Source organism: Macaca fascicularis, chromosome 19 (genome assembly GCF_037993035.2).
Source record: "Macaca fascicularis isolate 582-1 chromosome 19, T2T-MFA8v1.1".
In the NCBI taxonomy this organism is placed as follows: domain Eukaryota; kingdom Metazoa; phylum Chordata; class Mammalia; order Primates; family Cercopithecidae; genus Macaca; species Macaca fascicularis.
This window is the reverse complement of record NC_088393.1, coordinates 9,981,769-10,114,504: the sequence shown is the minus strand read 5'-3', so window position 1 is coordinate 10,114,504 and position 132,736 is coordinate 9,981,769. Positions and strand designations below refer to the sequence as shown.

General features: G+C 43.2%; 2 protein-coding genes, 2 long non-coding RNA genes and 2 pseudogenes across 9 annotated transcripts; 4 read left to right on the top strand and 2 right to left on the bottom strand.

The window, feature by feature from the left end:
- The first annotated feature begins 27,411 nt into the window (after window positions 1-27,411).
- On the top strand, window positions 27,412-62,619 carry ZNF560 (zinc finger protein 560). 2 transcript variants are annotated; one of them, XM_005587893.5, is made up of 10 exons: window positions 27,412-27,477; window positions 27,799-27,887; window positions 53,964-54,055; window positions 55,010-55,136; window positions 56,070-56,150; window positions 57,596-57,678; window positions 58,458-58,584; window positions 59,266-59,346; window positions 59,975-60,057; window positions 60,831-62,619. In XM_005587893.5, exons 3-10 carry the CDS (start codon window positions 54,026-54,028, stop codon window positions 62,592-62,594), a joined length of 2,376 nt encoding a protein of 791 aa, XP_005587950.3. In that variant the 5' UTR covers window positions 27,412-27,477; window positions 27,799-27,887; window positions 53,964-54,025; the 3' UTR covers window positions 62,595-62,619. The 2 variants fall into 2 exon arrangements, with proteins under 2 accessions (XP_005587950.3, XP_015296376.3); XM_015440890.4 differs by lacking the exons at window positions 27,412-27,477; window positions 27,799-27,887; window positions 53,964-54,055 and having other exon boundaries at window positions 55,008-55,132.
- LOC141409201 (NADH dehydrogenase [ubiquinone] 1 beta subcomplex subunit 4 pseudogene) lies at window positions 31,178-31,801 on the bottom strand (annotated as a pseudogene).
- On the top strand, window positions 32,319-32,407 carry LOC123570441 (small nucleolar RNA U13; annotated as a pseudogene).
- Window positions 62,620-66,975: 4,356 nt separating the features above from the next.
- On the bottom strand, window positions 66,976-85,746 carry LOC135968455 (uncharacterized). 2 transcript variants are annotated; one of them, XR_012428344.1, is made up of 3 exons: window positions 85,585-85,746; window positions 75,337-75,481; window positions 66,976-69,391 (listed from the first exon to the last, which is right to left on the bottom strand). It is a non-coding gene; the product is annotated as an uncharacterized lncRNA (long non-coding RNA). The 2 variants fall into 2 exon arrangements; XR_010583281.2 differs by lacking the exon at window positions 66,976-69,391 and adding an exon at window positions 73,245-74,481.
- A 71-nt stretch (window positions 85,747-85,817) lies between these two features.
- LOC101866448 (uncharacterized) lies at window positions 85,818-109,406 on the top strand. Of its 4 annotated transcripts, XM_015440781.4 has the most exons (9): window positions 85,818-86,042; window positions 86,150-86,234; window positions 86,487-86,550; window positions 101,846-101,999; window positions 102,752-102,834; window positions 103,439-103,565; window positions 104,142-104,222; window positions 106,268-106,356; window positions 107,287-109,406. In XM_015440781.4, exons 4-9 carry the CDS (start codon window positions 101,975-101,977, stop codon window positions 108,730-108,732), a joined length of 1,851 nt encoding a protein of 616 aa, XP_015296267.3. In that variant the 5' UTR covers window positions 85,818-86,042; window positions 86,150-86,234; window positions 86,487-86,550; window positions 101,846-101,974; the 3' UTR covers window positions 108,733-109,406. The 4 variants fall into 4 exon arrangements, with proteins under 4 accessions (XP_015296267.3, XP_073881853.1, XP_065391371.1 ...); XM_074025752.1 differs by lacking the exon at window positions 86,487-86,550; XM_065535299.2 differs by lacking the exons at window positions 85,818-86,042; window positions 86,150-86,234; window positions 86,487-86,550 and having other exon boundaries at window positions 102,762-102,834.
- A 5,282-nt stretch (window positions 109,407-114,688) lies between these two features.
- LOC135968456 (uncharacterized) lies at window positions 114,689-131,135 on the top strand. Its single transcript, XR_010583282.2, has 2 exons — window positions 114,689-114,908; window positions 130,908-131,135. It is a non-coding gene; the product is annotated as an uncharacterized lncRNA (long non-coding RNA).
- The last annotated feature ends 1,601 nt before the right edge of the window (window positions 131,136-132,736 follow it).

Here is a 132,736-nt window from a genome sequence, read left to right as displayed (position 1 = left end):
CTGTTGCTGTCTTCAATCTCTTGCAATTCTTTGTGGTTCTTAGAATTTCCGTTCTTTGTATTTACACTGTCTGTCTGTTCTTGGATGCTGTCTGCTTTATCCAGTAGAACCCAGGGCATATCAATCATAATTGTTTTAAATTCCCAGTCTGATAATTTCAGCAATCCTGCTCTGTCTGGTTCTGGTTCTTACTCTTTCTCTTTAAACTAACTTTTGCCTTTTAGTATGCTTGTAATTTTTCCTTAGCTGGACATGGCATACTGGATAAGAGGAACTGCTGTAAGCAGGCCTCTAGTAATGGTGGTAAGCTGTGGGGAGAGGGGCAGTGTTCTATTGTCCAGGGATTAGATGTCACTCTTTTAGTGAGTCTGTGCCTCTGCACTGTGAACTTCATAATTTTTCCCACCCTTTAGTTGGGTCAGGATGTATAGAGTTGGCTGGAGTTGGATATTTCCCTTCCTGTAGGTCACTGAAGCTCTGACTAAAATTCTGGGTGCGGTGGCTTATGCATTTTGGGAGGCCAAGGCAGGTGAATCACCTGAGGTTGGGAGTTCGTGACCAGACTGAATCGCCGGAATCCAGGAGGTAGAGGTTGCAGTGAGCCGAGATTGTGACACTGCACTCCAGCCTGGGCAACAGTGAGATACTCTCAAAAAAAAAAGAAAAAAGAAAAAAAAGGCCAGGCATGGTGGCTCATACCTGTAATCCCAGCACTTTGGGAGGCTGAGGCAGGTGGATCATGAGGTCAGGAGATCGAGACCATCCTGGCCAACACGGTGAAACACTGTCTCTACTAAAAATACAAAAAAAATTAGCTGGGCATGGTGGTGGGCACCTGTAGTCCCAGCTACTCAGGAGGCTGAGGCAGGAGAATGGCGTGAATCCGGGAGGTGGAGCTTGCAGTGAGCCGAGACCTTGTTATTGTACTCCAGCCTGGCCGACAGTGCAAGACTCTGTCTCAAAAAAAAAAATATATATATATATATATATAAAATTGATGCTCAGCCCTTCTTGAACATGAACTCATAGTGAACAGAGCCCCATGAAAGTGAGGAATATTGAGAAGCCATCACTAGTTAGTTACTCAAACCTTATTGAATGTGTGAGAATTTACTCTGGAAAGATGCCCTTTCAGCATAAGAAATGTTGGAAAAGATTTATATAATCTTTCCTTTTTAATATCCTTTTTAATATCAAGAAGTGTGGCAAAACCTTTTTATGTTCCACAAGCTTTAATCATACACCAATGTATGCTGGAGAAGAACAAACTCACTGGAGAAAAACCCTAAAAATGTAAAGCAATGTTGAAAAACCTACAGTTATTTAAATTCATTTCAAGTATGTGAACTCACTGTAAAGAAATCCTGTGAATGTAAGTAGTATGATAAATTCTTGAATTTTTTTTTTTTTTGAGATGGAGATTGGCTCTTGTTGCCCAGGCTGGAGTGCAATGGCTCAATCTCAACTCACCACAACCTCCGCCCCCCCCCACCAGATTCAAGTGATTCTTCTGCCTCAGCCTTCCAAGTAGCTGGGATTGCAGTCATGCACCACCACGCCTGGCTAATTTTGTATTTTTAGAGGAGGCAGGGATTCTCCATGTTAGTCAGGCTCGTCTCGAACCCCTGACCTCCAGTGATCCACCCGGTTTGACCTCCCAAAGTGCTGAGATTACAGGCATGAGTCACCACACCCAGCCAATTCTTCAATTCTTAAAATTCCCTTTCCATATCATTAAAGAACTCACACTGGAGAGAAACCTTATCAATGTTAGAATTGTGGGAAAGCCCTCTGTTGTTCCCATTTACCTGAAAGATGTGAACAAAGTCACATTGTAGAAAAATGCTATGAGAGTTGGGAATCTGGAACCACTTCTTTATTATCTCAGGTCACAATGAACTTGTAAGAATTCACAGTGGCAGGAAACCCTACGTATATGGAAAATATGGGAAAGGCTTCATTGACTCCTTAGGACAGATACCACAAAACTCCCACTAGGAGAAAACCTGTGTTTATAAGGAATGTGGAAAATTCTCACTTATTCCTCAAGCTTTAAGGTATATGTCAGGATTCTCAGTGGAGAGAAGCCGTATTGATGTAAGGAATGTGGGAAAGCCTTTGCCTGCTACTCAGTCCTTGATAAACATTTTAGAACACAAACTGGAGAGAAACTATGAATTCAAGAAGTGTGGCAAAACCTTTTTATGTTCCACAAGCTTTAATCATACACCAATGTATGCTGGAGAAGAACTTGATGAATATAATAAGTGGAATGGCCTAGATCAGGGGTCCCCAAACCCCTGGGCCATGGATTGGTACTGGTCTGTGGCCTATTAGGATCCAGGCCGCACAGCAGGAGGTGAATGTAGGATGAGCAAATATTACTGCCTGAGCTCCACTTTCTGTCAGATCAGCAGCGACGTTAGATTCTCATAGGAGCATGAACTCTATTGTGAACTGCACATGCAGGGGATCTAGGTTGCACACTCCTTATGAGAATCTAATGCCTGATGATCTGAACTGGAACAGGTTAATCCCCATCTCTAGTCCGTGGGAAAAATGTCTTCCGCGAAACTGGTCCCTGGTGCCAAAAAGTTAGGTTACCACTGTTGTAGATTATGTCCCATGTCCCATCCACCCATTAACATATTAAGGCTTTCATCCCTAGGACCTCAAGGGATGGTATTTGGAGATGTGGTGGTATTTGGAGATGGGGTTTTTTAAAGAGGTGATTTTAAAATGAGGCAGTTAGAATGGGGCCCTCATTCAATATGACTGGTTTCCTTACAAGAAGTGAAAGAGATACCAGGGTAGCAGGAACAGATGTTTATGTGAAGTGACCAGAAATGGTTACCTGCAAGGCAAGGAGAGATTCCTGGAGGAAATGCTTCTTTTAAGGCTCATTATAGAGGAAATCATCCTTATCTACACTTCGATCCTGGACTTCCAGCCTCCAAAATTATAAGCAAATAAATTTCTGTTGTTTAAGCCATCCAATGTGTGGGGTTCATTTTTTTTTGTCAACTCTAGCAAAATAATGCAGCAAAGAATGTGAGAAAACCTTGAGGTATTCCATAGTCTTTAATATTCATGTTCAGAGTTACAATGGAGAGAAACCTTATGAATGTAAGGAATGAAGTGTTTTCTGTCTGTGTAGTGTGTGTGTGTGTGTTTGAGTTTGAGAGACAGTCTGTCTCTGTTGCCCAGGCTTGAGTGCAATGGCATGATCTTGGCTCACTGCAACCTCTGCCTCCTGGGTTCAAGCGATTCTCCTGTCTCAGCCTCTGGAGTAGCTAGGATCACAGGCACGTACCACCATGCTCGGCTAATTTTTGTATTTTTAGTAGACCTGGGGTTTCATCATGTTGGTCAGTGTGGTCTCGAACTCCTGGTCTGAAGTGATCCGCCCACCTCGGCTTTGCGAAGTGCTGGGATTACAGGCGTGAACCACCACACCTGGCCTCCTTTTAGTCTTTGGTCTGCTAAACGTGAGAAATCACGCAGCAGACCATTTCAGTGAATCTAAGGCACGTGAAAAACCATTTTATTATGCCTTAAAGCACCCGAACTCATCTGGTGAAAGAACTTACATCAAGTGAGAAAAAATAATATAAAGAAGAGGTTTCTTGTAGTATGAAATCAAAGAAGGTGATCTTGCACAACATGGAAGAGCTTAGAGTGGATTGGAACCCCATCGTAAGGAAATGTGGGCCTTTATACATCTTTTGCTCTGGGCCTGTTCACCCACGTAGAAGTCCTTCTGACCTATGTCCACCATAATGCCCTGGTGTGCGGATGCTCCACGATGGAGAGGAAGACAGCCCAGGGGACATTGTCACTTGCAAAGTTGGCCTTGCACATGCTGGAGCCATTGTCAACTACAAGCACCTCAATATCATCATCCATGGTGAGCTGCCAGCGAGTGTGTATAGGTGGCGCAGTGGGCGGGACAAGGCTTTGTGTTCATGGGATAGATGCAGTCTTAACGGTTGCATTTCTTCTTTAAAAAAAAAATTTTTTTAAATAGAGATGGGGGGCCAGGCACGGTGGCTCACACCTGTAATCCCAGCACTTTGGGAAGCTGAGGCGGGCGGATCACAAGATCAGGAGATCGAGACCATCTGGCTAACAGTGAAACCCTGTCTGTACTAAAAAAAATACAAAAAAATTAGCCAGGTGTAGTGGCGGGCACCTGTAGTCCCAGCTACTCAGGAGGCTGAGGCAGGAGAATAGTGTGAACCCATGAGGTGGAGCTAGCAGTGAGCCAAGATCGCACCACTGCACTCCAGCCTGGGCCACAGAGCGAGACTCCGTCTCAAAAAAAAAAAAAAAAAAAAGATATGGGGGTCTCACTATGTTGCCCAGGCTGGTCTAGAACCACTGGCCTCAGAGCCTCCTGCTTTGGCCTCCTAAAGTGCTGGGATTACCGGCATGAGCAACTGCACCTGGCCTTTTTTATTTTATTTTATTTTATTTTATTTTATTTTATTTTATGTTATTTTATTTTATTTTATGACAGAGGCTCACTCTGTTGTCCAGGCTGGAGTGCAGTGGTGGGATCTCGGCTCACTGCAGCCTCTGCCTCCCGGGTTCAAGCGATTCTCCTGCCTCAGCCTCCCGAGTAGCTGGGACTACAGGTGCCCCCCACCATGCCTGGCTAATTTTTGTACTTTTAGTAGAGATGGCGTTTCACCATGTTGGTCAGGATGGTCTTGATCTTCTGATCTCGTGATCCGCCCGCCCAGGCCTCCCAAAGTTCTGGAATTACAGGCGTGAGCCACTGCGCCTGGCCCTTTATTTTTTTATTTTATTATTATTATTATTATTTTGAGACGGAGTTTCACTCTTGTTGCCCAGGCTGGAGTGCAATGGCACGATCTCGGCTCACCGCAACCTCTGCCTTGCAGGTTCAAGCAATTCTCCTGCCTCAGCCTCCGTAGTAGCTGGGATTATAGGCATGTGCCACCACGCCTGGCTAATTTTGTATTTTTAGTAGAGACGGGGTTTCTCCATGTTGGTCAGGCTGGTCTCGAACTCCCGACCTCAGGTCATCCACCCACCTCGGCCTCCCAAAGTGCTGGGATTACAGGCGTGAGCCACCGTGCCCGGCCCTTTATTTTTATTTATATATTTTTTGAGACAGAATTTTACTCTTGTTGTCGAGGCTGGAGTGTAATGGCACGATCTCAGCTCACTGCAACCTCTGCCTCCCGGGTTCAAGTGATTCTCCTGCCTCAGCTTCCTGAGTAGCTGGGATTACGGGGGCGTGCCACCATGCCTGTCTAATTTCTTGTATTTTTAGTAGAGATGGGGTTTCACCATATTGGACAGGCAGGTCTGGAACTCCTGAACTCAGGTGATCCACCCACCTCGGCCTCCCAAAGTGCTGGGATTATAGGCATGAACCATCGCGCTCAGCTTCCTTATTTTTTTATTTATTTATTTTTGAGGTGGAGTCTTGCTCTGTCACCAGGCTGGAGTGCAGTGGCACAATCTCTGCTCACTGCAACCTCCACCTCCTGGGTTCAAGCGATTCTCCTGACTCAGCCTCCCGAATAGCTGGGACTGCAGCTACTACTACAGGCATGCACCATCACACTCAGCTAATTTTTGTATTTTTAGTAGAGACGGGGTTTCACCATGTTGACCAGGATGGTCTTGATCTCTTGACCTTGTGATCCACCTGCCTTGTCCTCCCAAAGTGCTGGGATTATAGGCGTGAGCTGCCACTCCTGGCTTCTTTATTCTTATTTATAAGAAAATTCTCTCTGACCTCACAGGTCAAATAATAGCTAGTTGTCTTCTCAATATTCATTCTCCCCTACTCCTTTTTTTTTTGGAATGGAGTCTCGCTCTTGTTGCCTAGGCTGGAGTGCAATGGCACAATCTTGGCTCACCACAACCTCCACCTCCCATGTTTGAGTGATTCTACTGCCTCAGCCTCCCAAGTAGCTGGAATTACAGGCATGTGCCACCATGCCTGGCTAATTTTTTATTTTTAGGAGAGAAGGGGTTTCTCCATGTTGGTCAGGCTGGTCTCAAACTCCCAACCTCAGTGATCCACCCACCTTGGCCTCCCGAAGTGCTGGGATTACAGGCATGAGCCACCAGGTTTTTACAACATAGTGGAAAAACAACTATATGTGGAAAACCAACTATATGCTAGTGAAGCCATTAAAGCCATAAGCCTAGAAGATGGTTCAGTGTCTGAGGAGAGAAGTGAGTCATGGGGCAGATAATAAGAGGCCTCAAGAACATGTCTGAATTCCTGTTTTGAGTCTCCTTCCCTAATGCTACCAGCCCATCCATCATCCTCCTGCGACATCCATCCTGGTACATTCTTGAAGATGTTCATTGCCTGAGCCAGAATATATGTGTGATGCTTTAGAACTCCTCAACCTTCAAGTAAATGGCAGTGACTTATCATTGGAGGAGTGGGCATTACTGGACTTTGTTTGGGAAAACCTGTACAGAGACATGTTGCTGGAGAACTTTAGAAACTTAACCTTGATGGAGCAGGCTGGCCTCATTACTTCTTCATTTGTAATGCAGCAAATAGTTGCTCTTAAGCATGTCTTGTGTTCCAAGATTTGCCATAATAATGGCAAGTTAGTGGTGAACACAAAATGGATGGTCCCTGTCCTTGTGAGGCAGTCTAGTGACTTCCCAAGAAAATAAAAATCTGTTCATTGCATGGATTTCATTTTCTCTGTCATGGTTTTCAAGGATTAGTTCTATATGGGGTAGTGAGTGAGGGTGTTTGCTTTTGAGTCCTTGTGAAAAATTTCTGTTCTTATTATTTTGCTGTTTCTAAAATTGGACTTGTCTATATTCAGAATGCTTTAAATCCAAAGTGTTAGAATTCTTTTTGTGCAAACTTCTTGTCTTCTACTCATCACTCCCACATCCTGTGTCTTGTTCCATGAGCAGGGTATCAGCTCTGCAAATGTACTATGATTAACAAGGTGTAGCACAAAAAGTTGAGGTCAGCGAAGAGAGGAATCCTTCAAGTCACCTGCACAGGTGAGCCCCAGGCAGAAAAGTGTCATTGTGTGGGACAGCCCTGTCTTGTGAGAAGCCAGTGGAGAAAGATAAGAGAGAAATAAAGGGGAAGAATTAAAATGTGAAGAAATAATAGGTAAAACTTTCCAAATTTGATGAAAGGCATGAATCTTTAAATCCAAGAAGCTCAGCAAACTCCAAGTAAGAGAAACTCAAGAGACGCCCACAGTGAGTCACATTATCATCAAAATGTCAAATGGCAAAGACAAAGAGTGCTGAAAGAAGTAATTCCTTACATGAAAGAATTCTCAATAGTGAAGATTTTTGGAAGCTGAAAGCCTGAGGGTCATGACTAACTCAGCATTCCACTGGAGGCTATATGATCAAACAGCAAACTGTTTATCATAAATGCAGCATGTGGGCAAACTGACATCTGTGCCTGCCAGCCGAAGTTATGCCTAGGGCAATCACTCCCTGGTGCTGTGCTCCTTGAGGTTATCTACTGGAACATCTGGAGCCTCCTGTTCAAAGAAAGCAGTCATGTAGGCCTGCACTAAATCAAACAGCTGACCGACAATCACCCCCTCCTCCCTATTTCCTTTACTCAATAAATACAAAGGGCTCTAGAAGCTCAGGGCCCTTGTTCACTAGAAGCAAGCAGCCCCCTGACCCCTTCTTTTAAAACGAATATGTTCAGTCCACCAGGGTCTGTGGCAAAGTGGTGTCACGAACAGGGACTTCAAAGACATGAATGAAGAAGGTCTGCTGGAGCAGAGGAAGTGAAACTAACAAGATGAATGAGGACCCTGGAAAAAATCTGCCAGCAGGGAGTATAAGGTCAGTGCTCTAAAGAAGTACTGGGAATGGGAAGTTTCTGAATCAGGGTAACATGGGGCAGAATTTGTCTGTTGAAGAAAAACATTATGTGCAATTGCTTAAAGTTCTGTTGAAACAGTCTGGAGCTCAAGTTAATTCAGACATTAACTAGGCTTCTGCAGGAGGTTATTACACATAACCCATGGTTTCTGCAGGCAGGCACTCTCAATGTGGAAAATTGGGACAAAGCAGAAGAGGGTTTGAAATGGGCTCATCAAAAAGGTCTCAAAGTAGACCCTTCTGTTTTTTCTGCTTGGGGTTTGGTTTACACAGTCCTACTGCCATTGTCGTCTTCTTATTCTGTCAGACAACAGGAGTCAGGTTCTGAGTCTCAAGAATTAAAAACATCATTTGTTCCTCTGACAGCGCCTATTGAAAATAATGCGCAGGAGAAAGGGGAGGAGAATTGGCTGCTTGCTAAGCAGGAAATAGGAGAGGAGAATTGGCCTCTGCCACCCCATCCAGTAGCAGAAGTAGAAACCCACGTATAAAAAATTTTGCATGCTGCTGCTATGGCTGGGGAACTTTTAGGACCTTGCACTTTTCTTATTACTGTAAGGCCTGATCTGAATGATCCACAACATCTTTTACATGAGTGCACTCCTATAGAGTTTAAATTAGTAAAAGAATTGGCCAGGCGCGGTGGCTCACGCCTGTAATCCCAGCACTTTGGGAGGCCGAGGCGTCCTCCCAAGGTCAGGAGATCGAGACCACGGTGAAACCCCGTCTCTACTAAAAATACAAAAAATTAGCCAGGCGCGGTTGTGGGCGCCTGTAGTCCCAGCTACTCGGGAGGCTGAGGCAGGAGAATGGCGTGAACCTGGGAGGCGGAGCTTGCAGTGAGCCGAGATCGCGCCACTGCACTCCAGCCTGGGCGACAGAGCGAGACTCCGTCTCAAAAAAAAAAAAAAAGAATTAAAAGCTAGTGTGCTTAATAATGGAGTGCAAAGCCTGTTTACTGCAAGGCTGTTAGAATCAATGTTCGGAGCCATGTGCCTCCCACCCTTTGATATAAAACATTTGGCTCGCACTTGCTTATCCACCAGTGCATATCTCACATGGAGTTTAAATTGACAAGAAATGTGCACAGACCAGGCTAGGCAGAATCATGCCTCTGGTCAAGGAAACACTACAGAGAAAATGCTGACAGGCAGTGACCCCTTTTCAGATCTGGTACAACAATTAACACTCCCAGAGTCTGCTTACCACCAGTCCGCCTTAGCTGCCAAGCATGCTTGGAGCACAATTCCTGAAGAGGGAGTTCCAGTGCAGTCTTTTCTACTTGTCACGCAGGGATCATGGGAACCTTATGCACAATTTATCACGTGCCTGCAAGAGGCAGTGAGGCATCAGGTTCCTCAATGCCTCTGCTACAGAAATGCTTGCCATAACTCTAGCCCATGAAAACAAAAATGCAGATTGCAAATGTGCAATGGCTCTTGTGAGATCCACAAAGAGCTTGGGGGATTACCTTAAAGCTTGTCAGGATGTAGGGACTGAATTTCAACATCCTACAATGTTAGTGCAAGCAATGGCTAGTTTAGTAGTTGACAAATCTAAAAGGAGTCAAGGCTCAAACCCCAAAGTGGGAAAATGTTATAATTGTGGAAAAACAGGACGTTTTAAAAAGGAATGCTACCAGATCTCAGAACAGAAAGGATTTTACAATGTGGTGCCCCTGCCAGTGGAAAAAACGCCAGGACTCTGTCCTCGCTGTAACAAAGGAAATAATTGGGCTAATCAATGCCGCTCAGAATTTCATCAGAATGGCACCCCACCTGTCGGGAAATGAGAAGGGGGACTGGACCTGAGCCCCTCAAACAATGAGGGCATTCCCAGTTCAGACCACAACCCCACTTCGGGAGTGGGTCCCAGGACGAATATTGATTCCCTCTCCCCAAGAACACCAGGTAGCACAGGATTAGATCTCCCCACCAGAGAAAGAATTATACTAGTTGGAGGAGACAAACCTACCAAAGTTCCCACTGGCATTTGGGGACCTTTACCAGCAGGACACATGGGACTAATTTTAGGCACTGCCTTAACTTGCAAGACATCAAAGTAATCCCCAGAGTAGTTGACTCCAATTATGAAGGAGAAATTCAAGTAGTTTTAATGTCACAAGATCTTTGGATTTTTGACCCAGGGGGATATATTATTGCTTATCCCCTGCAAATTACACCCTTCTCCACAAAAGGAGAAATGAGTAAATAAGGGGTTTGAGAGCACAACTACACGAGAAATCTATTTATCACAACCCATAGCCTCTAATAGACCCACTGTGTAGTGCAAATTAAAGGAAAAAAAATTTATGAGCTTGTAGACACAGGAGCTGATGTGTCAGTAATATCCAGTAAAGCTTGGCCTCCATCTTGGCCCCTCAGATGAACCTCCACATCCCTAGTGGGGGTAGGAGCTGCTCAAAGCATTCAACAGAGTGCTGAGATTTTACCTTGTCTTGGTCCGGATGGACAATCATGTGCTTTCCAGCCTTATGTTGCAAATATAGCTATGAATTTATGGGGTCGAGACTTACTTACAGCTTGGGATATGAGACTTGCAAATGAAAACTTTGATAACCCAGGATTTAAAATGTTGAAAGACAGCTGGGCATGGTGGCTCACGCCTGTAATCCCAGCACTTTGGGAGACCGAGGCGGGTGGATCACAAGGTCAGGAGATCGAGATCATCCTGGCTGACACGGTGAAACCCTGTCTCCACTAAAAAATTCAAAAAGTTAGCTGGGAGTGGTGGTGGGTCCCTGTAGTCCCAGCTACTTGGGAGGCTGAGGCAGGAGAATGGCATGAACCCGGGAAGTGGAGCTTGCAGTGAGCCGAGATGGCGCCACTGCACTCCAACTGTGAGACTTCGTCTCAAAATAAGCAAACAAACAAACAAATAAATAAATAATAAATAAAATAAAATTTGAAAGACATGGGATATCAGAGTGGAAAAGGTTTAGAAAAATTCCTACAAGGAAACCCTAACCCAATATCAATAACTAGAAGACAGGAAAAGATTGGGACATCAGGGTTTATGATTGGGGTCATTGATATTTCTCCTCTACCCACTGCTTTGCCGCTGGAGTGGCTGACTGGCAAACCTGTGTGAGTGGATCAATGGCCCCTATCGCAGGAGAAGCTAGCTCAACTCTATCAGCTAGTAAAAGAGCAATTGAATGCATGACATATTGAAGAGTCAGTTAGCTTCTGGAATTCACCAGTATTTGTAATTCCAAAGAAGTCAGGAAAATGACGATTCCTACATGATTTGAGAGCTATTAATGCACAGATTAAACCAATGGGTGCATTACAGCAAGGTCTGCCATCTCTCGCAGCCATTGCAAGGGACTGGCCTCTTGTAGTAATAGATCTTTTTTTTTTTTTTTTTTTTTTTTTTTTGAGACGGAGTCTCGCTCTGTCGCCCAGGCTGGAGTGCAGTGGAACAATCTTGGCTCACTGCAAGCTCCGCTTCCCGGGTTCACGCCATTCTCCTGCCTCAGCCTCCCAAGTAGCTGGGACTACAGGCGCCCGCCACCTCACCCGGCTAGTTTTTTTGTATTTTTTAGTAGAGACAGGGTTTCACCATGTTAGCCAGGATGGTCGCGATCTCCTGACCTCGTGATCCGCCCGTCTCGGCCTCCCAAAGTGCTGGGATTACAGGCTTGAGCCACCGCGCCCGGCCATAGTAATAGATCTTAAAGATTTTTTCTTTACTATACCATTACATGAGAAAGATAAGCCTTGATTCACCTTCTCTGTATCTTCTATTAATAAAAAAGAACCTGTTTCTCATTATCAATGGAAAGTTTTACCCCAAGACATGCTTAACAGTCCCACATTATGTCAGCATTTTGTGCGAAGAGCATTAAAAGAGCCTCGAAATACGTTTCCCACTGCATATATCATTCATTACATGGATGATATTCTTTTGGCTGCTTCTACAGATCAAATATTGCATCAATTATTCAGAGAAGTAAAGCGAGCTCTTGTTAAATGGAAGCTCAAAATTGCTCCAGAGAAAGTGCAAACAACTTCCCCATACCATTACTTAGGAACTATTGTTACAGAGAGCAGTGTACGACCTCAGAAAGTCATTCTCCATAAAGACAGGTTACAGACTTTAAATGATTTTCGACAATTGTTATGGGACATTAATTGGTTGTGACCAATGCTAGGTATTGCTACTTATCAACTTACACATCTTTATCAAACCCCACAAGGAGATTCTTCTTTAAATTCCCTGCAGCAGCTTACAAAAAAGGTAGAAGTTGAGTTACAACTGAGCAAATGCTTCAACAATGACATGCCTCACAGCTGCAGCTGCAAAAACCTTTGCTTTTGTTTATTTTTCATACCCCCCATTCTCCAACAGGACTCCTGGGCCAATGATTAGAGAAATCTGTAACAGTGATAGAATGGCTATTTTTATCTAATCAAACAGTGAAAACTTTGCAAGTCTATCTTTCCTTAATTATGCAAATTGTGACAATGGGCAGGCATAGGTCAAAAATGCTGACAGGATGTGACCTTGGTAAGATTATTGTTCCTTTAGACTCCCAGCAACAGGCCTCATCATGGGCAATGTCGACCGTATGGCAAACTGCTCTCGCAGATTTTGTAGGTGCAATAGATAATCATTACCCCTCAGACAAAATTTTGCAATTTTATAAAGTCCATTCTTTCATTCTTCCTGTGATCACTCTTCACAAACCTATTCCAGATGGACAAACTTATTTTACTGATGGCTCTTCCAAAGGCTGCACAGCTATTTGTGGACCTAAACATACTCCAACAATAAGGACCTCTGGGGTTTCAGCTTATTGCTCAAAACTAATTGAGTCATTCTAGTTTTAGAGATTACAGCTTCAACTCCTATTAATATTGTCTGTGATTCAGCTTATGTTGTTAATGTAGCCAGTCACATAGAAACTGCTACCATTAAAAATACACTAGAGCCAGAACTGCTTAACTTGTTTCTAAGACTTCAACAAGCTGTTAACTCTCATGCTGCTCCTTTTCATATTTCTCATATCTGTTCTCACACACAACTCCCTGGACCATTATCTTTAGGCAGTGACAAAGCAGATAAACTGATTGGTTCTGTATTTGAACAAGCTCAAGCTTCTCATGCATTACTGCATCAAAACACCTCTGCCCTTACCCGTATGTTTCATCTGCCTCACAGCCAGTCTCGAGCTATTGTGCAAGCCTGTCCCACTTATCAGCATGTCACAGGTGTTATACCCATAGAAGGATGCAATCCACGAGGCTTGGCTCCAAATCAAATCTGGCAAATGGATGTTACACATATAGCAGCCTTTGGCAAGCTTAGCTATGTTCATGTGACTATAGACACTTATTCTCATATGTTGCATGCTACATGCCAAACAGGTGAGACAGCTGGTCAGGTACAATGACATTGTCTGTCATTTGCTCATATGGGGGCCCATAAACAATTAAAAACTGACAATGGATGTTGGGAATAGGCCCCCCAAAATCTGTCCATAAACTGGCCCCAAAACTGGCCATAAACAAAATCTCTGCATCACTGTGACATGTTTGTGATGGCCAAGACACCCACGCTGGAAGGTTGTGCGTTTACTGGAATGAGGGCAAAGAACACCTGGCCCACTCAGGGCAGAAAACCGCTTAAAGGCATTCTTAAACCACAAACAATAGCATGAGCGATCTGTGCCTTAAGGACATGCTCCTGCTGCAGATAACTAGCCAGACCCATCCCTTTATTTCGGCCCATCCCTTTGTTTCCCATAAGGAATACTTTTAGTTAATCTATAATCTATAGAAACAATGCCTATCACTGGCTTGCTGTTAATAAATACGTGGGTAAATCTCTGTTCGAGGCTCTCAGCTCTGAAGGCTTTGAGACCCCTGATTTCCCATTCCACACCTCTATATTTCTGTGTGTGTGCCTTTAGTTCCTCTGGCACCACTGGGTTAGGGTCTCGCTGACCGAACTGGTCTCAGCCAATCAACCTGCTTATGCTAGTCATGCTTTTCAAAATTTCCTACAGCTTTGGGCTATAATGCACAAAACAGGAATTTCTTACAACCCTTGAGGACAAGGAATTATAGAGTGGGCACATCAAACATTGCAACACATGTTGAAAAAACAGAAAGGGGAAATAGGAGACCAGCTACTACCTCAAACAAAACTACGTTTAGCCCTATTTACTTTAAATTTTTTGACTCCTTGTATGGGTGGTAAGACTTCAGCAGAAAGACATTGGCAAGTGTTAGAGGAAAAGAGGAAAGTTCTTCTGAAAGTGTTATGGAAATCCCCAGAAGGACAATGGAAAGGTCTGGTGGATTTACTGATGTGAGGATGAGGGTATGCTTGTGTTTTTCCAGAAGGTGGACAAAACCGTTTGGGTGCCCTCAAGGTACGTTGTGACCATGGAATGGGAAACTGGAGGGATCCATGGTGGCCAACCGTGGGCCTGGTCCTTCCAGTGTGGGCCATGAGCCAGCTGAGCCTGAGTGCAAAGACAGAGAGAAGGCTAACTGGAGTCACGATGACATCAACCCCCATAACCTGAGGGCAACTCAAGAAAACCAGGAAGCTGAGAAACTACTGGAGCATCAGAGCCAGGCAAAAACCCTTGATTCCATGTTCTTGGCCATGTTAGCCATAATGTCCTGTGTGGTATGTTTTCCCTGTGCAGAGTCAAAAACATATTGGGAATATGTTCCTAATCCCCCAGTAGTACGGCCTGTACTTTGGAGTGACACTCCTCCTGAAATCTATCATGATCAGGGAGTGTGGGCTCCAGTACCCCTAACTCCCCCTGACATAGACTCTCAGACCAATGTCATCAATTATACGGTCCCACTGGAAGGACTCCCCTGGTGTAGCACTACAAAGATGTTGTTCAACCATAGTAGCTGTCTTACAAGTCAAGCTCAAGCACGGTTGAGTTACCATGGAAAAGTCATGTGCTTTTTAGGTCTTAGTTCTATTAATGTAACTGGTGTGCTAACCAACCATTCCTGGCCCAATCACCCCAATTGTGTTGACTATATGGAATGGATTCCCTTCAATAGTTCCTACCCCCCCTCCATGGACCCAGTGTCTTGGCCTACTGGTTAGAAAACAAACTATGTTAACTGGAGACATTGTGGATTGGGGACCTAAAGGTCAACTAGATAGTAAAGATGAAAATCAGACATCATGGCACAGACTTCATTGACATTGGTAGAAGGCTTTCAATGCTGCTTCTTTTGTTTTGTTTTGTTTTGTTTTTTGAGATGGAGTCTCGCTCTGATGCCCAGGCTGGAGTGCAGTGACACTATCTCGGCTCACTGCAAGCTCCGCCTCCCAGGTTCACACCATTCTCCTGCCTCAGCCTCCCGAGAAGCTGGGACTACAGGCGCCTGCCACCACACCTGGCTAATTTTTTTGTATTTTTAGTAGAGACGGGGTTTCACCGTGTTAGCTAGGATGGTCTCGATCTCCTGACCTTTTGATCCACCTGCCTCGGCCTCCCAAAGTGCTGGGTTTACAGGCGTGAGCCACCGTGCCCGGCCAATGCTTCTTTATAACACACTGGGATCCAATCCCATTCTGCTGCCCGGGTTGCTTGGCATGGAACAGGCTTTATCCCGCCTCTTCTTCAGTGGCAACATCTAGGTAGGAAAGGTCCAATTCAAGAAACCATATGGAAAGCAGCAGTCCTATTTACAAATGGTAGTATCTGTGTAGGGGTACTCTCTGATACTAGTACTGCTACTTGACGCAGTTTTGATGTTACATTTGTAAAGAATATCACCACTAAATTTATGGTTTGTGTTTTTAATCCTTATGTCTTTATGGCAGCTAAGAAGGACCAGCTCCAGGTAAACAATACCCAGTTGACATGTAAATCTTGTCAGTTCTATCACTGTATTAATCATAGCACAGTGCTAACACATCTCTACTTTGATAATTCTGGGTCACATCCCTGGGGTATGGATTCCTGTTAATCCATCTGAGCCTTGGGCTGCCACCCCTGCTTTGCACTTCATGAAACGTCTTTTTTTTTTTTTTTTTTTGAGACGGAGTCTCGCTCTGTTGCCCAGGCTGGAGTGCAGTGGCCGGATCTCAGCTCACTGCAAGCTCCGCCTCCCCAGGTTCACGCCATTCTCCTGCCTCAGCCTCCCGAGTAGCTGGGACTACAGGCGCCTGCCACCTCACCCAGCTAGTTTTTTGTATTTTTTAGTAGAGACAGGGTTTCACCGGGTTAGCCAGGATGGTCTCGATCTCCTGACCTCGTGATCTGCCCGTCATGAAACTTCTTCTAACTCAGCTTACTCATTGTATCCGTAAAGCCTTAGGCATGATAATTTTTGCTATTATTTCCTCGGTCACACTAATAACTTCTGTAGTAATGTTCTCTGTAGCTTTGCATAGTTCTGTTCAAACAGTTCAGTACGTAGAGAACTAGACACGTACCACCAACAAAACATGGCAATTTCAGAGTAAAATTAACACTGAGTTACAAACCGAAGTGGCAATGTTGAAATCCATGGTTCTATGGTTAGGTGAACAAGTACGAAGCTTACAATTGCAACAGCAATTGTGCTGTCATTTTAATCACACTCATATTTATGTAACCAACTTAGAATATAACCAAAGTGACTATCTGTGGGACCTTGTGACAGCCCATTTGCAGGGAGCTTTCACATCCAATATCACCTTTGATATTGGTGAATTACAAAGCAAAATTCTTTTTTTTTTTTTTTTTTGAGACGGAGTCTCGCGCTGTCGCCCAGGCTGGAGTGCCGTGGCCGGATCTCAGCTCACTGCAAGCTCCGCCTCCCGGGTTTACGCCATTCTGCTGCCTCAGCCTCCCACAAAGCAAAATTCTTGATCTAAATAAGCAAACTCAAGAATTTCAGCCTTCTTTAGAAGCATGGACCGAATTCCAGTGAGGTCTGGAGAGCCTCAACCCTTGGACTTATCTAAAGTTCCACATTAACATCTTATATATTGTTCTGGGAATAATGCTGTTCTGTCCTTGTTTGCTTTTCATACTCTGTAAAATTGGATGGACTGCCAATCAGAAAATGAGAGCTGCCCAACCTGGCCTTACATTCATTCAATTAATGCAAAAATAGAAAAGGGGAGATGTTGGGAGCTGAAAGCCTGAGGGTTGTGACCAACTCAGCATTCCACCGGAGGCTATATGATCAAGCAGCAAACTGTTTATCATGAATGCAGGATGTGGGCAAACACATCTGCGCCTGCCACCAGAAGGCATGCTGAGGGCAATTACTCCATGGCACCATGCTCCTTGAGGTTATCTACTGGAACATCTGGAGCCTACTGTCCAAAGAAATCAGACATGTGGCCGGGCACGGTGGCTCACGCCTGTAATCCCAGCACTTTGGGAGGCCGAAGTGGGTGGATCACGAGGTCAGGAGATCAAGACCATCCTGGCTAACACAGTGAAACCCCGTCTCTACTAAAAAAGACAAAAAAATTAGCCGGGCGTGGTGGTGGGCACCTGTAGTCCCAGCTACTCGGGAGGCTGAGGCGGGAGAATGGTGTGAACCCCGGTAGCAGAGCTTGCAGTGAGCCGAGATGGCGCCCCTGAACTCCAACCTGGGAGACAGAGCAAGACTCTGTCTCAAAAAAAAAAAGAAAGCAGACATGCAGGCCTGCACTAAATCATGCAGCTGGCTGACAATCACCCCCTACTCTCTATTTCCTTTACTCAATAGATACAAAGGGCTCTAGAAGCTCAGGGCCCTTGTTCACTGGAAGCAAGGAGCCCCCTGACCCCTTCTTTTTTTTTTTTTTTTTTGAGACGGAGTCTCGCTCTGTCATCCAGGCTGGAGTGCAGTGGCCGGATCTCAGCTCACTGCAAGCTCTGCCTCCCGGGTTTATGCCATTCTGCTGCCTCAGCCTCCCGAGTAGCTGGGACTGCAGGCGCCCGCCACCTCGCCCGGCTAGTTTTTTGTATTTTTTAGTAGAGACGGGGTTTCACCATGTTAGCCAGGATGGTATTGATCTCCTGACCTCGTGATCCGCCCGTCTCGGCCTCCCAAAGTGCTGGGATTACAGGCTTGAGCCACCGTGCCCAGCCTGACCCCTTCTTTTAAAACAGATCTTTTAATCTTTGTCTTTATTCCTGTGTTCATCCTCCTTTGTTCAGTCCACCAGGGTCCATGGCAGAAGATAAAAAGCACTATTACATGAGCTTTTCCACATTTTCATTGTCTATCCATTTATTCACATTTTCATTTATTCTCAGAGAAGGAACTGTTTTAATTCCTTTTAAATGTTTTTATGTAAGTGTTCTTTGTAAAGTTTTCTGCACTTTGCTTTCTAGATTATATCCTTTTTTATTTTCTTTTCAAAATACTTTCTAAATAAAATACCTACCAATTCTAAATAGGATAACATGGAGCTATTTTCTTTGTAAAGCCAAACTCCTAACATTAGTTCTTTGGTCACTGGTTACATCTTCTCTTTCACAGAAGATGTGAGCATGCAGAAGAAAGAATCCACAAATTTGAAGACAGAACTTTTGAAAAATATCAACTCTGAGGGGACTAAAGGAAAAAGAATGAAGACCAAACAGAACTTAAAGGACCTGTAGTACACCATGCATCAGATCAACTACACATTATGGAAGGTGGAGAAAGATAAGAGAGAAATAAAGGGGAAGAAGTAAAATGTGAAGAAATATTAAGCAAAACTTTCCAAATTTGATGAAAGACATGAATCTTTAAATCCAAGAAGCTCAACAAACTCCAAGTAAGAGAAACTCAATCAGGCATGGTGGCAGGTGCCTGTAATCCCAGCTACTCAGGAGGCCGAGGCAGGAGAATCACTTGAACCTGGGAAGCGGAGGTTGCAGTAAACCAAGATTGCACCTTTGCACTCAAGCCTAGGCAACAAGAGCAAAACTTCATCTCAAAAAAAAAAATTTTTTTTTTAAAAAGAGAGAAACTCAGGCCCACAGTGAATCACATTATCATCAAAATGTCAAATGGCAAAGACAAAGAGTGCTGAAAGAAGTGATTCCTTACATAAAGGGATTCTCAGTACTATTAATAACAAATATATCATCAGAAATCATGAGGGACATAGTTGGTGAGATGACATATTGAAGAACTGAAAAAGAGGGCCGGGCGCGGTGGCTCAAGTCTGTAATCCCAGCACTTTGGGAGGCCGAGACGGGCGGATCACAAGGTCAGGAGATCGAGACCATCCTGGCAAACACGGTGAAACCCCGTCTCTATTAAATACAAAAAAACTAGCCGGGCGAGGTGGCGGGCGCCTGTAGTCCCAGCTACTTGGGAGGCTGAGGCCGGAGAATGGCGTGAACCTGGGAGGCGGAGCTTGCAGTGAGCTGAGATCTGGCCACTGCACTCCAGCCTGGGTGACAGAGCGAGACTCCGTCTCAAAAAAAAAAAAAAAAAAAAAAAAGAACTGAAAAAGAAACACTATCAATCAAGAATTCTGTGCTCACCAGAAACGTTCAGAAATGAGGGAGAATTTAAGACATTCCTAGAAAAACTAATGCCAAGAAAGGTTACCACTACACTTGCCATACAAGAAATGCTGCTGGGTGCGGTAGCTCATGCCTTTAACTCCAGCACTTTGGGAAGTCGAGGCGGGTGGATCACAAGGTCAGGAGTTTGAGACCAGCCTGGCCAACATAGTGAAACCCCGTCTCTACTAAAAATACAAAAATTAGCCAGGTACAGTGGTGCATGCCTGTAGTGTCAGCTACTTGGGAGGCTGAGGCAGGAAAATCGCTTGAACCTAGGAGCCAGAGGTTGTGGTGAGCTGAGATCACACCACTGCACTTCAGCCTAGGCAACAGAGCAAGAAGACTCCATCTCAAAAAAAAAAAAAAAAAAAAAAAAAAAAAAAAAAAAAAAAGAAAGTAAATATGAATGTGGTAGCTCACACCTGTAATCTTAACACTTTGGGAGGGTGAGATGAGTGGATCACATGAGGTCAGGAGTTAAAGACCAGCCTGGCCAACATGGTGAAACCCTGTCTCTACTAAAAATACAAAAATTAGCTAGGTATAGTGGCACAAGCCTGTAGTCCCAGCTACACAGGAAGCTGAGGCACAAGAATCACTTGAACCTGGGAGGTGAGATTGTGCTACTGCAGTCCAGCCTGGACGGCACAGCAAGACTCTGTCTCAAAAACAAAACAAAACAAAGCAAAAAAAGAAAAAGAAAATATAAGTGCAACGTACATAAATGAAAATTAGAAGAGAGTTAAAGGATTCACTCTAAAAATCAAGTAAACACACACAAAAACATCAGCAGTGGAGGAAATAAGGAGCTAAAAGTATAAGACATTCAGAACACATATAGCAAAATGGCAGGAAGAAAATCCTTCATTTTTACTTTAAATGTAAATGAATCAAACACTCCAAGAAAAAGTCATGCCGTTGAAGAATGGATGAAATTATAAAGACCATGATCAAATCGTATTGTCTACAAGAAATTCACTTTATATAAAAAGCAACAGATAGGTTGTTAGTGAAAGGATGGGAAGAAGATATTCCATGCAAATAGCAACAAAAAGACAATTGGATTGACTATAATAATATCAGACAAATAAAGTAAAAGACTTTATAATATACAAGGGATGGCAATATATTGATATAAGCTTCAATTCATCAAGAAGATGTAACAAGCCATGCATGATGGTACATGCCTTTAGTTCTAGTGACTTGGGATGCTGAGGCAGGAGGATTGCTTGAGCCTAGGAGTTTAAGTTCAGCGTAAACAACATAATGAGACTCTGTCTTTTTTTTTTTTGAGACAGAGGCTCATTATGTCGCCTGGCTGGAGTGCAGTGATGCAATCTTGGCTCACAGAAACCTCCACCTCCCAGGTTCAAGCAATTCTCCTGCTTCAGCCTCTTGAGTAGCTGGGACTACAGGTGCATGCCCAGCTAATTTTTGTACTTTTAGTAGAGATGAGGTTTCACCGTGTTAGCCAGGATGGTCTCAATCTCTTGATCTTGTGATCCGCCCACCTTGGCCTCCCAAAGTGCTGGAATTACAGGTGTGAGCCACCGTGCCTGGCTGAGATTCTGTCTTTTAAAAAAATTAAAAATGAGAAAAAAGATACAGCAATCATAAACACGTATGCATGAAAAACAGACCCCAAAGTTATATGACAAAAGTTAAGGGAGAAATAGATTGTTCCATAGCAATAATTGGAGAGTTATGTATGACACTTTTAATAAAAGGACATCTACATAGAAGATCAGAAAGGACATAGAGAGCTTGAAAGATACTATAAGCCAACTAACCCTCAGAGACACGTAGAACAGTCCATCCGATATCATGAGAACACACATTCTTAAGTTCATGTGGAACATCTTCAGGATATGTCAAATATATATGCCACAGAATGAGTCTCAGTAAATTTTTTTTTTTAAATTTTTACTTTTTTTTTTTTTTTTTTTTTTTTTTTTTGAGACGGAGTCTCGCTCTGTAGCCCAGGCTGGAGTGCAGTGGCCGGATCTCAGCTCACTGCAAGCTCCGCCTCCCGGGTTCACGCCATTCTCCGGCCTCAGCCTCCAGAGTAGCTGGGACTACAGGCGCCCGCCACCTCGCCCGGCTAGTTTTTTGTATTTCTTTAGTAGAGACGGGGTTTCACTGTGTTCACCAGGATGGTCTCGATCTCCTGACCTCGTGATCCGCCCATCTCGGCCTCCCAAAGTGCTGGGATTACAGGCTTGAGCCACCGCGCCCGGCTAAATTTTTACTTTTTTTGAGACAGAGTCTTGTTATGTTGCCCAGGCTGGAGTGCAGGGGTGCAATTTTGGCTCACTGCAACCTCTACCTCCCAGGTTCAAGTTATTCTCCTGCCTCAGCCTCCTGAGTAGCTGAGATTACAGGTGTGCACCACCACACCTGGCTAATTTTTGTATTTTTAGCAGAAGCAGGGTTTCACCATGTTGACCTGGCTGGTCTCCAACTCCTGACCTCAAATGATCCATCCACTCTTGGCATCCCAAAGTGCTGGGATTACAGGTGTGAGCCACCACACCCAACTGAGTCTCAGTAAATTTAAAAGCACTGAATATATATAAAGTACCTTGTCAGAACACAACAGAATAAAGTTAGAATCTATAATGGCAGAAAAACATTAAAATACATAAATATGTGTGAATTAACACACACTTAAAAAACAGAGGATCAAGAATAAATTTCAAGGCATCTGTTTTCACCACAAAATATGGTAAGTACTTTAGATGGTAGATATGTTAATTAGCTTCATTTAATTATTCTGTATTGCATTCATAAATTATAATATCATTTCATACTCCATTAATATGTACAATGAAAATTTGTCAATTAAAAAAAGCAATTAGGTTGGGCACGATGACTCATGCCCGTAATTCAAGCACGTTGGGAGGCTGATGCAGGAGGATCACTTGAGGCTGTGAGTTCATGACCAGTCAGGTAACATAGTGAATTCCTATCACTACGAAAAGTTTTCTAAAAAATTAACTGGGTATGGTGGCATGTGCCTGTAGTCCCAGCTACTCTGTGGACTGAGGTGAGAGGATTGCTCCAGTCTGGCCAAGACAGCAAGATCCTTTCTCAGAACATATCAAAAAACAAAGTAATTTTAAAATGAGAGGCCCAGACAGCTGCCTTTCCCTTTGCACTATGTAAAGACACAGTGAGAAGACAGTCATGTGTAAACCAGGAAGCAGGCCCCCATGAGACATTGAATCTACTTGTGCCTTGTTCTTGGACTTTCTAGCCTCTAGAGCTATAAGAAATAAATTTCTGCTAGTCACAAACAACAACAACAAAAACAAATTACAAAAGAAAATATGTGGAGAGAAACAAAAATGAACAGGACAGACCTAAACTTATAGGATGCAATGACAGTGCTCAGTGGAAAGTTATTATTATTATTTGAGACAAGGTCTGGCTCTGTCCCCTAAGCTGCAGTGCAGTGGCACGATCACAGCTCACTGCAGCTTTGAATTCCTGGGCTCAAGCAATCTTCTTGCCTTGGCCTCCCAAAGTGCTGGGAGTACAGGTGTGAGCCACATTACCTGGCCTCAGTAGGAAATTTATAGCTGTAAATACCTATACATAATTTTACATCTTGTGGAACTACCAAAACGAGGAAAGTAAACTAATCCAACAGAAGAAAGGAAATAATAAAGAGGAGAAATATGTGAAATGGAGAATAGATAAGAATCTATTCAATGAGAATCAATGAAACTAAAAGTTGCTCTTTGCAAAGATCGATAACATCGAAAAACTTCACCTGGATTGACAAAAAAGACAGAAGATGCAAATAATTAGAAATGAAACTGGGGCACACTAACAACATCCTATTCAGAAATAAAGATTATAAGAGGATTCTATGAACAAATAATTGTACAACTAGTTAGATAACCTAAATAAAATGGACACATTTCTAGAAACACAGAAATTAATTGGATTAAAAAGTAAGGAAAAATCTCAACAGACCTGTAACAAGAAGAGAGATTAAATCAGTATTTCAAAACTTCCCAACAGTGAATTGTCAAGGACCAAAGAAGTGTCAATTCACAAACGAATTGTACCAAACATTTAAAGAATAATCAACACCAGTATTTCTCAATATCCTCCAAAAAAGTAGAACAGGAGGCTGGGTGTGGTGGCTCACGTCTGTAATCCCAGCACTTCGGGAGGCCGAGGCAGGTGGATCGTGAGGTAAAGAGATCAAGACCATCCTGACCAACATGGTGGAAACCCCATCTCTACTAAAAATACAAAAATTAGCTGGGCATGGTGGTATGCACCTGTAGTCCCAGCTACTTGGGAGGCTGAGGCAGAATTGCTTGAATCCGGGAGGTGGAAGTTGCAGTGAGCCGAGATTGTGCCACTGCACTCCAGCCTGGCGACAGAGGGAGACTCTGTCTCAAACCAAACCAAACCAAAACAGGAGAAAACACGTTCTTTTTTTTTCCTTTCTTTTTTTTTTTTTTTTTTTGCTGGGAGTGGTGGCTCATCCTATAATCCTAGCACTTTGGGAGGCCCAGGGTGGGCAGATTGCTTGAGCTTAGGGGTTGGAGGCCAGCCTGGGTAACATGGTGAAACCCCATCTCTACAAAAAAAATACAAAAATTAGCCAGGTGTGGTGGCTCACGCCTGTAATCCCAGCACTTTGGGAGACTGAGATGGGCAGATCACCTGAAGTCAGGAGTTTGAGACCAGCCTGGCCAACATGGTGAAACCCTGTCTCTACTAAAAACACAAAAATTAGCCAGGTGTGGTGATGCACACCTGTAGTCCCAGCTACTCGAGAGGCTGAGGCAGGAGAATCGCTTGAACCTGGGAGGCGGAGGTTGCGGTGGGCCAAGATCACACCACTGCAATCCAGCCTGGGCAACAAGAGCAAAACTAAACACACACACACACACACACACACACACACACACACACACACAGTAGCCAGGCACAGTGGTGCATCTGTGCTCACAGCTTCTTGAGAGGCTGAGGTGGGAGGATGGCTTGAGCCTGGGGTGGTTGAGGCTGCATTGAGCCAAGATTGCAGCAATGCGCTCCAGCCTGGGCAACAGAGTGAAACTCCATCTCAAAAAAAAAAAAAAAAAAAGAAATTAGAGACTATCTTTCATGAATATAGATGCAAAAATCCTTAAAAAATATTAGTAAATCATATCCAACAGCACATTAAAAGCACTATACACCATGACTAGTGAGATTTATCTCAGGAACGCAAGGTTGCTTCAACAAAAGGAAATTTAAAAATGTAATTCTTCACATTAGTACAAAAGACAAAAAATCCCACAGAATCACCTCAACTAATGCAGGAAAGGCATTTGATGAAACTCAACACTTTTCCTTGATAAAAATTAAGAAAACTGGCCAGGCGTGGTGGCTCATGCCTGTAATCCCAGCACTTTGGGAGGCCGAGGCAGGTGGATCATGAGGTCAGGAGTTGGAGAACAGCCTGACCAAGCTGGTGAAACCCCGTCTCTACTAAAAATACAAAAAAATTAGCCAGGTGTGGTGGGCACTTATAATCCCAGCTACTTGGGAGGCTGAGGCAGAAAATTGCTTGAACCCTGGAGGTGGAGGTTGCAGTGAGCCAAGATCGTGCCACTGCACTCCAGCCTGGGTGACAGAGCGAGACTCTGTCTCAAAAAAATAAAAAAATAAAAAATTAAGAGAACTAGAAATAGAAGGGAGTTTATTCAACAAGACAAAATGCACGTACAAAAACACAGCTAACATCATGTTCAATAGTGAATGCCTAAAAATTATCCCTAAGATCAGGAAGAAGAGAGGTCTGATTTCTCTTTTGTTATTCAACATTATACAGGAAATTCTTTTCTTTTCTTTTTTTTTTTTGAAATGAAGTTTTGCTCTTGTCACCCAGGCTGGCATGCAATGGCACCATCTCCACTCACTGCAACCTCCACCTCCCAGGTTCAAGTGATTCTCCTGCCCCAGCCTCCTGAGTAGCTGGGATTACAGGTGCCCACCACCACGCCTGGCTAATTTTTTTGTATTTTTAGTAGAGACGGGGTTTCACCAGGTTGGTCAGGCTGGTCTGGAACTCCTGACCTCAGGTGATCCACCCACCTCGGCCTCCCAAAATGATGGGATTACAGGCATGAGCCACCGCACCCAGCCTCTACAGGAAATTCTAGCCAGAGCAATCACACAAGAAAGTAAAATAAAAGGTTTCCCAATTAGAATAGAACAAATAAAAGTATATTTATAGGTGATATTTGATATATAGAAAATTTTGAAGAATCTACAAGAAAACTAGTAGAGCTTGTAATAAATTCTGTAAAGTTGCACAGTACAACATCAAGAGATGACAATTAGTTTTGTATCTATACACCAGCAATGAACAATCAGAAAAGGAAACTGAGAATGTGATCCCTTTTACAAAAGCATCCAAATAAGTTACATGGGAATAACTTTACTCCAAGAGGTAAAATATTTGTAAACTGAAAATTTCAAAACATTACTGAAAGAATTTAAAGAAGACCTAAATAGAGAGATATTGTATATTCACACATAGGAAGACTCAGTATTATTATTATTATTATTATTATTATTTTTTTTTTTTTTTTTGAGACGGAGTCTCGCTCTGTTGCCTGGGCTGCAGTGCAGTGGCCGGATCTCAGCTCACTGCAAGCTCCGCCTCCCGGGTTCACGCCATTCTCCTGCCTCAGCCTCCCGAGTAGCTGGGACTACAGGCGCCTGCCACCTCGCCCGGCTAGTTTTTTGTATTTTTTAGTAGAGACGGGGTTTCACCATGTTAGCCAGGATGGTCTCGATCTCCTGACCTCGTGATCCACCCGTCTCAGCCTCCCAAAGTGCTGGGATTGCAGGCTTGAGCCACCGCGCCCGGCTGGAAGACTCAGTATTATAAAGATACCAATATAACCCAAAGATTCAACTAAATCTCTACCACAAGTCCAACAGTCGTCTTCTTCTTTTTTTTTTTTGCACAGAATAAGTGAAGAATGCCTGGTATCAGTAGTATTTCACAATGTAGTATGGGAGGCTTTGAATAATTTGATAAGATATGAGAAATAGTAACAAATACATAGTTGAAGAAGAAAAAAATATACAATAAGGCCAGGCATGGTGCGTGGTGGCTCACGCCTGTAATCCCACTTCAGGAGTGCAAGGCGGGCAGATCACTTGAGCCCAGGGGTTCCAGACCAGCCTGGGCAACATGGTTAGACCCTGTCTCTACAAAATAATAAGAATAATGATAATAATAATAATAATACAAAAATTAGCCGGGCGTGGTGGTGTGCCCGTGTCCCAGCTACTCGGGAGGCTGAGATGGGAGGATGGCTTGAGCCTGGAGAGGTCGAGACTGCAGTGAGCCATGCTCCCACCACTGCATTCCAGCCTGGGCAACAGAGCCAGACCCTGCCTCAAAGGAAAAAAAAAAGAAAAGAAAAAAGAAAGAAAGAAAAGAAAAAAAAAAATGGCAATATTTACAGAAAGTATCGATACATTGAAAACGCAGAGGAATCAACGATTAGAATTTAGCAAGGTCAGATAAATAAAAAGGAATAACAGAAAATAAAGTTCTAAAGACGTGATCGAATGGAGGAAGCAGGCCATTTTGTGGATTGGCAGGTTATCAACTGGAGAGAATCCTGAAAGGGGTCCAGGAACGTGGGGAAAGTTTTTAATGAGCATCCTGAGGGGCGAGTCCATCCCCCGACGTTTCGCCCTCCCGGTCCATTCTGTCACGGAAGCCAACCGGTGGGTCTGGTCCCACATCCAGCCCCGCCCCCGGACATGGGCCCCGCCCACAGCCCCGCCCACAGCCCGGATTTAACCCCCACCTTGTCCCGTGGGCCCATTTCTCTCTGCCGACCCACGCACTGAGCCGACCCCTTGATACCTCCGCACCCACGCGGAGGGAAACTAGAATCCTAAAGAGTTCCATCCTGTCCAACTGCCCACGCAACGAGGCACGCCCCTCCCAATGCTCCGGCGGAAGTGACGTTAGCGGCGCGCCAGTTGTCTCTTTTAGTCGCTGGCGCCTATTGCCTCAGAGCCACCTTTTTCTTTGTGTCGTCTGGTCGTTCACTACTTTGGTGAGGGTTGTGTAGACTAGTGGGTTGGGCGTTGTTTCGCGGGGTGGCAGAGGTCACAATCGACCCAGGGTAATCGAGGATCCTCCTTCGAGAGGCCCGGACCACTCCACTCGCGTCCGCGGGAGCCGCGGAGCCATCGGGCGAGGCCACGTCGGAGAGGCCATTCGGACTTTGGGTCCCCTAGAGGAGCTGGGTGGGAAGTGCAGTATGGGCGCGTCCGAGGGATGTTTTCCGCCATGCGTTCCCGTCTTCAAAAGTGTCCAAGGACTCTGAGGCCTAAAACATAAGTCTCCAAGGCAACCTTTGTGAATTGTTTTTCAGAGGGGAAAGAATTTTGCTGTTCGCGTTTGATTGACTCCGTCCCCAAGATCCCTGCAGCCTCACGGACCTGGCAACTCCACCGTGTTCGGGTGAGCACTGGGAGAAAGTTGGTTCAAGCGGGCAGGTGCTTCCTTTTTTATGCAAACGAGTGTTTCCTGTGAGATTTTGGCATTTTGCCTTTGCGAAACCTGTATATTTTTTATGGACACTTTACGTTCAGGTAGAAAGGTGCTTTCTTAGCTTAGGGTGTGCGTATTTCTGCATGTGCATATAAACGTTTGTAGACCGCGAGTCTTTCTACTAAAGAAAGCTAAGAATACTCAGCTATTCTTTTCATTTGAAGTTCCTAGCTCTGTACGTCTCCAAAGAGCTTCATAACCAGGCTTCCTGGAAGAAAGGGTGGAGGGTTTACACACAAATACTACAATAATCGAATTTACCGTTAACAGGATGAATGTACTAAGTGTATTTTTTCTGCATTTTTCTTTCGAAAAAACTTAAACCTATGGGTATGTTGACCATCCAGTACGACGAATAAGTATCCATTGTAGCTGCACCTGTATTTAGCGTTTTGTGTAGTTGCTGTCTCGTAAATACATTTTATGGTGAACTGTTTGAGAGTAAATGGGAAATTCATTGCAGAGATGAAGCTCGACATTTCTTTTTTTTTTTTTTTTTTCCCGAGAGGGAGTCTCGCTCTGTTGCCCAGGCTGGAGTGCAGTGGCGCGATCTCACCCCACTGCAACTGCCTCCCGGGTTCAAGCGATTCTCCTGCCTCAGCCTCCCGAGTAGCTGGGATTACAGGTGCGTGCCACAATGCCCGGCTAATTTTTTGTATTTTAGTAGGGATGGAGTTTTACCGTGTTAGCCAGGATGGTAAAAGCTCGACATTTAAGTAGTGGGTAATACCTGACTCAATGATAAGAGTGTTGTCTTACTAAAACCGTAATTCTATTTGCATCAAGAAAATTACAAATAATATTATCTAATATTTGCTCTGTATAATAAATGAAAATTCTCCAAATTGCTCTAAAATATAACGGAGTGTTTTTGGATCTGAGCTCTATTCAAGCTTTTTTTTTTTTTTGAGGCAGGATGTTGCCCTGATGCCCAGGCTGGAGTGCAGTGGCATGATACTGGCTCACGGCAACCACCACCTACCACGCCCAAGTTGTCTTTCTGTGCCTGGTTTATTTCATTTAATGTACTGCCCTCTAGTTCTATCTGTGTTGTTGAAAATGACAGAATCTCATTCTATTTTTTTTTTTTTTTTTTTGAGACACAGTCTCGCTCTGTCTCCAGGCTGGTGTGCAGTGGCGCGATCTCGACTCACTGCAACCTCTGCCTCCCAGGTTCAAGCAATTCTCCTGCCTCAGCCGTTTGAGTAGCTGGGTTCTCAGGTACACGCTACCACGCCCAGCTAATTTTTGTATTTTTAGTAGAGATGGGGTTTCACCATATTGGCCAGGATGGTCTTGATCTCCTGACCTCGTGATCTACCTGCCTCGGCCTCCCAAAATGCTGGGATTACATGCGTGAGCCACTGCACCTGGCCAGGATCTCCTTTTTTGTCTTTTTTCTTGCCTTCCTCCCTGCTCCCCCCCTCCTTTTTTTCCTTCAAGTTCAGCTTTTTATTGAACACATTTCAAAAGAGGTTTGGTCAAAAAGACCGAAGCCAGGCCAGGCATGGTGTTTCACACCTATAATCCCAGCACTTTGGGAGGCCGAGGTGGGTGGATCACAAGGTCAGGAGTTCCGTACCAAGTTGGCCAAGATGGTGAATCCCTGTCTTTACTAAAAATACAAAAAAAGTAGCCTAGCATGGTGGCAGGCACCTGTAATCCCAGCTACTCAGGAGGCCGAGGCAGAGAATTGCTTGAACCCAAGAGGCGGAGGTTGCAGTGAGCTGAGATCACGCCAGTACACTCCAGCCTGGGCGACAGAGTGAGACTACGTCTCAAAAAAAAAGAAAAAAGACCAAAGGCCATGTCATCATCAGACTCCTCAGATTCTTCTTTCTTTGCTTCCGCTTTCTTCTCCTCATCTGGAGCAGCAGCTGTGGAGGGGGTAGGAGCTCCTGCTGGTGCAGCACCTGCTGCTGGGGGAGCAGGTCCACCAGCTCTTACATTGCAAATGAGACTCCCATGTTGACGTTGGCCAGGGCCTTTGCAAACAAGCCAGACCAAAAAGGTTCAACATTTACACCGGCTGCTTTAATGAGGCCATTGATCTTATCCTCCATGGTGGTCACCTCGTCCTCGTGCAGAATGTGGGCTGAGTAGATGCAGGCGAGCTTGGAGATGGAGGCCATGTCGTGGGCCAGTATGGGGCTGGTGCTGCCGGATGCAGTGCTAGTTGCCACATGAAGTGAGGGCCTCACTGCAACGTGGTCCTCGGGAGGACGGAGCACCTTGGCAGCAGCTGAGGAAAGTTTGAGCTCTTGTCACTGAGGCTGGAGTGCAGTGATGCGATCTCAGCTCACTGCAACCTCCACCTCCTGGGCTCAAGTGATCCTCCCACCTTAGCCTCCTGAGTAGCTGGGACTACAGCTGCTCACCACCACACCTGGCTAATTTTTGTATTTTTTGTAGAGATGGGGTTTCACAGTTGCCCAGGCTGGCCTCAAACTCCTGGGCTCAAGTAATCCACCTACCTCAGCCTCCCAAAGTGCTGGGATTACAGGTGTGAGTCACCGCACCTGGCCTGGATCTCATTGTTTTTTATGGATGAACAGTATTCCATTGTATATGTGTACCACACACATTTTCTTTATCCATTCATCTCATCTGTTGAGCTACACTTAGGCTGCTTCCAAATCCTGGCTACTGTGAATACTGCTGTAGCAAACGAGAGTGCAGATATCTCTTCAATATACTGATTTCCTTTGTTTTTTCTTTTTCTTTTTTTTTGTTGAGACGGAGTCTTGCTCTGTCACCCAGGCTGGAGTGCGGTGGCCACATCTCGGCTCACTGCAGGCTCCTCCTCCTCGGGTTCATGCCATTCTCCTGCCTCAGCCTCCCGAGTAGCTGGGACTACAGGCGCCCGCCACCTCGCCCGGCTAGTTTTTTGTATTTTTTAGTAGAGACGGGGTTTCACCATGTTAGCCAGGATGGTCTCGATCTCCTGACCTCGTGATCCGCCCGTCTCGGCCTCCCAAAGTGCTGGGATTACAGGCTTGAGCCACCGCGCCCGGCCTCTTTTTTTTTTCTTAACGTTTATTTTAGGTTTGGGAGTCCATGTGAAGGTTTGTTACATAGGTAAAGAAATCCAGGTATTAAGCCCAGTACCCAGTGGTTATCTTTTCTGCTCCTTTCCCTCCTCCTGCCCTCCACCCTCAAGTAGACTCCAGTGTCTATCGTTTCCTTCTTTGTATTCATAAGTTCTTATCATTTAGTTCCCACTTGTAAGTGAGAGCCTGTGGTATTTGGTTTTCTTTTCTTTTTAATGATTAATAGATGATTTATTTAAGCAAGAATATATATAGTCATCATTGCCAGACTTAATATGAGATGTTAAATGTTCTATCCAATTTTCCTTCCTGGATAAGTTTTTCTTTCCTATCCATGTCAGTTTTGGAAACATAATACCAGAAGAAGAGGGGCCCAATTCTACATAGAGCTTCCAGGAGTGAGTTTTTAGGTGTGGGTCTGAAATTAGGATAGACATTTGCTGATCTTGCATAGGTCCAACTAATCAAGGCAGGATCTTCGACAAGCGGTGGTTAGGGTCATTGTACTGGAGCAGCTACTCCTGCTGAAACTGGGCTCTTATGGCCAACTGCTTAGCTTGTGCCCTCCCGGTTTCCAGGGACATGTCATATAGTTGGCCAGGTCAAGCATCGAGGGCAGAGTGGCCAGGCGTGACGGAGTATACTTTGGGAACGACATCTTGGTGACCTAGCACACAACTGCCAGTATTTGGTTTTCTGTACCTGCCTTAGTTTGTTAAGTATAATAGCCTCCAGCTCTCTATGTTTTCACCAAAGATGTGATCTTGTTGTTCTTTTTCATGGCTGCATGGTATTCGATGGTGTATGTGTACCACATTTTCTTTATCTGGTCTGTCATTGAGGGGCATTTATGTTGATCCCATGTCTTTGCTCTTGTGAATAGCACTGCATTGAACGTTTGTGTGTCTGTGTCTTTATGGTAGAATGATCTATTTATTTATTCATTTTTTGAGACAGAGTCTCACTCCGTCTCCCAGGCTGGAGTGCAGTGGCGAAATCTCAGCTCACTGCAACCTCCGCCTCCCGGGTTGAAGTGATTCTCCTGCCTCAGCCTCCCAAGTAGCTGGGATTACGGGCGTTTGCCACCGGGCCCAGTTAATTTTTGTATTTTTAGTGGAGACGAGGGTTTCACCATGCTGGCCAGGCTGGCTGGTCTTGAACTCCTGACCCGTGGTCTGCCCACCTTGGCCTCCCAAAGTGCTGGGATTACAGGCATGAGCCACCTCGCCTGGCCAGAGCACTTTATTTTAAAGATAGCCTTTTCCTTTTGGATAAGAAAGTAATATGCGAGATCCTTTCGTGGGCTGATTGAGTTTTCACACTCTTGTGTGAGATGTGCCTCCCTCATACCTTTTTACCATGTCATCAGCACAAAAGAGAGTAATATGTGGGTTGGTATTTTGACACCCGGAATATATATATCACATATATATTATATATTTATATGAGAATGTATCTGTCACATAGATATGTAGAGAGAAAGAGAGAGATCTCTATAACTCTATATTTGCATATATATATTTGTGGGGTTTTTTTTGGGTTTTTTTTTGAGACTCATTCTGTCGCCCAGGGTGGAGTGCAGTGTCACGATCCTAGCTCACTGCAGCTTTGAACTACTGGGCTCAAGTGATCCTCCCACCTCGACCTCAGAAAATGTTGGGATTACAGGCATGAGCCACCATCCCTTGCAGGATACCTGGAATATCTTGTTCCCCAGCAACCTTTCTACTAATTATTTTAGCATCCATGAGTAACCTGCAGTAAATGAACTTCTTTATATGTAGTTAACATTTGTATAAGTGTATTATCAGGTTAAACCTTTAATACTGGATTTTAGGTTAGAGGACAAATGTACGTTTAATTTTGCTGGATATTATAAATTCCCATCCATAGGTGTTGTACCATTTGGCAGTTTCTGAATCGATGTAAAGTTGTCTAAAAATTATTCTGGAAAGAAATAAGGAACAGACTTTAACTTGTTTTTTGTTTCTTTTTTGTTTGTTTGTTTTACTGCTGCTACATCTGAAGATAGATTTTAGTTTTAACCGCAAGCCACTTGTTTTCAAAAAGACAGTCAGTGTCTTGTTCAGTTTCATCCTGAATAAGAATACTCAAATATATTTTCGGAAGTATAGTGTTCTTACTTTCTTTCTTTTCTTTCTCCCCGTGCCCCCCCACCCTGTTTTTGAGACAGATTCTTCCTCTCTTGCCCAGGCTGGAGTGCAGTGATGCCATTTCAGTTCACTGCACCCTCCGCCTCCTGGGTTCAAGTGATTCTTATGCCTCAGCCTCTGAAGTAGCTGGGATTACAGGCATGCACCACCACGCCTGGCTAATTTTTGTATTTTTTTGTAGAGATGGGGTTTCGTCATGTTGGCCAGGCTAGTCTTGAACTCCTGGCCTCAAGTGATCTGCCCACCTTGGCCTCCCAAAGTGCTGGGATTGCAAGCTTGAACTACTACTGCGGCTGGCCAGTAGTGTAGCGTTTTGGTTTATGTTTTACGTGTGAGACATTTTATATGAGTGTTGTTTAATTCTTGTGTTGTATATTCTATTTCCTTTTTAAAAATAAAAATCCTGTTTATTCGGTGAATCACTTCAGCCTGTGACAGTAATTTTGAATCCAGTTCTATCAGTCATCAAATTGTATAGTCCATCTACGAATTTGATAAGCATGCTGTGTCTTATCTAATTGCCTTAGCTGAAACCTACAGTACAATTTTTTTTTTTTTTTTTTTTGGCTATAGAGTCTTGCTCTGTTGCCCTGGCTAGAGTGCAATGGCTCACTGCAACCTCTGCCTAGGGAAGAGTATATTTCCACATTCAGTCAAAAGGCAAAATTCATTTCCTTGCAGCTATAGGACTTGTTGCTGGCTGTTGCTGGAGGCTGTGCTCAGCTCCTCGAAACTACCTGCAGGTTTTGTGTGTTGTTGTTTTTTTTTTTTGAGACAGAGTTTCACTCTTGTTGCTCAGTCTGGAGTGCAATGGCATGACCTTTGCTCATTGCAACCTCCGCCTCCCGGGTTCAAGTAATTCTTTTGCCTCAGCCTCCCGAGTAGCTGGGATTACAGGCATTCGCCACCATGCCCAGCTAATTTTTTATTTTGTTTTGTTTTGAGACGGAGTTTTGCTCTTGTCACTCAGGCTGAAGTGCAGGGGTGTGATCTTGGCTCACTGCAATCTCTGCCTCCTGGGTTCAAGCAATTCTCCTGCCTTAGCTTCCCAAGTAGCTGGGATTACAGGCACCTGCCACCATGCCTGGTTAATTTTTTGTGTTTTTAGTAGAGACGGTTTCGCCTTGTTGGGCAGGCTGGTCTCGAACTCCTCACCTCAGGTGATCTGCCCACGTTAGCCTCCCAAAGTGCTGGGATTACAGGCGAGAGCCACCGCACCTGGCCTCCCTTCCATCTTATAATGCAACATGATAAAGCTTAACATGTTCCATTAAAAGATAAATGCTTAAAGAATACAGCCCTTTGTTCCACAGCAGATAGTGATGGTGAATTTGGAGCTGAGATGGATAAATTGGTAACTGGCATGTTCACCGTTTTGCCTAGTCAGCATCCACATGTGCCCATCTACACACACTTTGATTCTCTTATAATGATTAAGTCTGCATTTCCACTTAACAAGATTGAAGGGAGAATTTCTCACCCCTAAGTGAGAAGGTGCACAGCCCCTCATCACAGGTCATATTAATTTTTTTTTTTTTTGGAATGGATTCTCACTCCTTCACCCAGACTGGAGTGCAGTGGTGCGATCTCAGCTCTCTGCAACCTCCACCTCCCAGGTTCAAGTGATTCTCCTGCCCCAGCTTCCCGAGTAGCTGAGTGAAGGGATGGCCTGCCCCTCCACACCTGTGGGCGTTTCTCGTTAGGTGGAACGAGAGATTTGAGAAAAGAAATGAGACACAGAGACAAAGTATAGAGAAAGAAAAAGTGGGCCCAGGGGACCGGCGCTCAGCATACAGAGGACCCACACTGGCACCGGTCTCTGAGTTCCCTTAGTATTTATTGATAATTATCTTTACCATCTTAAACATAAGGGAGTGGCAGGACAATAGGATCATTTTAGGGAGAAAATTAGCAGTAAGACATATGGACGAAGATCTCTGTGACATGAATAAGTTCAAAGGAAAATGCTGTGCCTTGATATGCATATGTAAACATCTCCACAAACCTCTTAGCTTTGCGCCAGCAAGTCCCGCCAGCAAGTCCAGCAAGTCCCACCTTATGCCGTAAGGCGGTTTTCTCCTATCTCAGTAAACAGAGCATACAATGGGGTCTCACACCCCATTGTTCCATTGCCCGGGGACAGGCAGGATTTTTAACCAGCAAGCTGCCTTCAGGCACTTGTTTAACAAAGACACATCCTGCACAGCCCAAAATCCATTAAACCTTGAGTCACCACAGCACATGTCTCTTGCAAGGACAAGGTTCGGGGTAGGGTCACAGATTAACAGGATCTCAAATACAGAACAAAATGGAGTCTCTTATGTCTACTTTCTGCATAGACACAGTAACAGGCTGATCTCTTTTTCTTTTCCCCACACTGAGATTAAAGGCGTGTGCCACCATGCCCAGCTAATTTTTGTATTTTTAGTAGACACAGTGTTTCATCATGTTGGCCAGGCTGGTCTCGAACTCCTGACCTTAGGTGATGTGCCAGCCTGGTCTCGAACTCCTGACCTTAGGTGATGTGCCAGCCTTGGCCTTCCAAAGTGCTGGGATTACAGGTGTGAGCCACCACGCCTGAAGCCATGTTAATTTCTACTGAAATTTTGTCATATTCTCCTTGAATATTCTGTTACCTGAAGACTAAATTTTAAATTTAGGCCGGGTGCGGTGGCTTATGCCTGTAATCCCAGCACTTTGGGAGGCTGAGGTGGGCTGATCACGAGTTAAGGAGATCGAGACCATCCTGGCTAACACGGTGAAACCCTGTCTCTACTAAAAATACAAAAAAAAAAATTAGCTGGGTGTGGTGGCAGGCGCCTGTAGTCCCAGCTACCCGGGAGGCTGAGGCAGGAGAATGGCGGGAACCTGGGAGGCGGAGCTTGCAGTGAACCAAGATCTCGCCACTGCACTCCAGCCTAGGCAACAGAGAGAGACTGAGTCTCCAAAAAAGAAAAAAAAAATTTATATATATATATATATATAAATTTAACCTTTAGGAACATATATAAGATAGAAAAGAGAAGTAAATGGTTAGTTTATATAAATACATGCTTAGAAACTAACATGTATACATAAAAATCAAAGAGAAAACTCGGGGCTGGATGTGGTGGCTCATGCCTGTAATCCCAGCACTTTCGGAGGCCGAGACTTGTGGATCACTTGAAGTCAGGGGTTTGAGACCAGTCTGGCCTACATGGTGAAACCCTGTCTCTACTGAAAATACAAAAATTAGTTGGGCGTGGTGGTGGGCACCTGTAATCCCAGCTACTTTGGAGGGTGAGGCAGGAGAATTGCTTGAATCTGGGAGGTGGAGGTTGCAGTGAGCTGAGATTGCGCCACTGTACTCCTGCTTGGGCAACAGAGAGAGATTCCGTCTCAAAAAAGCAAAAACACAAAACCTGCCAAACTGCTGAAGTTCTTGTCTGTCGTTGATCTTGAAGTTATAGTTGATATCCATGGTTTTACTTTTTCAGTGAACATTTTTTGTATTTTCCTTGCCCTCATCCAGAAACTCAGCAGCTCTGGGTTCTGAACCTGATGGAGTGACTCAAATCTTCATTGTGAGAGGATCTTGGTCCTCCATGTTCCTGCCTTTTTTCTATTGTAAGTTTTTGTTAATCTTTCTAAGTGGTATGGAAGTGCTAGGAGGTTCTAGATGTCTTCCTTTTCGCCTCAGTTGTATAGCAGTACCCCAGTTTCCCTTTGGTAATTGAGATTAATCCCTTCAGTTAATAGATTATTCCCTCTCACCTCCTTATTTTTCTTTTTCTTCTTGGTTTAATGGATATGAAACTCATAAGGGCCAGATGTTCATCTCACTTTCCAATGTGTTGGGACCAAATAGTTGCCCCTTGGGAAGCATTCCCCATTATGGACTCAGATCTCCAAATTACACTGCTCTACATTGCTGGGATTGGAAGCAAAATTTTTGTCATGGAGCTAATTCTGCCTTCACCCATCAATTCCTGAGCCTGTTTGTTCTGACTGGTGAGATAGTAGCATCTAATGATCTCTGATTCAGAGCATACACTGTGTCTTGTGAAACAGAATCCTATTCTTTCAGAGGTTGTCTCCCAGTTGGCCCTGTATCTGAATTTTCAGTAAGCCATTTCACCTTTCATTTAGACTAGCTGCTTCTGAGTGATGGGGTGTGTGGATGAGACCAGTTGATGATAGGGACATGTTCCCACTGTTGCACTTCCTTTGCAGTGAAATGGGTTCCTCGATGAAAGACAGTATTGTGTGAATGCTGTGACTACAGTGAAAGCATTTTGTGAGTGCATGGATGGTGCATTGTATAGGCAGAAGCCTAGTGGATTTGCCTCTGGCCTATACAAATCTGTCTCTATACAAATCCTATATGGATTTGCCTCTCTACTTAGTAGTTAGGCTTCTGGTAAATCCATATCCAGAACATGAGTCTGTTCCAGTGAGGATGAATCTTAGTCACCTTCATGATAGGAGTGGTCCAGTGTAATCATCTTGCCACCAGATGGCTCCCCTGGTCACTGGTCACTCTAGAAATTAATGCCCTTGGTTCAAGACTAACCTGGGCAACATGGTGAAACCCCATCTCTACACAAACAAAAAATCAAACCACGCTCCCCAAAAGCCCCCCAAATTAGCCAGGCTTGGTGATATACACCTGTAGTCCCATCTACTCAGGAGCATGAGGCAGAAAGATTGCTTGAGCCCAGGAGATTGAGGCTGTAGTGAGCTGTGATCATGCCACTGCACTCTGGCCTGGGTGACAGAGTGAGACCCTGTCCCCCTCCCCCCAAAAAGAAAAGAAAAAAGAAATTAATGCCCTTATATATTCAGTTTTGGTTTTTGCTTTTAGCAGATTAAGCACCTAGCAGTAGCGTTAGCTGCATCAGTTTTGGTCAATGGAAGTCCATACTGTTGAGCCATAGTAGCCTTTATCCCTGTTTTTATGGCCATCTTATTCAAGGGCCTATGGAGCAAACATTGGGGTGGCAGGGGAAAGCAATTGACTTCTATATAGAGTATCATTTTGTCCAGCTGATTATTAAGAGTCTTATTTCTAGTGGATTGCCTTTGCTGGACATTTACGTGGGACACAAATATCTTCACAGCCCATGTCCTTTAAGAGAGATCTATCCATGTATGTATTTCTAGACTTACCAGTCTTGTTCCATATACATCCTTGGCCATTCAGTGAAACCATTAGCAACTGCTCATGGATCATTGTTTACGTGTCCTTCTGGCCATGTCCTCCAGACCCAGATAGTCAAATATACTGTGAGAAGTTCTGCCACTGGGATGCCATTCTTATCTGAAAGATATTACAGTCTTTTGGCATCATTATTCAGCTGAGCTGTTGTGTTTGTGCTCCCACTTTTGGATGGTGCTAGCATATTGTGCAGACACATCTGTAAACAAGCCTTGTCTCAGATAGGCATAAGAAATACCTCAGGAAGCCACAGGCATGGATTGAGGGAAATGAGGCAGTGCGAATGGAGCTTGTGTTGAGTCTTTGCCATTTGTTGATGCAGTTTACTTGTACTCGCTGAAACTTCTAGAGCTCAGTGTCTTCTGTGCCATTTCCATTTGTTGAAAGATTGCTGCTGTATTTGCCCCAGACTTGGGGTTTTGTGGGTCAGACAACCTCAAGTTCATGGTAGATAGCTCAGGCCACTTGGTCACTTGATGTACCATGTACAACTTATATGTTGAACCCAGTGGTAATTATTTACTCAAAAGGAGACTAGTTTCCTGCAGAAGAAGGAATATATTTATTCTGAACTACTGCTGTGATTTTCCTACTGGTGCTTGCTAGAGGCTTCCAGCAACTGTTATTTACTATGGATACTTTGAGTATCATTGTATCTGGTGGATTATTTTGACCAAGTGATTACAAATCTTGTACTGCAGCCTGAGCTTGGTGCACTGCAATCACTTGGTGTTCACTCACTTGTAAGCATTATGACCAACTCTGTAGATGGGTTGAAGCACATTGAAATGTGGTATATGCTGTCTAAAGAATTTTATTTTATTTACTTTTATTTTTTTAGACGGAGTCTTGCTCTGTCGCCCAGGCTGGAGCACAGTGGTGCAGTCTCAGCTCACTGCAGCCTCTGCCTCCCGGATCCAAGTGATTCTCCTGCCTCAGCCTCCTGAGTGGCTGAGACTACAGACGTGTGCCACCACGCCCAGCTAATTTTTTGTATTTTTAGTAGAGATGGGGTTTCACCATGTTAGCCAGGATAATCTCAATCTCCTGACCTCGTGATCTGCCCACTTCGGCCTCCCAAAGTGCTGGGATTACAGGCGTGAGCCACTGTGCCTGGCCAAGAATCATATAGGTCTGCCAAGTGTTGCACCTAATTTTGGGGAGCATTGATTAGGAGTGACACCTTGGAGGGGATATCTTGATATAGTCTAGACAACTGAACCCTCAAATCTTTGTTGATTGGATGGGGCATGGTGGCTCAGGCCTGTAACTCTTACACTTCGGGAGGCCGAGGCAGGCAGATTGCTTGAGGCCAGGGGTTCAAGACCAGCCTGGCCAAGGTAGTAAGATCCCATCTCTACCAAAAAAAGGTTAAAAGAAAAAAAAAATTACCTGGCGTGGTAGTATACACCTGTCATCCCAGATGCTTGGGAGGCTGAGGTGGATCACTTGAGCTTAGGAGGTGGAGGTTATGGTGAGTCATGATCACACCACTGCACTCCAGCCTGGGCAACAGAGCAAGACGCTGTCTCAACAAAACAAAACAAAACCAAGTTTGTTGATTTAGCTGGCTCTTGAATCTCCCATCCTCTACTTTGTAGCCTGTAAAGGTATCCAAACTATTTACTGTTTCCTGTTCATGGGATCTAATATACAAAATGTTATCAATGTGATGGAGTGTTGCAAAGTTTTGTGTAATATCAAAACCTCTGAAGACTCTATTTTGATGGAAAACAGGAGAATTGATATAAGTTATGATAGTCCCCCGTAATTCTCCAAAGTCCATGTGACTTCTGCACAATCCTGAGTGGTGTGTTACCTAGGTCTGGTGATTTGATGAGAGGCTGTGAATCTCTCCTGTGGTGACTCTTATCAGGTTTTTGGCCATTAGACTTGAGATTTCTTGTTACATAGATCAAGCAATATTCCAAGACTCACATTGGCAAACTATGGCTAGTCTTCAACGTGTTTTTGTAAATTATAATTGGAACAGAACAACCATATTCATCTGTTTACATATTTTCTGAGGCTTCTTTCATACTACAAGGGCAGAGTTGAGTATTTGTAACAGAGACTGTGGCTCACAAAGTATAACATTTATTATATGTCGCATTACAACAAGACTTATTAATCCCTGTTGTAGTAGGGTGCTTATCGGTTTCATCCTAGGGACGAAATGTGATCAGTTTGCTAACATCAATGATCTCTGCAGGCCAAAGCATTCCAATTATTGGTACATTCAGTGTGCCCTTGACATTCGATGTAGCCTCGTTGTCTTGGATAGTTAAGTGCTACCCACTTGATTTTTGGCACTCAAGGTTGTCATCATCCCCATTGAAACAGGGAACTCATCTCAGTGATTGTATCTCCTATAGTCTTAACAAATGTATAAAAGAGAATAAACAGAACTTTTCAAGAATGGAGGTACTCCCTTCAGTTACCTATTTCTGAATGGCTTTGTGAAGAGGGTGTCTTCTGGGCCCTCAATGTAGGTTGAAGAAGGGAAGCTGTGCAGATCACATGTGATAAATCCAGTGCAACCTTCCTATGTGTCCAGGATTCCTTCCTTTGTGTTAGCCAGGGAAGCTCTTACATATTAACCCATTTAGCTAGGTCATGAGTACAAGTTTCAGTCATCTAACCAGTTTAGCTATTAGAATCATGCTGTGGTCCATTAGCTAATATGTAAAATTCAAAATGTCTAGTAAGTACCTGTATTAGGCTATTCTCACATTGCTATAAAGAAATACATGAGACTGGGTAATTTATAAAGAAGTTCCCAGCCGCCCAACTGTCTGGGAAGTAAAGAGCGCCTCTACCTAGCCGCTGCCCCATCTGGCAAGTGATGAGTGCCTCTGCCCGTTGCCCCACTGTCTGGAAAGTGAGGAGCCTCTCCGTCTGGCTGTTCACCGTCTGGGAAGTGAGGAGCGCCTCTGCCTAGCCGCCGCCCTGTCTGGGAAGTGAGGAGCGCCTCTGCCTGGCTGCGCCCTGTCTGGGAAGTGAGAAGCACCTCTGCCTGGCCGCCACCCAGTCTAGGAAGTGAGGAGTGACTCTGCCTGGTCACTGCACCATCTAGGAAGTGAGGAGTGCCTCTGCCCGGCTGCCCCGCCATCTGGGAAGCGAGGAGCACTTCTGCCCGGCCGCCCCACTGTCTGGGAAGTGAGGAGCGCCTCTGTCGAGCTACTGTGCAACCCTCTAAGTGTGAAGTGGTAGCCTTGTGTGTGATCTTTCTGCCCTCCCCAAGTTTGCATTTTCAACATTAAAGTTTATTTTTTTAATTAAAAGTTTTAAATTGGAGAATGAAAAAGAAAGTTTAATTGGCTCATAGTTCTGCAGGCTGTACAGGAAGCATAGTGACTTCTCCATCTGGGGAGGCCTCTGGAAGTTTTCAGTCATGGCAGAGGGTGAAGCAGAAGTAGGTACATCTTATATGGCAGGAGCCAGGAGCAAGGGAGAATGATGGGAGGTGCTGTACACTTTTAAATGGCCAGTTCATGAGAACAGTATGAAAGGAGATGGTGCTAAACCATTCATGAGAAATCTGCCCCCATGATCCTGTCATCTCTCACCAGACCTCACCTCCAGCACTGGGGACTGCCGTTCGACATTAGATTTGGTGGGGACACAGATCCAAACCATATCAGTGTTCCATATCAATGAATTTGGGCCTATCTAATGTTACATTTTAACCTTCTTGATCTAATACCCTTAGAATCCGTCCCATATATGTTCCCTTGTTTTCTTGTGATATGTTATCAGAGTTGGAATTTTTTTGTTGTGTGAGCTTTTTTCTCATGCATTATGTTGTATATCTTTGCCCCTGGATTTTGGACTAGTTAAGACTCTAGTGATAAAAATAAGTGATCATGGTGTGGGTCTTGAGGAGTATATATATTACCTTCCAAAGTATCTGGACCAAATGAGATTGTCACAAATTTCAAGCAGAAGGCTTTCTCCTCAGAAACCAAAAGGCAAGCTATATCCCTGATAAGGGAGGCTCAAAGTGTCTTAGGTTGTGTTAGTCTCTTTTTTGTTGCTATGATATAATACCTGAGTAATTTATAAAGAAAAGAGGTTTCTTTGGCTCAGGATTCTAGTGACTGGAAAGTCCAAGAGCATGGCCCCAGCATCTCCCCTGCTTCTGATGAGGCTCACATGCTGCAGCAAAACATGGTGGAGAGGCAGAAGAGGAAGCAGGCTTGTGCAAAAGGGACCAAACACAAACAGCAGCCTTGCTTTATAACAATTAGCTCCTGTGGGCACTAATCCAGTTCTGTGTGAGCTAAAATTCACTTCTGCCTGACAGCATTAATCAGTTTATGTAGGCTCTACCCCCATGACCCAAACATCTCATTAGGCCCCTTCTCCCAGTGCTGTGATATTGAGGACCAAGCCTCAATAGGAGTTGTGATGGGGACAGACCACATCCAGATCATAACAGGGGTTTAAGATCATGTCTTTCATCTGGATCCAACCAGATGTCTTCATTCCAGGTTCCATATTGTCATTCTTCCCTGAATACATTATACATTTTTAAAAATTCGTATTTTCTTGATGCCTTAGCATTCTAACAAGCAGGCTGTGAACTCCCTGCTCAAGTGACAAGATGTACCAGTATGATAAGGTACTTATGCTATAAGTTCTTCTGTTGGCCCTCCCCTGACTATGACCTAGTAACATTCAAATGCACCAATGCTATCTAATGCCTTTTGCTTTAGTACTATACCTCAAGCCCCAGTAAAGGCAATTGCCCTCAAGGGAGGCTTCTCTCTCAGCTCCCTACCTGCTTTTCAGAGCCTCCTGCTTTGGTCCTCCTCCAGCATGGCCCCCTGCATGGCATGGCATGCCTCCCTCTCTAGGAGCTATGAGTGTAATAAATCCTTTAATTTCATGAGCCTCTCCAAGTGTAATTGCAAGTGTTTTGGAGGGATCCTGAAAGATCCCATAAAAGTGACTTAGTGCCCCATTTACAACACAGTTGGCGAAAAGGATGAGATCACTTTGAACTGGGGTGGAAAGTCTCTTGTAAGTGCCCTTTGACCTTTCGTGGCTTGCTGATTGTATAAGTAAAACACTTATTACTCTAGAAATGCTTGTTCCTCAGTGCTGAGAAGAACTAGCGCTCAGACAAAGAATTTTCTCAGCAAGGCAATTTTGCTTTCTGCAGAAAGGGTGCTCCTCACAGACGGAACAATGGTGACAGGACACACAAACGAAGGAGGGAAGCAATTTTTATCCCTTATGGAGCTTTTCCCTGCTACTGTGTCCTGTCTTTATTGGCTGGAGCTGGACTGCACAATCTAAGCTAAACCTGACTGGCTAATAACGTAAAACTTTCCTAAAGGTAAAGGCAAGGGAGAACAAAGGAAAAGAGGAAGTTGCTTATGAAAAGACTTAGAGAAGTAATAACATTTCCAAATAAGGAAGGGGCATAAGCTGTGAGTTGGGACATGCCTGAGCATGTCTAGAACAAATATCTTGGTTAAAGTACAAGGACATAGAATGTACTCATTTCCTTATATCTAACGGCTACATAGGATAGGGCCTAACAAAGAGTTATTAGCACAAAGAAAGGAGGCGTGAAGGAAGTTAATCTTTAAAAGAAACTGTTATTTCTTTTTTGTTTTTTGAGACAGAGTCTCACTCTTGTTGCCCAGGCTAGAGTACGGTGGCATGATCTCGGCTCACTGCAACCTCCACCTCCTGGGTTCAAGTGATTCTCCTGCCTCAGTCTCCCAAGTATCTGGGATTATAGGCGCCTGCCACTACACTTGGCTCATTTTTGTGTATTTACTAGAGATGGGGTTTTGCCATATTGACCAGGCTGGTTTAGAACTCCTGACCTCAGGTTGTAGCAGGACGAGCCGCAGACAAAACCCCTCAGACACCGAGTTTTGGAAGGAAGGGCTTTATTCAGCTGGGAGCATCGGCAAGCTACCATCTTAAAATCCGAGCTCCCTCAGTGCACAATTTCTATCCCTTTTAAGGGCTCACAACACTAAAGATTTCATATGAAAGGGTCGTGATTGATTGAGCAATCTAGCGGGTACGTGACAGGGGCTTCATGCACTGGTAGTCAGAGTGAAACAAAACAGAGCAGGGAGTTTCACAGTGTTCTTCCACACAGTGTCTGTAATCTATAGATAACATCGGTTGCTAAGTCATGAGTTGATTTTTTTTTTTTTTTTTTTTGAGACGGAGTCTCGCTGTGTCTCCCAGGCTGGAGTGCAGTGGCGTGATCTCGGCTGACTGCAAGCTCCGCCTCCCGGGTTCACGCCATTCTCCCGCCTCAGCCTCCCAAGTAGCTGAGACTACAGGCGCCCGCCACCACGCCCGGCTAGTTTTTTGTATTTTTAGTAGAGACGGGGTTTCACCATGTTAGCCAGGATAGTCTCGATCTCCTGACCTCGTGATCCACCCGTCTCGGCCTCCCAAAGTGCTGGGATTACAGGCTTGAGCCACCGCGCCCGGCCATGAGTTGATTTTTAACTACTAGGTTCAGGCCAGGCAGGCCCAAGCCTGGTTTTGGGTCTGGTTTTGGGTCTGGTGTCTGGTGCTGGGCTGCCTGCCTTTGGTTTCACTTCCTTGTTTCTTCTTAAAACAGGTACTGAGTATAAAACAATATAAAACGATATGAGAGGATCTCGCTCTTCCCTCAAGGTGATCCACCTGCCTCAGCCTCCGAAAGTGCTGGGATTACAGGCATGAGCCACGGCACCCTGCCTAAAAGAAAATATTATTTCTAACACTTATGATTTATTCTTTAACAAGAAGGGAAACTTTGAAGAGGAACTTTACTTTCCACTCGGTACCATTTGGGAAGGCTGCCTGTCTTGTTGAAGTTTATGTGTATTGCTGTGCCATGCTTTGTGTTGTCCCTTCCAAGTGTTGGCCTGGAGTCTTTGTCATGAAGTTTGGAGCCTGTGCTAGTACCAGTGATGCACCCCAGGATACTGCTTACCAACCATGATCCCAGGAAGAGGGGTGATTATACTGTTATTCTCCAGGATCTGGAGTCATTTGTTCATGTGAATTGGGCATTTCTTAGCACACATACAAGTGACTGATTTGAAGAAGGGACCCTGGCAATAGAATTGCGCTCCTCTTTTGTATATTTGCACCAACTACACCTTGCTAAGTGCCTCCTATGTTGCGATGCTATTCTGGTTTAGTGCTGATGCTCCCTGCCCCTGCCAGGTCCATGGGTTATGGCAGATGCCTTTCATGGAAAATGGGAGCTCAATGTTTTTTAAAAAAATGAATGGAAGGAGTACTTGATCCCTCTCCCCCTAAGATACTTGAGCATGTTTCTCAACTTATTTGACGTTACAAATCTTTTGGGGCTGGGCTTGGTGGCTCATGCCTGTAATCCCAGTACTTTGGGAGATTGAGGCAGGCGGATCACTTGAGGCCAGGAGTTCAAGACCAGTGTGGCCAACATGGCAAAACCCTGTCTCTACAAAAATACAAAAATTAGCTGGGTGTGGTAGTGCACGCCTGTCATCCCAGCTACTAGGGAGACTGAGGCATGAGAATTGCTTGAACCTGGGAGGTGGAGGTTGCAGTGAGCTGAGATCACACTATTGCCCTCTAGCCTAGGTGACAGAGTGAGACTTTGTCTCAAAAAAAAAAAAAAAAAAATCTTTTGGTTAATGTTCTTCAGCACCTTTTTTTTTTTTTCTTCTTTTTGAGATGTAGTCTTGCTCTGTCGTCCAGGCTGGAGTGCAGTGGTGTGGTCTCATCCTTTTTCTGCATCTGTTGACAAGATCATATGGTTCTTATACTTAATTCTGTTAATGTGGTACTAACCACATTGATTTGCATATGTTGAACCGTCCATGCATTCCAGGGGTAAATCCTACTTGACCATTATGAATGATAATTTTAATGTACTGTTGAATTCAGCTTGCTAGTATTTTGTTGAGGATTTTTGCATCTGTATACATTCGAGATATTGGCCTGTAAGTTGCTTTGTAGTATCCTTCTTCAGTTTTTTGGACTAATTTCAGAAGGGTTGGTTTAGATATTCTTAGATGTCTTATGTAATTCAACCACGAAGCAGTCAAGTCCTTTTGGTGTGTGTTTGATGGGAGGTTTTTAGTTAGTGATTCGGTCTCCTTCTTCATTATTGGTCTGTTCAGATTTTCTCCTTTTTAGTATTTAGTGTTTGGTAGGTTGTGTGTGTCTAGAAATTTGTACATCTCTGCTAGGTTATCCAGTTTGTTGGCATGTAATTGTTCCAAGTAGTCTCACAATCCTTCATATTTCTGTAGTTAACAGTTGTAATGTTTCCTCTCTCATATCTGATTTTGAGTGTTCTTTTTTAATTTCTTTTTGAGAAAAGGTCTTGCTCTTGCCTGTGCTGGAGTGCAGTGCTGCAATCATGGCTCGCTGCAGCCTTGACCTCCTGGTCTCAAGTGATCCTCCCACCTCAGCCTCCTGAGTAGCTAGGACTATAGATTTGTGCTACCATGCCTACTTGGCTGGCTTGCTTGCTTTCTTTCTTTCTTTCTTTCTTTCTTTCTTTCTTTCTTTCTTTCTTTCTTTCTTTCTTTCTTTCTTTCACTCATTCGTTTATTTTTATCATACTTTAAGTTCTAGGGTACATGTGCACAACATGCAGGTTTGTTACGTGTGTATACGTGTGCCATGTTGGTTTGCTGCACCATTAACTCATCATTTACATTAGGTATTTCTCCTAATGCTATCCCTCCCCCATCCTCCCACCCCACAACAGGCTCCAGTGTGTGATGTTCCTCACCCTGTGTCCAAGTGTTCTCATTGTTCAATTCTCACCTATGAGTGAGAACATGAGGTGTTTGGTTTTCTGTCCTTGTGATAGTTTGCTGAGAATGATGGTTTCCAGCTGCATCCTTGTCCCTACAAAGGACATGAACTCATCCTTTTTTGTGGCTGCATAGTATTCCATGGTGTATATGTGCCACGTTTTCTTAATCCAGTCTATCATTGATGGACATTTGGGTTGGTTCCAAGTCTTTGCTATTGTGAATAGTGCCGCAATAAACATACGTGTACATGTGTGTTCATAGCATCATGATTTATAATCCTTTGGGTATATACCCAATAATGGGATGGCTGGGTCAAATGGTTTTTATAGTTCTAGATCCTTGAGGAATCGCCACACTGTCTTCCACAATGGTTGAACTAGTTTACAGTCCCACCAACAGTGTAGAAGTGTTCCTATTTCTCCACATCCTCTCCAGCACCTGTTGTTTCCTGACTTTTTAATGATTGCCGTTCTAACTGGTGTAAGATGGTATCTCATTGTGGTTTTAATTTGCATTTCTCTGATGACCAGTGATGATGAGCATTTTTTTCATGTGTCTGTTGGCTGCATAAATGTCTTCTTTTGAAAAGTGTGTGTTCATATCCTTTGCCCACTTTTTGATGGAGTTGTTTGATTTTTTTTCTTGTAAATTTGTTTAAGTTCTTTGTAGATTCTGGATATTAGCCCTTTGTAAGATGGTTAGATTGCAAAACTTTTCTCCCCTTCTGTAGGTTGCCTGTTCACTCTGATGGTAGTTTCTTTTGCTGTGCAGAAGCTCTTTAGTTTAATTAGATCCCATTTGTCTATTTTGGCTTTTGTTGCCATTGCTTTTGGTGTTTTAGTCATGAAGTCCTTGCCCATGCCTGTGTCCTGAATGGTATTGCCTAAGTTTTCTTCTAGGGTTTTTATGGTTTTAGGTCTAACATTTAAGTCTTTAATCCATCTTGAATTAATTTTTGTATAAGGTGTAGGGAAGGGATCCAGTTTCAGCTTTCTACATATGGCTAGCAGATTTTCCCAGCACCATTTATTAGGTGCTGGGATAGGGAATCGTTTCCCCATTTCTTGTTTTTGTCAGGTTTGTCAAAGATCAGGTGGTTGTAGATGGGTGGTGTTATTTCTGAGGCCCTTTTTTTTTTTTTTTTTTTTTTTTTTTTTGAGATAAGCTCTGGCTGTATTGCTCAGGTGGAGTGCAGTGGCATGATCTCGGGTCACTGCAGCCTCTCTCTCCTGGGCTCAAGCTATCCTTCTACCTCAGCCTCCTGAATAGCTGGGACTACAGGCATGCACTACCACACCCAACTAATTTTTGTATTTTTTGTAGAGAGGATTTTACTGTGTTGCCTAGGCTGGTCTCGGACTCCTGAGCTCAAGCAGTCTGCCCATCTTGGCCTCCTAAAATGGTGAGATTACAGGTGTGAGCCACCATGCCCAGCCCCAGCTATTTTTTAAAACATTTTTTGTATAGATAAGGACCTTGCTATGTTGCTCAGACTGGCCTTGAACTCCTGGGCTCAAGTGATCCTTTTACCTCAGCCTCCCAAAGTGCTGCGATTGCAGATGTGAACCACTGTGCCCAGCCTTTTTTTTTTCTCTTCATTCCTTAGTCTACCTAAAGGTTTGTTCATCTTTTCAGAAAACTTTTCAGTTCCTTTATTTTTTGTGTTGTTTTTCTAGTTTCGTTTATTTCAGTTCTGGTCTTTATTATTGCCTTCCTTCTACTAACTTTGAGCTTAGTTCTTGTTGTTCCTCTAAGTCCTCAAGGTAGAGTGTTAGGGTGTTTACTTGTGATTTTCTTTTTTCATATAGGCATTTATTGCTATTAATTGCCCTCTTAAATCCTTTGCTTGTTCAGGTGTGTGTTACTTCGTTTCCACTTATTTGTGAATTTTCTAATTTTCTTCCTATTATTGATTTCTATTTTCATACAGCTGTAGTCAGAAAAGATATTTGATATGGTTTTAACCTTCTTAAATTTGTTAAGACTTGCTTTGTTGTTGTTTTGTGGCCTAACATATGATCTATCTTGGATGATGTTCTGTGTGCACTTGAGAAGAATGTATTTTGCTGCTGTTGGATGGAATGTTCTGTGTATGTTGTTAGATTGTTTTGGTCTAAAGTGTAGTTCTAGTCTAATGTTTCTTCATTGATTTTCTGTCTGAATGGTCTGTTCATTGTTGAAAGTAAGAGTATTAAAGTCCCCCATTATTTTATCGCAATCTCTGTCTTCAGATCTATTATTAATTTGCTTTATATATTTATGTACTCTGTTGTTGTTGGCATATGTAGTCATCCTTTGGAATCTATGGGGGATTTGTTTCAGGATAATCCCCCTTCCTGTAACCCCTCCCCCACCTATGGATACCAAAATTTAGGCGTGTTCAAGTCTCTTATAAAATGATGTTGTATTTGTTTGAAAATCATGTGCATCCTCTCATATACTTTAAAACATCTTTAGATTACTGTAATACTTAAAGTAAATGCTATGTAAATAGTTGTTTTGCTGTATTATTTGGGGAATAATGAGAAGGGAAAATATCTGCACATGCATAATACAGTTGGACCCATGCATTTTTTTTTTTCTGGATATTTTCAATCCATAGCAGGTTGAATCTACCCTAATAAGTGGAGATGTGGTACCCATGAATTCAGATGGCCAGTTGTATATTTATAACTATTCTTACCGATGAGTAGATCCCTTTATTATCATATAACGACCTTTGTGTCCTGTTATGGTTTTTGACTTAAAGTTTACTTTGTCTGATATAAGTAATACTTAACCTACCTGTCTTTTGGTTTCTGTCTGCGTGCAGTGTTTTTTTCCCTCGTCCTTTTGTTTCTAATTTATGTATGTCCTTAAGGGTGAAGTGAGTCCCTTGTAAACAACATATCATTTGTGTCTTTGTTTGTTTTTTTAATCCACTTGGCCATTCTGTCTTTGAATTGGACAATTTAGTATGTGTGCATTCAGGGTAATCGTTGTAGGTAAGTACCTACCTTGGAAAAAAAAAGCCCAGGCTGGAGTACAGTTGTGTGATCTTGGCGTGATCTTGGCTCACTGCAACTGTTGCCTGCCGGGTTCAAGCGATTCCCCTGCCTCGTTCAAGCGATTCTCATGCCTCAGCCTCCTGAGTAGCTGGGATTACAAGTGCCTGCCATCATGCCTGGCTGATTTTTGTATTTTTAGTAGAGACAAGGTTTCACCATGCTGACCATGGCTAGTCTTGAACTTCTGGCCTCAAGTGATCCGCCTGCCTCCACCTTCCAAAGTGCTGGGATTAGTGGCAACAGCCACTGCACCTGGCTCATTAAATTTTCTGGTTGTTTTTTTATATTCTTTGTTTGTCTGTTTTTATGATTAATAATTTTCTCTACTGGTGTACTTTTGATTCTTTAATTTTTTTTATCTTGTGTGTCTGCTATACATTTTTGCTTTGTGCTTACCGTAAGACTTATATGAAACATCTTATAGCAGGATATTTTAAGCTGATAACTGTGATCACATAAAATAACTATACTTTAACTCAACCTCTCCTCATTTTTTTTGATATCATAATTTACATTTTTTATATTGTATATCCCTTAACAAATTATTTTAGCTCTTACTGTTCCTAATACTTTTATCTCTTAACCTTCATAGTAAGGATATAATTCTTTTATAAACCACCATTACAGTGTTTGAGTATTCTGAATTTAACTAGGTGCTTATTTTTACCTCAGTTTTGCGCTTTGTTTTCTTGTTACTAATTAGCGTCCTTTTTTTATGCTTGAGAACTCCCTTTAGCATTTTTTGTTAGGTCTGGTGTTGATGAACTGCCTCTGCTTTTGTTTTTCTTTGAAAATCTTCATCTCTTTTCATTCCTGAAGGACAGCTTCGCTGGGTATGGTATTCCTCGTGAGCAGTTTTTTTGTTTGTTTGTTTTTCCTGACAGCAGTTTATATATGTCATCCTCTTCTCTCCTGGCCTGTAAGGTCTTTGGTGACAGGTCTGCTCATAACCTTATTGGAACTCCTTCATATGTGATTTGTATCTTTTTTCCTGTTTTCATGTTGCTTTCAAGATCCTCACTTTGCTTTTCAGTTTTGACTGTTTGAGTATATCTTAGGGTAGCCTTGTTTGGATTGAATGTGATTGGAGATGTTTGCCCTTCCTGAGTATGGATATTTATATATTTTCCTCAGTGTGGAAACATTGTTGTTGTTGTTTCTTTAAGTATGTGTTCTCTTTGTTTCTTTCTTATCTTCTTGCACTCCTGTAAATCAAAAATTTGCTTTTGATGATGCCCCTTGAATCCTGTAATTTTTCTTCATTTTTGTTTTTTCTCCTTTGTGTATTTCTAAATAGTCTGTTTTCAAGTTCAAATAATTTTTTCTTTTCCTTCTCTACTATTGATGACCTCAACTGCGTTTTTCATTTGATTTGTAAGAACCATAAAGGAAGGAAGGAATAAAAATACAAGCAGAAGTTTTAGGAAAAAGAGAACTCACAAATAATAAGAATAGATGATTTTCTGAGAAGACCCATCAATTAGTCAATGTAGGGCAGAGTCTGATTTTCCATTGCTGCTCTGCATGTTTTTTGCCCTCTTGCAGGAGCAGTGGGTAGAGCTCAGAACACTAACTTCAGTGTTTCTACTTGGAACCCTGTTGAAGCAACCAGAGTTGGAAATGAGTTCTGACTTGTTTGTAAAACCATGACATTCTGGTTCTAATTCTTTATATTCAAAAGTAGAATAGCACATTTTAAGCAGGCCAGATATCAATTCCCAGAGTCCTTTATATGGTGGTCGTTATAGGGGAGTAACAACCACCACAGAGGATTACACTTAGGGACAAACTTGACTGCATTCAAGTCCTGGTTCACCACTTCCTAAGTAGATGATATTAGAAGAGTCATTTGTGTTTTCTGAATTTAGACTTTTTTCAGCAGTAAATAGGGATATTGTTCAGATAAGTGAGCATATATATACATGTATATGTATATGCACATATATGTGTATATATATGTAATGTCTAACATAGACCCTAGTAAATGCAGTTGGTGTTATTAATACTCATTTTATACAGTACATATACCATTTCTAGTGGGTTTCACACGTATCACCAGCAGTAAAGATTTAATATAAGGTATTTAATGACATAAGTAATGCTTGTTGATTAATGATTGATGTCTACATGAGTTCAGATACTCTATATAAAGAGGAATAGATTGCCAGTTAGCCACTTAGATTTATAAGCTACCCTGACATGTCCTTGGAATTACAAAAAAGCATGTCCAGACATATTTCACTGCCAGCCTCACAGGATAGAAGCCATGGATTTGTCCTATGGTTTTTCCAAAAATCTGCTTTAGGTACCCATATTAGTCTGTTCTTGCTGCTGTGAAAAAATACATAAGACTGGATAATTATAAAGAAAAGAGGTTTAATTGACTCACAGTTCCACATGGCTGGGGAGGCCTCAGGAAACTTACATCAATGGCAGAAGGCACCTCTTCACTGAGTGGCAGGGGAGAGAATGGGTGCAAGCCGGGGAAATGCCAGATACTTATAAAACCATCAAATTGGCTGGGTGTGGTTGCTCACATCTGTAATCCCAGCACTTTGAGAGGCTGAGGCGGGTGGATCATGAGGTCAGGAGTTTGGAACCAGCCTGACCAACACGGTGTGAAACCCTGTATCTACTAAAAATACAAAAGTTAGCCAGGTGTGGTGGCATGCGCTGTAATCCCAGCTACTCAGGAGGCTGAGGCAGGAGAATTGCTTGAACCTGGGAGGCGGAGGTTGCAGTGAGCTGAGATCACGCCGTTGCACTCCAGCCTGGGTGACAGAGCAAGACTCCGTTTCAAAACAAAAAACAAAAAACAAAAAAAAATCCACCATTAGATCTTGTGAGACTCGCTCATTATCATGAAAATAGCATGGGGGAAGCTGCCCCCATGATTCAGTTACCTCCACCTGGTTCTGCCCTTGACATGTGGGGATTATTACAATTCAAGATGAGATTTGGGTGGGGACACAGAGCCACCCCCATATCAGTACCCCATACAGAATATAGAGTCCAGTGCTCTAGGCCTTAGTATTCACGCTAGTAGTTCCTTTCTGAGGTGTTGAAGTGGGCCAGAGAAGGCTATTGTGTGAGTTAGCCCCCTTATGTGTGTGCTTTGAGAATAGGTGCTGCATAATCTCATTTGTGAGTTATATCACCATGGGCACAAAAAGACATTTCTCGTCTTAAGTTTCTTTATCTGGCCGGGCGCAGTGGCTCACGCCTATAATCCCAGCACTTTGGGAGGCCAAAGTGGGCAGATCACGAGGTCAGGAGATCGAGACCATCCTGGGTAACATGGTGAAACCCCGTCTCTACTAAAACTACAAAAAATTAGCCAGTTGTGGCGGCAGGCACCTGTAGTCCCAGCTACTTGGGAGGCTGAGGCAGGAGAATGGCGTGAACCCAGGAGTTTGCAGTGAGCCAAGATCATGCCACTGCACTCCAGCCTGGGTGACAAGAGCGAGACCCTGTCTCCAAAAAAAAAAAAAAGTTTATTTACCTGTACAATGAGGATATTATACTTTTACTTACGACAGCTTGGCTCACAATTCCTTTTTCTTGCTCTAGGTGAGACAGAACTGCAGTGGCATTTTATGAATGTAGTGTATATTTGTGTGAGTTTATATGAATTATAAGAGAATTTAGAACCAGGATGGAATAACTTCCATGCATGTGAATGTTGGAACTGTGATTATGTCTGGTTCTTACGCCTTCTTTCTCTTCCAGGAGGTCTTCTTTATAGGAACCCAATCTGCCTTCATGAAGAAAAGACAGAGGCAGAAAGGAAGATGGCTTACTTCTTGACAAATTGTTATCAGGTATGCAGAAAGTGTATACTTTCACAAAATGACATACGTGCATCACCAGGTAAACACATTTCCTTCTAGGCAGATGTGTCTCCAGAGCTTCTTTAAGTAAATAAAGACTCACTCAAGCACTGAGTCACTTGTGGAATTTCCCCAGGGAGTGGAGGTTCTCATACTGGTAATCCTTGAAAAACATTTCAGCATTTCAGTAATTGTTAATTAATTTCATCCCTTATGGTGCCAGATATATGTTTCTTATTTTGCTGAGTGGTCTGGCAGATGGAAAGGAAGATGAAAGCATCCTTTACTCAAAGGCTAATCCTGGCCAGGTGCAGTGGCTCATACCTGTAATCTCAGCACTTTGGGAGGCTGAGAAGTGGCATTATCACTTGATCTTAGGAATTTGAGACCAGCCTGGGCACATAGTGAGACATCGTCTCTACAAAATAAATAAATAAATAGCCAGGTATGGTGGTGCATGGCTATAGTCCTAGCTACTTAATGAGCCCAGTAAGTCAAGGCTGCAGTGAGCTATGATCACACCACTGTACTCCAGCCTGTGTGACAGAGCAAGACCCTGCTTCCAAAAAAAAAAAGGCTAATCATTCATCACTGTTTATCAAGTATATGATGCAGTGTACTTTGGGGTATCTTTTAGTAGAGGGAAATAAGATGAGAAAGCACTCACAGTCTGCTCGTGATGAGAAGTTCATGTTTGAGATGTGCCATTAAAGCCATACAACTGGAATTGATAAGTAGTGAATGAGCAAGGATAGAGAGAGGAATACCTGAGATTCACCTGGAATTATTAAGCTTTGGGTAGATAATGAGAGACCTCACAACTCTTTACAGGCATTGGGGTCTGTTAACTGATTCTTCAGTGAACATTGGTTTCATCTGTTACTGCACTGCATGTTACAAACGATCTGTTACTTGGCTGAAGTCAGCATGTATGTGATGGTTTAGGACTTGCTGATCTTTGAGGATACGGCTGTGGACTTCACCCAGGAGGAGTGGACTTTACTGGACCCAGTTCAGAGAAACTTATACAGAGATGTGATGCTGGAGAATTATGAGAACGTGGCCAAAGTAGGTAAGACTGCCATCATTTTATGTAGCCTCTTAGGGAAGAGATATACATTGAGTACTTGCCATGTTCCAGAATTGGTTTGTTCAACACTGAATTCACCAGAGACGTTGTCCCTGCCATAATAAGTCTTAATTACTGTGGTCGTTTTCAAAGTGTGGTCCGGTTTCAACAGCATCACTGTTACTCCCTTAGAAATGTACAGTCTTAGTCTCTGCCTTTGACCTACTGAATCAGAAACTCTCCACTTGGATTGTCATCTGTGTTTTAACTATCCTTCCACATCAATTTGACACACTATAATATTAAGAATCACTGGTGTGGTTTTATTCTCCAAGTATACAGGATTTGTTTGTTTCACTTTATTTGTTTTTTTTCTTCATTCAGGAGTTTGACAACATACCTTATTTCTGTGACTGAAAGGTTATTGCTTTGTAAATGTGTACATAAGCATGGATTTGCATTTCAGAGGTTAGAGATAGCCAATTTTGGGGACACAGAAAGAAGAGATATTTTCAGTTTTAGTCCATTTGAAATAATTTCACTGCTTTCTCTAAGAACTATAGTTCTATAATGTAAGGTTTATCATCTCTTGCATGAGCCTCTTCCATTAATTTTTTTTTTGAGATGGAATTTTGCTCTTGATGCCCAGGATGGAATGCAGTGGCATTATCTCGACTCACTGCAACCTCTGCCTCCCAGGTTCAAGCGATTCTCCTGCCTCAGCCCCCCAAGTAGCTGGGATTATAGGCACACACCATCACACCCAGCTAATTTTTGTATTTTTAGTAGAGACGGGGGTTTCACCATCTTAGGCTGGTCTCGAACTCCTGACCTCAGGTAATCCACCCACTTCAGCCTCCCAAAGTGCTGGGATTACAGGCATGAGCCACTGTGCCTGGCCTGCCTTCCATTAATGTATCATTTCTTCTTGTAAAGGATTTCAGCTCCTTAAACCCAGTGTGATCTCTTGGTTGGAAGAAGAAGAGTTGAGGACCTTGCAGCAAGGAGTTCTCCAAGGTGAGTATTTGTGAAGAATAACCTTGGTCAGTGAGAAGTTCAGTATGGTTGGAAGCTGTGTTAGTCTGTTCTTGTGTTGCAAGAAAGAAATACCTGAGACTAGGTAATTTATAAAGAAAATAGGTTTATTTTGGCTCATGATTCTGCAGGCTCTACAGAAAGCATGGTTCTGACATCTGCTTCAGGTGAGAGCCTCAGAAACCTTACAATCATGGCAGAAGGCAAAGGAGGAGCCCACAAATTACATGATGAGAAAGGGGGTAAAAGAGAAGTTGGGGGTGGTGTCACAGTCTTTTAAACCAGCAGTCCCCAACTTTTTTTGGCATCAGGGACCAGTTTCTTGGAAGACAATTTTTCCACAGACCGGGTGGCAGGGAGATGGTTTCAGGGTGATTCAGGTGCATTACATTTATTGTGCACTTTATTTCTACTATTATTACACTGTAATAAATAAAGAAATAATGATACAACTCACCATAATGTAGAATCAATGGGAACCCTGAGGTTGTTTTCCTATAACCAGATGGTCCCATTTGGGGATCTGGGGGTGATGGGAGACAGCGACAGATCATCAGGCATTAGATTCTCAAAAGGAGCACGCAAGCTAAATCCCTCGCATGCACAGTTCATGATAGAGTTTGCTTTTCTATGAGAATCTAATGCTGCTGCTGATCTGACAAGAAGTGGAGCTCAGGAGGCAATTGGGATGGAGAACAGCTATAAATACAAATGAAACTTCACTTGCTCCCCTGCCACTCACCTCCTGTGGTGTGGCCTGGTTCTGGTCCATGGCCCCGGAGTTGGAGACTCCTGTTTTAAACTACCAGGTCTCACATGAGCTCAGAACAAGAACTCACTTATTACTCTGAGGATGTCGCTAAGCCATTCATGAAGGATCTGCCCCCATGATCCAAGCATCTCCCACCAGGCCCCACCTCCAGTATTTGGTGTTACATTTCCATATGAGATTTGGAGGGAACTAACATCCAAACCATCAGAAACATAATGAGGGAACTTTTCAAGATGCACCTTCTCTCACAAGATTAAGGCCATTTATCTCAGAAGTTAGAAAATATTCAATTTCTGATACTCTTTAAATTTCCGTCTATTCCAACTTTGTATGATCTTATGAAACTATATATTTTGTTTTTCAAGTTCTTTGCTTTGAACTATGGCCTTGGCCCAGATCTTTCCTACTGTTCTGATAACATTTTCTGTTTGACATTAGTTTTAAATTTAAATGAGTCAATTTGTAGCAAATTAGCTAAAATTTTGACCCTTTATTCTTATTGCCAAATTTTTGACATGGTCTAAATGTTTAAATTTAACTTTCTTTTTTTTCTTATTATTTTAAAAACAAATATGAATGAGGCCTATAATTTTTAACTCTTTCATTTTACCTTTTTTTTTTTAAACCCTCAGTTTATGTTTTTGTTTATTTTCAGACCGGGCAATGAAACATCAAACCAGTGTTTCAGCACTGCAGCAGGATTTTTGGAAAATACAAATTTCTAATGGGATACAAACGGTAATGTTAAGAAAGGGTATTTCTTATTTTTCACACTCAGAATATTGATACTTCCAATGTATGTAGAAAAGAAGCATAAAAGATAATTGAGAGAAATAGCATTCACTCAAGAGGGAGCAATGTCTCTGGAGAGATATTCTGATAATGATGAATTTGGGGAGATCCAAACTTAGTGTGAAAGTTGTATCCTTCTAAAATTGGAGTAATGATACCAACAAAGACTCATTTTCTTGTAGGTAGACCTGTCTCTCTTGTTCCTTAAAGCAAATACAGACCCTAGTTGAATTTTCCCCAGAAAGTCATACCTGTCATATTGGTGAGGAATTACCCTGAAAATTATCTCAGTATTTTTGTAGTTATGAATTAATGTTCATTTTCCTGGTGCCAACCATGTATTTATTTTTCTGGGTGCCAGGACAGATGGCAAGGGGTTTGAAAGTGTTCTGTTCTTAAGGAATTTTTCCATGTCATCATTTATCAAGTGTTTGTCATGTGCTCAGGAGTATATTGCAGTAGAGAGGAATCAAATGAGAAAAGCTCCCAGTCTAGTTGTGGTTGACAAGTTTATGTCTAAGAGGTTCTGTTACAGCCATGTTACTGGAGGAAATTGACAGTGAGTGAATGTGGATAGAAGAGATCCTAGGGCCATTGAACCTTGGGGTGTAGATAGTGGGACCACTCGGTACCCTGTACAGGGATTGGGTCCTCTTTCTTCATTCTTCAGCCAACATTGGTGGAAATGTTACTTGGCTCAAATCAGCATGTGTCTGATGGTTTAGGACCTGGTAACCTTTGACAGTGTGGCTGTGGAATTCACCCAGGAAGAGTGGACTTTACTGGACCCAACTCAGAGAAACCTGTATCGTGATGTGATGCTGGAAAACTATAAGAACCTGTCCTCAGTAGGTAAGCCTGGCATCATCCCTTGTAGCCTCTTCTGGAACAAGATACAAATTATGTACTTACTGTGCTCTAGGATTAGTGATGTCAAATCTGAATACAGTGGGATATATACACATTGAAAAAAAATTTTTTTCATGAATAAAATAGGAAATAACAGTTCCTGTACTAGTGGGTTTTAATCTTGTATAGGAGTTTGCATCGGTAGCATCACCATCACTCTCTTAGATATGTGTACACACACAGACTCCACCTTTGATGTACTAAATCAGAAAGTCTGCTGTTGGGGCCCTGTCTTCAGATGAGTAATTCACTCTAAAGTTCAGAACTACTGGTATGGGAGTTTTCCCAGGAGAATCAAGATCTCTCTTTGAGCTTCCATTAGTTTCTATTTTAATAAAGGTTTTAGTGGTTTTTAAAATTTGTATTTAATATTTGCCATTTAGAAAGAAAAAGTGCAGCTGACTGCTAGTGCTCATTTCTTGGGGCAAACAGGAAATGGGTTAAGCTTGAATGTGAATTTCAGGGGTCAGAGATAACCAGTGTCTTCAGAGAACAGGAAGATGGGATGTATGCAATTTAAGTGCTTTTCACTGTTTTAATTAGAAACGTAGGCCCTGTTTCATGGAAAAGTTTGCCATTTCTTGCATGAGCCTCTTCCATTGGTGTATCTTTCCCTGTATACAGGTTACCAGCTCTTCAAACCCAGTCTGATCTCTTGGCTGGAGGAAGAGGAAGAGTTGAGCACATTGCCAAGAGTTCTCCAAGGTGAGTGTTTGTGAAGAACAGCCCTGGTCCATGAGAAGTTCTCAGTATGTTTGGAAGCATAATGAAGTTTTAAAAGATGCCCTTTGAGGCCGGGCGCGGTGGCTCAAGCCTGTAATCCCAGCACTTTGGGAGGCCGAGGCGGGCGGATCACAAGGTCAGGAGATCGAGACCACAGTGAAACCCCGTCTCTGCACTCCAGCCTGGGCAACAGCGTGAGACTCCGTCTCAAAAAAAAAAAAAAAAAAAAAAAAAAAAAAAAAAAAAGATGCCCTTTGAATCAGAAGGCTGAGTCCACTGGACTTGAATGTTTTGGGGTATCTTAACGTTTCATCCTCCATTGCTTTGCCTCTATCCAGACTTCCCTGTTATCTAACAAATGACCTTCTTTATGTTTATGGTTTAATGCTTTTGTTCTAAGTTTTCCTACTTTTCCTTCCCTAATAGTACTGTTTCTGTTCACCATTGTGTTTAATTTTCATAGAATAAGTTGTTTTAAAAACTACTAAAACTTGACCCCATATGATTGCCAAATTTTAGACATATATAAATTGCTCAAATCTATCTGCTTTTTATTTAACCTACCATTTCATGTGTAAACTCTCATATATATTTTTCTCTTTTATTTCAGAATGGAAAATGTGCCTGAAAACCAAGGGGCCAGCCCTTTGGCAAGATAATTTTTGTTTAAAAATATCAAATGGGATACAATTGGTAAGATTAACAAAATAAGTTTATTTTTCACATTCAGAGAAGACTGACATTACATTGTAGAAATCAGCAGAAATGGCCAGGCACGGTGGCTCATGCTTCTAATCCCAGCACTTTGGGAGGCCAAGGCAGTCGGATCACAAGGTCAGGAGTTTGAGACCAGCCTGGCCAATATGGTGAAACCCCATCTCTACTAAAAATACAAAAATTAGCTGGGCGTAGTGGTGTGTGCCTGTAGTCCCAGCTACTCAGGAGGCTGAGGCAGAAGAATCACTTGAACCCAGGAGGTGGAGATTGTAGTGAGCCGAGATCGTGCCACTGCACACTCAGGCCTGGGCAACAGAGTGAGACCCCATCTCAAAAAACAACAACAACAACAACAACAAAGAAATGAGCAGAAATGATAGATATTTTAGAGACTTGGCATTCACCCAATTCACCCGTGGGAGAAATATCTGGAGAGAGATCCCATACCTAGTGTGAAGGTTGGTACTTAAGACTTCCCATGAATGTTCATTGTGACATGTATAACTAGACATTTAAGTTTTTAAAATAACTTCATGAAAAGCTATACGAATCTTTCGAAGATTAGAGCAGATGGCATAGGATTCTTACAGTAGGGTTCCATTATTGAAGTTGAAGGAAATCCAAAGGGTAGGAATTATATGCATGTTATAAAAGTGGCAAAATAATAATTATCATGTTTCTTAGATGAGTAGTATCTATTAATAAGTCTGCTGAAATGCTTCCTTTATTGTTCATTCCTGTGTTAACAGGCAAGAAACCAAAATGGAGAGGAACTCTATGACTGTAATCAATGTGGAGATGTCCTCTGTAAACATTCATGCCTTAAGACCAACGTGAGTACTCACAATAGAGAGAACACGTCTGAATGTATTCAGTATGCAAAAGACCTCCTTTCTCTGTACAATAAAACTTCTACCATAAGGAAAGTTTCTGTGTTCAGTAAGCGTGGAAAATCTTTCAGCCTGATTTTAAATGTTCAGGTCCAGAGAAAGTGTATACAAGACAAATCCTTTGAATGCATTGACTATGGGAAAGCCTTTGTTCATCAGTCACACCTTGAAGCACACAGGAAAACTCAGAGTGGAGAAAAACTCTATGAATGGAAGCAATGTGGGGAAGCATTTACTCACTCCACAAGCCATGCTGTAAATGTTGAAACACACATTATTAAAAACTCCTATGAATGTAAGGAATGTGGAAAAGATTTTAGATATCCTACCCACCTTAATAATCACGTGCAAACCCACATTGGGATAAAACCTTATAAATGTAAGCACTGTGGCAAAACCTTCACTGTGCCATCAGGCTTTCTTGAACATGTACGAACTCACACTGGAGAGAAGCCCTATGGGTGTAAGGAATGTGGTAAAGCCTTTGGTACATCTGCAGGCCTTATTGAACATATAAGATGTCACGCCAGAGAGAAAACCTTTAAATGTGAACACTGTGGGAAGGCCTTTATTTCTCACCCATCTCTTTTTGGACATTTGAGAGTTCATAATGGAGAGAAGCCATATGAGCATAAGGAATATGGGAAGGCCTTTGGTACATCCTCAGGTGTTACTGAAGATAGAAGAAGTAACACAGGACAGAAACGCTTTGATTGTGACCAGTGTGGGAAAGTCTTTGTTTCTTTCTCATCTCTTTTTGCTCATTTGAGAACTCACACTGGAGAGAAACCTTTTAAGTGTTACAAATGTGGGAAACCATTGACCTCTTCTGCCTATCTTCGTATTCATATGCAAACTCACACAGAAGAGAGACTCTATCAGTGTAAGAAATGTGGGAAAACTTTCGCTAAGTGCTCATATCTTACCAAACATTTACGAACACATGCTGGAGAGAAACCCTATGAATGTATGAAATGTGGGAAAGCCTTCACTGAGCGCTCATACCTTACTAAACATTTACGAAGACACAGTGGAGAGAAGCCATATGAATGTAAGAAATGTGGAAAAGCCTTCACAGAACGCTCAGACCTTACTAAACATTTACGAAGAAGACACACTGGAGACAAGCCCTATGAATATAAGGAGTGTGGGAAAGCCTTTGTTGTCTCCTCCAGTCTAGTTGATCATTTAAGAACTCACGCTGGATATAAACCCTATAAATGTAATGCATGTGAAAAAGCTTACAGTAGGTCTTGTGTACTAACTCAACACTTAAAAACTCATGCTGCAGAGAAGACCTCTGAATGTAACACATGTGGAAAATCCTTTCGAAATTCCTTGTGCTTTCATGATCGCTTAAGAACTCGCACTGAAATAAAACCCTATAAATGTAAGGACTGTGGGAAAGTCTTCACTTGTCATTCAGATCTTACTAATCATGTGCGAATTCACACTGGAGAGAAGCCCTATAAATGTAAGGAATGTGGGAAGGCCTTCCGTACATCCTCAGGACGTATTCAACATTTAAGAACTCATATGGGAGAGAAATCCTTTGAATGTGACCAGTGTGGGAAAGCCTTTGCTTCTTTCTCAGCTCGTATTGCACATTTGAAAATACACTAGAGAGAAGCCCTATGGATGTGAAGAATGTGGAAAAACCTTTGCTGTTTCCTCAAGCCTAACTGAACATGTAAAAATTCACGGGAGAGAGTAACACTGTCAATGTAAGGAATGTGAGAAAGCCTAAACACTTGAATCTTTCTAGACATGTACAACCTCACACTGTAGAGAAACCCTATAAATGTAAGGGGTGTGGGAAAACATAGTTCTTCTCTCTTTTTTTTTTTTTTTTTTTTTTTGAGACAGAGTCTCGCTTGGTCACCAGGCTGGAGTGCAGTGGTGTGATTCTTGGCTCTCTGTAACCTCCGCCTCCTAAGTTCAAGCGATTCTCCTGCTTTAGCCTCCCGAATAGCTGGGATTACAGGCATGCACCACCACACCTGACTAATTTTTTATATTTTTGGTAGAGACAGAATTTCACCATGTTTGCCAAGCTGGTCTAGAACTCCTGACCTCACGTTGGATCATGTGCTTCGGCCTCCCAAAATGCTGGGATTACAGGTGTGAGCCACTGCACCTGGCATTCTCATCTTACTGAACATGTAAAAACACCATGGAGAGAAACCATTTTTTTGAGATGAAGTCTCGCAGCCCAGGCTGGAGTGAAGTGGTGTGATCTTGGCTCACTGCAACCTCTGCCTCCCGGGTTCAAGCCATTCTCCTGCCTCAGCCTCTCAAGTAGCTAGGATTATAGGCATACACCACTGCACCTGGCTGATTTTTTGTATTTTTAGTAGAGACGGGGTTTCAACATGTTGGCCAAGCTGGTCTTGAACTCCTGACCTCAGGTAATCTGCCCGCCTTGGCATATCAAAGTAGTAGAATTACAGGCGTGAGCCACTGTGCCTGCCAAGAAACCCATTTTATGTAAGGAATGAGGAAAATCCTTTTGGAAGTGCATGTGCCTTAATAGTCACATTGTAATTCACACTGGTGAGAAAACATCAATGTAAGCACTGTGTCAAAGTGCTCATTTGTCCCTGTTCACTTCAAAGATAGGAAAGAACTTACACTCTGAAGATGCTCCATAAAGTTAAAGGCATGTGGGAGAACTGTTGGAATCTGTTGACAGTGCACTGTGTAAGAGTTCACTCTGAAGCTGTACAATGTTAGAAACATAGAACGCTGGCCAGATGCGGTGGCTCATGCCTATAATCTCAGCACTTTGGAAGGCTGAGGCAGGTGAATCAGGAGGTCAAGAGATCAAGACCATCCAGGCCAACATGGTGAAACTTCGTGTCTACTAAAAATACAAAAATAAGCTGGGTGTGGTGGCGTGCCTCTGTAATCCCAGCTACTCGAGAGGCTGAGACAGGAGAGTCGCTTGAATCAGGGAGGCAGAAGTTGTAGTTAGCCAAGATCGCACCACTGCACTCCAGCCTGGTGACCAAGCGAGACTCTGTCTCAAAAAAAAAAAAAAAAAAAAAAAAAAAACTTTCACTGTTTCCTTGGGTTCTTGCAATGGAGGTAAGGAGCTAAACCCTTTCAATGTAAGATATGTTTGTGTAAGATGTTCAGAAGTTGTATTTTTGTCAAATACTTTGGTGTTTACCTGTAATTTCACAGTGGAGAAAAACTTCTGATGAAGGTAATAAATGTAGGAAAGTAATTTTTTATATTCTTCCTTTAGTGAATATGAGGGGCATTCACACTTACAAGAAACTGAGCATGCCTGGAACATCAGAATTCCTTCCCTGAAACCTGTCAAAGACATGGCTTTCTGGGTGGTTCTATAGAACTATTTTGGAAGTTTCTCATACCCTGCTGCTCATTCCTAGCATGGTATGTCTTTCTCCTATAGCAACACCACTCTAGTTGCTATACATCCTCTGGGTTACAACTGACCTAAAGTGGGCCTTCAGGATTCAGACAATCCTGTTTTAACAGCGTGGATTCTCTTTTTGGTTTGTCGTATTCTTAGACATGGTCCACCTGTAGTGGCTCACACTGGCCAAGGTAAAGGTTATGATATAGTTTCAAAATGTAGAAATACTCTTGTTCCTCTTTTCAAACCTGATCTTTTCAGATAAATAGGGTTGAAGAAGGGTCTGAGTGGAGAAAGGGTGAACTAACAGATAGTAACTTAAGATACCGTGATTTCATGGCCATGGAGGGAGACCCATAACCCTTCACCTGGAGAGGTGGAAACTCTTGTACTATCAGGCAGTGCAGAGAGGTGGTGGGAACCACGAATGTTGTCTTTGATGCCACTGTTTGGCAAAGCAATCATATATGCCTGACTCAGTTAACTGCTATGATTGGCAGTATGACCCGTTTCTGGGTCTTCATTTTGCCCTTGTGCTACGAAAACAGAAAAAAGTCCTGTGAACATGGATGATCATGATATTCTACTGTGCTTGACACCATCACTGGCACTTCCTGAATGTGGCCCTGGGATCCGCACACACACACACACACACACACACACACACACACACACACACACGCTGCATAACCAGGTTCCATTCTGAGTGGTATAAATTTAAATATTTCTGTTACATCATGTACAGCCATTAAGGCTGTTGTTTCTTGGTGATTCTTTCTGTGGTTCTTAATCCAACCAGTGTAATGGTAATCCAGAGCTTCAGGTAAGTTTACCAGTCCTGAATCAGCTGGTTTTAATAGCTCATGCCTGTAATCCCAGCACTTCAGGAGGTCAAGTCAGGCAGATCACTTGGGCCCAGGAGTTCAAGACCAGCCTGGGCAACATGGCAAAACCCTATCTCTACAAAAAATACAAAGATTAGCCTAGTGCAATAGCATGTGCCTGTAGTCCAACCTACTCAGGAGTCTCACTGACCCCCATGAGGTGATGGCTCCAGTGAGCTGTGATCGTGCCATTGGACTCCAACCTGGGTGACAGAGTGAGGCCTTGTCTCAAAAACAAAACAAAAAACAAAACCTGAATCGAGGTCCATGCATTTTCATGTTACATGTTTTCTTATGAAGAGGAATGGGGTTTAGAATGGTTCTCTTGTGGTATGAGTGTGATTGTTTGGCCCATCTTTGTTGTGTTTAACTGTTGCCATTGACACAAAAGATGTAGATTAGTCTTAATTGCCTTATGTGACTTCTGTCACTTCATAATGTCCTTAGATGCCATCCTGATTGTCTCAAATAAGACCTATAGGTTCTTCCTGAAGCTTTTTCACAGTTGCTGGAGTATGAGCACTTGTGGGTCACAGGCGAGGTCAATACTGTAGGTTGGCCTCATCCTAGTGCTTGGACTAATAGTGATGTATCACTAAGAAATGATACCCTAGTCTCATAGCCTAGAAATTGTCTAGTTTCAGAGGCCGATTTCCTTTTTTTTTTTTTTTTTAGAAGCTGATTTCCGATTGTCTATATAGTCACTTGATCTTTGTATACTGAATTTTACTAGAAGCCTTGTTCAACATTTTTTTTTTTTTTTTTTTTGAGATGGAGTCTCGCTCTGTTCCCCAGGCTGGAGTGCAGTGGCGCGATCTCCACTCACTGCAAGCTCCGCCTCCCGGGTTCACAGCATTCTGCCTCAGCCTCCCGAGTAGCTGGGACTACAGGCGCCTGCCACTGCACCCGGCTAGTTTTTGTATTTTTAGTAGAGACGGGGTTTCACCGTGTTAGCCAGGATGGTCTCGATCTCCTGACCTCGTGATCTGCCCGTCTCGGCCTCCCAAAGTGCTGGGATTACAGGCGTGAGCCACTGCGCCCAGCCTGACATTCTTTAACATCCTAGTTTTATGTATTGTTTTTGAGTTTTCCACATAGGCATTCATATTATCTGTAATTGACAGTTTAATTTTTCCACTTGTAACCTTCAATAACTTATGTCTTGTCTAGGCAGAAAAGACTAGAATAATAACTAGAGGTAGTAAAACAAGCATACTTTTATTTCTAATCCTAATGGCAGATGTTTTTCATCATTACTAATCACTGTATTGGTTGCTGTCGATTTTTAAAAGGTCGAGGCTTTTTTCTACTTCTCATTGTTTAGGGAGTCTTTCCCATGAATAGCTTAAGAATTTATTGAATGCTTTCCCCTGATTCCTCTTTGATGATCTTGCCTTACTCAGAAAATTCAAGTACCTAGGACTGACTGTACCTGCTGTTGATAGATAATATTTAAACGTGTAAGTAAATGGATTTTTTTTTTTTAATGTGGAAAGATAACTGATTGACAGTTCAATGTTATATCATCCTTGTAATTCCAGAAAAATGCAGTTTGAGTATAATGGATTAACTTTTTTTTTTTTTGGCTAGACTATTTTATATATCTATAGTGTAAAGATTTAAAAAATATATTAGTAGAAAATATTACATTGGCATGTAATATTTGCCAAGACCAGGTCGGTCATGGAGACCACAATCCAGTGGCACTAGAGGAATAAAGACACAGACACAGAAACAGAGTGCAAAGTGGGATCAGGGGCTAACAGCCTTTAGAGCTGAGAGCCTCGAACAGAGTTTGACCCACCTATTTATTGACAGCCCATGATAAACATCATTTCGGCAGTTTATAGATTAACTGAAAGTATTCTTTAAGGAGAACAAAGGGACAGGCTCTGGCTTGTTATCTGCAGCAGGAACTTGTCCTTAAGGCACAGATTGCTCATGCCATTGTTTGTGGTTTAGGAACACCTGGAGCAGCTTTGTGCCCTGGGTGAGCCAGGTGTTCCTTGCTCTCATTCTGGTGAACCAGCAACCTCCAGTGTGTGTGTCATAACCATCACGAGCATGTCACAGTGCTGCAGAGATCTTGTTTACGATGTTTCTCATGGCCTGTTTATGGCCAGACTTGGGGCCTATTCCCAGCATGTCCCCCTTTTTGTTTTTCCAGGGCAATAAAAGCAAAGGCAGCTTTATCACAATGAGCTACTTCTTGCAGGAGTTGCATCTGCAGACTACACAAAGACCAACAACACAGATTAATAGCCCAACCATCATAGAAATCACAGAGCCTCCAAGTGTTTTTATCCATTTTGTAGGATTTATGGCTGCCAATCCATCTGCAGTTCCTTTAAGCACTCCAGTTCCTGGCGTTAAGGTCAGGTGTGCCTGGGATGCTTGAAATATTTGTTCTCTTAATTTTGCAACATCCAAAGACAAGTTTGTAGAGTGTCCTTCCAGATGCTTTTTTTATTTCCCATTCATGCTCTGATTCATTATAAGGGTGAGGAGTGATACAAAAGTCAGAAGTATTACAGTCGCATTTCAGCTGCATTCTATAATCCAATCTCACAGCCATATTGCAGTTGGTCTGAGACCATTGATTTGATTAACTATCTTTTGGTCAATTGTGAGAGTTCCACAGCAAAGTAGAATTCTTTTGCCATTTATTTACAAAATCTGCTGTCTGTACTGATGAATGTAGTGCAACTCCAGCTAACACATCAGTAGCTGTGACAGCGATCAGTCCCATAATAATAAAGATTAAAGTAGCAATGAAACACCGAGAGCCTCTCAGAATTTTCTGAAGAATTTCAGTAATAATATGTACAGAGGGAGAGGCTTCCCAAGGATGGGAAGGCTTCACCAGTAACCATACTCCTTCTCAAGCTCTCACTACTAGGATAGAATGATTAGTATTAAACAAGGAAGAGTTCACACAAGAGAACAATCTACCTTCCTGGCAAGTTACATGATAATTAGGGGTGTCAAACTTTAGATTGCCCATTACAAACAGGAAAGGAGGGCGAACACAACCTTGTATCCAAATTTTATTGTTTTCAACAAGTTCTAAAATGTAACTAGGATTATATTGTGATGGCATAGTATATTTTCCTTCCCAAATTTTGATCTTATCAAGAGCCATTAATAGTTTCCACAAATCCTTAAGTTTAGCTCCGACAGTGGCCCATATCATTTGAGGTTGAGGTGCCACTATACCGCCATGTTTCCAGATAATAGGAACTCTTGCCGTACTTCTTATCATTTCTACCATCCAATTGTTTTGTTCAGACCAGCTGAACATAGTGTGGCTGCCGCACCCAGACTGAGAGGTGCAATTCATGCTAAACATCCCCTTGGGGGACCAATCAATAATGATTCCACAGGAATTGTGCAGCACCTCTGCCTGTCCTGCAATGCAGTCTTCCCAAATGAGTACCTTCATTTTTTTCTGACCAGGTCCAATCCTGTTTACAAATAGGTTTTTGAGGGCAGTATGTCTCAATTAGAGGAGCAGATTCATTATGGTAAATACTGAGACCAGAAAGCATGTGTAACTGTGCCATAGAGTGATTATGTCCAGGGATTATTGCCAGCCAAGTGTGATAGCGAGGGGGTAGACAACTAATGGCCTTTCCTGAACAGATGGGCAGATATTTAAATCCTAAAGAAATAATCATAGCAATTCCTTCCTCATGTGGGTGAGATGGGCCTCTATCTGTAGGACTGGGCATTCAAGAGCTATTATTAGTGTAAACTTTCACTGGGGGGTCCAGCTAAGTTACAGGCCATAGAAGTGGTGGAAAAGGTAAATATGCCCAGTGAGTATAATTGTTCTCTGTGTCAGCCCTTGCTGAAGGAATATTCATGTCAGTGGTGATCACCACTATCATTAAATTACTCATTGTGACTGGTTGTCCTGCTTTCCTCAGATTTTCTTCCGCCATCTGTGACAGCTTCTTGATCTGTCCCCAGGTAGGTGGCTGCATTTGATGAGTGTTGCTCATGACAGGGTTCATCCTCAGCCTCAACTTGGACAACATTGCCATGGTGGGTCTTTGGGATCCTCCCAAAACCTCTTCCTGGGTATCTAAGATGGCTCCGAGTAGGGCTTTAGATGTCTTGATGGCACCCAAATTGGCTGTTGACTGGGTCTTGGAGAAACACAAGCATAATCTCTCACCCATGTTATTATTTTACCTGTTTCCCAACCTTATGTTACCGGGTCTTTCCACCAAACTCGTTGTTCCACTTCTGTGTTGGTAGAAGGGCTGAGGCAGGGCCTGCTTGTCTGACATAATGTAAAAGAGTCTTGGAACATGTCCTAGGTTGAGGGTCTAAAACCCCTCATGGCCTATAGAACACTAAGCTCTGTGCCTAAGGGTGGAAGGCTGCCCCACTACACTACAGTCTAAGCCTAGGGCATAAAACCCCTTGTAGCTCATAAATCGATTGTACCTTGAGTTAGAAGAACCTATTCTCCATTATCTCAAGTAGCAGAGCATATGCTAAACCATCACAGCTACGCTTGATGCACCACTACCTTTCTACCCTGATGTCCTCATGTCCTCACCTGTCTACCCCCACGTCTGCACGTCCTCACCACCTGATTCTTTGTTTGATCACCAATAAATAGTGTGGGCTCCCAGAGCTCAGGGCCTTCACAGCCTCCATACTAGTGTTGGGCCCCCTGGACCCACCCTATGCACTCTGAACTTGTCTCATTCCTTTGACTCCACCAGACTTCATAGCCCCCACAGCCTGGTGTTGGGTCTCATCACCCCAACATAGTAGGGCTTTATATGTCTCGATGGCACCCAAATTGGCTGTTGATTCGATCCTTTAGGAACACAAGCATAACCTCTGCCCCATATTATTACCTGTTTACCAACCTTTTGTTATGGGGTCTTTCCACCAAACCCATTGTTCCACTTCTGCCTTTGTAGCTGTCTTCTGTAAATGTTTTTCAGCTGCTGATAACAATCAGCCTTCAGGCAAGCTCAGAATATTTAAAGTTAATAATGCTAGATTTAGTTGCATGTGTGGAGTCCTATAGTCACTGTCTCCCCCTTTCTGTTTTTGCAACTGCTGTTTTAGGGAGAGATTCATTCTTTCCACTATGGCTTGTCCTTGAGAATTATATGGGATACCGGTAATGTGTTCAATATTCCATATAGAGAAAATTGTAGCTAGAGCTTGACTAGTATAGCTTAGCGCATTATCTTTTTTTTCTTTTTTTTTTGAGAGGGAGTCTCGCTCTGTCGCTGAGGCTGGAGTGCAGTGGCACGATCTCTGCTCACTGCAAGCTCCTCCTCCCAGGCTCAGGCCATTCTCCTGCCTCAGCCTGCTGAGCAGCTGGGACTACAGGTGCCCGCCACCACGACTGGCTAATTTTTTGTATTTGTAGTAGAGACAGGGTTTCACTGTGTTAGCCAGGATGGTCTCAATCTGCTCACCTTGTGATCCGCCCGCCTTGGCCTCCCAAAGTGCTGGGATTACAGGTGTGAGCCACCGTGCCCAGCGGCATTATCTGTTTTAATAGAAGCTGGAATGCCCATCACCGCAAAACACTGCAAAAGGTGATGTTTAACACAGGCAGAAGACTCTCCTGATTGGCATATAGCCCAAAGTGAGAAAAGGTGTCCACACATACATATACATAAGCTAGTCTCCCAAACAAAGGAACGTGTGTGACATCCATTTGCCAAAGAGAATTAGGTTCCAATCCTTGAGGATTAACTCCTGTAAAAGATGAGAAATGCACCATTTTGCAAGTTAGGCATCGCTGGATAATAGCTTTAGCTTCTTTCCAGGTAATGCTATATCTGCGTTTGAGACCGGAGACATTAACATGGGTTAAATTGTGAAAGTGTCTAGCATTAGATATTGCAGTAGCAACTAGGCAATCAACTATTTGATTCCCTGCAGTCAAAGGTCCTGGAAGAGGTATATGAGCCCTAATGTGAGTGATGTAAAAAGGGTGCATTCTGATCCTAACCACTGTTTGCAATTGGGTAAATAAAGTCATTAGTTGCTGATCTGTGTGGAATCGTAGCTGAGAATTTTTAACTGTGTAGAATGAACCACATATGAAGAATCAGAAGTCACATTAATAGGCATATTAAAAGCAGTCAATGCCTCAATTACAGCCTCAAGCTCTGCTTTTTGAGCTGAAGTATAGGGTGTCTGAAAAACTTTACCTTTCAATCCAGAATAAGAGGTTTTACTGTTACTATACCCATCTGTGAAGACATTCTCCGCACCTTCAATTGGTTTGAATTTAGTTATTTTAGGGAGAATCCAATTAGTTAATTTCAAAAATTGAAACAGTTTCATGTTAGGAAAATGGTTATTGAGAATACCCATAAAGTCAGCTAAATAGGTTTGACAAACAAGACTATTTATAAAAGCTTGCTGTATTTGTGTCTTTGTGAGAGGAACAATAATTTTTTCAGAATCATATCCATGTAATTTAACAATCTGAGTTCTCCCATTTCCTATCATAGTAGCAATTTGATCCAAATAAGGAGTCAAAGTCCGTAGATCAGTATGTGGAAGGAAAAGCCACTCTACAAGATCTTGCTCTTGAACAATAATACCAGTAAGTGAATGATTTGGAAAAATTAGCAAATCTAGAGTATTCTCTGGATCTATTCTATTTATTTGGGCCTTATGGACTTGCTTTTCACTTAGCTGCAGCTGTGCCTCAGCTTCTTTTGTTAATTGCTGAGGGCTTGTGACACTAGGATCTCCTCTAAGGACAGAAAACAGATTACTCATGGCATAAGTCAGAATGCCTAGAGCAGGCTGTGTCCAATTAATATACCCTAGTAATTTTTGAAAGTCTGATTCAATGTTTTCAGTTGATCCCTACATATGGCTACTTTCTGTGGCACTATTGTGGTGTCATCTACTAAGGTCCCCAAGTAGGAGTAAGGAGGAGTAGTCTGAATTTTGTCAGGAGCTATAATTAAACTGGCATGAGAAATTGAATTTTGCAAATGATCATAACATTAGAGTAATATTTCTGGAGTGGGGGAAGCACAAAGAATATAATCCACATAATGAATAATGTAACACTGTGAAAATCTTTATGAGTAGGTTCAATTGCTTGCCCTATGTAAGTCTGGCAAATTGTTGGACTGTTTAACATGCCTTGTGGCAACACTTTCCAATTAAAATGCTTAGCAGGCTGCAGGCTGTTTACCGCAGGAATTGTAAATACAAACTGTTCACAGTCCTGATGAGCTAAACGGATAGTAAAGAAACAAGTCTTTGAAATCTTTGAGTATTAAAGGCCAATTTTTTTTGGAATCAGCAGGAGAAGGCAGTCCTGGCTGTAATGCCCCCATAGGTTATATAACTGAATTAATTGCCCTTAAGTCAGTTAACATTCTCCATTTACCTGGTTGTGTCTTAATTACGAAAACTGGGGAATTCCAAGGGGAGAGGATTTGAGCTATATGTCCCTTTTGAAGCTGTTCTTTGACTAGTTCATTTAAAACCTCCAGTTTCTCTTTACTCAGCGGCCACTGTTCTATCCATATTGGCTTGTCTGTCAGCCATTTTAACGGGATGGGCTCTGGAGGCTTAACAATGGCCGCCATCAAAAATGGTATCCTAAGCCTTGGCGGGAACTTTGTCTTTCTGCTTGAAGAGTTTCCTTCAAATCTTGCATAGTTTTTCCTAGTCCCATACCAGGAACATAGCCCATTTCATGTATCATATGTTGACTTTGAGGGCTGCATAATTGCTCAGGAATTAGAACTTGTGCTTCCCAATGTTGTAATAAATTTATAGGGGGAGAGCCCCCATAAATTTATAGGTATAGAAGTTATAATTGGTTGAATAGTCCCAGGTTGTCCATCGGGCCCTTCACAATGCAAAATATAAGTATTCTGATATACTTCAGGGGCTTTATCAACTCCAACTATGTTAAATTGAGCAGGCTGAATTGGCCATGTGGACAGCCAGTGTAGAGAAATGATTGAAATGTCTGCTCCTGTATCTACCAAACCTGTAAATTTATTTCCTTGAATAGTTATTTCACAGGTAGGATAGTTATCAGTAATTTGATTTACCCAGTAGGCGGCTCTCCCTTGTTTATTTGTACTGCCAAATACCCTTGTTCTTTTAGTTTCACTTTTTCCTAGTCCCCCATATGGTAAAATCAGAAGCTGCACTATATGCTGTCCCAGCTCTGCCTTTTAAGGAACGGAGGTAGATATAACGATTTGAATTTCCCCATTACAATCCAAATCAATTACTCCTGTATGAACCTGCACTCCTTTTAAACTAGATCTTCCCAGAAGTAGTCCTATCGTTCCTGCTGGCAGAGGTCTGCAGACTCCTGTTGGTACTTTCTGTGTCGGCTTTCCAGGCCATAGACTCATAGCCCTGGTGAAACACAGATCTACTGTGGCACTACCAGCTGTGGCGGGGGACAAGCATTGTACAGGAGTGAGGGAGTGACCTGAGCCAGGAATGCCCTGGTTTGACATGTGGCCTGGGATGGGCCCCTCATGGCATTTCTCGAAATCGGGTTTCCGTCCTTATCAGATTTAGAATGACACTGATTGGCCAAAGGCTTTCCTTTTTACACTTCAGGTGTAGACCTGGTTCAGCAGTTTTCTTTTTTCCATCAAAGGGGGGTTGGATCCTCTGATTTTTTCTACATTCTCTCTTTGTATGCCCATGTTTCCCACAGTAGAAACAAGCTCCAGGAAATGGAACATTTCCTTTACCCACTCTCAGCCCTGCCATGGCTTGCACTAACAGAGTAGCTTTATGCAGATTACCTCCAATACTGTCACAGGCCTTGATATAATTAACTAAATGTGCTTTCCCTCTAATAGGTCACACAACAGCCTGGCACTCAGGATTAGCATTGTCAAAAGCTAATAACAGCAACACTATATCCTGAGCAGTCGAATCTGCAATCACCTTTTTAAGAGACTCCTGTAACTGAGCTATAAAATCTGCATAAGGTTCTTTTGGCCCCTGCTTAACAGCACTAAAAGAAGGGTATTGTTCTCCACCTGAAGATTTTTTTTTTCCCAAGCTCTAATGCACACTCCTGTAAGCTGATCTATAGCATCATCCTGCATGATTACTTGTGCGTCTAATGCAGCCCAGCCACTGACTCCCAAAAGTTAGTCTGTAGTTATATTAATTGGAGGTTGAACTTGTGCATTGCAGGCAGCTTGAGTAGAAGCTTCATCTTCATCTTCCACCAGGTCTTAAACTGTAAAAATTGAGCAGAAGCCAGACAGGCTTGAGTAAGAGCGTCCCAGTCAATGGGAATCATCTGACTGGAGGTAGCAACATTCTTTAACAGACCCATCATGAAAGGAGAACCTGGTCCATACTGATTGATAGCCTGTTTAAACTCTTTCAGTAATTTAAAGGGAAAAGGCTCAAATGTAGCCCTAACATTCCCCTGTTGACCTGGGGGGTGTATCCTAACAGGGATCTCCAAGCCTCTAAATCACCTTCTCTTCTAGCTTGCTGAATTCCTGCCTGAATAGAACTGAGGGCAGTCACTTGGGGCGCTGCTCGAACAGTTCCTGGGGAGACTATTTTTGCTCAGTGTCCTCCAGAAAAGAAATATCCAGAGGGTCAGGCCATTCTTTATCTTCAAGGTATTGAGGGGGTGCCAAGGAGCAGGGACAAGCTTCCCCTTCTTGGGTTTCTTTAAGCGGTTGACAAATCTGTTCTTTTATCTCTTCTGCAACATTATCACACTCCCCCTCTTCTTTGTCTCCTTCCTCCTCCTCCTCAGTGTGAAAAGGTTCCAAGGTGGAATGAATCAGAGACCACACTGACCAGACAGTTATAGGAATATCCTCAGCACCATCTTTATATGCCTTTTTCAGTGCGCTGCCTACCTTCTCGCAGACCTCTACATCCATAGTTCCTCGGTTCGGAAACCAGAGGCAATATTTCTCTACCGCACTAAAAAGCTGCATAAGTCGGCTAGTGCTAACTTTCACTCCTCCTTTTCTGAGGAGCTGCCAAAGCAGACTCAAATAAGCCTCGTGCCTACTCGACCCTTGTCCCATTGTTACCCTGATGCTTCCGAGCTCCCCTTCTTACTCACCACGGGGATTGCTTAAGAGTACTCGGGTGTCCTCCAGCATAGTTCCACGTTCTCCAACCATCGCTCTTCAACCCGGATTCGAGCCCCATGTTTGGGCGCCACTTGCTGAGACCAGCTCGGTCATGGAGACCCCAACCCAGCGGCGCTAGAGGAATAAAGACACAGACACAGAAACAGAGTGCAAAGTAGGATCGGGGGGCTAACAGCCTTCAGAGCTGAGAGCCTCAAACAGAGTTTGACCCACCTATTTACTGACATTAAGCTCGTGAAAAACATTGTTTCTGCAGTTTATAGATTAACTGAGCAGATTCTTTATGGAGAACAAAGGGACAGGCTCTTGCTTGTTATCTGCAGCAGGAACATGTCCTTAAGGCACAGATTGTTCATGGCATTGTTTGTGGTTTAGGAATGCCTTCAGCAGTTTTCTGCCCTGGGTGGGCCAGGTTTTCCTTGCCTTCATTCCAGTGAACCAGCAACCTCCAGTGTATGCATCATAGCCACCACGAGCATGTCACAGTGCTGCAGAGATCTTGTTTATGGCCAGTTTCTCATGGCATGTTTATGGCCAGGCTTGGGGCCTGTTCCAAGCGATACTCTTTTCTTAGTCTATCATTGCCTGTTTTTTGTATGAAGGTTGGCGTATTTTCTCCTTTCCTTAGGCATACGGTACTTTCTTATTACAAGCATTATCAGTCACAATTCACTGGCAGAATCAGCTGAATCTGGATTACTTGTTGCCATTGTTATGGGATTTTATTTTCATGTTTTGGAATGAATTCAAAGCATGGACTCAATTATTTTTATATTTTGTAGGCACTAGTAAGGTTTGCAATTTCATCTTTTTAAATTTTTTATTTATTCTTTCCCAATTTCATCTTAAGTGTGTTTTGGCAAGAGTTATTTTTATAGGCAGTTTTGTATTTTAAAATTTATACTCAACGTTTATAGTATTTTCTGATATTTTAAGTATTTGTGGCTTTTGCTGTTACATACCTTTTGCATACACTTTTCATTCCTGATATCATTTCCTTGTGCCTTTTCTCCTTTATGAAAAACATTAATATTGCTGGAATTTGCTTAGTTTTGTTAATTCCTTTCAAAATAAATGGGTTTGATTAGTATATTTTTGGTTTGATTTCTGTAGTAAAGTTGTGCTGACATAACAAATTATCATAGGATGACTTAAGCAACAGGAAATTAATTTCCTCAGTGTTATGGAGGCTGTAAATGTTTTCAGGGTGCCAGCATGGTTAGTTTTTGGTGAGGGCATCTTCTTGGCCTGTAGAGTGTTGCTTTCTCATTATTTCTCATTCTGCTGGCTCTCCTTTGGCTGACAGAGCAAACTCTCTCATGTCTCTTCTTTATAAGGTACTAATACTATCATGAGAGCCCCATCCTCATGATCTCATCCAACCCTAATTACCTCTAGAAGCCCCCATATGCAAATATAAACACCTTAGGAGTTGGGATTCAAAGACATGAACATTGTGGTGGAAGGAGGGTATACACAGTTCAGTCTGTAGTGTTCTATTTTGTTGGTTTCTATTTTTAATTTTTCCTTCCATTGTAGTACATTATTTTTTCTGACCTTTAGGTTCACGGCATACACGTGCATGTTTGTAACATGGGTAAATTGTGTGTTGCTGGGGTTTGTGATATGAATGATCTGTCACCCAAGTGGTAAGCATAGTATCCCATAGGTAGTTTTTCAACCCTCTCCTCCTCCCCCAGTCTCCCCCCTACCACCCCCAGTAGTCTCCAGTGTCTGTTGTTCCCATATTTGTATCTATGAGTACTTGCTTAACTCTCAGTTACAAATGAGAACATGTAGTATTTAGTTTTCTGTTCCTGTGTTAATCTGTTTAGGATGATGGCCTCCAACTTAATCCATGTTGCTGCAGCAGATATGATCTTGTTCTTTTTTATGGCTGCATAGTATTCCATGGTGTATATGTACTATGTTTTCTTTATCCATTCCACTGTTGATTGACATCTAGGTTGATTCCATGTCTTTGCTATTGTGAATATTGCTGTGATTAATATATGAGTGTATGTGTCTATTTGATAGAAAAATCTATTTTCTTTTGGGTATATACCCAGTAATGGGATTGCTGGTTACAGTGGCTTTGTTATAAGTTCTTTTGAGAAGTCTCCACAGTACTTTCCACAGTACATTTCAACCAACAGTGTATAAATGTTCCCTTTTCTCTGCATCCTCGCCAACATGTTTTTTGACTTTTAAATAGTAGCCGTTATGACTGGTGTGAGATGGTATCTCATTGTGGTTTTGATTTGCATTTCTTTAATGATTAGTAATGAGCATTTTTTCCTATGTTTATTTTTTCCTATGTTTATTCCTATGTCTTCTTTTGGAATGTGTTTCAGCATGTGGTGTGGGATAGTGGATACAGTATCTTTTCCCTCCAGAAAACATGGCTAGTTATTGTAGTACTACATATTGATAAACTGTCCTTGACTTACTGATTTGAAATTCCATGTCTATTAAACTATAAATTCCTATGTATACCTGTATCTGATTCTAGACTCTATGCCAGTAATACATTTATTTATGCCAAGATCAAAATCATAATATTTTCATTGCTTGTGGTCTCCTTAAGGGAATTTTTTTTTTTTTTTTGAGACAGAGTCTTGCTCTGTCACCCAGGCTGGAGTTCAGTGGTGCCATCTCGGCTCACTGCAAGCTCTGCTACCTGGGTTCACACCATTCTTCTGCCTCAGCCTCCCAAGTAGCTGGGACTACAGGTGCCTGCCACCATGCCCGGCTAATTTTTTTGTATTTTTACTAGAGACGGGGTTTCACTGTGTTAGCCAGGATGATCTCGATCTCCTGACCTTGTGATCCGCCTGCTTTGGCCTCCCAAAGTGCTGGGATTACATGCGTGAGCCACTGCGCCTGGCCTCCTTAAGGGACTTAAATCTTTTTTTTTTTTTTTTTTTTTTTTGAGACGGAGTCTCACGCTGTTGCCCAGGCTGGAGTGCAGTGGCGCGATCTCGGCTCACTGCAAGCTCCGCCTCCTGGGTTCACGCCATTCTCCTGCCTCAGCCTCCTGAGTAGCTAGGACTACAGGCGCCCGCCACCGCGCCCGGCTAATTTTTTGTATTTTTAGTAGAGACGGGGTTTCACTGTGGTCTCGATCTCCTGACCTTGTGATCCGCCCGCCTCGGCCTCCCAAAGTGCTGGGATTACAGGCTTGAGCCACTGCACCCGGCCTCTTTTTTTTTTTTTTGAGAGAGAGAGTCTCGCCCTGTTGCCCAGGGTGGAATGCAGTGGCATGATCTCAGCTCACTGCAGCCTCCACCTCCTGGGTTCATGCGATTCTCCTGCCTCAGCTTCCCAAGTAGCTGGGATTACAGGCATGTGCCACCACACCTGGCTAATTTTTTGTATTTTTAGTAGAGACGGGGTTTCACCGTGTTAGCCAGGATGGTCTTGATCTCCTGACCTTGTGATCCACCTGCCTCGGCCTCCCAAAGTGATGGGATTACAGGCGTGAGCCACACACCCGGCCGGGACTTATATCTTAATGAAGAGAAAACAAGAGAAAAGGATAGGGGTTGAGATACTGAAACATTAATTTTAGGTAAGGGGAGTTGGTCCTCCAAATATATAGTAATTTCAGCCAGGTGGACATGAAAATAAATATCTCAGGCTGGGCATGGTGGCTCATGCCTATAATCTCAGCACATTGGGAGGCTGAGGCAAGCAGATCACTTTGAGTTTAGGAGTTCGAGACCAGCCTGGGCAACATGGTGAAAGCCTGTCTCCACTAAAAATACAAAAATTAGCCCTGCATAGTGATGCACGCCTGTAATTCCAGTTACTTGGGAGGCTGAGGCACAATAATCACTTGAACCCAGGAGGCAGAGGTTGCATTAAGCTGAAATTGCACCACTCCAGCTTTGGTGATGGAGTGAGACTCTGTCTCAAAAAAAGGAAAAAGAAAACAAAAGAAATATCTCAGAGCATTTCACAGAGGTCAACACATTTGAAGAGGTGAGGCAACTTTTAAAGCTGTACTGGTCATAGAGCAAAGTGAACATGGAGTCAGACTGCTAGAGTACACATCTTGGTTCTGCCTCTTGCTATGTAATTTTCTAGAAGTTAAATTGCCTCTCTTGCCTCAGTCTGATCTTCTGTGTGAACTGGATGAATTTTATAATAAGCTGCCTGATTTGGTATTGTAAGAGTCAAGTAAGTGAATACATCCACTCAAATATGGTAAGACAAGATTTAGTGGTACTTAGTAAGATTAAATTAGTTCTGGGTAATGATATTTTAAAGAAAACACATTTGTATGCAAATCTTCTAAATAAAATTTCTAGCAAAATTAATCCAGTTATGACTTTAGGATTGCAAGAATGGCTTATTATCAGGACTGTTTTCAACACAATTAATTACTACAATTGAGAGAGAGGAAAGTATTGTGAAGAAAGATGAAAAATTCCACATCCATTTGGAATTTAAAAAGTAAGTGAGCAAGGAAAAGAAAATGAATCCAGTGTGGAATAGAGAAGTTTATCTACTGATGTGATTTTTTAAGTAGGAAATCCTGAGGAATCCACTAAACTATTAAAACTGATAAACAAGTTCAACAAGGTTACAGGTAACAAGATCAACATAGAAAACTCAGTTGTATTTATGTATACTATCATGGCACAAGCCAAAAATGAAATTCAGAAAACAATTCTGGCTGGGCGTAGTGGCTCACGCCTGTAATCCAGCACTTTGGGAGGATGAGGCAGGTGGATTGCCTGAGGTCAGGAGCTTGAGACCAGCCTGGCCAACATGGTGAAACCCCGTCTCTATTAAAAATACAAAAAAAAAAAAAATCAGCTGGGCGTGGTGGCGCGTGCTTGTAGTCCCAGCTACTCAGGAGGCTGAGGCAGGAGAGTCGCTTGAACCCAGGAGGTGGAGGTTGCAGTGAGCTGAGATGGCACCATAGAACTCCAGCCTGGGCAACAAGAGCGAAACTTCAACTCCAAAAAAAAAAAAGAAAAGAAAAGAATTCCATTTATTGTAGTATTAAAATAATAAAATACTTGGGAATAAATTTGATAAAAGATGTGCGAGACTTACATACTGAATACTACAAAATGTTGATAAAGAAGACCAAAAGTAATGGAAAGTCACCCATGTTCATGGATTAGAATACTTACTATTATTTTTGAGACGGAGTCTTGCTCTGTTCCCCAAGCTGGAATACACTGGTACAATCTCAGCTCACTGCAACCTCTGCCTCTGGGTTCAAGCAATTCTCCTGCCTTAGTCTTCCGAGAAGCTGGGATTACAGGCATGTGCCACCATGCCCGACTAATTTTTGTGTTTTTATTAGATATGGGGTTTCACCATGTTGGCCAGGCTGGTCTCGAACTCCTGACCTCAAGTGATCTGCCCACCTTGGCCTCTCAAAGTGCTGGGATTATAGGCATGAGCCACCACACCTGACCAAGAATACTTAATATTATTTTTAAGATGGCAGTACTCTCTAAGTTGGTCTATAGATTAAACATAATCCCTATCAAAATTCCAGATGGTGACAGAGTCTTTGGTTTACTCAACTATAGTCAAGTTCCTTAACCTTTTCTTAGGCCCATGTGTACACTTTTGTAAACTGAGTTTTAGCAAGAACCCTGCTAAGTCAGTACAGCAAGAACCTACCACCCTCAGTATAAGATCACCCTTGATAGCTGATCAGGTTACTGGTTCTCTACTATCTACCAATTACAGGCCAAGTGATCAGACATCATGTTAGGTCAGTTTATCCACCATCCTCCATACCCCTGCTATTCCTCTTAGCAATTTTCCATTCACTGACCTTTACTCTTTAACTTGGCTATAAATTCCGATTTGCTCATGCTATAGTATTCAGAGTTAGCCTACTCTATCACCTCCACTGCAAAATCCTACTGCAGTGGTCCCTATACCTAACGTGATGGTACTGAGTAAAGTCTGCCTTACTATGCTTTAAGAAGTTCCATTTATTATTATTTTTTAAATTTAGCACTGGCTTCATAGCAGAAATTGACAGGCTCATCATAAAGTTTATATAGAAATGAAAAGAACACCAAATAGCCAAAACAGCCTTGAAAAAGAGGAACACAGTTGAAGGAGTCACACTTTTGGATTTCAAAAAGTGCTACAAAATTGTAGTAATCAAAACAACGTGGCACTGGCTTAAGGATAAACATACAGATTAATGGAATAGAATGGAGAGTCCAGAAGTAAGCCCTCACATACATGGTCAGTGGATCTACAAGGCTGCCAGGGTAATTCAATGAAGAATGAAAAGAATGTTTTCAACAAATGGTTCTGGGAAAAACTGACACCATACTGCAAAAGAATGCATTTGGGCTTTTACTTTACATGCATACAAAAGTTAATGAATACCACATTGGGGATTAAGTTAAAAAAATTAAAATATTTAAAAAACCCACAAAAGTTAGCTGACAATGGATCAAAGACCTAAACATGTAAGACCTACAATAATTCCCAGAAGTATAGGGAGAAAGTGTCAAGATACTGGATTTAGTAATGTTTTCTTAGGTGCAGTATCAAAAACATTGTGAACAAAAAATTTTCAACATTAAACTCATATTTCAGAAGACACATCAATATTATGTATTTTAGTATTCTAAAATATTCCATCAAGAAAGAGAAGGAAAACCCATTGAGAGAAAGTATTTGTAAATCATACATATGATAAGGACCTCTCTTCAGAATATATAAAGAACTCTTGCAACTCAATGAAAATTTTTTTTAAGATGGAGTTTTGCTCTTGTTGCCCAAGCTGGATTGCATTGGCGCCATCCCAGCTCACCGCAACCTCCGCCTCCTGGGTTCAAGCGATTCTCTTGCCTTGGCCTCCCGAATAGCTGAAATTACAGGCATGTGCCACCATGCCTGGCTAATTTTTGTATTTTTAGTAGCGTCAGGGTTTCTCCATGTTGGTCAGGCTGGTCTCGAACTCCCAGCCTCAGGTGATTTGCCTGCCTCGGCCTCCCAAAGTGCTGGGATTACAGACATGAGCCACTGCACCCAGACTTTTATTTTTTTTTTTTCAAAACAGAGTCTGGCTCTATCACCCAGACTGGAGTACAGTGGCATAATATTGGCTGACTGCAACCTCTGCCTCCCGGGTTCAAGTGATTCTCCTGCCTCAGCCTCCCGAGTAGCTGGGATTACAGGTGTGTGCCACCACGCCTGGGTGATTTTTGTATCTTTTATGATGTTGGCCAGGCTGGTCTTGAACTTCTGGCCTCAAGTGATCTGTCCGCCTCAGCCTCCCAAATTGCTAGGATTACAAGCCACCGTGCCTGGGCAGAAACCAAATTTTAAAAGGGGCAAAGGATTTGAACAGAAATTTCTCCAAAGAAGCATACAAATGGCTAACAAAGCACATTAAATTATGCTCAACATCACTAGTCTTAGGGAAATACAAGTCAAAATCATGAGATATCACTTCACACCACTAACACGGTTAACATGAAAAAGACTAAAGTGTTGGCAGGGACGTAGAGAAGTTGGAGGCCTCATATATTTCTGGTGGAAATGTAAAACAGTTCTGCCCCTTTCAGAAACAGTGTGGCAGCTCTTCAAATTCTTAAATAGATGGTTACTGCATGGCTCAGCAATTCCATTCCCAGATATATACTCTAGAGAAATAAAAACCAGCTGGGCATGGCTTATGCCTCAGTGGAGGCCGAGGCGGGCAGGTCACTTGAGCTTAGGAGTTTGAGACCAGCCTGAGCAAAACCCTGTCTCTATAAAAAATACAAAAATTAGCTGGGTGTGGTGGCTTATACCTGTGGTCCCAGCTACTCAGGAGGTTGAGGTGGGAGGATTGCTTGAGCCTAGGAAGTAGAGGCTGCAGTGAGCCATGATCTCTCAAAACAAAAAATAAAAGCCAATATGCACAAAAAGATACATGTGAATTTTCATAGCAGCATTAATCACGACACCCCCAAAGTGGAAACAACTCTAATGTCCATCAACTGAAGACAAATCATAAATGGTATATACATAGAATGGAATATCATTCAGCGATAAAATAGAATGATCTAGGCTATAATATAGATGAACCTTGAAAAACAGGCTAAGTGAAAAAAGTTATTCACAAAAGATTGTATGATTTTAGGGCATGGTGGCTCACGCCTATAACCCCAGCACTCTTGGAGGCTGAGGCAGGACTGCCTGAGCCCAGGAGTTCGAAATCAGCCTGTGCAACATAGTGAGACCCTGTCTATACAAAAATAAAAATTAAAAAATTTTATGATTATATCCATATGAAATGTCTACAAAAGAAAAATCTGTAGTGGTAAAGTAGGTTTGTGGTTCCCTGGAGCTTAAAGAGGAGGTAAATGGATTTTCCCATTCAAAGATTTCTTTTAGTGTGATGAAAATGTTCCAAAATTATGTTTGAACAACACTGTGAATATACTAAAAAATATTGAATTATATAGCTTTAAGTGGGTGAACTGTGTTTGTTATATATGAATTGTATCTCAATAAAGCTGGTCTAAAAACCAAAAGGGAAAATCATGATAATAGCTACATCTTGGAAGCATAAAAATTTAATGTCTATTAAGCATTTAGGGTAGTAAGACATAAAAAGCAGCTACCACCAGGTGCGGTGGCTCACGCCAGCACTTTCGGAGGCCAAGGTGGACAGATCACCTGAGGTTAGGAGTTTGAGACCAGCCTGGCTAACATGGCAAAACCCCATCTCTACTAAAAAAAAAAAAAATACAAAAATTAGCTGAGTGTGGTGGTGTGTGCCTGTAATCCCAGCTACTCGGGAGGCTGAGAAAGGAGAATCCCTAGACCCCAGAAGGTGGACGTTGCAGTGAGCCGAGATTGTACCACTTTATTCCAGCCTGAGTGACAGAGCAAGACTATCTCAAAAACAAACAAACAAGCTACCATTATTATTTTTTACCATGGAATATTATTAGTTGATATAAAACCAGTGGAATGAAAAGATTATGATCTTGATATTGGCATAAGTAAATGTATCACTGGCACAGAGTCTAGAATCAGATACAGGTATACATAGGAATTTATAGTTTAATAGACATGGAATTTCAAATCAGTAAGTCAAGGACAGTTTATCAATATGTGGTACTACAATAATTAGCCATGTTTCTGGAGGGAAAAGATACTGTATCCACTATCCCACACCACATGCTGAAACACATTCCATGAGCATGAAAGATTTCAATGTTTTTAAAGTAATATGCTGCAGAAGAAAATTAGAAAATCTATATGTAATCTAGAGTTTATGGAGACATCTTAATGCAAGAGAGGAAACTTAAAAAAAGAAAATCCTTTTTTAGATGAAAAATTAACTGCAAAATAGTTATCAATTCAATAGATTCATAACATATTTGATAATGTACGTGAACAGTTCTTCATGTTAGTAAAACAGTTTTCAAAATAACTTCATTAACTCCAGAAAGGCCACCCACTACAAACCACAGCAAAAATGATTTCTGGAGAAACTACAATCACTCCTGCAGAAGTGGATGTCTGATATCAGCGCTATTTTACAACGCCGTATGGGAGGCCCTGGAACTCACGATAAGATCTCAGAAAACATACTCAAAGAAAAAAAAAATCAACATTTACAAAAAGTATCAGCATACTGAAAACACAAAGGAATCAACGATTAGAATTTAGCATGGTGTCCAGACAAATGAAATAAGGGGAAATATTGGCCTGAAGTTGAGCTGGGCCCGGCGCCGTGGTGCACGCCTGTAATCCCAGCCTTTTAGGAGGCCAAGGCCGGATGATCGCTTGAGCCCAGGAGTTTCAGATCAGCCTGGGCAACATACCTCATATCTGGGGGAAAAAAAAAATTAACCAGGGTGGTGGCTTGCGCCTGTAGTCCCAGCTACTCGGGAGGCTGAGGCGGGATGATCGCGTGGGCCCAGGAGTTTCGCCCTACAGCACGCCAGCCTGGACTACACAGTGAGACCCTCTCTCCAAAAAAAAAAAAACAAAACCCAAAAAACTAGATTGAATGAATGGAGGAGATAGGCCATATCATGGACTGGCAGGTTTATCAACGGAAGAATCATTTTGAGGGTGCTAGGAACGTGGGAGGAGGTGAAAAGAAAAGCTTTTTGTGAGCATTGTACGCATCCTGTGGGGGAGCCCCCACCTCTAACTTTGCCAACACCACCGACCCCACCCTAGGTATGGGCCCCGTCCGCAGGCCTGGTTCTAACCTCAGCCTTGTGCTCTGGGCCCCTTTTGGCCTCCATCCCTCAAGCTGAGCCGACTCCAAGGTCTCCAAGGCGTCTCCGTAGCCATGGGGAGTAAACCAGAATCTCTGCCTGAGGACGTTCAGCTTGGCTGAGGTTGCAGTCCCCAAGCTCTCTTCCAGGTTTGCGGCTGGAGGCGGAAGTGACGTCAGCGGAGCGCTGCTGTGTTTTCCGGCGCTTTCTCCGCGCAGCCAAACGACTTTTCTTCCTGGTGATGTTAGGGCTTGACGTAGCTTTGGCGAGGTCGGATAACGGGCGGGAGCCAGCGGTGAAAGGGGTGGTGAAAGTGCCAGTTTGCCCCAGGCCGCCGAGGGGCCTCTTTAGAGAGGCCTTGCCTGCCCCCCTCGCGTCCGCCGGGGCCAAAAAGTCCCTCAAGCTGTCACTGGTACCGCCCTGGGCCAGGAGCCGTTTCGGGATCTCTCGTAAGTGCGCTTCCTCACGATTTTTGCAAACACGGTGATTGCCGCTTCAAAGTCCTCCAAAGCAATCTTTGTGACTTTTTTTTTCTTTCTTTCTTTCTTTTTCCCAGAAACGAGTTTTCGCCGTTCGAGTCAGGTTGACTGTGGTCCTTCGTCCCCCCCATCTCCTGGACCTGGCGAGTCTGGCGCGTCCGGGTGAGTACTGGGGTGAAAGTTGGTTTCGGGGGCTTCTTCCTCCTGTTTTATCTGAGAATTTGTTTTTCTTTTTGCGCATCCTGTATTTACTTTTGACGCACTACATTCAGGTAGAAACATAAAGCTACTTTTTAGGTATCTAGGGTGTGCTTATTTCTCTATGTGAATATAAACGTTTGTAGACCGCAAGTCTTTCTACTGAAGAAAAGCAAGAATACTCAACTAGCTATTCTTTTTATCTGAACTTCCTAGGCCTGTACCTCCCCACAGAGCTTCAAAACAGGGGCTTATAGGAAGAAGGAATGGAGGCTTTGAAGTAAGTTGAACATTGCAGGCGTGACACTTAAGGTTTAAATGCTTGCTCATACGTGTCCTATAGATAAAGACATGTCCTTTTAAAACCATAATACTATGAACCAAGAAAATTTAAAATGTTGTTAATACGTACCCTGTGTAAAAAGGTACAGTTCTCCACTTTGTTCCAATGTGTGCTTTTGATTGTTTTGAAATCTAATATGTATCCAAGTTTTCATGTCTTTTAGTCTCTTTAAAACTAGCAGACACTGTTTATGCGTTATATTGTCTTTTTGCGGAGTCATTCATTCTTTCAGAAAGTTATACATTTTGGTAGTTCTGATTGTATTCTGTGCTGTGTTTAAATGTATCCTTCATTTCTTGGTGTATCCTGTAAAAGAATGAGTGTCTGAATGGTTAATTAAAGCATAGTAAAAAAAATTCAGCCAAGGGCTGTTCTTAGGGAGGTTGTAAAGTAGGGGAGGAGGCTGTCATGTAACCAAGCAAATAAGTGTATTACAAGTTGATGAGGGTCTATAAGTAAAGTAGAGGGCAGAATTATTTTCTCTATTTTTCTTTGGAATAGGCAATGCTAAGAAAAGAGTGATATTCAAGCTGAGACCAAAAAATATGGTATGATTTAGCCATGTTTGAAAGGGAAGGAAATAAGAGCTGGCCAAAGCATTCTGTGAATTGGCTGACTCCATTTCTAGGGTGAGAGAGAGGAGTACATCAAAGATTACCCCAGGTTTGACAGAGTCAGTATTCTTTCTTTGGTTGGGGAAACAATGTGATGGGATAATTTAATCTTAAATGTATGACTGACAGGAAAAAGTAAGTGATATCTTGTTTTTGGAGACAGAGTTTCGCTGTTGCCCAGGATCCAGTGTAGTGGCAGGATCTCGGCTCACTGTAGCACTGTAACCTCCACCTCTCCAGTTTTCAAGCCATCCTTCTGCCTTAGCCACCCTAGTAGCTGGGATTACAAGTGTGCACCACCATGCCTGGCTAATTTTTGTATTTTTTTTTTTTTTTTTTTTTTGTAAAGATGGTTTCACCATGTTGGCCAGGCTGGTCTTGGACTCCTGACCTCAAGTGATCCACCCACCTTGGCCTCTCAAGGTGCTGGGATTACAGGTGTAAGCCACTGTCCCTGGCCAAAGTAAGTGACATCTGACAAATGATGTAAATCAAGGGAAAATAGGAGAAGCATGAATGAGTTTTAATTACATGAATAAGAAATTAATTCAAGGGATTAATGAGAATCAGTGCTTGAGCATTGAAAAATAAGCTCTCCGTGAAAATTCACTGATGTTAATTATCAGTCTTAGGAAATATGTATATTCATAAACAGACAAAACCTCTTTCAATGTTGTTTTTTTTCAATTCACTTTTGGGCTCTTTCTACCTAAATTAGTCCTTTGTTTCCCTGAAGGAATGTCCGGAATAAACACTCTGTGTGATTCCTTACAGACACTCATACACCTAGGGGGTTGGCTTGATACACTCCATGTAAGTAAATGACCAGAAAACCCACCTGCCATTGTGGGCTGCCAAAAAGCTGTGAAGGGGCCATATGGCCTGGAAATACAACAGATCTTAGAATAATGTCTGTTAAATATAACATCCATGGGGAAAAAAAATCTAATTCCGGTAGGGCCACTCTGTAGATTCTGCATGTTCCTCCCATGTCTGCATGGGTTTTCTCTGGGCACTCTGGTTTCTTCCCACATCCCAAAGATGCACATGTTAGCTTAATTGGCGTGTCTAAATCGTCCCCCTATGAATGTGTGTGTGTGTGCCCTGAGCTGTTAGGATGGGCTCTGGCCATTTTTATCCTGGAACTGGAATAGGCGGATTGGAGAATGAATGAATGAATACAAACTATTGTAAAATAAAAATTCCTAAAACATTTGGGAATGATACAAATGTACAATAGTAAATGGTACCACTTAGCAAGCTGGCCCCATTTGTTACTGTTTTTGAGCTGCTTGGGGGTAGGAGGTAGTCCTTACAGTTTTTGCTTTGGAAACATTTATTTGTTGATTTAACCTACCACTGTTAATTCCATCGCACACCGATTCATCAAAAATTGGATAAACATCCTATTTTTATTAGTCTTTTTAAAATGTATATATAGCTCACATTTATTTCAATATTTAATATTAGAAGTGTTTGGGGTCTTTATTTAGCAGTTTAGTGACATTTTTGTGACCAGAAACATGCTGTGGGAGCTTAACTCGCTTATATCACTTAGCATGGGAAAAAATTTGCTTTGTGGGATGTCATTTTGCTTAAAGTCTCAGTTTCCAATAACCTGTTGACGACTTTAAGTGAAGACTGAAATTGTATACATTTTCTCTGTTTGGCACTTAGGGGTTCCAGTGAGCTAGCCGCACGTAGTGAAATCATTGATGCGGATCCGATATAAAGTTGCTGAGGATGTGCATATACTACTTTTTAGAGAGCGTATTGGCAAACCAATTTCAGAAACTGTTGGCAGTACATACTAGGTTTATACACATACATGCCCTACAGCAACAGTAATGTGTACAACATGTGTATCAAGATAAGAGTAGACCAGGTGCAGTGGCTCACGCCTGTAATCCCAACACTTTGGGAGGCCAAGGTGGTTGGATCACTTCAGTTCAGGAGTTCAAGACCAGCCTGGCCAACATGGTGAAACCCCGACTCTACTAAAAAAATACAAAAATTAGCTGGGCGTGGTGGTGGGTGCCTGTAATCCCAGCTACTTGGGAGACTGAGGCCGGAGAATCACTTGAACCAGGGAGGTGGAGGCTGCAGTGAGCTGAGATTGTGCTACTGCACTCCAGTCTGGGCAATCAGAATGAGACCCTGTCTAAAAACAAAACAAAACAAAAAAACCCAACTGACTTGAGACCTCAGTCACACCTGCATTCTCTTCATTTTTGCTTATTCTTCTGTTAGAAACGGGTCAGAGGTCATGTATACACTCAACAGGAGGGTGTTTTCTATGGGTATGCATGCCAGCAGGTGGGGATCTCTGGGGTCATATTAAAATATTTGGCCACAGTGTGGCTGTAGCCCACTGGATGGTGAAGTTTGCTGGGTTACTCAGACTGGAGTTGGTCATAGTCCTTAGGCAAGATTGAAGCAGTGTTCCAAGTCAAAGGCCAGCTGCAATGGGTGGGTCAGCCTGTAGGGGGAGTCAGGGCACCACTGTAGCTATGAGGCTTGGACTGTTTCATGTCTGCCCTGGAAGTGCTGTGACAAACACACCTCTGGGGCACACTCACACTGATGGTGATGGCAGCTATGCACAGAAAATTTGGATGCCATTTTGTTTGTAAGGCCTGGGACATCATTGTCCACATTTGGAGGTCTTTGGGAACAAACCTCTGAGGCATAGGTCATGCAGCAGCATGCATCCTGGTATGCGCATTGTCTGCGTCATGAGGGGCACAAGCCATCAAGCCAGGTTGGCACATGTGCAGAGGGTGCCTCTGCTAGTGGGAGTGTTTTGAGCATGTGGCATCCGTGTTAGGAGGGCCACAGGGTGGTGGTGACTGGGGCAGGGTTTTGTGGTATCCTGAGGACTGTGTTCTGGGCACATGGCATGGACAGAGTACCCTCCAATGCCTTCACACCCACACTGCTGACCATCGTGCCACAATTGTATCCAGGAGGCAACGCTCCCTTGTGCAGTGTCCATCCCATGTCCCCTTTTTGTATGTTCCTCTAATTCAGTCCTGAGGCCTCTGTCTCTGGAGAGTGGCTGTAAATTCTAGCCCTGTCCTGACTAAGAGGAGAGATGTTCTGGTGTGTTGGGTGGGTTAGATACAGAAAAGGCAACAAAACACATCAAGTAGCAGAAACATTTTATTCCTCACAGATCCATGAGAAGAGGGTTGCCCTTGAGGTCCTGATGGCAAGTCAGGAGACAGCCGGGTGCTAACCAGTGGGTGGGGAATGAGACAGAGAGGACCTGTGGGACTGTGCCTTTGTTATGGTCCATGGGCCTTATCCCTCAGGCTTTCCCAGCGTTGTGGATTGGATAGACCTGAGCGGTGGGGAGAACTGACTTACATGACTGGTATTGGCCAGTAGGTTTCATTATGGCCAGCTGCTGTGGGCTGTGTTGGGTTTGGGGTCAGTGAGGTAAGGAACAAGTAGGCTATGTCACAAACAGTACACAGGGAGGGCAAGTTTTAAGTAAGCCAAAGGTGATGGGGTCCGACTCGATTCCAAATAACTTACATCAGGCCTAAAAATGGATGTAGGGCAGTTATGTTGGAGGATATGAGCTGATGATTTAGTAAAGCATACGTAAAGGTTAGTGGTATTGTGTGTAACCAAGGGGCAGGCGTGGTTGTGGTTGGATAGGCAAGGCTGGAAGTTGAGATAGAAAGTGGGAAGGGTAGTAGTGTTGTGGGACAATCAAAGATGGGAGAAACTGAACAGAGTGAGTTCAGGAAACGTCTTTATTAAAAGGTGATCACCTGGCTCAGTAGGACTAGGGTCCAGCAAAGTCTGAGCCCTGAACAAAGAAAGCAGCCACCTTTTAAGCAGTCAGTGGCCGGGAGCTACTGATGCAGGAAGCGTACTTACAGAAGCGAGAACAGAGGCAGTTGATCAGTGTTTTACATTTATCTATACTACATGTTCCACATCCCTGGGAGACTGTGTTTCTATATTAACCTTGTGACTTTGCAGCTGCACTAGGAAGGTGAAGTAGGAACTCACTGAGCCCCAAGGAACGTGAAACTAGCAAGTACAGATAAAGCTTACTGAGCACAGAAGAAAAAACAGGCAGTTAGTATTCTTCTCTAACTTGGACTACTGGGTGGTGGGGGGGGAGAGGGAGGGGCTATGCTACACTTAGCTTTTGAAGGAAAAAGTAAAAATTTTTGGTTGTCTTTAATTATACTTGTAAGATTCATGAATTCCTTCTTCAGTAGAAGGCATCAGGGAGTAGGTGGTCCCCTCCCTGGGATTAAGGAGTTTACTGCCATGAGGTAGGTGCCTCTTGGGGAAAACAGTAATCTCCATTAATTTTAGTAACTCCTACCAGATTTTCCTCCAGGCATGGGTATATGGGTGTGCACGTATGAGCGGAAAGCAAATACTCTACCAGGATCATGGGCTAAGCAGACAGTTCAGGACGAAAAAAATGTTCTGTGTCCATTTGTGTTTTAGGAGAGGCAGTCCACGGGTATCACTGTGTGGAGATTTTAGTGTAATGGTGGGGTCATCTCCACCATCAGAGTCTGGGGTCGGGGCTGTGTTGCTGGAGGCAGTGTTTCCAGCGGTGATATTTTGGGCTAGGACAAAGTCAATAGGGTGTCACTAGGGTATCCTTTTAAAGTGGATACCCACTGAAGTAGATGTGGCCCTCCAGGTTGTAAACCAACACAGCACCTAGTAAGATGAACCGTTAATAGAATGATATGTAGCTGTACCTGACAACGTGTTTTTGTTTCTTTTGGTGGAAGTTTATGTTCAGATGGGTCCCCTGTCAGATAAGCAGCTGCTGGGCCTCTGGGACAATCTAATGTTAGTAAGTTCCAGGAGACTACGCACCCTCAATTTGGCCTTCAACCCTTATGGGATGGGGGCAAGATTGAAAATAAGTTAAGCCCTAGAGCATGATAGAGAATTTCAAGAGTCTGTTTTTTGGACTGGAATTTGAAAAGTAGTTATTTGAGGACATTTTCTGTCTTTCAGTGAAACCAGTAATCTGAGATCTATTAGGGAAATGAAAGTTCTATTGAATATATTTTTTGAGGGACTAGCATTATGTATTTTAAGAAATGAAACATGGGCTGGGCACAGTGGCTCACCCCTGTAATCCCAGCAGTTTGGGAGGCTGAAGTGGGAGGATTGCTTGAACCCAGGAGTTTGAGACCAGCCTGGGCAACATAGCGAGACTCTGCCTCTTAAAAAAAAAAATTAAATTGACAAAAAAGAAGTGAAACATATATCTAGGTTACTAATGAAGTCTGTAACTCCGAAGGGAATAAGTAGTGTCCTGGCAAGGCCTTGTATTGTGGCTTTTAGTATGTGGAGAGATGTGAGATTTTGCTTTATATTTTGGGTATCTGTCAGACAAGAGATTCCCAGGGTTTTTTTTTTCCCCCCCCACTTTGAAAGGGACAGTTTTTAGGTAATGACCCAATAGTTTATCGTAACCGTGAAGAAGGTGGGACGGTTTGTTGACCCGGGCATCCAGTGCTAAGGCAGCTGCCTGAAATTTGGCCAGGCACGTTGTTTCTTGGGTCCTGTCCTTTATTTGGGACATCCTGGCTAAGGGATGGAAGGCAGCAGCATTCCGCTGAGCTCCATCACTTACGATGGTCAGCAGTGGCCTTTCCACAGTCTATGAACTCCCATTACTGTTCACTCAGTTAATCCCAAGGGCTTTCCAGGTAGTCAGAGGACCTGGAGGAGGGAGGGGTGACCTCCTTCAGCACCCTGGCTGAAGGACAGGGGAAGCCACTGCTTCCTGCAGGTGGATTAGACCCGAGGGCCTGAGATTGGCTTCATCGTGGCCTAGGGAGGCCTCAGTGGCCAGGCAGAGCTTGTGGGGGGTTGTGTCCCTGACCCAGAGCACAGTGGGCAGCTGCATAGGAGGATCACAGGCTCAGGTCTGTGAGATCCTCTGTTTCCAGGAGAGCCCTGTAGATGGCCAGTCACTTGTTTTACTGGTGAATAACAGGAAGTCAGGAGGGGCAGTGTCTCTTACTAGAGGACTTGGGACAGCTAATGACCATCATAAGTGGTCCAGAGACTCCAGCAGGCATTTAAAAAGCTGCCAGTCTCTCTATCATGAAGGAGGTCCTTTTAGGAAGTTGCTTCCCCCCCCCTTTTTTTTTTCTTCGAGGCATTAATAGAAGCGCTTGTTGATTTTAATTTAATTTATAAGTATAATTTGTAAATCAGGAATATGTTGCCACCAGAACCCAAAAATTACTAAAAGATACTGGAATTATTTCCCCTTAATGAGCAGGTCAAGAGAGTTTCCTTGGGGAAGGCTGTTACCAGTGCAGTGCATACCTGCGTTCCTGGGGAAGGTGGATATTGTTAAGATCTCGTTTGCAAAGATCCTACGTGATAACAGATCTGTTGGGTAGCCTGGAAAAGGTGTGTTGTGTCCTATCGGAGGGAGAGGCAAGCTGCAGATGAGAGGCTGTTGAAATAGTCACTGAACAACACGTGTTGTCCAGGCTGGGCGTGTTGGCTCACGCCTGTAATCCCAGCACTTTGGGAGGCTGAGGTGGGTGGATCACTTGAGGTCAGGAGTTCAAGACCAGCCTGACCAACAGGGTGAAACCCCGTCTCTAATTAAAAAAAAAAAAAGAAAGAAAAAAAATTAGCTGGGCATGGTGGCTTGCACCTGTAATCCTAGCTACTTGGGAGGCTGAGGGGAGAGAATCGCTTGAACCCTGGGAGGTGGAGGTTGCAGTGAGCCGAGATCACGCCACTGCAATCTAGCCTGGGAGACAGAGCAAGACTTCATTTCAAGAAAAAAAAAAAAAAAAAAACACGTTACATTAGCCACATTTATAATTAAAAGCACAATAGTTATTGGTTGTTGATTGAATAGAAGCAGGAGTTTTAATAATACTGGGTGTGGGCGCCTTGGTGGATGGGACCACAATGTGAAGGCCGTAGTAATCCAGCATGAGGTGCCCTTTATTTTGTTTTCAGATTTAAGAGCAGGCACAATTGGGCTGTCAAATGGAGAAGCAGTAGAGATAATCGCCCCTTCATTAATTAGGTTTTATAGAAGTTTTAATCCTTGAGGCCTTATTGTAACTTACCTTGGGCCATGTGAAGTATCTTAACTGATTATCCCTGGGGTCCCATTTTATCCAGCCAATTTGTAAGTGTCAAAGTCTCTATTTATTATGTTAGCATATTTATGCCTCATATGGAATATTTTAGGGCAACAGGTCCTGTGACTATGGGAAACTGAAGGCTACAGTTAAAGCGAGGCATACCTAATTTTTTTCTCTTGTATTTACTTACCCTTTTAAGATTTTAGGGAGCACAATGTTTAAATTTAGTGGTATAAGTGTAATTTGAGCCCCAGATTGAGTAGGCCTATGCAGTTTTGTTAATTGGTACATTTTAGCGAATGTTAGTTAAAATCTAATTACCTATTATTTTTTTCCCTGTGTCTCATGGTCTGTGTTTAAATCATTAAGTAATCTAGGGCTAGCGGGATTATGTTTGTTAGACCTGGCATTTGCTTTGTACTTAAAGTTCAAAAAAAGTTCCTTTTTTTTTTTCTTGAACTTGTAACTTCCCAAAGCCCGAGCCTTTTTTTCCTTTTTTTTTTTTTTTTTTTTTCTTTTTTCTCTTTTTTTGGTCTTAGGCTTTTAACTGCCTGAAGGGTTCTTAATTTCTGTCTCTGGTTGATAAGAGGAAAAGAAGGAGGGGTAAGGGGCCCAGTGCTTCTAGGCAGTAGAGGACTGGGAAGTCCAGACCTCAAGATGATCAGTCTCTTTCCCTCTCTTTTTTTTTTTTTTTTTGAGACGGAGTCTCGCTCTGTCACCCAGGCTGGAGTGCAGTGGCCGGATCTCAGCTCACTGCAAGCTCCGTCTCCCGGGTTTACGCCATTCTCCTGCCTCAGCCTCCCGAGTAGCTGGGACTATAGGCGCCCGCCACCTCTCCCGGCTAGTGTTTTGTATTTTTTAGTAGAGATGGGGTTTCACTGTGTTAGCCAGGATGGTCTCGATCTCCTGACCTCGTGATCCGCCCATCTCGGCCTCCCAAAGTGCTGGGATTACAGGCTTGAGCCACCACGCCCGGCCTCTTTCCCTCTCTTTTTTTCTTCTACGTAAAATCGTTAGAATGGCTTGTATCCCCAGGTGGCTAAAATATTTTTTCCTTTGTTTACCTGATAAGCTTCCAGTGGTCCCGAGTGGCCCTTGTTTTGATCTCTGGCCTCCATTTGTGCTTCCCATCTGCCCCGTTTGTAGGCAGCCACTTTTCTGTCTAGGGCGCCCGGTTGACCTCGTCAGGGTGGGGGCATAGAGAAACAGATGCAAGGGAAGACAATGTCATGGGAATAGCAGACCCCGGCAGCAGCCTTGCCAGCGAGGTGCCGTCATCTCCCCAGTGAAGGGGCTGCTACTGTTGTCAGGGTGGGAAGTCTGGTGGTCTTGTCCGTACTGTCTCTCCACTCAGCAGGCAGTCAGAATGCTGGTCTTCCTCTTGCACTCCGCCAACGCTCTGATTGGCCCAGAGCCTGCCTTACCCACTTCTGCCTCTCAGTAGCAACCCCGCGGTGCCAGAGTGAGGCCTTGGGAATACAGCTGGCTTCCTCCAGCCCAGCAGTTCCTATCTGGGGAAGTGACAGCAGCCTTGGATAGTGAGTGTCATACCCCTGTTGCCCTCCCAAGGCTAGCAGTTGGTGAGTCCCAGGGAGCACTTGGACTATGGAGGACCCACCCAATTTAGGGAGGGGAGTTTTGGCAGCGTTCCACAAAGACACCAGGCAGCAGTGCACAGCAGCAGGGAGGCACCCCAGCAGGCCACGGAGCCCTCCCATATGGTGTCAGCCATGTGGGTGGGCCAGGTAGTAAGCAGGCCAAGAGCAATCTGAAGGCCTGGGCTTGTGTCCCTCGGGTTGTGACTACACACCCTGTTCACTGCACTGAGTATATTTTCCTCTGTTTTGGTCTAAGGGGTCTCTCTCTGTCTCTGAAGAGTGGCTGCAAATTCTAGCCCTACCCAGATGGGGAGGAGAGTTACATTCCAGTGTGTTGGGCAGGCAACATGTAGAGGAGGCAGCACAACAAAACACGTGAAATGTCAGAAGCGCCCTCCTACTCACAGATCCCTGGAACGGGAGGCTGCTCTCGGAGGCTGATGGAAGTCCAGAGACAGCCGGGTGCTCAACCTGTGGGGTAGGAATGAGAGAGGACCTGTGGGGCCTTGCTTTATTAAGGTCCATGGACGTTATCCTTCAGGCCTTCCTTTGGGGGTTGTGGATTGGCTGCACAAAGGAAAGGTCTTATTTATATGACTCTGGTGTTGGCCACTAAGTTTCATTGTAGTCAGCAGCTGTGAGATGTGTTGGGTTTGGGGCCAGTGAGGTGAGGAACAAGCGGGCCATATAACAAACAGCTACACAGGCAGGGGAAGTTTTAACTAAGACAAAGGCGATGGGGGTATTGGAGCTGAGATACATAAACAGCTAACTGGCATATTTCACTCTTTGGTTCTTTACCATCCATATGCACTCTCCTACACACATAGGAGCTTCTTTGGAATAATTAAACAAGTCTATACTCCTACCTAAGAAGATACGAGAGAAGTCCTCACCCATCCCCAGACTGAGAAGATGTGCAGTTCAAACAGTCCTTTGTTTTCCCACCACGGGCCGTGTCAGTTACTCCTCAAATTTAGTCCCATTCTAACGATTCTGTTTCCTAAAGACACAATTACACATGTAACCCCTAATAATGTGTATATAAAATAAAAGCGGGAAAAAGATAGAAGTAAATGATTCATTTAAATAAACACATGGATATAGACACACATAGATATAACAAGCACAGAGAAAATGTGCAAAACTACATTTCTTGTTTCTGTCACTGGTCTTGAGGTTGCAGTTGATGTCCACGGTTTACTTCTTCAGGGACTAATTCCATATTTTCCCAGCCTTCCACTTGAACCTCAGCTGCTCCGGGTTTTGTACCAGGGAGGAGCGATCCAAATCTTCCTTCGCCCAGAGTCCGAGTCCTCTGTTGTCCTGCCTTCGTTCAGCTGTGGTTTTCCGTTAACCTTTTCTATGGAGTATAGAAGTACTCAGAGGTTCTACACTTCATCACTTCATCCTCCTTGCCTCAGTTGTCTAGCAGTGCCACAGTTTTCCTTTGATAATTGGGATTAACCACTCCAGCCAGTAGATTAACCTTTTTTTTTTTTCCCTCTTGGGTTAGTGGTATATGAAGCCCAAAAGGGCCAGGTGGCAATCTCCTGTTCCAGTGCATTGGAACCGTAACGGGGGAGGCATTTTCCACTAGGGACTAAGAAGATTTCTGGACCAGCAGTGCTCTGAGTCGCTGGGAGTGGAAGCAAACTTCTGTCAGTGGAGTTAATTCCACCTTCACCCATCAGTTCTATTTTTTTTGTTTTTTTGTTTTTGTTTTTGTTTTTTTGAGACGGAGCCTCACTCTGTCACCCAGACTGGAGTGCAGTGGCGCGATCTCAGCTCACTGCAAGCTCCACCTCCCGGGTTCATGCCATTCTCCTGCCTCAGACTCCTGGTAGCTGGGACTACAGGCACCTGCCACCATGCCTGGCTAATTTTTTGTATTTTTAGTAGAGACGGGGTTTCATGGTGTTAACCAGGATAGTCGCGATCTCCTGATCTTGTGATCTGCCCGCCTTGGCCTCCCAAAGTGCTGAGATTACAGGCGTGAGCCACCGCGCCTGGCCTGTTTTGTTTTTTGTTTTGAGACAGAGTCCTGCTCTGTCACTCAGGCTGGAGTGCAGTGGCACAATCTCGGCTCACTGCAACCTCCGCCTCCCAGGTTCAAACCATTCTCCTGCCTCAACCTCCCAAGTAGCTGCGATTACAGGCATGTGTCACCATGCCCAACTAATTTTTTTGTGTTTTTAGTAGAGATGGGGTTTCCCCATGTTGGCCGGGTTGGTCACGAACTCCTGACCTCAAACGATCCACCTTCCTCGGCCTCCCAAAGTGCTGGGATTCCAGGTGTGGGCCACTGCGCCTGGCCCACTCATCAATTCTTGGACCCATGTATTCTGGCTGTGGGGAGACAGTACCATGGAAGGCTCTCTGACTCAAAGCATACTCCTTGGCCTGTGGGACAGAATTCCTTTCTAAGGGTTGTCTCCCATTTGGCCCTGTAACTGAGTTTTCAGTATGCGATTCTACTTTTCACGTAGATCCACTGCTTCTGAGTGATGGGTTGTGCGATGGGACCAGTTGATTTTAAGGACGTGCTTCTACTGTTGCACTTCTCTGCAGTGAGATGCTTTTCTTGTTTAGAAACTCTGTTGTGTGGAGGCCGTGACTGCTGATAAAGCACGTTGTGAGTCCGTGGATGGTGGTGCCAGCAGAAGCCTAACTAGTCGAAAGGCAAATCCACAGCAGAACATGAGTCTGTTCTGGTGAGGATGAGTCATATTTCCTGATAGAAGAGGAACCGTTACAGCATGGCTGGCTGGTCTCCTCTAAGGAATGGCGCCGTATTGGGTGCTCAGGGTTAATTTCTGCTTTCAGGAGATTAGGCCCAGCAGTAATGTTAGCTGAGTCAGACTTGGTAAGGGGAAGTCCTTATTGCTGAGCCCATGCATAGCCTTTATCCCTGCTGTCATGAACATTTTTTAATGGGCCCATTGAGCAAGCACTGAGGTAGCTAGGAAAAGTTAATAGGTATCTTTAGTGTGCGTGATTCTGTCCGCCTTATTTCTAGTGGATCACCTTTGGTAGGCATTCACATGGGACACAATCTGTCCTTTCAGTGAGGTCCGTCCATGTACCTTCTCCCAGGTTTCCTTGTTACCACTCTGGTTCCTCACACTTTTTTTTTTTTTTTTTTTTTTTTTTGAGACGGAGTTTCGCTCTGTCACCCAGGCTGGAGGGCAGTGGCACCATCTCGGCTCACTGCAACCTCCACCTCCTGGGCCCAACCCATTCTTCTGCCTCAGCCTCCCGAGTAGCTGGGACTACAGGTGTGAGCCACCATGCCCGGCTGGTTTTTTTTTTTTTTTAATTTTTGGTAGAGACAGGATGTCACCATATTGGCCCGGCTGGCCTCAAACTCCTGACCTCGTGATCCACCCGCCTTGGCCTCCCAAAGTGCTGGGATTGTGGCCTCCCAAAGTGCTGGGATTACAGGCGTGAGCCACCGCACCTGGCATTCCTCCCACATTTTTGACCATCCAGCCAAGCCATAGGCAACTCTTAATGAGTCTGTGTTTGTGTATGCATGCATCTTGTCAACTCCTACTCCAGACCCAGAAGCAGGCCAATACACTGCCCGAAGCTCTGCCACTGGGAAGATTTTCCTTTAGTACTGCCCTTCAGGGTCAGCCTTTAGCAGGGCTATAGTGCTTCTGCTCTGTACTTTTGGGGGGTGCTAGTCGTCAGACTTGGGGAAAGCAGGAAACAGCCCTCTGGAATGCAGGCAACCCTGGCTGTTGGGCTCATGAGCAGAGGAAGTTAGGGTGCCAGTAAGGGTACTGAGAGCACTAAGTATCCACATCAGGCGACTGGGGGAAACCAGTCGTTGGTATGCAGACAGGCCGTGGGTGGTGGATAAGTGCATAGAAAGAGACAGTATTCCTGTCACCCTTGCATTCATTGAGTAGTTCAATACATTTCCTCAAAACTCAGATGTGTATTGTGTTATGAATTGTGAAGGGGCTGTAGTCTGGGTGTACTTTAACAGTGTTTAGAAGGATCTCAGTTGTCTGTCCAGCCATCAATGGGTGCCTTTAGGCTCCATGCCAGGTAAAGGAGAACATTGGCACCCAAAGATACCTAAGGCTGCCCATGAGATACAGAGACTCCACAAAGAAAAGCAGGTCACAGTGTCTGTCACCCAGCATCATCCAAGAACATTCCTAGAGACACACAGAGTTCCTTATGATAAAAGGTTTTGTTGCTCCAAACATAGGAAAGTTCAATGTGTGTATCTATCTACCCAGCAATGTTAGATACTTTAGATACTTTAGATACCCAGATAGATACAATGTGTGTATCTATCTACCCAGTAATGTTACAAGATGTGTAAAGGAGTATACATTACAGATACACAAGAAGAAATAGACAAGTCCACAGTTGCAGTGGGAGATTTTAGAATATTTATCTCATGTTGTTTAAATAGTAGAGAAAAATGAAGATAGGATGTACATTTGCGAGAGATGAGCACACTGCCTAATTTACCTGTCCAGTGTCGTGTCTGCTAAATGAGGGAAATCACAGAGTGCTTATCTGGAGTTGAGAGTGAAAGAATAGACTGGAAGGGGCAAGAAGGTTTTCAGGGGAGACGAACGTGTTTTACATTTCGTTGAGGCTTTTGATTACACAAGTGTATGCGATTGTCAAAATTCATCCACTGAATACCTAAGATCTGCACTTTTAATTGTGCATTAATTATATTTCAGGTTTAAATAAAATAACATGATTGATTTAGATTTCACCAAACGAAACACATTTGTGGCCCTCTTCAGCCTAAGGATCCCCAGTTTGAAACCCATGGAAGTGGGTACAATCTACACCAGGAGTCTGGACATGGGGTTTCTGTAACCCAGTGTGACTTCAGAGTTTTAGCCTTCTCATTCGTAGAATAAAGGCTGTAGCGTCCTTGTGGGGGTGTAGCTGGTTCATGGATAATGAACTGTTCAGTTTTCAGTGATTTTCATCATTCAGATTCCATTCTGTCAATCAGTATTTGCACTGTTGTTCTGTGTTTGATTTATTAAAGATTGTGATTAATTTTTATTAAATTTTTAGCTGTATAAATTTTATTAAATTAAAATACATTCTGTTCTTTGGTCATGTTAGGTTAATATGGAGTGGGTGTTCAATAACACATGTGGGTAGTGACCATGGTGTTGCACTGTGCAGGTTTAGACCAGCGCTGGTCATGTGGGAAAGTCAGAGCAGCCACAGATTGGGTGTCAGGGACAAAACTGCCTACATTCAAGTCCTGGTTTGCAACTTCCAAACTGGATGATTCTGGACCAAAGCCAAGTGTTGTCTGAATGTAGATTTTTTTTCTTTTTCTTTTTTTTTTTTTACCTTTTGATACAGAGTCTCACTATGTTGCCAGGCTGGAGTACAGTGGTGTGATCTCGGCCCACTGCAACCTCTGTCTCTCAGGTTCAAGCGATTCTCCTGCCTCAGTCTCCTCAGTAGCTGGGATTATAGGCGCGCACCACCACGCCCAGCTAATTTTTGTATTTTCAGTAGAGATGGGGTTTCACCACGTTGGCCAGGCTGGTCTTGAACTCCTGACCTCAACTGACACACCCACCTCAGCTTCCCAAAATGCTGGGATTACAGGTGTGAGCCACCATGCCTGGCCTGGTTTTTTTCTTTGTCAAATAGGGGTCATTGATATCTACTGTAAAGAGTGGTTATGATAATTAAGCATGTATATAAAGCTGCTAGTGTGGCTTCTGACACACACCGTTCCTCAGTAGTGGAAGCTGGTGGTCCTAATATTTGTAGTGTACACCGTTTTCAGTGGCTTTCACTTATATGCTCTGCAGAGAGAGTGCTAATGATGTCTGATGACTGATAAGTAATGCTTGTTGATTAATGATTTAATGATTTATACAAACAGGACACCATTAACACTGGATAAAGAGAATGGAGGTTACCTCTGTCCGTGTAGATTCCTAAGCTGTCCTGGAGTGATCCTTGGAGTAAAGGAAAGGCATTTTGAAGCACATTTAGCCGTCAGCCCTGCGGGATGGCAGCCATTGATTTGTCCTATGGTAAGTCCTGTTTCTGTTCATTTTCAGAGACCCTGCTTTAGGTGTCCCCCCGCACAATGTGGAGTCCAGTGGCCTGTGCCTGATCATTAACACTGCAACTTAATTTCTGAGGTGCTAACATGGGCTAGGGAATGCTTTGTTCTTTTTTTTTTTTTGGAGACAGAGTCTTGCTCTGTTGCTCAGGCGGAAGTGCAGTGGCACAATCTCAGCTCATTGCAACCTCTGCCTCCCGGGTTCAAGCGATTTTCCTGCCTCAGCCTCCCGAGTAGCTGGGATTACAGGCGTGTGCCACCACACCTGGCTAATTTTTTGTATTTTTAGTAGAGACGGAGTTTCACCATGTTGGCCAGGCTGGTCTCAAACTCCTAACCTCAAGTGATCTGCCCGTCTCGACCTCCCAAAGTGCTGGGATTACAAGCGTGAGCCATCGCACCTGGCAGAATGCTTCAGCAGCCCCCTGCTGTGTGTGCTTTGGGAAGAGGTGCTATGTATTTCCATGGTTAAGTTTCATTATCTGTAAAATAAGACTATTACCCTTTTCCCAGTGGGCAGCATGGCTGACCATCCTTTTTTTTTTTTTTTTGCCTTTAGGTGAGGCAGAACTGCCCTGGAATTGATAGCGGTAGTGGGTATGTGTGTGTTTTCTTGAGCGTGCAGCAGTATATGGGAATCTCACAGCAGGACTTTGGGGTGTGTGAATGTGGGAATTATGGTCAGCCCTGGGTTCTCATGCCTTCTTTCTTTTCCATGAGGTCTTTACAGGGACCCAGTCTGCCTTCAAGAAAAGACAGAAGTGGAAAGGGTGGTGGCTGGCTGTCTGACAAGTTGTTACCAGGTATGCAGGGAGTGTATCCTTCTCCAAAATATCATACTTGCATCACCAGATAGACACATTTCCTTCTACACAGAATTATCTCCAGAGCTTCTTAAAGCAAATAAAGCCTCCTTCAAGGACCGAATCCCTAGTCAAATTCCCTGAAGGAGTGGAGCCTGTCATATGGGTGAGGGTTTGCCTTGAATGCCATCCCAGTATTTCAGTGTTGATTAATTAGTCTTCCCTCATGGTCCCAACTGCATAGTTTTTATTTTGTTGAGTGTTCTGACACATGGTAAGGGACATAAAAGTATCCTTTGCTGAGATAGTTTATCCATTCACCAGCGTTTATCTAGCATCTGCTCAAGAGTGTGCTGCAGTGGAGGGAAATCAGATGACCTCCCAGTCTGGTTGTGTTAGGTACAATCATGTGTAAGAAGTGCCATTCAAGTCATGTCACTGGAGGGGACTGACAGTGAGTGAGTGTGGATAGAGAGGACCTCCTGGGACCAGTGAACTCTGGGGTAGGCAGTGTGAGCCCTCAGACTCTGTAGGTATTGCATTTTGCAGCGAACACCGGTAGACATGTTATGTGACTCAAGCCAGCATGTGTGTGATGGTTTAGGATTCAGTGACTTTTGATGATCTGGCTGTGGACTTCACCCCAGAAGAATGGACTTTACTGGACCCAACTCAGAGAAACCTCTACAGAGATGTGATGCTAGAGAACTATAAGAATTTGGCCACAGTAGGTAAGACTGGCCTCATCCCTTGTAACCTGCTGTGGAACAGATTATGTTATGTATTTACTGTATCGCACATCAGAGACAGCAACTCTGAACACAGTGGGAAATAACAGACATAGTCCCTGCCCTAATAGGGTTTCTTCTACTTGGTGGTAGAGATTCATCAGCACTATTGGAGCTGTACGTTCTCAGTCTCCACCTTTGACATACTCAAGTCAGAAACTCTGCAACAGGGGCCCTGTCAGGTGTTTTAACAAGCTCTCATGAATCTGATGTGCTATAATGTTGAAGAATGAGATGTATAGTTGTTTCCCATGAGAATGAAGATCTCTTTGTTTCATTTAACTTCCTATTTGGATAAAAGTCTTAGTGCTTTTTGTAAGTATGTACATCAGCCTGGATTTGGGCTTCAGGGATCAGAGATCACCAATCTTTTGGGGGCACAGACAGATGATATTTGCGTTTTTAGCCCTTTTAAAATAATTTCACTGCTTCCATTGGAACTGCAGCTACTGAGTTATGGAAAGATTTGTCATCTCTTGCATGAGCCTCTTCTGGTAATGAATCTTTCTCTGTGCACAGGGTATCAGCTCTTCAAACCCAGTCTGATCTCTTGGCTAGAACAAGAAGAGTCTAGGACAGTGCAGAGAGGTGATTTCCAAGGTGAGTGTTCATGATGGACTGCCCTGGTCAGTAAGTTCAGTATGTTTACAAGTAAAATGAGGAAACTTTTTTTTTTTTTTTGAGACAGATTCTCGCTCTGTCGCCCAGGCTGGAGTGCAGTGGCCGGATCTCAGCTCACTGCAACCTCTGCCTCTGGGGTGCAAGCGATTCTCCTGCCTCAGCCTCCTGAGTAGCTGGGATTACAGGCGCCCACCACCACGCTCAGCTAATTTTCGTATTTTTAGTAGAGATGGGGTTTCACCATGTTGGTCAGGCTGGTCTTGAACTCCTGACCTTATGATCCGCCTGCCTCAGCCTTCCAAAGTGCTGGGGTTACAGGCGTGAGCCACTGCACCTGGCCATAATGAGAAAACTTTTTAAGATGCAGTTTATCTCACAGTGTTGAGGCCTTTTTTTTTTTTTTTTTTTCCTGAGACACGGTTTTACCGTCACCCAGGCTGTAATGCAGTGGTGTGATCTTGGCTCACTGCAACTTCAGCCTCCCAAGTTCAAGTGATTCTCCTGCCTCAGCCTCCTGAGTAGCCAGGACTACAGGTGTGTGCCACCATGCCCACCTAATTTTTTGTATTATTATTAGAGATGGGGTTTTACCACGTTGGCCAGGCTGGTCCCAAACTCCTGATTTCAAGTGTTCTACCTGCCTCGGCTTCCCAAAGTGCTGGGATTACAGGCGTGAGCCACCTTGCCCAGCTAGGCCATTTCTTTCTTAGAAGTTAAGAAATCTTTAGCTTCTCATAGTCTTAACTTTGTCTACTCATTTTTTCCTGTGATAGGACCCGTTGGTTTCTTCTTTAAAAGTTCTTGTTTTAGGCCAGGTGTGGTGGCTCGCCTGTAATCTCAGCACTTGGAGAGGCTGAGGCGGGTGGATCACATGAGGTCATGATTTCAAGACCAGCCTGGCCAACGTGGTGAAACCCATTGCTACAAAAATACAACTATTAGCTGGGTGTGGTGGCGCACTCCTGTAGTCCCTGCTACTAGGGAGACTGAGGCAGGAGAATTGCTTGAACCCAGGAGCCGAAGGTTGCGATGAGCCAAGATCGTGCCACTGAACTCCAGCTGGGTTGAAAGAGTGAGACTCTGTCTCGAAAAAAAAAAAGGCTGGGCATGGTGACTCACCGGTGGCTCATGTCTGTAATCCCAGAACTTTGGGAGGCCGAGGCGGGAGGATCACCTGATATCAGGAGTTCAAGACCAGCCTGGCCAACAATGCTGAAACCCCGTCTCTACTGAAAATACAAAAATTAGCTGGGCTTGGTGGCAGACGCCTGTAATCCCAGCTACTTGGGAGGCTGAGGCAGGAGAATCGCTTGAACTTGGGAGGTGGAGGTTGTAGTGAGCCAAGATTGTCCCATTGCACTCCAACCTGAGTAACAAGAGTGAAACTCTGTCTCAAAAAAAGAAGAAAAACAAGTTCCCTGTTTTGATGTGTGCTTGTTGTCCTATTCCTTGACTTCCCTTCCATGGTAATATTCTTTGTGTTCACCATGAGTTTTTAATTTTCATAGAATCAGTTGGTAGTAAACTATGTAAAATTTTGACGCTATATCCTTATTATTGCCACATTTTTGATATACAATCTGTCTTGTTTTTTGTTACCATGTTTAATTTGAAAACAAATACAGGGGCCAGGTGCAGTGGCTCACGGCTGTAATCCCAGCACTTTGGGGGGTTGAGGCGGATGAATCACGAGGTCAGGAGTTTGAGACCCACTTGGGCAACATAGTGAAACCCCATCTCTACTAAAAATACAAAATTAGCTGGGTGTGGTGGCACGTGCCTGTAGTCTCAGCTACTCAGGAGGCTGAGGCAGGAGAATCACTTGAACCTGGGAGGCAGAGACCTCCCAGGTTCTGGGAGGCCAAGACCATGCCATTGCACTCCAGCCTGGGCAACAGAGCGAGACTCTGTCTCAAAAAAAAAAAAAAAAGAAAAGAAAACAAATACAAATGATCTCTCTCATTTTCAGCTCCATCTGTCTACCCTGTGTGTCTCTAAATCCTTACATTTCTTTTTCTCTTTAGCTTCAGAATGGAAAGTGCAACTTAAAACCAAAGAGTCAGCCCTTCAGCAAGATTTTTTGGGGGAGCCAAACTCCAGTGGGATTCAAATGGTAAGATTAACAAGGATACGTCTTAGTTTTCACATTTAGAGATGATTGGGGATTTCATTATAGAAAATCAGAATAAATCTGGGCATGGTGGCTCACACCTGTAATCCCAGCACTTTGGGAGACTGAAGTGGGAGGATCATTTGAGGCTAGGAGTTCTAGACCAGCCTGGTCAACATAGCAACATCTTAGCTCTAAAAACTAAATTAATTTAATTACAGTAAAAGAAAAAAGAAAATTAGCAGAATGAGAGCTCTTTGAGATAAGTAGCATTCCCCAGAGGGATAATGACTCTGGAGAGGACTCAATACGATGACCTGGGGATACCTGAAACCTAGCTTGACACTTACTGTTGTTTTTCTCTCTGAGTCTTGCTCTGTCGCCCAGGCTGGAATGCAATTGCACGATCTTGGCTCACTGCAACCTCCACCTCCTGGGCTCAAGCGACTTTTGTGCCTCACCCACCTGAGTAGCTGGGAGTACAGGCACGCGCCACCATGCCTGGCTAATTTTTGCATTTTTAGTAGAGACAGGGTTTCACCATGTTGGCCAGGCTGGTCTTGAACTCTTGACCTGAGGTGATCTGCCCCCCTTGGCCTCCCAAAGCACTGGGATTACAGGTGTGAGCCACCGTGCCCAGCCAACACTTAAGTGTTTTAGAGTTCCCATCAAGTACACATTTGTAACTAGATAGTGAGTTTTTAAAGCAATTTCATAAAAGTCTACAGACATTTGAGATTAGAGTAGATGGCACAGCCTGACAGGAGCTTTTCATCATTCCACTGGAAAGAAATCAAAAGGGCAGTACTTGTATGTGTGTAATGAAAATGGTAAACACGCAAATAATCATCACAATGTTCCTCTCTTCTGATGAGTGGAATCTGTTAGTAGTCTGAACAGTCCTTTAATCATCATTCATTCCTTTATCAACAGATAGGAAGCTACAACGGAGGGGAGGCCAATGATGTTAAGCAATGTGGAGATGTCTCCAGTGAACACTCATGCCTTAAGACACACGTGAGAACTCAAAATAGTGAGAACGCATTTGAGTGTCATCTGTATGGAGTAGACTTCCTTACTCTGCACAAGAAAACCTCTACTGGAGAGCAACGTTCTGTGTTTAGTCAGTGTGGAAAAGCCTTCAGCCTGACCCCTGATGTTGTTCACCAGAGAATGTGCACAGGAGATAAAGCTTTTGATTGCAGTGACTCTGGGAAATCCTTCGTTAATCATTCACACCTTCAGGGACATTTAAGAACTCACAATGGAGAAAGTCTCCACGAATGGAAGGAATGTGGGAGAGGCTTTATTCACTCCACAGACCTTGCTGTGCATATACAAAGTCACAGTTCAGAAAAACCCTACAAATGTAAGGAATGTGGAAAAAGCTTTAGATATTCTGCATACCTTAACATTCACATGGGAACCCACACTGGAGACAATCCCTATGAGTGTAAGGAGTGTGGGAAAGCCTTCACTAGGTCTTGTCAGCTTACTCAGCACAGAAAAACTCACACTGGAGAGAAACCTTATAAATGTAAGGATTGTGGGAAAGCCTTCACTGTTTCCTCTTGCTTAAGTCAACACATGAAAAGTCATGTGGGTGAGAAGCCTTATGAATGCAAGGAATGTGGGATAGCCTTCACTACACCTTCTCAACTTACTGAACATTTAAAAACTCACACTGCAAAGGATCCCTTTGAATGTAAGATATGTGGAAAATACTTTAGAAATTCCTCATGCCTCAGTGATCACTTTCGAATTCACACTGGAATAAAACCCTATAAATGTAAGGACTGTGGGAAAGCCTTCACTCAGAACTCAGACCTTACTAAGCATGCGCGAACTCACAGTGGAGAGAGGCCCTATGAATGTAAGGAATGTGGGAAGGCCTTTGCCAGATCCTCTCGCCTTAGTGAACATACAAGAACTCACACTGGAGAGAAGCCTTTTGAATGTGTCAAATGTGGGAAAGCCTTTGCTATTTCTTCAAATCTTAGTGGACATTTGAGAATTCACACTGGAGAGAAGCCCTTTGAGTGCCTGGAATGTGGGAAAGCATTTACGCATTCCTCTAGTCTTAATAATCACATGCGGACCCACAGTGCCAAAAAACCATACACGTGTATAGAATGTGGCAAAGCTTTTAAGTTTCCCACTTGTGTTAACCTTCACATGCGGATCCACACTGGAGAAAAACCCTACAAATGTAAACAGTGTGGGAAATCCTTCAGTTACTCCAATTCGTTTCAGTTACATGAACGAACTCACACTGGAGAGAAACCCTATGAATGTAAAGAGTGTGGGAAAGCCTTCAGTTCTTCCAGTTCCTTTCGAAATCATGAAAGAAGGCATGCAGATGAGAGACTGTCAGTGTAAGGAATGTGGGAAGACCTAAAGGTGTCTGCGTTCTCTCTGAAGACATGAAAACACTGGGGAGAAACCCTATGAATGTAAAAATGTGGAAGCAACTTTGTATCTCAGGTCCTAATGAACGCGTGTGAATTCACAGTGGAGAAGACCCTGCATCAGGGAATGTGGAAATGACTTCACGGAATTGTCAAGCCTTACCAAACACATCCGAAATCTCACTGGAGAGAAACCCTATGAATACTGTAGAGAATCTGGGAATACCTTTCTGAATCCCACAAACCTTAATGTGCATATGTGAACTCACATTGGAGAGAAACCCTGCAATTTAAATGGTATGGTCTGGATGTTGCCCCACTCCTTATTTGTAAGTCCTAAGTCCTAGTTCCTTACACTATAACTGTATTTGGACATAAGGTTTTCAAACAGGTGAGTAACTTCAAATGAGGCTGTTAGGTTCGATCCCTAATCTAACATCACTGGTGTCCCTATAAGGGAAAGTGAAGGAAGGATACACACGGAGAAGACTGAATCCACCAGAAGATGGCCATCTGCAAGCCAAGGACAGAGACCTGGAACAGATGCTTTCATTATGGCCTCCAGAGGAAACCAACCCTGTCTCCACCTTCATAATGGATTTCCAGGCTCCAGGACTGCGAGGCAATAAATTTCTCTTGGTTAAATCTTTCAGTCTGTGTTATTTTGTACAGCAACCCTAGGAAACTAATACTGTGAGGAACTTGGGAAAAGCTTTAGATCAAGCTTGTCCAACCCGCAGGCCAGGATGGCTCTGAATGTGGAAAAACACAACTTTTTAAGCTTTCTTCAAACATAATGAAATTTTGTTGTGATTTTTTTTTTTTCATTCATTAGCTATCATTAGTGTTAGTGCAAACACAAAAGCAATCACAGGAGAGACGTTCTATGAACGTAGGACATGTGAAGTCTGTAAGTGCTCATCAGATCTTAATACTTCCAACTCTTGTGGTGATAGGCCCTGTGAAAATCAAGGACTATCAAGAAAAGAAAGTTTCTTTTACTATGAAAGTCATAACTGTGACCTCACCCAACACTTAGTGACTTAAGAGTGGACTGAGGCTCTATTAGGAATGTGGAGAGATTTCATTAAATGTTTATACCTTATATAAGGAATAAAAATTCACAGTGTAGAGAAGACTTCACTTTGAGGCATGTGGGAAAGCGTTTACTAATTCCATGAGGCTTATTTTACACATCTAAAATTAGACTGCAAGTGAGCAAAGACCACTGCACTCCAGCCTGGGTAACAAAGCAAGACTCTGTCTCAAAAAAATAAATAAAAATAAAGTTAGACTACAAATGTCCTGGGAATGTAGGGGAATGTATGACAACTTTTAAATATCTCACAAAGCCATAATATTAACATGAAATCTCACATTGGAGGAAGAACCTATATATCCCAGGGATATGGTGTCACTTTATTTCATTGCTCAAGCCTTAATATCTTTGTGAGAATTCATACTGGGGTAAAACCCTGTGATCATAAAAAGGATGCAGGAAGTACTTCATTTGCTTCTCATATCTTAGTATATCACAGTTCATAGCCATATGAATGTAAGGAATATGGGAAAACTGTCAGAATCTCTTCACAACCCAGAATGAAATAACTTGCAATGAGACTGCACAGTCTATGAAACATGGAAAGCCCTTTGCTGTTATCTCAGGGATTGCTTAAGTAAGGTTTTGCAGTAGAGAGAAATCCTATTAGTGTAAGAGTATTGGAGAGTGGTAGTTCAGCTAAATAATGTTCACTTCTCAGATTGGAAAACTCTGACCAATTGAAAATGTTTTATTAACTCAAAAAATCCATGTTCACCTGCTGTGGTGGGTCATGGCTGTAATCTCGGCACTTTGAGAGGCTGAGGTGAGTGGATCGCTTGAGCTCAGGAGTTCAAGACCAGCCTGGGTAACATGGTGAAACCCCGCCTCTACAAAAAAGACAAAACTTAGCTGGGCATGGTGGCTCATGCCTGTAGTCCCAGCTACCCAGGAGGCTGAGGCAGGAGAATCATTTTAGTCCAGGAGACGGTGGTTGCAGTGAGCTGAGATTATGCCACTGCACTCTAGCCTGGGTGACAGAGTCAGACCCTGTCTCAAAAAATCCACGTTCCAGAGCAGTTTTAGGTTCACAGGAAAATAATGTGGAAGGTTCAAAGATATCCTATATTACTCCTGCCCCTACACATGCATAGCTTCCACCGTCAACGTACTCCACCAGAGTAATACATTTGTTAGAACTCATGAACCTATATGGCCACTTCATTATCACCCAAAGTCCACAGATTGTCTGTCCTCCCACTATTCTTCCTCCCACTCCCCAGCCCCTGACAACCACTCATCTTTTTACTGTCTCCATAGTTTTGCCTTTTCCAGAATGTCACAGAGTTGGTAATCGTGCAGTATGTAACTTTTCAGATTGGCCCAAAGTGAGAACTTTACATCTTCCTTTTCTGGTTCGAATGTTGCTTTTTTCAAAACAACTCATGGCCTGCCCCGCCCCCATCCTGTGCCCATATAAACCGCAGGCTCCACTTTCACCAATGTTGAGCTGTGCTCACCCCATGGTGACCTTTGGGGCAGTGGATTGCAGGGTGGGTCTGGAGTGCCATGTGACTGCTCTGCAGCACTTGGAAACATTGGTGAAAATTCTGCACAGGTGGCTCTTGGAACTCCTGGCCAAGGCGCACCTTTCCTCAACAGCCATTGGTGCACAGTGAGTTATGTCTACAGGTCTCTCTGGCCTACCCACTAGTGTCTACCTAGTAACTGGCCATTTTGGTTTCCTATTGGCTGTGGCAGCTGATGCTTTGAGTGCAATGGCTCCTTGGTGCTTGGAATCTGTGGAGTGACAGGATGAGGACATTTAAAAATGCTGTTTAGTGTTAGGTTTTTAAGTCATTGTTTAATTCTCTGAAACAGCTTTTTTTTTTTTTTCCCTGAGATGGAGTTTTGCTCTTGAGCTTTTTTTTTTTTTTTTTTTTCTTTTTTTTTTTTTTTTCCTGAGATGGAGTTTTGCTCTTGTTGTCCAGGCTGGAGTGCAGTGGAGAGATCTCGGCTCACTGCAACCTGTGCCTCCTGGGTTCAAGCAATTCTCCTGCGTAGCTGGGATTACAGGCACATGCTGCCACGCCTGGCTAATTTTTGTATTTTTAGTAGAGATGGGGTTTTGCCATGTTGGCCAGACTGGTCTTGAGCTCCTGACCTCAGGTGATCTGCCTCCCCTTGGCCTCCCAAAGTGCTGGGATTATAGGCATGAGCCACCGCACCTGGCACTGAGCAATTTTTTAAACCAATATATTCCTTGGTGCTGCATCTAATTTAATACTTATTTTAAAATCTAATCCTTTAAAAATTTTTTGTCAGTTGATTGAGAATGTCTGTTTTAAACACACATTTGTAATGTATAAATCTAATGTTAGCAATAAAATTCCAGACACTTATCAGTGGGTATTTTATTTAGCAAGGGCTGTATAAAATGCACTGTTAGCCAAACTGGTTTTGAATTCCTTTTGCCCCAGATCTCTGGTTTTTGGAGGATTCATTAAATAAAACTAATAATCCTCTATTCACTTTTTAAAAATTGTGGTAAAGTATATTACATAAAGTTTACATTTTAACCATGTTAAGTGTCCACTTTGCTGGCATTAAGTATACGCACATTGGGAAGGAGTTTTTAATCTAACGCAGTTCCTGTTTCTGTGTCCTTCCCCGATTGGCTGGGGTTGGACTGCACAATCTAAGCTAATCCCAATTGGCTAAGACTTAAACTTTTCCAAATAGGGTAAATGCGCGGTTTGTGTAAACAGAACAGAAGGAGGTGGGTAGGATTGATGTACAACTTTTACAACTTATGACCAGAAAGTTGAGTCTTTGAAGAGGAACTTAGTTGTTCCAACATGTGTCTGTGTTAATCCCACTACTGTAGTTACCTCATAAAAGTGAAGTCACAGTATTTGACCTTTTGTGACTAGTTTATTTCATTTAGCATAACATGTTCAAGGTTCATATTATAGCACATCTCAGATTTCAGTTTTTAAGGATGGATAATATTCTATTGTATGGCTAGACCACGTTTTGATTTGCTTTCACCTTTTCGATATTGTGAATAAAGCTGCCATGAACATGGGTGTACAAATATCTCTTCCAATACCTGCTTTCAACTTTTTGATTAATACACCCAGAAGTGGAACTGCCGGATCATGTGTTGGTGTCATTTTTTAGTACTAATGTTTATTTTCCAATTTAGTCTTGAGGTTTCTCTCTTGAGAAAGGCCAAAAGCCAATATAGCCACACTTTTTAAATTTATTTTTATTTTTATTAAGACAGAGTCTCACTCTGTCATCCAGGCTGGAGTGCAGTGGCACTATCTCAGCTCACTGCAACATCTGCCTCCTGGGTTCACGTGATTCTCGTGCCTCAGCCTCCCGAGCAGCTGGGATTACAGGCATGTCCCACCATGCCCAGCTAATCTTTATATTTTTTGTAGAGACGGGGTTTCACCATGCTGGCCACTCCTGACCTCAGGTCATCTGCTCACCTCAGCCTCCCAAAGTGCTGGGATTACAGGCATGAGCCAACATATCCGGCCCAAGATAGCCACTCTCTAGGAGAGCTGGTGGAGGATGTGAAGTTCAGGTGTGTCAAGTGAGACACAATGAGAAAGTGAAATCAAAATTAAGGAAAGAAAAAAGTTTATTCTAGATTCCAGAGAAGTTAGGGGTGCTGAATAATGACCCACAGAAAGTCCAGAGACGGTATGGTGCTCAAACTGTGGGTAGGTTACTGGAGAGAGGGAGAGAGAGAGAGAGAGGGCCTCTGGGACTGTGCCTTTTTTTAAGGACCATGGGTTTATTCCTGTCTTTCTTCACGTGATTGTCGATTGGCTAGGGAAAAAAATGAAGGGGGGAATTTATTTACATGACTGTGGTGTTGGTCATTAGGTTTTATAGGGGTCAGCAGCTGCGAGATGAGGAACACGTGGGTTATATCAGGAAACAACCACACAGGGAGAGGAAGTTTGTCAGACCTAAAAACGACACCAACGTAGCAGCTTTTATTAAACAAATTATGACCTATGGCAATTCTACGTTTATCCCCTATCACTTTTTTTTTATTTTTTAAGAGATAGGGGTCTGCCCAGGCTGGTCTCTTAACTCCTGGGCTCAAGCAGTCCTCCAACCTGGGTCTCCCAAAGTGCTGAGATTGCAGACGTGAATAAAACACCTGTCCCAAATCACTTAAATCCTACCACGTCTTGGCAGGTGTTTTATTTACAGGGATATTTAGAAAATGCCAAAGAGGGTTTGTGTGTGTGTGTGTGATACAAAGTTTCTTGTTTGGTTGTCAAAAATATAGGAAGAGCGAGGCTCCTTCTCAAAAAAAACCAAAACTATATATATGAGAACTACAGTACACAAGGCTTTAAATTCCAAAGATTTTCTTTGCTTGTAGATTGATATTTACCATAGTCCCTGTGGGAGGGTGTAAGGCCTCCAGCGACCCAGAATCCAGTTTCAGAGACTTCTTAATTAGGTCAGTGAATGTGGCCAAGTTACACGGCCCGTCCATGCTTTGTTTTCCATCCATAAAGCGGGCAATATAAAAGTTCTCTTGAGCAAGAAGAGGAACCCCTCCCACAGCTCCAGGAGACCCCTGTGCAGATTTCACCTGGGGTCTGCAGGGCCTGAAGGGTGGCTCTCCCACTGGCAACCCTGCCCCCAGGGCATCGCCCCACCCCATTGTCTCCGCCTTTCCCGGCGGACGCTGGGATCTCTCTACTAGCTTTGGAAGGTGGCGGCTGTAGCGTCCTCCTGACGTCACCACGTGGATCTCCTTGCTCCTGTTTCTCAACCCATTCCGCGGCCCGCCGGTTGCCCTCCTGCCTGGAAACGGTAGTGCGCTCCCGGAAACGGAAGTGAACGCAGCACTCCGCGTGCGTCCGCGTGCAGGCCCGCCTCCTTCCACATCAACCAGCCTAAGGTTGCTCCCACCAGACTAGGAGAAACGGAGTAGGGATGGTGTCAAAGGGCAGCGTCCTGCAGGTCGCCTCCTCCTGCGGCCTTCCCGGACTTCGCGCCTGGGACCTCCTGCCGCTGCCGCACTTCTTCCGAGACTCCCACCTGCCCCGCTAGAGGCTTGGGTCCAGGTAAAAGGCGGGTCGGGAGTGCGGGCAGGGAGCTTCGGCGGGACCTTTTTCGTCCGCGCGCTCCCCTTTCCCAGGCCTCTTCATCAGCCTTTGCAGACTTTCTGCAGAAGGAAGAAAATCTCTTGCTGGAGTCCTGGTTAGACTTCCCCGACCAGGGGATTCCAGCCACTTTGAGTGAACACTGGGTGAATTTGTACTTTTGGGGGATGTTCTTTTTTTTTTTTTTTTTTTTTTTGAGACGGAGTCTCGCTCTGCCGCCCAGGCTGGAGTACAGTGGCCGGATCTCAGCTCACTGCAAGCTCCGCCTCCCGGGTTCACGCCATTCTCCTGCCTCAGCCTCCGGAATAGCTGGGACTACAGGCGCCCGCCACCTCGCCCGGCTAGTTTTTTGTATTTTTTAGTAGAGACGGGGTTTCACCGTGTTAGCCAGGATGGTCTCGATCTCCTGACCTCGTGATCCACCCGTCTCGGCCTCCCAAAGTGCTGGGATTACAGGCTTGAGCCACCGCGCCCGGCCCAGGGGGATGTTCTTTATGTTTGGTAAATTATGTACAGGTGGAGAGATTAGAAACTCATTATTAGGGAGTACAGGCATCTGACACAATTAAATGCATGGGTGAATGAATGCATGTAAATGCAAATTTTACTGTCACGGAAAAGTAAATAGCTCGGTATTCAGCTCAGAACCCTGTAAATCTCTAAGCTTCAAAACACAAGTATCTCCAGAAAAAAAAAGAGAACATGCAGACTTGTTTTTGTATCACAAATTGGAATTGGGTTGACCATAAACAGCAAGAGCCGTTTCCAAGTGGATTTTCCTTGTTAATTTGGAAACATTCAAACAGAAGAAAATAGTCCAGTACAATAAACCACCATTGCCCTAGATTCAGTAAGTATTAATATCTTGTCATTTCCTTTTTTTTTTTTTTTTTGAGACAGAATCTCGCTCTGTTGCCCAGGCTGGAGTGCAACAGCACGATCTCCACTCACCGCAACCTCCACCTCTCAGGTTCAAGTGATTCTCCTGCCACAGCCTCCTGAGTAGCTGGGATGACAGGTGCACACCACCACGCCCGGCTAATTTTTGTATTTTTAGTAGAGATGGGGGTTTCACCATGTTGGCCAGGCTGAACTCCTGACCTCATGATCCGCCTGCCTTGGCCTCCCAAAGTGCTGGGATTACAGGCATGAGCTACCGCGCCCGGCACATATGAAGGTTTATAAGCTAAAAGTAAGTTGACGGTGAGGTAGGAGGCGGGAGTAGACTCTGGAGTCAGGGCTTAGACACCCCACAAAATTGAAGACTAGCTAAAGCAGGTCTGGGGCCACGTGAATTTTTTTTTTGGGTGTCTCCACTATTGAGTAAGTTCTCAGGTGGTCAGGGCCTCTGAGGTCTCCCTTTGGGCAATGCTGTTTACCCCCTTCCTTTCGTCCCTTCTACAGTTACCATTTGTTTAGCCCCTCTCTGCCCAGCCCTCTGGAAATTAGGTTCAACATCCAACGGCCCATTTTTAGCTCCTAATCCACTTTTACAACACCCTGCTATTTATATTTACACTTTTCCAGAAGGTGGGAATTTAAAAGGGAAAATTAACTAGACATTTGCTAAACTTAGGCTGAAACCCCCTGTAGAGATCCTTAGTCGACCTGGGGGCAACAGCAAGCATCCCAGAGGACTTGGCACTGGAGTGTCTTTTAGGCTATTGGAGCAAGTTCAAAGTCGTCTTAAGAAGAAACTCATTTTCTGTTGCAACACTGGGTTCAATACAGATTAGAAAACTAACAGATTTGGCTTACATATGGTTCTATGCATTATAATGATATTTTACAATTAGACTTATTTTGTAAAAAGGAAAATGGAAAGAGATCCCTTATGTACAGGCCTTTATGGCCCTTTACAGGCTCATGTTACTTCCAGGGACCAGAACGCCATGTCTAAGGGATCCCCTCTTAGCTGCTCCCTTTAGAAGGCTTACGTTTTCCCCAGGGTCTCTTCAGTCCCCCAATTCTGAGAGGTTTCCTACCAGGTCATCACTCATGCCTCCCCCTTATGCAACTAGCCCCAGCCTATTCCTCCCACTCCCCAAGAGAGTAAGCTCAACCAGTATCACCAGGAGTGGGGCCCCATATCAGCCCCTAAAGTCAAACCTGTGTGCATTGTGGGAGGTAACTAATAGAAGTAAGGGAACATGTGCCATTTTCTGTGTCTAATTTGGTTTTATGCAAGGGAAAAATTGTAGTTTTTAGAGAATCAAGAGAAGTTTATAGAGAAGTTTGTTACGTTAACCATGTTGTTTCATTTAACTTGTTATGACTCACAAATATTGTCATCTGCTTGTTGTGTTGTGAAAAAAAAGTAGAGAAAGAAAGGTGTGGTATATACCTATATATATCTTATTGATCCTATTTCTCTGGAATACCCTGACTAATACAGGGTTTTTTGTGCTGTTGTTGTTTGTTCGTTTGTTTAAAGAAATGGGGTTTTGCCATGTTGCTTAGGCTGGTCTCGAACTGCTGGACTCAAGTGATCCGCCCACCTTGGCTTCTCAAAGTGCTGGGAGTACAGGCATGAACCACCATGCTTGACCTCGTTGAGACTTTTTGCATCTGTATTCGTGATCTATGGTATTGGCCCATAGTTCTCTGTTCTTTTAATGTCTTTCGTTTTGGTATTAGGGTGATGCTGGCCTCACGGAATGTTAGAAAGTATTCCCTCTGCTTCTTCTGGAAGAGATTGTAGAAAATTGGTGTACTTTCTTTCTTTCTTCCTTAAATGTTTGGTAGAATTAATCAGTGAACACATCTGGACCTGGTGGTGCTTTTAGTTTTGGAATGTTATTATTCTTTTTCTTTATAGATACAGACTTGTTTAGATTGTCTGTTTCTTCTTGTGTGGGTTTTGGCAGTTATATGGTTTGGCTGTGTCCCCACCCAAATCTCGTCTTGAATTCCCACATGTTGTAGGAGGCACCCGGTGGGAGGTAATTGAATCATGGGGGCAAGTCTTCCCCATGCTGTTCTTGTGATAGTGAATAAGTCTCATGAGTTTTGACTGCCTTAAAAATGGAAGTTTTTCTGCACAAGCTCTCTCTTTGCCTGCCATCATCCACGTAAGATGTAACTTGCTTCTCCTGGCCTTCCACCATGATTGTGAGGCTGCCCCAGCCAGGTGGAACTGTGAGTCCAATTAAACCTTTTTCTTTCGTAAATTGCCAAGTTTTGGGTATGTCTTCATCAGCAATGAAAACGGACTAATGCAGGCATATTGTTTTTTTCAAGTCATTAATGTATTTCATCTAGGTTTTCAAATTTGTGGATATGGAGTTGTTCATTAAATTCCTTTATTATCCATTTCATATTTATGAGATCTGTAGTGATGTCCCTTCTTAATTTCTGCTATTAGTAATTTGTGTCTTCTCTGTTTTTTCTTTGTTAGCCTGATGAGAAGTTTATTTTATTCATCCTTTCAAAGAACCAGCTTTTGGTAGAGTTGATTTTACTCTATTTTCTGTTTTCAATTTCATTGACTTTTGTTTGAGGTTTTTTTTTTGAGACAGTGTCTTACTTTGTTGCCCAGGCAGGAGTGCAGTGGCATGATCACAGCTCACTGCAGCCTCAACCTCCTGGGCTCAAGGGATGCTCCCACCTCAGTCACCCAAGTAGAGGGGAGTACAGGCATGTGTCACCGTGCCTGGGTACTTTTAAAATTTTTGTAGATATGGAGTCTAGCTATGTTGCCCAGGCTGTTCTCAAAACTCCTGGCCTCAAGCGATCTTCCCACATTGGCCTCCCAAAGTGCTGAGATTATTTCTTCTGCTTACTTTGCTTTTTTTTGGTTTTTTTCCCCAGTTTCCTAAGGTGGAGGCTTAGATGATTGACATAGATCTTGTTTCTTTTCTAACTAACCATTCAGTGCTATAAATTTCCCCTTAAGAACTGCTTTTGTTGCACCCCACAAATCTTGTTAAGTTGTATCTGCTGTCAGTGCAAGTTTTTTAAAGTTTTCTTGAGATTTCTTGTTTGACCTATTTGTTATTTAGAAGTGTGCCATTTGATCTTCAAGTATTTTGAGATTTTTTTTAGCTGTCTTTGATTAGTTTCCAGTTTAATTCTGTTGTGATCTGAGAGCGAACATTGTATTATTTCAGTTCTTTCATATTTGTTAAGAGGTGTTTCATGGCCCACAGTGTGGTCTGTCTTGATGAATATTCTATGTGAGCTTAAGAAGAATGTATAATCTGCTGGTTTTGGATGAAGTAATCAGATATGCTAATTATATACAGTTGATTGATGGTGCTGTTCAGTTTTACTACATTTTTACTGATTTTTCTCCCTGCTGGATCTGTCCATTTCTGATAGAGGGGTATTTATTATTTATTTATTTATTTTTAAATTTATCTTATTTTTTTGAGATGGAGTCTTGCACTGTCACCCGGGCTGGAGTGCCATGGCATGATCTCGGCTCACTGCACCCTCCGCCTCACAGGTTCAAGCGATTCTCCTGCCTCAGCCTTCCGAGTAGCTGGGACTATAGGCGTGTGCCACCACGCCCGGCTAATTTTTGTATATTTAGCAGAGACAGGGCTTCACCACATTGGCCAGGCTGGTGTTGAACTCCTGACTTCGTGATCCACCCGCCTCAGCCTCCCAAAGTGCACTACCGTGCCTGGCGATAAAGGGGTATTTAAATCTCCAGCTATAATAGTGGTTTTGTCTATTTCTCCTTGCAGTTCTATTAGCTTTTACCTCATTTTGATGCTCTTTTAGGTGCACACACATTAAGGATTGTTACGACTTATTGGAATATTGATCTCTTTATTATTAAGTTATGCCCCTCTTTATCCCAGATAACTTTCCTTGATATGACATCTGCTCTGGGCCAGGCACAGGGCCTCACGTCTGTAACCCAGAACTTTGGGAGGCTGAGGTGGAGGATCGCTCAACGCTAGGAGTTTGAGACCAGCCTGGGTAATGTAGCAAGACCCTATCTCTGTAATTTAAAAAAGTTGAAGTCTGGGCCAGGCACGGTGGCTCATGCCTGTAATCCCAGCACTTTGGGAGGCCGAGGCAGGTTGATTGTGAGATCAAGACCATCCTGGCTAACATAGTGACACCCTGTCTCTACTAAAAATACAAAAAAAAAAAAAAAAAAATTAGCTGGGCGTAGTGGCACGTGCCTGTAATCCCAGCTACACGGGAGGCTGAGGCAGGAGAATGGCGTGAACCTGGGAGGTGGAGCTTGCAGTGAGCCGAGATCGCGCCACTGCACTCCAGCCTGGGCGACAGAGTGAGACTCCGTCTCAAAAAAAAAAAAAAAAAAAAAAAAAGTTGAAGTCTGCTCTGTCTGAACTTAATATATCTACTCCTGCTTTCTTTTGATTGTCATTAGCATGGCATATCTTTCTTCATTCATTTTTTAATCTATATGTGTCTATATAATTAAAGACACATATATATGTGTCTATATAATTAAAGACACATATATATGTGTCTATATAATTAAAGACACATATATATGTGTCTATATAATCTATATGTGTCTATATAATTAAATTTTATCTATATGTGTCTATATATTCTTGTAGACAATGAATGGCGTTCCTTATAGCCCTCCTCATCTAACCTATTGACCACTGGCGTATTACACATCCACACCCCATCACCAATCCTCAACCCTGACCTTACCTAATGCATCTTCCATCCCTGGTAAATATTCCATGGGCGCCACAGTACTTACCTCTGAATTCCCAATGACCTATCCCACGGACCTTCCATCAATGACCCCACCGTTCCCCAGCATCACTGACCATCTGGATTTCCACTAAGCCCCCTTGGAACCACATCACTGACCCCCACATAGCCACACTATTCATTTCAGACTGCACATCACTGACCCCACTTCATATCACCAACCCCACAGAGCTGCAACACAGCACCAGAGATTCCTCCATTGATCTCTGTATAATCCCTATCAGTGCTCCTAGGGAATCTCTATCACTGACCCCACAATGTACATGTTACCCCAGAGATTCCTAATCACTGTCCTACAGACCTTCATCACTAACCTCACAAATCCTCAGTTTTAGTCTGTTCTCATGCTGCTAATAAAGACATACCTGAGACTGGGTAATTTATAAAGGAAAGAGGTTTAATTGACTCATAGTTCCACATGGCTGAGGAGGCTTTACAACCATGGCAGAAGGCGACTGAGGAGCAGAGTCCTGGTGGCAGGCAAGAAATCTTGTGCAGGGGAACTACCCTTTGTAAATCCATCATATCTTGACAGCCTTATTCACTTCAGCAAGAACAGCATGGGGGAAACCGCCAACATGATTCAATTATCTCCACCTGGCCCCCACCCTTGACATGTGGGGATTATTACCATTCAGGGTGAGATTTGGGTGGGGACACCGCCAAACCATATCACTCACTAACCCCACTGACCCCTGTGATCTCACAGTAGAGGTGAATAGACCTCATCACTGATCATAAGGACTCCCAACCAAATCCACAAATACTCCCCATTCTTTCTTTCTTTTCTTTCTGTTTTTATACAGAGTCTTGCTCTGTTGCCCAGGCTGGAGTGCAGTGGCGTGTGATCTCGGCTCACTGCAACCTCTGCCTCCTGGGTTCAAGCAATTCTCTTGCTTCAGCCTCCCGAGCAGCTGGGATTACAGGCACCTGCCACCACACCTGGCTAATTTTTGTATTTTTTGTAGAGACAGAGTTTCACCCTGTTAGCCAGGCTGATCTTGAACTCCTGACCCCAAGTAATCCGCCCTCCTCGGCCTCCCAAAGTGCTGGGATTACAGGTGTGAGCCACTGCACCCGGTCACTCCCCATTATTTCTAATAGTGGTATAAACTGTTACCTCTTGGTTAAGATGGTGTCTGGCAAGTTTCTCCACTGTGTGTTAATTTTTTTAATTTTAATTTTTTGTTTTTCTTTACTGAAAAGTTGTAAAACTCTGCATTAATTAAAGGTAAGTTATATTTAAGTGCTTTGCGGAGGGGGGCAATGTGTTAAGACTATGTAAATATCCTTTTCCTCTTAGAAACTTTCATGTACCAGTAATGATTCTTGCCTGGATTAATTATTATAATAATAGTTACCAAATTGTTTTTTTTTTCTTTTCTCTGAGATGGAGTTTCGCTCTTATTGCCCAGGCTGGAGTACAGTGGCGTGATCTCGGCTTACCGCAACCTCCGCCTGCCTCCCAGGTTCAAGCAGTTCTCCTGCCTCAGCCTCTCTAGTAGTTGGGATTATAGGCATGCGCCACTACACCTGGCTAATTTTTTATTTTTTAGTAGAGATAGGGTTTCTCCATGTTGGTCAGGCTGGTCTCGAACTCTCAACCTCAGGTGATCTGCCCTCCTTGGCCTCCTAAAGTGTTGGGATTACAGATGTAAGCCACCGTGCCCAGCAGTTTCCACCCCCCCCCCAGAAGGAATGCCTTCTGGATTTCCCATTTGTCATACTGCTCTAGGTTAGAGATTTTTCTCCTCCCTATTTGTTTCATTTATTTATATCAGTGTGAATTCATGGGTTCCCATGTCCTCATTACTTATTTTGCCCTAGTTGTCCCAGCTTTGGCCAGTGGACGCCCCCTCGACTGGCTCCTACATCCCCTTGATATGGCCCATCATTCCATGAGAACTTTCTGACCTTAAGATGTTCTAGGCTTATCTCATATTTTTCCTTCTCCAGCCCTGGAGTCAGCCTTTCTCCCAAGAGCTCTAGTTCCTTTAAGAGGATAATGGTATTTAGAAACCAATTGTGGACACTAAGTGTGCTCATTGCTACCTTGAATTCGTTGTTTTCAGGGCCTCTCGGCAAACAGGGATAAAGAATAAATGTTTTTCTACCTACACGCATTATTGGATATAAGTACACAAATTTGAGTTCTATATTATATCTTAACAGGGCTTTACACTAATATTTCCAATTAATCAGGCATTATTCTCACCTTCCTCCTTTCCTGTTTGTAACTCTTAGTGAGAAGACTAGCTTCCATTATCCTCAGAGCATTTCCTCATTGGCTTATAAACCCTCACTTGCAACTTTGTGTATATGGCAACTTTGTTACCCAAAAGCTTGACCATGGACATGCTGGCCCCTGCACTCCCCCACACCTCAGGGGTACCTTCCCAAAGGACACTCTGCTGAAAGGGAAGAGAAAGGGGGAAGGAGGAAAGGCCAAAGATTGGTTTTGTTGTGAAACCTTTCCACATTCATTGTAGAAACATTGGTAAAACACCTGAGAGCAAAGAGGATATTAAATTGGATACATTTCAATCTCCAGAAAACTTTCCTTCTTACAAAATTTTTTTTTTATATACAAATGGAGTATTACTATGTTACGGAGGCTGGTCTGGAACTCCTGGGCTCAAGCAATCCTCCTGCCTTAGCCTTTTAAAGTGCTGGGACTGCAGGTGTGAGCCAGCATGCCTGGCCTCCAGAAAATTTTTAAGATGAAATAATTGTAAATTTAAAGCAATGGATCTAATTATTAACATAATGTATAATGGCCACAAAGTCTGAAATCTCAGGGTAGTAGTGTATTCTTTATACTTTTTTAGATTAATAACTGGACCCATTGATGCTAATTTGGAGGTGCTTCACCTATATAGATAGATCATAGTTGAAAAAAAACACATTGAACATATACTTTGAAAATATATGTGTATGTCCATATACATATATGTGTATATATATGTATTTACTTTTAAAAAATTTTTATACTTTAAGTTCTAGGGTACATATGCACAGCATGCAGGTTTGTTACATATGTATACATGTGCCATGTTGGTGTGCTGCACCCATTAACTCGTCATTTACATTAGGTATATCTCCTAATGCTATCCCTCCCCCCACTCCCCACAATAGGCCCTGGTGTGTGATGTTCCCCTTCCTGTGTCCAAGTGATCTCATTGTTCAATTCCCACCTATGAGTGAGAACATGTGGTGTTTGGTTTTCTGCTTTTGTGATAGTTTCCTGAGAATGATGGTTTCCAGCTTCATCTGTGTCCCTACAAAGGACACGAACTCATCCTTTTTTATGGCTGCATAGTATTCCATGGTGTATATGCGCCACATTTTCTTAATCTAGTCTGTCACTGATGGACATTTGGGTTGATTCCAAGTCTTTGCTATTATGAATAGTGCCGCAATAAACATACGTGTGCATGTGTTTTTAGAGCAGCATGATTTATAATCTTTATGTATATACCCAGTAATGGGATGGCTGGGTCATACGGTATTTCTAGTTCTAGATCCTTGAGGAATCGCCATACTGTTTTCCACAATGGTTGAACTAGTTTATAATCCCACCAACAGTGTAAAAGTGTTCCTATTTCTCCACATCCTCTCCAGCACCTGTTGTTTCCTGACTTTTTAATGATTCCCATTCTAACTGGCATGAGATGGTATCTCATTGTGGTTTTGATTTGCATTTCTCTGATGGCCAGTGATGACGAGCATTTTTTCATGTGTCTGTTGGCTGCATAAATGTCTTCTTTTGAGAAATGTCTCTTCATATACTTTGCCCACTTTTCGATGGGGTTGTTTTTTTCTTGTAAATTTGTTTGAGTTCTTTGTAGGTTCTGGATATTAGCTCTTTGTCAGATGAGTAGATTGCAAACATTTTCTCACATTCTGTAGGTTGCCTGTTCACTCTGATGATATTTTCTTTTGCTGTGCAGAAGTTCTTTAGTTTAATTAGACCCTATTTGTCAATTTTGGCTTTTTGTTGCCGTTGCTTTTGGTGTTTTAGACATGAAGTCCTTGCCCATGCCTATGTCCTGAATGGTATTACCTGTGTTTTCTTCTAGGGTTTCTATGGTTTTAGGTCTAACATTTAAGTCTCTAATCCGTCTTAGATTAATTTTCATATAAGGAGTAAGGAAAGGATCCAGTTTCAGCTTTCTGCTTATGGCTAGCCAATTTTCCCAGCACCATTTATTAAATAGGGAATCCTTTCCCCATTTCTTGTTTTTGTCAGGTTTGTCAAGCAGATGACCGTAGAGGTGTGGTATTATTTCTGAGGGCTCTGTTATGTTCCATTGGTCTATATCTCTGTTTGGGTACCAGTACCATGCTGTTTTGGATACTCTAGCCTTTTAGTATTGTTTGAAGTCAAGTAGCATGATGCCTCCAGCTTTGTTCTTTTGGCTTAGGATTGTCTTGGCAATGCGGGCTCTTTTTTGGTTCCATATGAACTTTAGAGCCATTTTTTCCAATTCTGTGAAGAAAGTCATTGGTAGCTTAATGGGGATGGCATTGAATCTATAAATTACCTTGGGCAGTATGGCCATTTTCACGATACTGATTCTTCCTATCCGTGAGTGTGGTATGGTTTTCCATTTGTTTGTGTCCTCTCTTATTTCATTGAGTAGTGGTTTCTAGTTCTCCTTGAAGAGGTCCTTTAGGTCCCTTGTAAGTTGGATTCCGGCTGGGCGCGGTGGCTCAAGCCTGTAATCCCAGCACTTTGGGAGGCCAAGATGGGCGGATCACGAGGTCAGGAGATCAATACCATCCTGGCTAACACGGTGAAACCCCGTCTCTACTAAAAAATACAAAAAACTAGCCGGGCGAGGTGGCGGGCGCCTGTAGTCCCAGCCACTTGGGAGGCTGAGGCAGGAGAATGGTGTAAACCCGGGAGGCGGAGCTTGCAGTGAGCTGAGATCCGGCCACTGCACTCCAGCCTGGGCGACTCTGTCTCAAAAAAAAAAAGTTGGATTCCTAGGTATTTTATTCTCTTTGAAACTATTGTGAATGGGAGTTCATTCATGATTTGGCTGTCTGTTACTGGTGTATAAGAATGCTTTTGATTTTTGCACATTGATTTTGTATCCTGAGACTTTGCTGAAGTTGCTTATCAGCTTAAGGAGATTTTGGGCTGACACGATGTTTTCTAAATATACATGTCATCTGCAAACTGGGACAACTGGACTTCTTTTCCTAACTTAATACCTTTATTTTTTTGTCTTGCCTGATTGCCCTAGCCAGAACTTCCAACACTATGTTGACTAGGAGTGGTGAGAGAGGGCATCCCTGTCTTGTGCCAGTTTTCAAAGGGAATGATATTGGCTGTGGGTTTGTCAGAAATAGCTCTTATTGTTTTGAGAAACGTTCCATCAATACCGAATTTATTGAGAGTTCTTAGCATGAAGGGCTGTTAAATTTTGTCAAAGGCCTTTTCTGCATCTATTGAGATAATCATGTGATTTTTGTCTTTGGTTCTGTTTATATGCTGGATTACGTTTACTGATTTGCGTATGTTGAACCAGACTTGCATCCCAGGGATGAAGCCCACTTGATCATGGTGGATAAGCTTTTTGATGTGCTGCTGGATTCGGTTTGCCAGTATTTTATTGAGGATTTTTGCATCGATGTTCATCAGGGATATTGGTCTAAAATTCTCATTTTTTGTCGTGTCTCTGCCAGGCTTTGGTATCAGGATGATGTTAGCCTCATAAAATGAGTTAGGGAGGATTCCCTCTTTTTCTATTGATTGGAATAGTTTCAGAAGGAATGGTACCAGCTCCTCCTTGTACCTCTGGTAGAATTCGGCTGTGAATCCGTCTGGTCCTGGACTTTTTTTGGTTGGTACGCTATTAATTATTGCCTCAATTTCAGAGCCTGCTATTGGTCTATTCAGGGATTCAACTTCTTCCTGGTTTAGTCTTAGGAGAGTGTAAGTGTCCAGGAATTTATCCATTTCTTCTAGGTTTTCTAGTTTATTTGCGTAGAGGTGTTTATAGTATTCTCTGATGGTAGTTTGTATTTCTGTGGGGTCGGTGGTGATATTCCCTTTATCGTTTTTTATTGCGTCTATTTGCTTCTCTTCTTCTTTGTCTTGCTAGCGGTCTATCAATTTTGTTGATCTTTTAAAAAAACCAGCTCCTGGATTCATTGATTTTTTGGAGGGTTTTTTGTGTCCCTATCTCCTTCAGTTCTGCTCTGATCTTAGTTATTTCTTGCCTTCTGCTAGCTTTTGAATGTGTTTGCTCTTGCTTCTCTAGTTCTTTTGTAATGTTAGGGTGTCAATTTTAGATCTTTCCTGTATTTCCTGGATGTGAATGTTGGCCTGCCTTGCTATGTTGGGGAAGTTCTCCTGGGTGATACCCTGCTTTCTCTTGTGGGCATTTAGTGCCCTCTTCTCGAGGAGTATCTTTGAGGCATTCTCTGTATTTCCTGGATTTGAATGTTGGCCTGCCTTGCTAGGTTGGGGAAGTTCTCCTGGATGATATCCTGCAGAGTGTTTTCCAACTTGGTTCCATTTTCCCTGTCACTTTCAGGCACACCAATCAGACGTAGATTTGGTCTTTTCACATAATCCCATATTTCTTGGAGGCTTTGTTCATTTCTTTTTACTCTTTTTTCTCTAAACTTCTCTTCTCGCTTCATTTCATTCATTTGATCTTCAATCACTGATACTCTTTTTTCCAGTTGGTCGAGTTGGTTACTGAAGCTTGTGTATTTGTCACGTAGTTCTCGTGTCATGGTTTTCATCTCTATCAGTTCGTTTATGGACTTCTCTGCATTGACTATTCTAGTTATCCATTCTTCCATTCTTTTTTCAAGGTTTTTAGTTTGTTTGTGCTGGGTATGTAGTTCCTCTTTTAGCTCTGAGAAGTTTGATCAAGTGAAGCCTTCTTCTCTCAACTCATCAAAGTCATTCTCTGTCCAGCTTTGTTCCATTGCTGGTGATGAGCTGTGTTCCTTTGGAGGGGGAGATGTGCTCTGATTTTTTGAATTTCCAGCTTTTCTGCACTGCTTTTTCCCCATCTTTGTGGTTTTATCTGCCTTTGGTCTTTGATGATGGTGATGTGCTGATGGGGTTTTGGTGTGGGTGTCCTGTTAGTTTTCCTTCTAACAGTCAGGACCCTCAGCTGCAGGTCTGTTGGAGTTTGCTTGAGGTCCACTCCAGACCGTTTGCCTGGGTATCAGCAGCGGAGGCTGCAGAAGATAGAATATTGCTGAACAGCGAGTGTTGCTGATTCTTGCTCTGGAAGCTTCGTATCAGGGGTGTACCCCGCCGTGTGAGGTGTCAATCTGCACCTAGTGTGGGATATCTCCCAGTTAGGCTACTCAGGGGTCAGGGACCCACTTGAGCAGGCACTCTGTCCGTTCTCAGATCTCAGCCTCCTTGCTGGGAGATCCACTGCTCTCTTCAAAGCTGTCAGACAGGGTCATTTACATCTGTAGAGGTTTCTTCTGTTTTTTGTTTAGCTATGCTCTATCCCCAGAGGTGGAGTCTACAGAGACAGGCAGGCCTCCTTGAACTGCGGTGGGCTCCACCCAGTTAGAGCTTCCCAGTCTTTACCTACTTAAGCCTTAGCAATGGCGGGTGCCCCTTCCCAAGCCTCCCTGATGCCTTGCAGTTAGATCTCAGAATGCTGTGCTAGCAATGAGGGAGGCTCTGTGGGCGTGGGACCCTCCAGGCCAGGTGTGAATATAATCCCTTGGTGTGCCATTTGCTAAGACCCTTGGTAAAGCACAGTATTAAGGTGGGAGTTACCTGATTTTCCAGATGTTGTGTTTCCCTTGGCTAGGAAAAGGGATTCCCTTCCCCCTTGCGCTTCCCAGGTGAGGCGATGCCTTGCCCTGCTTCAGCTCTCGCTGGTCGAGCTGCACCAGCTGACCAGCACTGATTGTCCAGCACTCCCCAGTGAGATGAACCTGGTACCTCAGTTGAAAATGCAGACATACACCCGTCTTCTGTGTTGCTCATGCTGGGAGCTGTTCCTATTCGGCCAACTTGCACCGGGACCCTTTTTTTTTTTTTTAAACAGATTGATGGTGAACTGTCTGATTGTGGTTTTCTTTGCATTTATCTCACTTGGGTTTGCTGAGCTTGAATCTGCTGGTTTGATGTTTTTAATCAGTTTTAGAAAACACTCATTGTTTTCCCGTGTCCGTAAGTTTGGCACATTTGTTAACCTACCTTGAGTTCACTGATTGCCCTCTTCCCCCACCTTTATTTGCTGTTTAGTTTGCTTTTAGGCCCACTTACAGAATTTTTACCTCTAGATTGTCTGTATCTACTTTATAGATTCCACTTAGATAATGCAATTCTATGTATTTTCTTTTTTTTGAGAGAGTCTTGCTCTGTCACCCAACCCTGGAGTGCAATGGCACAATCTTGGCTCACTGCAACCTCTGCTTCCCAAGTTCAAGTGATTCTCCTACCTCAGCCTCCCGAGTACCTGGGATTATAGGCATGTACCACCACACCTAGCTGATTTTTCTATTTTTAGTAGAGATGGGGTTTCGCCATGTTGTCCAGGCTGGTCTCGAACTCTTGACTTTGTGATCCACCCGCCTTGGCCTCCCAAAGTGCTGGGATTACAGATGTAAGCCTACAATTCTGTGTTTTCATCCATTCGAATTTTTTAATTTAAACTTTATAAAATTAATCAGGAAAGGAGGGGGACAGATGGAAAACCAAGCTTACAGCACATTCAACATTAATCAAGTTTAATCTCTGACCTCCTTCATAGTTCACTGGTGCCTACTGTCCTAGAATTATGTAGACCCTGTGTATTAGTCTGTTCTCATGTTGCTAATAAGGACATCCCTGACACTAGGTAATTTATAAAGGAAGGAGGTTTAATGGACTCACAGACCCTCATGGCTGGGGAGGCCTCACAATCATGGACGAAGAGCAAAGGGATAACTTACATGGTGACAACCAAGAGAGCGTGTGCAGGGGAACCGCCCTTTTATAAAATCATATGTTCTCATGAGACTTATTCATATCATGAGAACAGCGTGGGAAAAACCCACCCCCATGATTCAATTACCTCCCATTGGGTCCTTCTCATGACAGGTGGGATTACAATTCAAGGTGAGATCTGGGTGGGGACACAGAGGCAAACCATATCACCCTGTTACAAGATCATAATTCCCCGTAACTCCTCTATTGATAACTTGACCATTATAAAACATTGTTTTTCCTTTGAGATATTCTTTCACACTTTTTACATGCCGATAAACCTACCATGTCAGCTAGTCTGAAGGACCCCATTGACTCAGCTGGTCTGAGGGGCCCCACGAGCTGACTTAACAAATAATTCAGTTTCCACATCCTGATGACTTCATCCTGCTTGCTCTGACCATCAACAACTCTAATTCTCCAGTCCTTCACCCTCCCTGATCCCCTTTAAAACTCCAGCCTGGAACTTCTTGGGGGTATAGATTTGTCTCCTCTTATCTCCTTACTTGGCGCCCTGTGGTAATTAAACTCTGTTTAATCCCTGTCTGTGTAATTGGTCTGCTACTACACAGCAGATATACGAACCTGTTGATTCTGTAACAATTCTAACTTCTCATATCATCTATGGGACTATTTCTTTTGGACCGTTTGCTCTTGATGATTGGTAACATTGTCCTTCTGCTCTGCACATCATGTGATGTTTTAAATTGTATGTGGATATTATGTTTAGAAGAACAACAGAAATCGAAAAATATTTTCACATAGAAGTCACTCCATTTCCTCTGTCAAGCAGTTCAGATGAGAATCTCCTCAACTTTGATCCAATCAGAGGTTGAGATGTGAAAAAAATTAGTTTTGGTTCACTTCTGGTTTCAAACATCTTGAGTAAGATCTTTCCTGTGACTATTTCAGATCACTTCCTCTAGCAGGACTGTGGAATCTAAGCATTGCAAGACAACAGGGATATCCATTTTTTTCCTGGTTAGTGCCCAACACCAGCTGTTGCTATGCACTCAGCAAATCATCATAGGGACATGCAGCACTGGTAAAGACAGTCCGTTTTATGTTATAGTGTCACACTAGCCTTGTGACCATTATAATGTCCCCCTGGTCTCTCCATATTCCAATAAAGTTCCTCTGCCTGTGGCAGGCCTGGCTCTCCACCAATCTGCTCCTAGACCAGGAAAATGCCTTCAGGGAAGAAACCAGCCACTGATTTCTGCTCTTCTAAGAGGAGCTCATCCTCTGGCATTTAATTCTCTCACTCTTTTTGTCCACAGATTTCCAGGGTCTTTGAAGATGTTAATTCACTATGAATGTGGGTTCCTGTAAATGTCTACAGCCAATCTGGAAGTGGAGCTGTATAACTTTGGAACTTTTGGAATCTAAATCAGTTTGGGAGAATTCAGTCTTTTCAGAATTTGGCCTATGAATGTCTCAAATTTGTTTAGGTCATTTTAATGTTTTCAGTACTGTCTTCAAAACAATTTTGGTAAGTTTTAAATTTATTCTTCCGTATGTTATACTATTGTTGCTCTCATAAATGGTATCACCCTCTAAATTTTTCTATTCCTGAGTATAAGTTCCAAGTTTACCTTTAAGATACTAAACATTTTCATTAATTCTAATAATTTACATATACATCCTTTGAAAGTTTCCATTAAGGTAATATTATAAATGACAGATTTACTTCTACTTTTCTGGTCCTTAGGTTTTAAAATATCTTTTATTAGCCTGCCTCACTTAAGATTCCAGTAAAATACTAAGTAGTGTTTTTAATAGTGGATACCATTATCTTCCTGATTTTAAACTCATTTTCCACTATTGTTTACTTTTGCATTTTTATATAGTGTTTATATTTTGAAAGATTTTTCTCAGTAATACCTCTTTATAGCTTTTTCTATATTTACTGAGATAATCCTATTTTTTCAATAATATGTTAAATGCTTTGAACACTGCCTCATTCATTTTAGGTGCCTAGTAATTATTAGTATGAGTGAATGATAATAAGCCTACTTTAAAAGTGAATTGTATTTATTGATTTTTCTAATGTATAACCAACTTTGCATTTCTGGATAAATTTAAATTTGATTTTTTTTTTAAATACCCCGTTTCAGCCACGCATGGTGGCTCACACTTTTAATCTCAGCACTTTGGGAGGCTGAGGCGGGCAGATCATGAGGTCAAGAGATGGAGACCATCCTGGCCAACATGGTGAAACCCCATCTCTAACTAGCTGGGTGTGGTGGCGCATGCCTGTAGTCCCAGCTACTTGGAGGCTGAGGCAGGAGAATTACTTGAGCCCAGGAGGCGGAGGTTGCAGTGAGCTGAGATCACGCCACTGCACTCTAGCCTGGCAACAGAGCAACACTCCATCTCAAAACAGAAAGTTTCCCTCTATCTTGTAAACTATTTTTGAAAGTTTTCAGGCTTTATTCTGTCCTTGTCTGAGTTTGTTATCCTGCCCTCATATATTGCCAGAATGTGTTGTTTTTCTCTTTTGAAATGGAGTTTCACTCTTGTTGCCCAGGCTGGAGTGCAGTGGCACAATCTCAGCTCACTACAACCTCCACCTCCCGGGTTCAAGTGATTCTCCTGCCTCAGCCTCCCAAGTAGCTGGGACTACAGGCATGCGCCACCATCCCCAGCTAATTTTTTATTTTTGGTAAAGACAGGTTTTCTCCATGTTGGTCAGGCTAGTCTCGAACTCCTGACCTCAGGTGATCCATCCACCTCGGCCTCCCAAAGTGCTGGGATTACAGGCGTGAGCCACCATGCCTGGCCCATAATGTGTTGTTTCTCCAAATTCTCAAAAGTGTTGTCATATTGCTTCTTTTCTGTAGGGTAGAGACTTCACTAATAGAGTCATCTGCAGATGGGTCGGATGTGTCAATATAGTGCCTCCAGAAACCAAAAAAACTTACTAAGCATTGTGCTATTTGTTGTTAGTAGCACAAATTGCAGCAATTTTCCTTTCACTTTAGAGGGAATATCTTGGCAAGCTCTAGACAACTAAACCCCGAGAAACTTCAGATGGTTAGCCTGAATGTTTGGGTCTATTCCCCAGCAAACATCTTACTCACCTGTGTCTTATGAAAGAACTCATAAA

Excerpts from the sequence above, each read along its gene's own strand:
- ZNF560 (XM_005587893.5), top strand. The coding sequence starts at position 54,026 with ATGGCTTACTTCTTGACAAATTGTTATCAG. Across the intron at positions 56,151-57,595 it reads GCAGCAAGGAGTTCTCCAAG|ACCGGGCAATGAAACATCAA; the intron begins GTGAGTATTTGT and ends GTTTATTTTCAG. Across the intron at positions 59,347-59,974 it reads ATTGCCAAGAGTTCTCCAAG|AATGGAAAATGTGCCTGAAA; the intron begins GTGAGTGTTTGT and ends CTTTTATTTCAG.
- LOC101866448 (XM_074025752.1), top strand. The coding sequence starts at position 101,975 with ATGGCAGCCATTGATTTGTCCTATG. Across the intron at positions 104,223-106,267 it reads GCAGAGAGGTGATTTCCAAG|CTTCAGAATGGAAAGTGCAA; the intron begins GTGAGTGTTCAT and ends TTTTCTCTTTAG. Across the intron at positions 106,357-107,286 it reads ACTCCAGTGGGATTCAAATG|ATAGGAAGCTACAACGGAGG; the intron begins GTAAGATTAACA and ends CTTTATCAACAG.